Here is a 144,179-nt window from a genome sequence, read left to right on the forward strand (position 1 = left end):
AATGGTGACAGCTGTTCAAAGCCCCACAAAGCTGCCCGATATGATTGAAGCGGTGGGCAAAGCTGTCGGCACTCAGACTGTGGATATTCAGAACTTGAACCACAATATGGTTGTTATCTTGGAGAAGCTTTCGGCTTTGCAAGGAATAAGTTTTTCGGAAACCAATTTGAACAGAATGGACGAAATGGACAGATATGGACAAGCGGTGTGGACATGCAAAGACTGCGTCTGGAAAGACCAAACAATTTATATCTTATTGACATTCGGCTCCCTGAGACAGCACCGGCCTCGGTTAAGGCCGTTGCTGAGACAACATTTCCCCCTGAAGGTCACTGCTGGGAGACGCTCTCGCATTCCTCGCATTCCTTCTTCAACTTTCCGCGGTCACCATTTTCACCTCCAGTGTGACAAGCGGGTGCGTGACCAGCGCCTTCATGGCTGCAGGAGCGGATGGCTGCTTGCTTGCGCTGGGTTACCTCCTCCCCTCCCTCCCTACCCCCACCCCCCCTTACCCCCCACCCCTGATTGCCCCCTCCTTTCCCCCCTTAAGTCCCGTGTTTTAAAGTGTACTTGTGTTATTGTGTGCTTATGTGCAGAGGTTTTTAAATGTTCCCACACTGTACTCCTGACAGGAGCATAGTGTGTGTGTGTGGGGGGGGGGGTCTTTTTTCCTCATCTCTCCTCATGTTGTTATTGTGTTTCCTTTTCTTTTATCCCTGTCTTCCTGTCCTGTTCCCCCTCTGTAAGGACAGGTTGATGGTCAATTTTACTGGCAACAGTGATAATAAAGGGTTCATTCATTCATATTTGTAATTGCACTTTGAATGTATTCCTTTAAATGATCTTTTTGCTACAGCCATGAGAATGATTTCAGAATGTTCTGGAGGCAGGATTCTTTTCACTGAGTTTCTTTCCTCAATCTGTCATCAAATATTAAAATTATGATTAGTATTCATGGTTTTAGTGCTTTTATGCATAAACACATCACACAGGCCACATCAAGAATCTAACCTCCTGTATTTGTTTGTATATATCCAGAGATGCTGAAGGTGAGGGGAGGGCACATGCATCAAAAGGATTTACCTTAAGTAACTGAACACAGGAGTTTGTAAATACTTACTGATCACGAGACTAATTGTATTGTATTTGGAAGACGTTGGATTACCAAGGCAATAATTTATGATAAATACATGGTGCTTTGTCAAATTGAGAGGCCTGTAATTGTTTACTTGACAAAGGCATGTTAAAACTGAGCCTTGTAATACAGTTTCAGGTTGCATTTCTGGATGCAGCATCAAACTGTGTTAAGTGACAATGGTTTTCTGAAGTACTCCCAAGCCCATGTGGCTATGTTTGTCACATTAGCATGATGGTTTCTCAGGCAGTGCCACCTGAGGGCTCAAAGGTCATGCACATTCAAATTCAACAGTGGATTCTGACCTTAATCTTTATGCACTGAGATGTCTCTGAATGCCCTGAATCTTTTCACAATATTATGTACTGTAGATTTTGAAAGACTTAAAATCTTACATTGATAAATGCTCTTTTCAAATTCACTACAATTCTCTCACGAATTTTGGCACAAAGGGGTGAGCCACAACCCATCCTTGCTTGCGAAGACTGAGCCTTTGGCGCATGCTCCTTTTATACCCAATCATGTTACCAATAACCTTACTTATTGTGGAATCTTCAAATGGTGTTACTTGAGAATATCCTATAAACTTTTTAGTCATATTTTGCCTCTGTCCCAACTTTTTTTTGTGTGTTGCAGGCATCAAATTCTAACTTTGTTTATATTTACAAAATACAGTTAAGTTGGGGGGCGGCACAGTGGTGTAGTGGTTAGCGCTGTCGCCTCACAGCAAGAAGGTCTGGGTTCGAGCCCTGTGGCCGGCGAGGGCCTTTCTGTGTGGAGTTTGCATGTTCTCCCCGTGTCCGCATGGGTTTCCTCCGGGTGCTCCGGTTTCCCCCACAGTCCAAAGACATGCAGGTTAGGTTAACTGGTGACTCTAAATTGACCGTGAGTGTGAATGGTTGTCTGTGTCTATGTGTCAGCCCTGTGATGACCTGGCGACTTGTCCAGGGTGTACCCCGCCTTTCGCCCGTAGTCAGCTGGGATAGGCTCCAGCTTGCCTGCGACCCTGTAGAACAGGATAAAGCAGCTAGAGATAATGAGATGAGATGAGATGAGTTAAGTTGGTCAGTCAAACTGTTGAAAGTCTTTTCTTTGTACTTTTGTCAGTTAGAGGTTCATCAGTAAATTTTTTAAAATCATAAATGTACTTGAGTAAGACTAAAAAGTATTATGCATTAAAACTACATGTAAATATAACACATACTACCCATCTCTGAGTTCTACAGACATTTTTGTTGCTTTAGGGCTTGCTTTTAGTACTAAATTGCCTTAAAATACTAAAATAAATAAATAAATAAATTTGGAAGTCCTAATATTAGGGTTACCACAACCATTTTAGTAGTTTCTCCTAAATCCACCAGTTAGGCGCTACTTCAAGACAGAAAGTGGGAGGAGAGAAATATCAGGTACAAACAGACCTTGGCTTTGAAGTGAATAAATGACAATTACAAACCCAATTGCATAGATGAGTTTTATTAGCTTGATTACCAATTAAAAGGATGCATCAGCAAGTTATAAATGAGGTCTCAATTAACACTTTCATGTGTGAGATTAAAATAAAGCAAAAATAATTTAGCTGACAGATATAATAAAAGTATTTAGTCTAAATACGGAGGTGATTATAGGATATCACGTGCGCTGATTGGTTGAGAGATTTAGACTTCGACAATCACCTCGAGTGATTCAACAAAATGGTGGCCAGTTGCTTTGTCACTGTAAGTGAGGAAGAATTACAAATTATGAAAGAAAATGCTGTTCCTAAAATTACAGAAGATGCTACGAAGTTTGGTTTAAAACAATTGAAAGATAAAGTGGAATTGTGATTTATTTCATCAATTTCAAAACAAAGTATTTTATGTGGCACGCATAGATAAGTGACACAAGTCTGTGCGCATTACATTTGCATGCTGCTTTTGAAATTTGAAATAAGTGATTTTTTAAAAATACAATATATTTATTTTTAAAATAATCATCAATGTATTTATACTAAAACAATTATCCGCCTCAGGCTTAGTGAATATCAGCGAATAATAACCTCGACTTCGTCTTGGTTTTTATTCGCCGATATTCACTTCGCCTTCGGCAAATAATTGTTAAATCGTAAAAGCCAAACAAAATACAGTGTGTCTAGGGAAACAAGACATTTCAGACAAAAGTCCTACATTTCCTCACTTTATGGCTCCTATAACAACTAGCAACACAGAGTTATCATTAATGTTGTCTATGCTGAAGCATCTCCCCATTGGAAAAGAGAAATCCTTTATTCTGATTGTGTGCTCGATAAAATGATCAATCAGTCTTCTGCTGGATTCTCTGACAGATTGCATCTCTTACAACACAGTTAGTAAACAATTCATGGACTGATGCATGGGGATTGGTAGGTGATTAAAACCTGTGATTTTAGTGGTTGGAACATATTGACCAGTTTATTAATATAGCCACTAAAACAACAACAGCAACAACAACCTCAAAATACCCTTTATACACCTGAACATTAATCCTTAGCAAACAATGACTGAATTAAACCTGTGACTCACTGAACTTGTTGAATTCTTGTTTAAGTTTACAGTGTTTTATGGTCATATTATTAATTTAACTGACAACGTTATCTTGTACATAAAAGCATGCTAATGAAAGTAACTTGTAGAAAAGAGAAATGATGCCAAGGCTTTTGTGGGGATGCTGTAAGAGGGTACAGTTTTCAGAACCCAAGAGTGTCTTCTTTAACCTGACAGCCCAGCAGAGCGTTTCCTACCCGTACACACTCTGACTTGTTGACCACTGAAACTTTAACACACACACACACACACACACACACACACACACACACACACACACACACACACACACACACAACAAACAAATTAAAAAATCATGACAGTAAGACACTGTAAAATGTTCGTGTTAAATCTGGTAATGTTGTGCTGGTTAGGTATAATTTTTCATTAGAAAACTGCTTAATCAAAATGTGGAACAGGAAAAAGTAAGGTGTTTTGTTTAATATACTTAATTCCACAGTTCACTGACTGATGGCTGAAATGTAGACTTTACCTTTCTGAGTGCGGATCCATGCCACTGCTTTCATGGCCAAAAACTGCCACTCAACCTGTGCATCGATCTTAAAGCCATGTAACCAAATCAGAGCCAGAAGTGTAGCCCAGACATCTGGCTTCACCTGCACACAAAACCAAATAGGACACTTATACTACATACAGTGGTGCTTGAAAGTTTGTGAACCCTTTAGAATTTTCTATATTTCTGCGTAAATATGACATAAAACATCATCAAATTTTCACACAAGTCCTAAAAGTAGATAAAGAGAACCCAGTTAAGCAAATGAGACAAAAATATTATACTTGGTCATTTATTTATTGAGGAAAATGATCCAATATTACATATCTGTGAGTGGCAAAAGTATGTGAAACTTTGCTTTCAGTATCTGGTGTGACCCCCTTGCGCAGCAATAACTGCAACTAAACGTTTCTGGTAAGTGCTGATCAGTCCTGCACACCAGCTTGGAGGGATTTTAGCCCATTCTTCCGTACAGAACAGCTTCAACTTTGGGATGTTGGTGGGTTTCCTCACATGAACTGCTCACTTCAGGTCCTTCCACAACATTTTGATTGGATTAAGGTCAGAAGTTTGACTTGGCCATTCCAAAACATTAACTTTATTCTTCTTTAACCATTCTTTGGTAGAATGACTTGTGTGCTTAGGGTTGTTGTCTTGCTGCATGACCCACCTTCTCTTGAGATTCAGTTCATGGAGAGATGTCCTGAAATTTTTCCTTTAGAATTCGCTGGTATAATTCAGAATTCATTCTTCCATCAATGATAGCAAGCCGTCCTGGCCCAGATGCAGTAAAACAAGCCCAAACCATGATACTACCACCACCATGTTTCACAGATGGGATAAGGTTCTTATGCTGGAATACAGTGTTTTCCCTTCTCCAAACATAATGCTTCTCATTTAAACCAAAAAGTTCTATTTTGGTCTCATCCGTCCACAAAACATTTTTCCAATAGCCTTCTGGCTTGTCCACGTGATCTTTAGCAAACTGCAGACAAGCAGCAGTGTTCTTTTTGGAGAGCGGTGGCTTTCTCCTTGCAACCCTGCCATGCACACCATTGTTGTTCAGTGTTCTCCTGATGGTGGACTCATGAACATTAACATTAGCCAATGTGAGAGAGGCCTTCAGTTGCTTAGAAGTTACCCTGGGGTCCTTTGTGACCTTGCCGACTATTACACACCTTGCTCTTGGAATGATCTTTGTTGGTCAACTACTCCTGAGGAGGGTAACAATGGTCTTGAATTTCCTTCATTTGTACACAATCTGTCTGACTGTGGATTGGTGGAGTCCAAACTCTTGAGAGATGGTTTTGTAACCTTTTCCAGCCTGATAAGCATCAACAACACTTTTTCTGAGGTCCTCAGAAATCTCCTTTGTTCATGCCATGATACACTTCCACAAACATGTGTTGTGAAGATCAGACTTTTATAGATACCTGTTCTTTAAATAAAACAGGGTGCCCACTCACACCTGATTGTCATCCCATTGGTTGAAAACACTTGATTCTAATTTCACCTTCAAATTAACTGCTAATCCTAGAGAGTCGCATACTTTTGCCACTCACAGATATGTAATATTGGATCATTTTCCTCAATAAATAAGTGACCAAGTATAATATTTTTTGTCTCATTTGTTTAACTGGGTTCTTTATCTACTTTTAGGACTTGTGTGAAAATCTGATGATGTTTTAGATCATATTTATGCAGAAATATAGAAAATTCTAAAGGGTTCACAAACCTCCAAGCATCACAGTAATCATGATGGATAAAATCATCAATATGTAATAATTATCTTAATCACTCATATACTTACTATATGTTTTTACTTTAAGTAATTAATGCAGAATACAAGCATATAGCTACAGCAGCTGTGGCTTTGGGGCCTTGTCAAAGCTATTTGGCAGGCTGTGGATTATCATTATATGTATATTTCTTAGAAGCATTATTTATCTTGTCACATGTATATGCCTACATATTCCATATGTATACGGAAGAGTATTTATGGAACACCCAGTCTGGACACTTCCTCTCCAGACCACCAGAGGTTGGCCTTCCCTGAATTTTGAACTGCTTCTTCAGGTACACTGCTCATTTCTTTTTTTTTTTTTTTTGGAGTATTTAAAAACCACATGAACCTGTCCATTTATTGGTCATTTGTGAGAGTACTGAGCCAAGTTTATTTTGGCTATTTGCATCTTGTGTATTGCCTTGTCTTGTTTTTTCTTTGTGCTTTGACCACATTTTGGACATTGTATTGGATTTGTCTATCTATGGACTGTTTTTTGGTCATGACCCAAACTATTTTGACTGATTTTCCTGTCGATAAACCTCATGCATATGGATCCTTATTTTGCCTCCTTAAGCACATTGTTACAATTTGTTATGTAAGGCACCATTTCATATCCTAAAATTGACATTTTTGGGAATTCTAAGACCCAGAGTTGTATGTAATTATTAAGTATTATGAAGTAAAAAATCATAATAATTTAGGCTTGAAGGGTAAATTTCCATTGGAGTCACACATGAGGTTACATAGACACATTTAGCGTGTATTAACCTGCGCAGGAATCTGCTTGATCAGCTCTTTTTCTGTCTTCCCAAACACCTGGGCCAATGTAGACTCCATTTCCCAACAACCAGAAGCCTTCTGGAGGGAGACAAGCTGCAACAATGGGTCCTTTGGAGTCTCTGTGATTTCTACAGAGACATCAGTATAGACATGTAAACACATAGCTCGTACTCATAACTAGTAATTAAAAAAGGTTCATTAAAACACATGCATACATACCAGTATATAAGTGGGGTTTTGCTCTACTGCTGATCTTTACAGCATTATCTAGGTTCATGCCAAAACTTTCATCATCTAAAGCAATAAAAAAATTTTTAGCTTTCCCACAATATTTGAGAAGAGTTGAACTTTTACAGAATAAAGCACATTTGCTTTCACAAAAGACACCATCATGACATTCTCATTATCATGACTGAAATAACTGTAGCAATACAATAACCACAAAATAAGTGAGTATCACAGTTTTCCAGTATGCCCTGTATATGTACTTTGTATGAAATTAACATTGAGAACAGAGTTACTGGTATACACTACGGTGAGGAAAATGTCAATAAAACAAAAAAACAAACAACAAAAAAAACCCTACAGTATTGTTTATATCAAATTAAACCACAGAGCTGTTCAATTCTTAATCTGACTGTTCAGAAAGTGTTGATTAATTTTCTGTAAGAGCAGTTCTGACAGTAGTTGTTGCTGTAATAAAGGCCTATCATTTTAATTAATGTACTTTTGAATACATTAACGTTTCTACAGTAACAACTCTTTCACAGTGGCTTGTATGGTGGACGATTGATAAGACTTGTTTGTCAGCACTCTAAATGGTATTTAAAAAAAACCCTTTTTTGCATAACAATAAATGAAGAATTATAACTGTTGTCAAATTCCTGTCATATATGAGGAATAAACCACATTGAGACACGCTGTTATCGGACACTAATACACTTTATGGTGATGGCCCTACAGTTTGCATTGGGCCACATCACACCATCTCATCATTGTTCATTTTTCTTTAACAGCTCACCCTGTTGTATTTTATTCCTTATGTAATTTTACCAAATTCTTTACTGTAGTGAGAATACAACAGCTCATCTACTGAATTGGTTAAACATTCACACTTATAATAATCTCTTTCTTCTCTTCAACTTCACTAACAAAACCAGAGAAAAACAGGCTGTGCACTCTATCTATCCATCCATTCATCCATCCATCCATCCATCCATGAGGACGTAACATCCCTGACAGCCTCCCAGAATCAATCTGCCTGCTTCCACTATTGTTCTGTTCAAATCTTCCTACATATCTCGCTCCCATTGTCTCCTTGGTCTTCCCCTACGCCTTTTTCCATTCATTTTTCCTTCCACAATCATTTTCCAAAGTCCATCATGTCTCTTCAAGTGTCCAAAGTATTTCAGCTTTTGCTTAGTTATAAAATTAACAAACCACTGTTCTTTAATGTTTAATTCTTCTCATATTGATCGATTTGTTCTGTGTTCAGTCCATGGAACTCTCAATATATTATGGTAGCATTTCATTTCAAAAGCATTCACAGCTTTTATGATTGTTTTTGTCATTGTCCATGTTTCACAACCATATATTGCCATTGGAAATATGCATGTTCTTACTATCTTAAGCTTTGTTTGACTGTCCTGACCAACCCAGGCTACATCCACACGACAACGGCAACGAGATGTTATTTAAAAATATATCGCGTCCAAATGGGCAACAATCAGTAAAATATCAGGTCCATATGGCAACGCAACGCTTGCTGAAAATGATGCAATACACATGCCACACCTGTAGGGGCGCTGTAAGACGGTCCCTTCGGAGACACCAGAACAATAGAAGAAGTAAGGACGCATGCGCATAATGCGCGAGACTTCATATTAGCCACAAAGTCAGGAAAATCTGTTTGTAAAATTACATTATAATGACCAAATACAATGAAAAGTATTTTTCCAGTCTTACCTGTGAAAGGTAATCCCATGTGATCTCGTTTGGACAGCAAATCTGTTGGTACAGTTAAAGGCAGCACATGAATCTTTATTCTCCGCTTTGACCTATCCAATATGGCGGTGAGGATGACGTATGATTCTACGCGGAAGGCGGCGTCTTTAATGGTCCGGAATAAATTGGATTAATTTGCTCCTCTACGCCCTTTTTGAGGAATGTATTGTCGGACTTAAATCAACATCTGAGGAGGTGAGATCGCTCCTTTTTTCCCCTATTTTTTGCTGGCGGGATTGCACCATTACACAATAAATATTCACAGTGAAAATATTTTGTAAGCACGTTTCATGAACCAAGTTATAGGATTTGCTGACAACTCGCATCGCATCGCAATGAGAAGATCATTGGCACTACTGGTGTTAAGAATCAGACCATTTCATAAATGAATATTTTGCTGTAGAGCTGCAGTGTTTGTACAATTGCATGTTTTTGCTTCACTATTACTGTCACTATTCTGCTTCTTGCATTACTACTGTGAACTAACACTGAACATAATAATAATAATAATAATAATAATAATATCCAAGCTCGTGTTTCACTCTCACTAGTGCTCTGTAAGGCTTTTTCCTGGTGATATTCGTTACACTTCTACCCGGCGTGAAGCACTCACAGTCATGTGGTTGTGACGTCATCGTAAACAAATCCGTTCTACTCATCCAGACGACTTCACAACGGCAACGTTGCCAGGTCTTTCCACTCTGGAACCCGTTCTCAAAAAGATTGCGTTTTGGGCACCCAAAACGCCGGTGCCGTGTGGACGCCAGGCCTAAACGATAAGCAATTGTATCGGAGTCACCTGAATCCATTGCCGTGTGGACAGGGCCCCAGAGATTTTTCATTTGAACCAATTTGTTCATCGCAGTTGCTAGCTTTTTTCTCACCTTTGTCATTCTGTCACTGTTATGTATTACTGTACTTGAGATATTCATATTTGTTAACGTTTTCACAAGTTTCACCATTGATTTGTATTGGTGCAGTTTCCTTTACAATTATCAGGACTTTTATCTGCTTAACTTTTAATTTTAGATTTTTATTCTCACAATGTTGTTTTGTTGAGGTGATTAAATTAATGAGTCTATTTCTTGTTTGGGATAGTAATACTGTGTGTCATCTGCATAATGAAGATCTCTAATTTTGTGTCCTTGGATATTTAGCTTTCAAACTGTCCATTTATACTGTCATCATCCAGTTCTCTCATGATCGCTTCCATATACAAATCGAATAAGTAAGGTGATAGTATGCAACCTTGTCTTACTCTTCTTTGAACTGGGAACCATTCTGTATTGCCACAACTTGAACGCACTGCTGCTTGTTGATCTTTATACAGTGCATTTATTAACTTTATTTCCTGTATATTGAAACCCATCACGTTCATCGTCTCCCATAGTTTGTTGTGTAATACACAGTCAAAGGCCTTAGAATAGTCTATAAAACATATATGACGTTTATGTCTTGGAATATTGCTTTTGTATCATTTTTGAGCTGATGTTCTTCAATTTAATTACATCTCTCTATGATACATCTTTTCTTGTCTTCTTTGCAAGATCTTTTGATTTCTTTGCAGAGTTGAGCATATCGGCCTTTGTTACTTTCATCCTTTTGCCCCTTTAACTTTTGTCTTTCTTCCATTTTGTCCAATGTTGCATTAGCTATCCATGGTTTTATTTTTCTTCGTTTCTTAGGGATATATTTCTGTGCGACTTCTAGTGAAACCTTTTTGGCCCTCTCTGCTATCTCATTCAGTTGTGGTTGACTGATATCTTGTAGCAGGATGCTGAATTTGTTGCTCACCTCAACTGTGTATTCCTCTGTTATTTTGCTAAAATCATAACATACTGGCCCTATTTCTCTCATGAGTTTTGCAACTTTCAATTTCAGTGTAACATTTCATGATCGCTGTTACAATCAGCACCTGGCAAGGTTTTTACATTCATTACTGATGTGCTCCATTTCACTGCAAAAAAACTGAAAGCTGAATCTGAGAAGGAAATTCCTTAATATTAGTGAAATTATCTTGCTGCATGGACAAATAATTTTACTTGACAAGACATCTTGGAATTAGTTGGTTACAAACTAGAACTAGTTTTAATATTCTCAGAGTTGAGGTCTTGTTTTCTTCTACACTGCAAAAAATTATATCTTAAGTTAGAATATCTTGAGTATACAACCCCGATTCCAAAAAAGTTGGGACAAAGTACAAATTGTAAATAAAAACGGAATGCAATAATCTGCAAATCTCAAAAACCGATATTGTATTCACAATAGAACATAGACAACATATCAGATGTCGAAAGTGAGACATTTTGAAATTTCATGCCAAATATTGGCTCATTTGAAATTTCATGACAGCAACACATCTCAAAAAAGTTGGGACAGGGGCAATAAGAGGCTGGAAAAGTTAAAGGTACAAAAAAGGAACAGCTGGAGGACCAAATTGAAACTCATTAGGTCAGTTGGCAATAGGTCATTAACATGACTGGGTATAAAAAGAGCATCTTGGAGTGGCAGCGCCTCTCATAAGTAAAGATGGGAAGAGGATCACCAATCCCCCTAATTCTGCGCTGACAAATAGTGGAGCAATATCAGAAAGGATTCGACAGTGTAAAATTGCAAAGAGTTTGAACATATCATCATCTACAGTGCATAATATCATCAAAAGATTCAGAGAATCTGAAAGAATCTCTGTGCGTAAGGGTCAAGGTCGGAAAGCCATACTGGGTGCCCGTGATCTTCGGGCCCTTAGACGGCACTGCATCACATACAGGCATGCTTCTGTATTGGAAATCACAAAATGGACTCAGGAATATTTCCAGAGAACATTATCTGTGAACACAATTCACCGTGCCATCCGCTGTTGCCAGCTAAAACTCTATAGTTCAAAGAAGAAGTCGTATCTAAACATGATCCAGAAGCGCAGACGTCTTCTCTGGGCCAAGGCTCATTTAAAATGGACTGTGGCAAAGTGGAAAACTGTTCTGTGGTCAGACGAATCAAAATTTGAAGCTCTTTATGGAAATCAGGGACGCCGTGTCATTCGGACTAAAGAGGAGAAGGACGACCCAAGTTGTTATCAGCGCTCAGTTCAGAAGCCTGCATCTCTGATGGTATGGGGTTGCATTACTGCGTGTGACATGGGCAGCTTACACATCTGGAAAGACACCATCAATGCTGAAAGGTATATCCAGGTTCTAGAGCAACATATGCTCCCATCCAGACGACATCTCTTTCAGGGAAGACCTTGCATTTTCCAACATGGCAATGCCAAACCACATACTGCATCAATTACAGCATCATGGCTGCGTAGAAGAAAGGTCCAGGTACTGAACTGGCCAGTCTGCAGTCCAGATCTTTCACCCATAGAAAACATTTGGCGCATCATAAAACGGAAGATACGACAAAAAAGACCTAAGACAGTTGAGCAACTAGAATCCTACATTAGACAAGAATGGGTTAACATTCCTATCCCTAAACTTGAGCAACTTGTCTCCTCAGTCCCCAGACGTTTACAGACTGTTGTAAAGAGAAAAGGGGATGTCTCACAGTGGTAAACATGGCCTTGTCCCAACTTTTTTGAGATGTGTTGTTGTCATGAAATTTAAAATCACCTAATTTTTCTCTTTAAATGATACATTTTCTCAGTTTAAACATTTGATATGTCATCTATGTTCTATTCTGAATAAAATATGGAATTTTGAAACTTCCACATCATTGCATTCCGTTTTTATTTACAATTTGTACTTTGTCCCAACTTTTTTGGAATCGGGGTTGTAGTTGAAACGATCTCGCATTTCCTATTAGAAGAATACAAAACACTAACTCTGAGATTATTAAAACTAGCTCTTAATTGTAACCAACTTATTCCAAGATGACTTGTCAAATAAAATTATCTGTCCATGTAGCAAGATAATTTCACTAGTATTAAGGAATTTTCTCCTCAAATTCAGTTCAGTTTGTGTTCTCCTGTACGAGAATAAAATCAATTTGATTGCGTATTTTACCATTTGGTGAGGTCCACGTATAAAGTCTTCTCTTTGGTTGTTGGAAAAGAGTGTTTCTTACCACTAGATCATTTTCAATAACGAATTCCTCTAGTCTATTACTTCTCTCGTTCCTGTCTCCAAGTCCATATGGTATCAGTTATATGTTCTCCTTTTAAATTATGTCATATATCAGGGGCAGCACGGTGGTGTAGTGGTTAGCGCTGTCGCCTCACAGCAAGAAGGTCCTGGGTTCGAGCCCAGCAGCCAATGAGGGCCTTTCTGTGTGGAGTTTGCATGTTCTCCCTGTGTTTGCGTGGGTTTCCTCCGGGTGCTCCGGTTTCCCCCACAGTCCAAAGACATGCAGGTTAGGCTAATTGGTGGCTCTAAATTGACCGTAGGTGTGAATGTGAGTGTGGATGGTTGTTTGTCTCTATGTGTCACCCCTGCGATAACCTGACGACTTCTCCGGGGGGTCCAACTGCCTCTTGCCCATGAACAGCTGGGATAGGCTGCCTTGACTGCAACTCCGTAGAACAGGATAAGCGGCTGCTGGAGGAAAAAAAAAATATATATATTTTAAGTTATATGCTTTCCTTTTCAATGAACTGATAATATACGTTTATTCACAGGATTATATCCCATAAGAGACTTCTTTGTTTCTTTATTCAGATATGTAGCTACTCCATATTGGTCATAGTGAGCTTAATTTTTCTCACTGGTGAGATAATGCAGGTGTTGTTTTTTATTTTAAACAATCAATCCACAAGTTATTTTGTTCATGGTGGTTGTGTTGTAAAGCTGAAGTTTATGGTTAATTAATGTGTTGAGTTCAGCTAAAGAAAACTTAATGTAAATCTTTGCAGAAATATACTTACATTTATATTGTAAACACAATTTACACAAATATATAATATTTTTTCTTAAATTAATATAGTTGGAATGCTCTGACCATTTTGTCTACAAAAGTAGTTTAAATAAGCCTTTGTCATTTAAGTAAACAATTACTGGCCTCTCAGTGCAATAAAGCACCATGTATTAATCATAAATTATTGCTTTGGTAATCCAAAGTCTCCCAAAGACAATACAATTAGTCTCATGATCAATAAGTATTTACAAATGCTTGTGTTCAGTTACTTACAGGTAGGTCTTGGTGCAGATGCCCACACTGGACATATACAAACAAAAACAGGAGGTTAGATTCTTGATGTGTCCTGTATGATGTGTTTATGCATAAAAGCACTAAAACCACAAATGCCAATCATAATAATTTTCATATTATTTGATGACAGGTTGAGGAAAAGAACTCAATGGAAAAAAAAATCCTGACTCCAGACATGTCTGAAAAAGCACCATTTTATATCATAAGTTATTGTGTTGGTATTGAAAGTCTGAATAAAAATACTGGAGACCCATTTAAAAGTCCTGACATTAGGCACATTTTATAGATGAAAGGACAGACATAATGACTGATGTTTAACAACAAGCATTCAATCTAACATTCACATATTGCTTCCATGAATGGGCATTTGTCCAGCCATTTCTGTACAGAGGCAAACAAAAACAGGATGTTTGATGATTCACGTGCTTATAATGTTTACATGCAGAAAAGCTCAATAACTAATAATCTTATTGGAAAAAGTTTTTTGTTTAGAAATATGTTCAAGTATTTCAAAAACTGAAATTTGCAATTTGCAAAAATTTAGGAATGAAACCAACATGTCAGTGGCATGGGCGCATCTATTACCCCCAAAGAGAAACAAACAAGGAGGTTAATTTCTCAGTGAGCCCTGCATCTGATAAGTACAGCACTGTTTTATACTGCAAACCAACTAATAGCTGGTTTTTCTTACGTTTTTAATTTATTTTACATTTTTGCCTATTTTTAATAACTAAACAATGACAGGAATGAAATGGTATATAGTCATATCATAGCTTTCATTTTACATTGAGACACAGACAGTAGCTACATGGTTACATCTGTGCATATTCAGCAGTGATAAGTATAACTGTTTAATAGCATTTGCAGTTATAAACAGAAGGTAATAGCAAATCAATAATTAGAATCAAATATTAAAACTGACAATAACCTCTATTACGGCAATTAATTTAATGAACCCTTCCATACATCCATCTATTATACAGTATGTAGCTGCTTATCCTGTTCTACAGTACAGGGTCGCAGGCAAGCTGGAGCCTATCCCAGCTGACTATGGGCGAGAGGCGGGGTACACCCTGGACAAGTCGCCAGGTCATCGCAGGGCAATTTAATGAACCATGTTATATTATTATTTTCAAACTGTACCCTCAAATTTTCAACATATTTTATAAAGGAAATGCAATACAATTAGTCTCATGATTAATAAGTATTTACAAACTCCTGTGTTCAGTTACTTACAGGTAGGTCTTGATGCAGATGCAGATGCCCACACTGGACATATACAAACAAAAACAAGAGGTTAGATTCTTGATGTGTCCTGTATGATGTGTTTATGCATAAAAGCACTAAAACCACAAATGCCAATCATAATAATTTTCATATTATTTGATGACAGGTTGAGGAAAAGAACTCAATGGAAAAAAATCCTGACTCCAGACATGTCTGAAAAAGCACCATTTTATATCATTATTGTGTTGGTATTGAAAGTCTGAATAAAAATACTGGAGACCCGTTTAAAAGTCCTGACATTAGGCACATTTTATAGATGAAAGGACAGACATAATGACTGATGTTTAACAACAAGTATTCAATCTAACATTCACATATTGCTTCCATGAATGGGCATTTGTCCAGCCATTTCTGTACAGAGGCAAACAAAAACAGGATGTTTGATGATTCACGTGCTTATAATGTTTACATGCAGAAAAGCTCAATAACTAATAATCTTATTGGAAAAAGTTTTTTGTTTAGAAATATGTTCAAGTATTTCAAAAACTGAAATTTGCAATTTGCAAAAATTTAGGAATGAAACCAACATGTCAGTGGCATGGGCGCATCTATTACCCCCAAAGAGAAACAAACAAGGAGGTTAATTTCTCAGTGAGCCCTGCATCTGATAAGTACAGCACTGTTTTATACTGCAAACCAACTAATAGCTGGTTTTTCTTACGTTTTTAATTTATTTTACATTTTTGCCTATTTTTAATAACTAAACAATGACAGGAATGAAATGGTATATAGTCATATCATAGCTTTCATTTTACATTGAGACACAGACAGTAGCTACATGGTTACATCTGTGCATATTCAGCAGTGATAAGTATAACTGTTTAATAGCATTTGCAGTTATAAACAGAAGGTAATAGCAAATCAATAATTAGAATCAAATATTAAAACTGACAATAACCTCTATTACGGCAATTAATTTAATGAACCCTTCCATACATCCATCTATTATACAGTATGTAGCTGCTTATCCTGTTCTACAGTACAGGGTCGCAGGCAAGCTGGAGCCTATCCCAGCTGACTATGGGCGAGAGGCGGGGTACACCCTGGACAAGTCGCCAGGTCATCGCAGGGCAATTTAATGAACCATGTTATATTATTATTTTCAAACTGTACCCTCAAATTTTCAACATATTTTATAAAGGAAATGCAATACAATTAGTCTCATGATTAATAAGTATTTACAAACTCCTGTGTTCAGTTACTTACAGGTAGGTCTTGATGCAGATGCAGATGCCCACACTGGACATATACAAACAAAAACAGGAGGTTAGATTCTTGATGTGTCCTGTATGATGTGTTTATGCATAAAAGCACTAAAACCACAAATGCCAATCATAATAATTTTCATATTATTTGATGACAGGTTGAGGAAAAGAACTCAATGGAAAAAAATCCTGACTCCAGACATGTCTGAAAAAGCACCATTTTATATCATTATTGTGTTGGTATTGAAAGTCTGAATAAAAATACTGGAGACCCGTTTAAAAGTCCTGACATTAGGCACATTTTATAGATGAAAGGACAGACATAATGACTGATGTTTAACAACAAGTATTCAATCTAACATTCACATATTGCTTCCATGAATGGGCATTTGTCCAGCCATTTCTGTACAGAGGCAAACAAAAACAGGATGTTTGATGATTCACGTGCTTATAATGTTTACATGCAGAAAAGCTCAATAACTAATAATCTTATTGGAAAAAGTTTTTTGTTTAGAAATATGTTCAAGTATTTCAAAAACTGAAATTTGCAATTTGCAAAAATTTAGGAATGAAACCAACATGTCAGTGGCATGGGCGCATCTATTACCCCCAAAGAGAAACAAACAAGGAGGTTAATTTCTCAGTGAGCCCTGCATCTGATAAGTACAGCACTGTTTTATACTGCAAACCAACTAATAGCTGGTTTTTCTTACGTTTTTAATTTATTTTACATTTTTGCCTATTTTTAATAACTAAACAATGACAGGAATGAAATGGTATATAGTCATATCATAGCTTTCATTCTACATTGAGACACAGACAGTAGCTACATGGTTACATCTGTGCATATTCAGCAGTGATAAGTATAACTGTTTAATAGCATTTGCAGTTATAAACAGAAGGTAATAGCAAATCAATAATTAGAATCAAATATTAAAACTGACAACCTCTATTACGGCAATTAATTTAATGAACCCTTCCATACATCCATCTATTATACAGTATGTAGCCGCTTATCCTGTTCTACAGTACAGGGTCGCAGGCAAGCTGGAGCCTATCCCAGCTGACTATGGGCGAGAGGCGGGGTACACCCTGGACAAGTCGCCAGGTCATCGCAGGGCAATTTAATGAACCATGTTATATTATTATTTTCAAACTGTACCCTCAAATTTTCAACATATTTTATAAAGGAAATGCAATACAATTAGTCTCATGATCAATAAGTATTTACAAACTCCTGTGTTCAGTTACTTACAGGTAGGTCTTGGTGCAGATGACAACACTGGACATATACAAACAAAAACAGGAGGTTAGATACTTGATGTGTCCTGTATGATGTGTTTATGCATAAAAGCACTAAAACCACAAATGCCAATCATAATAATTTTCATATTATTTGATGACAGGTTGAGGAAAAGAACTCAATGGAAAAAAAAATCCTGACTCCAGACATGTCTGAAAAAGCACCATTTTATATCATAAGTTATTGTGTTGGTATTGAAAGTCTGAATAAAAATACTGGAGACCCGTTTAAAAGTCCTGACATTAGGCACATTTTATAGATGAAAGGACAGACATAATAACTGATGATTAACAACAAGTATTCAATCTAACATTCACATATTGCTTCCATGAATGGGCATTTGTCCAGCCATTTCTGTACAGAGGCAAACAAAAACAGGATGTTTGATGATTCATGTGCTTATAATGTTTACATGCAGAAAAGCTCAATAACTAATAATCTTATTGGAAAAAGTTTTTTGTTTAGAAATCTCATCTCATTATCTGTAGCCGCTTTATCCCGTTCTACAGGGTCGCAGGCAAGCTGGAGCCTATCCCAGCTGACTATGGGCGAGAGGCGGGGTACACCCTGGACAAGTCGCCAGGTCATCGCAGGGCAATTTAATGAACCATGTTATATTATTATTTTCAAACTGTACCCTCAAATTTTCAACATATTTTATAAAGGAAATGCAATACAATTAGTCTCATGATCAATAAGTATTTACAAACTCCTGTGTTCAGTTACTTACAGGGTAATAAATTAAATCCACCTGCAATCTTGCTCCTCCCCATCTCTGGACATATACAAACAAAAACAGGTTAGATTCTTAATGAGCCATGTATGGTGTGTGTGGCAGCGGGGGCATGGTCAAGTGCCGGTCTGTGACAGGAGGGTGGAGTTGGGGAAGGTAAGTGGCAGAATCGCTTCACCTGAGTGTGATTAATCTATGTTTTGTGTGTGTTCTCCCCAGTAAACCGGGCTATTTAAGGAGGGAGAGCAAGAGCAGAGGAGCTCTCTCCACAACCAGACACCTGGAATGTGTGTGCGGCTGAGAGAGAAACCTATTTCCGCTGAAAAGTGAAAATAAAAGAGTTTTTGCGAACTCAGTCTCTGTCCTGCCGTCCTCTGTGCTCCACCCACATCTCGTGAACCTTACAGTGTGTTTTTGCATAAAAGCAATAAAGCCATGAATGCTAATCATAATAATTGTCATATTATTAGATGAAGGGTTGAGTAAAAGGACTCAGTGAAAAGAATACTAACTGGCAATAGGAATTCTCCTCTTCACCATCGGTCCTTTCACAGCTTGTCCGCTGCCTTTATTGATAGCTATGAAGGCTGTGTGTGAGCTGCTCACTCCAGACTGCTGACTCAGATCCACCACCCTGGCCTTCAGAGCCTCTTTATCAGCTCCATCATCCTGCTCGTCCCTTTCCAGAGAGCGGATCAGAGAGCGAGCGCCCAGCCTGTGGATGGCTAGTCTGGATGGATGCACACACACACACACACACACACACACACACACACAAGCAAAGCTAAATGAGTAACAGTTAAATAAACTACTCTGACTGCTGTTCTGTTATGTTGTTTAATATTGGGTACCAGAAGCAAGCTGATATCTGACAGTGGCGGTTATGACAGCTAAAGCCGCACAGCCAGGGTTTATTTATTAAAGCCACAGTCATACAAATACACACCCACACTCGCATCATAATCACAGATGTTTAAAAAGAGGACATTATTTCCTTGTACTACTTGTAGCAGTTACCCGCTATTCTCAGAAGGCTTCAGGGAGAAGTGGACAGTGTTTGAGACCTCTTGATCTCCAAGATGGTATCGCACTGATATTTTCCCCTTACCATCTGGGTTCTGACATTCCTAGGGACAGAGATACAGGTTGTGTAATTATGAGCAGACCCAGTCATTTGCTTGTAAGAGACTTGCAATTAAAAAAAAAAATTGCTTGAGTCAAATTTTCTCTTAATCATGTTGTACTTTTTTCATTATGAGATAAATAATTGCACACTCATGGATTAAAAAAGATAGAAATAAAAAAGGTATATAAAACAGTTTTCAAACAGTCCATTCAGATTCAGAATCTGAAACAAATGAGAGTTTTCCTGTAAAACAGTGTGATAAAGCTCTCACCTCTCTTTTCAACTGGGCATAAATCAGTGCTCTCTGACCATGGAAAAGTGAATTAATCGGGGGGCTCAGACGGGTGAAAGACACACCAGTCCAATCCTCAGTGATATCAATCACTGCTGGTTGTAAAGCATAACGGAGAGACTGCATTACCTAGCATTGGGAATTAAAGACAAACAATGTTCAGTAACAAGTGTCTAAGTGTAGAAATCCCCCCCCCCCCAAAAAAAAAAATAAAATAAAATAAAAAACCTTCTGTTTGCCAGTGGGAACGGGAAAGATAAAGGATGAGCATCATTGTCTGCTAAACATACTGTAAATGACCATAAATGATATAATGTCAAATAATTTAAACTAACATGATGACTACAGTGAGGCATAGCTCATTATTTTACAATAGTAAATTGTAGTACAAGTTGCTGTTATTTCTGGGTTGTTGTTTCTTTGCTGTTTGAGAAGAACCCCATCTTACTTTGGCCTGCATGCGGTCAGTTCCTGTGATGAACTGGGCGTGGCCAGAGCTGTTCTCAGCCAGTCCTGTGATGAGTGCAGAACTTGCACCTTCACCAATCCCAAATGAGAAGCATCTGTTTAAACAAAGGAGTGGATTATAAATCCCTTATAACCCTTCTAGATATTGAAAATTATCAGAAGAATACTTACTGTGAGACTCACTAAGTAAGAAGTAAACAAATTGAGGCATGCTATTATAGGAAAATAAGCAATCATGTGGTGGTGTGATGTAGCCAAGATGTGAAGCCTGTTCTTTCTCTCTCTTAAATTTAATAATAAAAAAGCAACACAAAAGAAACCTCAAGTTACAGTTTAACATCTCACTGTTACATAGTGCTATGAAAATTTATTTAAATGTTAAATGAACTTTCTGCTTACAGAAAGACTGACCATGTCCAGGCAACAGTTTACTGTTTACTTTGTAATTTAACAACTTATTTCTATTTATTTATTTAGAATAATGATTTCCGGACAAGTTCCTGTAAATTGTTATTCTAGAAGAAATACAAATGACTTCTGTACTCTCACATGCAGCAGTGATGTGGTACAACACATTTTCTTTTTTGATGTGCGTATCAGACTTGCTTTACTTATTTGCTGTTATTTAAACTAGTTTGCTCCTTTGTAAAATTCTGAAAATATAATATTAAATCTCCCATTTCAATAAATTATTCATACCTCACACTTAGCTGTATGCATTTAGCATTATTTAAGCGCTTTCAATATTTATCCATTTACTTACTCGGTTTTTACTCAGAAAATACAGCAATTTGCACACATGAATGTTTAAACTTGAAAGATCACATGCCTGTGGAAATCAGCATTGCTTCTCACAGAGTGAAGAACATCTTTGGTGTTTCCTACTTCACCATCTGTGAATATGAACAACTGAAAGGAGAGAGAAGAAATTGGAAAACATTCAGGCAAAGTAATATTAGTAAAGATGACAAAAAGTATTTTGCAACTGCTTCTTTTACAACCCCAAAAAAGAAAATGTTGTGATGGGAAAATGTAAATAAAAAAAAAGAAAGCAGTGATTTCTAAATTTACTTTGACTTGTATTTCATTGCAGACAATACGAACTCAAGATATTTCATGTTTTGTCTGGTCAAGTTTGTTTCATTTGTTAATATACATCCATTCCTGTGTTTCAGGCCTGCAACACATTCAAAAGTTGGGACAGGAGCAATTTAGGGCAAGTAATGAGGTAAAACAATTAAATAATGATGTGATTCGAAACTGGTGATGTCAACAGATGATTTTAATCATCATTTGGTTCCAAAGCCATATCCAGGAAAGACCTAGTCTTTAAGGAGCAAAGATTGGTCAAGGATCTCCAGTTTGTCAACAAATGCATGAGAAAATTATTGAAATGTTTAAAAACAATATTCCTTAAAGAAAGAGAAGAAGGGATTTGGATATTTCACCTTCTACAGTACATAATATCATTAAATGATTCAAGGAATCTGGAAGAATTTCAGTGCATAAAGAGCAAGGTCTCGAGCCTAAGCTGAACACCCGTGATCTCCGATCCTTCAGACGGCACTGCATCAAGAACTGTCATTCATCTATAGTTGATATAACCACATGGGTTTGGGATTACTTTGGCAAACCTTTGTCAAGCACAGAGTTACATCCACAAATGTGAGTGAAAACGTTACTGTGCAAAAAGGAAGCCTTATATTAACCGCGTCCATAAGCACCATCAACTTCTCTGGGCTTGGAGGCATCTGGGATGGACCATCACACAGTGAAAACATGTATTTTGGTCAGACAATTCCAAGTCTTTTCTGTAAGAAATGGATTCTGTATCCTCTGGACCAAAGACGAAAAGGACCATCTAGACTGTTACCAGCAACGAATCCAAAAGCCAGGGTCTGTCATGGTATGGGGTTGTGTCAGTGACCTTGGAAAAGGTAACTTACACTTCTGTGATGGCAACATTAATGCAGGAAAGTACATTTTCCAGTGGTACGTCAATGTCTAGTCAAGCGGCTTATGTTCTAGACAAGCCACTGTCTCAGTCATAAAGTAAGACCTCTGGCATTTACTATGGACCCATTTCACGTGACGTCACGACAAACGCGGCCGCCATTTTGGACATGTACTACCAGTAGTTTACCACAGCCAACATTGAGGAACGGAAGAAAGAAAGTTTTTACTTTGAGGAAGACTTCTATGATGCCACTATATTGTTGTGCACCTGGATGTAGTAACCATCAACAAACAAGGCAAGGTTTATCATTTTATCGGATCCCGACGGAGAAGATGGATAGCGGTCATTAACAGGAAAGATTGTCAGCCCTCGGCATACCAATGCTTGTGTAGTGACCACTTTGTTGGAGGTAAGACGAATAAAATTAGCCAGAAAAGGCATTACATTGCTGTTAACATTCTGTGGTGGCGAGTGTGTAACCAAATAGGTTAAAATAACCCATTGTAACCTCTTTGTTCTTCTGTAGTAGCTATTGTTGACTAGCTAATGTCAACAACATATGTTACTGTAGCAATGTTTATGTTCAGTCATTTGGATGACTGTTAAAACCTTTCAGTCTCAAGTTTTTCCTTTACTGTATTTACTAGTTTACTGTAATTATGATCCGGCAGCTATTTACACCGGATCCAGTGTAAATAGCTGCCGGAGCCAACGTCCGAGGTTCCGGAGCGCGCTCCGGCTTGCTCCCCCTCAAATTAAGCAGCGCGCTCCGGCTTGCTCCCGGAGTGCTCCGGCCGAGGTTCCGGAGCGCGCTGCTTAATTTGAGGGGGAGCAAGCCGGAGCATACGTCAGTGAACAATCCTGGTGGAAGCAGGTAAACGTTGTTCTCTAAGCCTGCTAACCTCAATTTTTGCAAATACCTCTCCCTCTGCTCGCCCTGTAAATGCCCTACGTCGCTGGATAGTGAAGGTGTTTTCTGCATCTTGCTCCTTTTTCTTTTATGTTTTTCGTTTGTCGCCTTCCTCACATTCAAACTGATTCGAGCCGAAGTCCACTACATGTCCAAAATGGTGGTCGCGTTTACGAAGGTCATGTGACTGAAAAGGGTCTATAGATTCTGCAGTCAGTGCTAAACCTTATGCAAGGGACATCAAAGGTAATGTCCCTATGGCAGCCATTTACTGGGTCTTTTCAAACTAAAGTGAAAAAGATTTGTTTCGAAAGACCCTTTAAAACAATCATTTTCAAAGGAAATAGCTGATGGACATTTTGCTCCTGAGTGTTTTTTTTTAAATGAAATGATAGACAATAACAAGACAGCTTAAATATAAATACAATATAAAAGAAACCATCTATTGAGTAGTGTTAAAATGTAAAAGGTAGTGTTAGTCGTGTCAGCAAATAAGCTCTTTGATACAAGTTTCATGGTTTTATTGTTACATCAGTTTAAAAAAGTCCAGAAGTTCCAGCTTTGGGTGAAGAATATTACCTGTCTTGGGTGGTTGGGGATGCACGGCTGTTTGTAAATGTGTTCCAGAGGTCGCAGAATCTCTGTGCCCCCCATGTCTGCTTGCATCTCCTTTACTTTCTTCACAGCTTGCTCCATAGTGTCCTGACTGTACTGGACACTTTTCCTAAAGACAGTGAAACACACAGCAAACACAGCAAAGCTGTGACTCATCACATCTACACTGCAAAAAATTTAAAACTGAATTTGAGGAGAAAATTACTTAATACTAGTGAAATTATCTTGCTGCATGGACAGATATTTTTACTTGATAAGTGTGGCAGCGAAGGCGTGGTCAAGCGTCGGTCTGTGAATGGAGGGTGGAGTCAAGGAAGGTAAGTGGCAGGATCACTGCACCTGATGGGAATTAAGCTGTGTTTGTGTGTCTTCCCCAGTGACCGTGCCCTACAAGAGGAGAGGGATAGCAGAGGAAGGGAGCTCTCCCCAACCTGGACACTCCCAGCTCCCCAGCAGGCATCCAGCAGATACCAGTGATCCTCCAAACGCACGGCATTCCATGAATGATTTGACTTGGTGTTCTGGTAACTCTGGCACAATTTGTATCCAACACCTTTGCCATGGCCACCCACCTTCCCTGACTCCACCCTCCATTTGCAGACCGACACTTGACCACGCCCCCGCTGCCACAATAAGACATCTTAGAATAAATTGGTTGCAATCTAGAACTGGGTTTAATAATCTCAGAATTGGTGTTTTGTATTATTCTAATAGGAAATGCTAGATAGTTTAAACTATTTTCAAGATATTTTCACAAAGATATCATTTCTTTTGCAGTGTAATCAGCTCTGTATCACTCTCATGCATTCATTTTCAGTAATCACTTTATCCTGGTCAGGGTCATGAGTTAATCCCAGGAACACCCGGCATGAGGCAGGGATACACCCTGGATGGCAGTCCTTCAGAGATCAACATGCACACATTCACATCTAGGGTCAGTTTATCTTAGCCAATATACTAACTGGCATGTTTTTGGGAGATGGGAGTAAACCAGACAACTCAAAGGAAACTCAAGCTGACACTATGAGAACATGCACAGAAAAGCCACACAAACAGAAACCTGTGCTCAAAATCTGGACCTGTGAATCAGCAGTGCTACTGTTGCCACCACCAGGCCAGTATCGTTTCATCTCATTTCATCCATACTTGTGTCTGATTAATGAATTGAGTGACAGAAATACTACAGATTCACTGGCTCAGGTGAGGGTTACTCACGGGAAGAAGGACTCATAGTGAGAGCCAAAGCCATAGATGTTGAAGTAACAGCCCATGGGGAGACTCTTCAGCAGCAGGAGCAGAGTGTCCTAAACACATCATTATTCACATAGTCAATGTTTTTTTTTTTTTTTATTTAACCTAAATTACTTTGAAAAATATTATAATTTTTACATGGCAAAAGTTGTTATGATGAACAAAGAAAACTTGCTACAGTAAAGTATTGAGTCTTACCCTGGCACACTCCATGCGTCCTTGTGCACGTGGTCCGTTATGGATGTCGCAGCTCATACTGCCAGATCTGTCCATAAGAAACACAAACTCACCACAAGACGACATAGAGGACATCACTGACTCAGGAAACTCTGGATAGAAACTGACCATGACCACAGGGTCTCCCATGAGAGTCCCTAAGAGGAGAAATAAACAGAAATGAAAGGAAAGCAAGGAAAGAAGGAACTAAACCCAGATTTCCATTGCAGTGCTGCGCAAAATAGAAGCAAGTTTTTTTGTTTGTTTGGGTTTTTTTTAAGTCAATAAAACAATTCTGAATGGTCAGTGTTTCCACTGAATGATGTTATGGAATTAAAGCTGGGGTTTCCCCTCTCGCAATAGCTCTTATGTGCTCTATTTTCAGAAATGTAACATTTCCATTTGCTTTTCATGTCATGTGGTGTGACTTAAATGCGAAAAATGTGTTTCATTCATCCATCCATCCATCCATCCATCCATCCATCCATCCATCCATCCATCCATCCATCCATCCATCCATTATCTGTAGCCGCTTATTCTGTCCTACAGGGTCACAGGCAAGCTGGAGCCTATCCCAGCTCATTATGGGCGAGAGGCGGGGTACATTTTGCAAAATATTTCTTTATTAAATCATCTGAAACACCACATCATGGAAGCATAACATTTTCTTGCAACATTTGAGAGTTTTTTTCTAAATTCACATTTCCAATTTCAAATTGCGCATTAAACAGGTCAATGGAAACCCAGCTATATGACTAACCAAAATTAGCTTAGCTTTTGTTCTTGTTTTAATAGTCGAAAGCTGTGCAAAATTCTATGAAATCCATAAATAGTGTTCCTTTCAGTTGTTTTTTTCTTTCACCAAATTTTAGAAAAGGGATTGATGAAATTGTACCTGGCTGTGCCGTGGGAGCTCCAGATTCCACTATAGCAGTTAGCTGATGGGGATTCTGATAATATAGATACAGCTCGACATCCTGGTCAAACTTATGACCTGCACAAAGGCTTATCTAAACACACACACACACACACAGAGTATACATACTTAAAAGCACAAATACTCATTCTTATTAAAAAAAAAAAATCTCTGCTTACACAGAATCCTATTAAACATTATATGCAAATGTGTGGCTGTATTTACTGCTAAATTTAAATGTTACCGTAACAACGACAAGTAGAGGAGTCCTGAAATAAATATTTGGACATTTTTGTTTGTTATTTCATTTAATTCTAGTGGATATATCTTCACATTTACATGTTCAAGATATAAGTGCTGCAAAAATAAATATACTCATGCAAATTGCACTTTGCATCATTATAAAAGATGTTGCCATTCTTTGGTCAGATTTCAAGCAGCAAATAGCATCATGGTAAAAGTAAAGGGGATTCCTAGTGTTCTCAGGGACAAAATTATTAAACAATACTTAAGTGGAAAAAGCTACAGAGCCATCACAAAGACCTTAAATATTGCTGTCTGTACAATTGTACAATAACATGCAGGTGAAAATTCATAGTAACCACAATAAATTGTCCCAAGACAACTTGCAAACTCTTGACATGAATACAGATATATTACCCATATTGAATAGATGCATCTTAAATGAATATGAATACAGTTCCAGAAAATGGGCAGATAAAAATATTTTTTGTTGTTGCTTTTGCTGTTGCTGCTATTGTTTTGAAGAAAGCTTGCTGATAAAATGACATAGATTACAAGCTGCTGTCATACTCAGGAAGGCAGAGATGATGCAGATGCAGGTTAAAGCGATTTTAATGGAACTTAATGCAGACAAACTAAAACATAATCCAGAATAGTGGTCACAATCAGGCAATAGTCAGACAATCGACAGACAATAGAAATGAGGCAAACCCCCCCCACACACAAAAACAAACAAGCAAACAGACAAAACACCTAGGAACCAAGGCAAGTTTACAAAACCAGAATAGCATTAACAGAGAAGCCAAGGCTCAGCATAGATAGGCATGTGTGCACAAACAATACCTCGCAAACTCTGCTTGTGTGCAGGGTCCTTAAGTGCAGTGAGCTTAAGTGCAGTGAGCTATGACTGTCCAGAATTCAGAACAAATGTTTTCATTCAGCATGCAAGGGTTCATGGTGAATCCTAGGAAATGAAGTCCATAGCTGCCACGTCTATATGCCATAGGTAGCTCGGAAACCCTACCTGGTGCTTTTCGGCATGGGCGTGACAGAGCCCCCCTGCTCTAAAGGATGGCTCCTGACACTCCCAAGTTTGGCAAGAAAGGGCCCCAGACCACTGGGCCAGGCTAAAGGCCTGATGCTGGGGACTGCCACGGGACTTGGGGGAGGGGAGACACAAAGTGACCACCCCTTTGGTCACCCTTTGGGCAAGGGAATGGGTGAAGACTTAGGCATGGGCTCATACATGGGAAAGGGAATGGGCTTGGACAAGTTCTCAGACATGGGCATGACACTAGAGACTGACCCTTCTCTTCCTGGCACAGGCCTGGGCATGGCATTGGAGACTGCCCCATCAGTCTCAGAAATGGGCATGAGCAGGACATGGGAGACCACCCTTTTGGTCTCTGGTTTGTGCACAGCCCAAGATAGTGGCGCAGACAAAGGCATGGGTATAAACATGGACTCTGGCAGTGGCATGACATTAGAGGTTGCCTTGTTGACCACCAGCAGGAGCATGGCATTGGAGGTTGCCTTGTTGACGTTCAGCATTAGCATGCCCTTGGAGGTCATCTCATTGACCTCTGGCAGGAACATGGCATCGGTGGTCACCATGCTGACATATGGCAGGAGTAAGACACTGTTGACAGGCCCGTCAGTCTCTGGCTCAGGCATGAGTGCCGACTGCTCGATTGATGCACCAGTCATAGAAAATTTTTTTGGGGGGAGCAATGCCACGAGTTGGCTCAGGGAGGCTTTCATCTGGTCCAGAGGTTTGCATTGAGTTGCCTGTTCTGAGCCAGCATGCACAGGGTAAGTTCCATTACATCTATATGACTGGTCAAGCTATCTGTCAGGAAATGGCGGTGGATGCAAGTGCTGACTACTTTAATTAAACGAACCATAACTTTAGCAAAGGTAATCAAATGAGAACCATGAGCCAGACCATGAACCACAGGAAACACAACATGGAATTAGCACAACAGTAACTAGAAAAAAAAAAGTACAAAACTAAAGGCTTTAAACAAGGACCTAATTACTGCATGAACTCAAAGCAGGTGTGCAAAATCAAGCACATGTGACAAAGTGCAGGGGCTGCTGGGGAACATGGTGCAGTGTGAGAACTGAAGTCTGGAAGTAAGGTAGGGAAGAGCAACTTCGAAGCATGGTCCAGAGCTGCACCTTCTGGCGCTGATCTGATAGCTGCTTGAATGATCTCTTTTTATGCCTCCGCCACCATAAGGTGCAGGAGGCATTATGATTCCGGGTTGTCCGTCTGTCCGTCCGTCCCGAAACCTTGTGAACACGATATCTCAAAGGCTAATGAAAGGAATTTCACCAAACTTTCACCATTTGTGCACTTTGGGACAAAGATGAACTGATTAGATTTTGAGGTTAAAAGGTCACAGGTCAAGATTACTGTGAGGTCAAATGTCCATCCCCAAACCTTGTGAACACCGTATCTCAAAGACTAATGAAAGGAATTTCACCAAACTTTCACCATTTGTGCACTTTGGGACAAAGATGAACTGATTAGATTTTGAGGTTAAAAGGTCACAGGTCAAGATTACTGTGAGGTCAAATGTCCATCCCCAAACCTTGTGAACACCGTATCGCAAAGACTAAGGAAAGGAATTTCACCAAACTTTCACCATTTGTGCACTTTGGGACAAAGATGAAATGATTAGATTTTGAGATCAAAAGGTACAAGGTCAAGCTCACTGTGAGGTCAAATGTCTGCCTGAAAACCTTGTGAACACAATATCTCCAAAGCAAATGAAAGGGATTTCACCAAACTTTCACCATTTGTGCATTTGGGGGCAAAGATAAACTGATTAGATTTTGAGATCAAAAGGACAAAGGTCAAGATCACTGTGAGGTCAAATGTCTGTTCAAAAACCTTGTGAACACAATATCTCAAAGGCTAATAAAAAGAATTTCACCACACTTTCAGCATTTGTGCACTTGGGGAGAAAGATGAAATGATAAGAATATGAAGGCCAAACGTCAAGGTTACTTTGAGGTCATAACTTAATAAGGGGTGTAGTCTACCAGGCGGAGGCATCCCCATCAACACTGTTGGCGTCGAGTTCTATCTAGTTTTGACTTGCAAGAAACACTGCACTTTTCTTATCTTTCTGAAAGGTGACAAACCTAAAAAGCAGACTAAATCTGATCAAACATTATTAGATGGCTATTGTCAAATGCAATATGACAATTTGTTGATTTGGAAGACATCACTTTTTGAAATGGTTAGGTTGATTACTCAGTGACATTAGATAAAAAATGAATTGTCAGAAATTTCCCCAAATAAAGTGTGTAGATTACTGGATGAAATGTACTGTTTTGCCAATTAATCAACATATACTAATCCATAATGACAAAACAAAATCATGTTTTCAGAAATTTTAAAAAAACTGAAATCTCTCATTGAGAAAAAAAATTCAGGTATTTAGTACTCTTGTAAAACCTAACTATGCAGCAATTATAGCTCTGAGTCTTTAGAGTTGGACAGAGGATGGAGCATGGGGTGGTGTAGAAGAACTTGGGGAGTTGTCATGCACCTGCATTAGGGATCAGTTGCATGGGGTTAGATGGTGCACAGGGGCAGACCTTTTAGAAGGGAGTTGCAGTGGTCCAGTGTTGGTGGCCTTTGTGGATAAAAACATCCAGATCCTCCTGATTTTGTAAACGTGAAACCAAGACAGTTTAGGCATATGATGTGAAAAGGATGGTTGATTATGCAGGACTGCCCCAAGTTTGTATGCAGTGACAGATGGACAGATCTGAGAGCTGTCCAGGGAGCTCACAAGATCTTAATATGAGGATGAATCTTCAGGCACATACATCAGGTTAGATTTTCTAGAATCCATGCAGAAACATGAGTGTCTGAGTGAGGAAATGGAGGATGCATTGAGTGTCAAACATAGCAATGGTATGAAAACCCATGTAAAGCTATGACCTCACTAAGACAAGTATAAAGGGAGACCAGATGAAAACCAAGCACTAAGCCTCATGGGACATCAGTGGAGAGTTTGTATGGAGCAGATGTGAATCCTTTCAATACAGTGGATTGTATACAGCGTGTTCAAAAATTTTAGAAAGAAAAATGAGAAGTTATCCTGGTCGGTAGTTGCTGATATCTGAGGGATTTAGAGTGGGTTTCTTCAGAAGGGGAATAATCCTTGCTTTCTTGAATGCAGTTGGTACATGACCAGATGTTATTGAATGATGGAAATGATGAAGGGGAGCATGTCTTGTGAGATGGTCTGGAGCATTGTGGAAGGGATAGAATCCAGCAAGCAGGATTGGTGGACAGAATAATCTGCAAGATCTCATCTGTAGAAAGTGGAGATAAATGGGCTAAAGGAAATACAAAGACTGAATACGTACAGTGGTGCTTGAAAGTTTGTGAACCCTTTAGACTTTTCTATATTTCTGAATAAATATGACCTAAAACATCAAATTTTCATACAAGTCCTAAAAGTAGAGAAAGAGAACCCAGTTAAACAAATGAGACAAAAATATTATACTTGGTCATTTATTTATTGAGGAAAATGATCCAGTATCACATATCTGCGAGTGGCAAAAGTATGTGAACCTTTGCTTTCAGTATCTGGTGTGACCCTCTTGTGCAACAATAATTGCAACTAAATGTTTATGGTAACTGTTGATCACTCCTGCACACTGGCTTGGAGGAATTTTAGCCCATTCCTCTGTACAGAACAGCTTCAACTCTTGGATGGTGGTGGGTTTCCTGACATGAACTGCTCGCTTCAGGTCCTTCCACATTTCAATTGGATTAAGGTCAGGACTTTGACTTGGCCATTCCAAAACATTAACTTTATTCTTCTTTAACCATTCTTTGGTAGAATGACTTGTGTGCTTAGGCTCGTTGTCTTGCTGCATGACCCACCTTCTCTTGAGATTCAGTTCATGGACAGATGTCCTGACATTTTCCTTTAGAATTTGCTGGTATAATTCAGAATTCATTGTTCCATCAATGATGGCAAGCTGTCCTGGCCCAGATGCAGCAAAACAGGCCCAAACCATGATACTACCACCACCATGTTTCACAGATGGGATAAGGTTCTTATGCTGGAATGCAGTGCTTTCCTTTCTCCAAACATAACGCTTCTCATTTAAACCAAAAAGTTTTATTTTTGGTCTCATCCGTCCACAAAACATTTTTCCAATAGCCTTCTGGCTTGTCCACGTGATCTTTAGCAAACTGCAGACGAGCAGCAATGTTCTTTTTGGAGAGCAGTGGCTTTCTCCTTGCAACCCTGCCATGCACACCATTGTTGTTCAGTGTTCTCCTGATGGTGGACTCATGAACATTAGCCAATGTGGGAGAGGCCTTCAGTTGCTTAGAAGTTACCTTGGGGTCCTTTTTGACCTCACCGACTATTACACGCCTTGCTCTTGGAGTGATCTTTGTTGGTTGACCACTCCTGGGGAGGGTAACAATGGTCTTGAATTTCCTCCATTTGTACACAATCTGTCTGACTGTCGATTGGTGGAGTCCAAACTCTTTAGGGGGGTTTTGTAACCTTGTCCAGCCTGATGAGCATCAATAACACTTTTTTTCTGAGGTCCTCAGAAATCTCCTTTTTTTTTGTGCCATGATACACTTCCACAAACATGTGTTGTGAAGATCAGACTTTGATAGATCCCTGTTCTTTAAATAAAGCAGGGTGCCCACTCACACCTGATTGAAAACACCTGACTAATTTCACCTTCAAATTAACTGCTAATCCTAAAGGTTCACATACTTTTGCCACTCACAGATATGTAATATTGGATCATTTTCCTCAACAAATAAATGACCAAGTATATTTTTATCTCATTTGTTTTAATTGGGTTCTCTTTATCTACTTTTAGGACTTGTGTGAAAATCTGATGATGTTTTAGGTCATACTTATGCAGAAATCTAGAAAATTCTAGAGGGTTCACAAACGTTCAATCACCACTGAAGTATAGGAATTGGGGGAGAAGGAAATGACTGGCAGATTTTCCAATCTTCTCAATAAAGAAGGTAGCAAAGTTATCAGCAGTCAGGGGGATGAGGATGAAGGAGGAGGTGGAGGGTTGTGTGTGTGTGTGTGGGGGGGGGGGGGGTGAGAAGCATGAATAGATCAGATGCAGATGCTTCCAATTTGCCCAGCAATCTCCAGTTGCTGCATAAGCTATCTGACAAGCAAGGGGCAGGGCAAGAACACTTCTTTGGTTTGATAGAGGGCAAAAGGGGTCAAAGGTGGGTCAGTGTGAAGGATACAAAGTGATATGATATGTGGAATGGGGTTAACTCAAGGTTCACAGCTGGAGAAGGTTGACTCAAGACCAAGTCTAAAACATTCCAGCATGTAAGGAAGGTTTGAGTTTCTGAGAGGAGTAGCAGAGGTGCTGTCAGTAGGAAAAAGACAAAGGAGAATGTCCAGTTTGAATACTAGCCACAAAGAAGAGATATGAAATATAGATGCCTGCAGTGATTTACCACATACGATTGTGATTCAGTGAATCAGCAAAATTTAGATTTATTCAAACTTCTTAGCTTCACATGGATAGATAAATCAAATTAGACAAAGAAAAATCTTTACAATTTTCTGTTTCTCCCCTGCGTGCACACACACATGCATACATGCACGCACGCACACACACACACGCACACCTTTGCCTTTGTGTGGTCTGTGTTGAGGAACATCAGAGGCTCGAGAGCACATTTGGACTCCACTTTCATGATGGGGTTTGGCGAGTTTATGTGTGCAGTAAAAGAGAGAGAGTAGGGAATGCCAGTGGAACTTGATGTTATCTCTGATACTATACCACCACCTGTACCTGAAAATAAAGCAGAAAACAGATTATAGGATTCATTTAACAGTAAGATTACCCATTAAGCTAAGTGCTTATTTGATCAGTATAATGTCTTACATTGAGGTGAGTATGTGACTGAAGTGTATCATATTTTTCAATAATGCGTCTTTAGTATGTGACGGTAAAGTACAGTGCCTTGAAAAAGTATTCATACCCCTTGAACTTTTTCACATTTCTCCACCTTACAACCATGAACTTAAAAGTTTTTTTTATTGAGATTTTATGTGATAGACCAACACAGAATAGCACATAATTGTGAAGTGAAACGAAAATGATAAATGGTCTTCAAAATTTTAAACAAATAAAAATCTGAAAAATGTGTTGTGCATTAGTATTCAGCCCCCTGTACTCTGATACCTCTAAATACAATCCAGTGCAATCAATTGCCTTCAGAAGTCATTTAATTAGTTAATAGAGTCCTACTGTGTGTAATTTACTCTCAGCATAAATACACTTGTTCTGTGAAGGCCTCAGTGGTTTGTTAGAGAACACTGAAGAACAAACAGCATCATGAAGACCAAAGAACTCACCAGACAGGTCAGGGATAAAGTTCTGGAGAAGTTTAAAGCAGGGTTAGGTTCTAAAAAAAATATCCCAAGCTCTGAACATCTCAAGAAGCACTGTTCAATCCATCATTCAAAAATGGAAAAAGCATGGCACAACTGCAAACCTACCAAGACATGGCCGTCCACCTAAACTGACAGAGTGAGCAAGGAGAGCACTGGTCAGAGAAGCAGCCAAGAGGCCCATGATCACTCTGGAGGAGCTGCAGAAATCCACAGCTCAGGTAGGAGAATCTGTGCACAGGACAACTATAAGTCGTACACTCCACAAATCTGGCCTTTTTGGAAGAGTGGCAAGAAGAAAGCCATTGTTGAAAGACAAGCATAAGAAGTCCCGTTTGCAGTTTGCCAGAAGCCATGTAGGGGACACAGCAAACATGTGGAAGAAGGTGCTTTGGTCAGATGAGACCAAAGTTGAACTTTTTGGCCTAAATGCAAAGCGCTATGTGTGGTGGAAAACCAACACTGCTCATCACCCTGCACACACCATCCCCACTGTGAAACATGGTGGTGGCAGCATCATGCTATGGGGATGCTTTTCTTCAGCAGGGACAGGGAAGCTGGTCAGAGTTGATAGGAAGATGGATGGAGCTAAATACAGGGCAATCCTGGAAGAAAACCTGTTGGAGACTGCAAAAGACTTGAGACTGGGAAGGAGATTCACCTTCCAGCAAGACAATGACCCTAAACATACAGCCAGAGCTACAATGGAATGGTTTAGATCAAAGAATATTCATGTGTTAGAATGGCCCAGTCAAAGTCCAGACCTAAATCCCATTGAGCATCTGTGGCAAAACTTGAAAATTGCTGTTCACAGACGCTCTCCATCCAATCTGGCTGAGCTTGAGCTATTTTGCAAAGAAGAATGGGCAAAAATTTCAGTGTCTAGATGTGAGCAATTCCAGCGTTATGGACGTGACACTTGAACTCAAAATGGCAACAAATGACCCAGTGCATGTTTTATTGTCTCCCAGTATTTAAACAGGTGTTGCATATTTTAAGGCTGTACCATACTGGAGAAGTGATAGAACTAGAACAATTCCCATAGTACATCTAGGGCATGCCAGAAAATGCCAATAAAAGATGCGTTATGGATGTGACAGAAAAAGTATCACTTTTCTTGGGTGACTGTACATTTTTATCAAACTCTGTGAAATTGTAAACCTAATGTCGAAATGGAGATATCCATTTGATAGAGGGGTCCAAGGTGAATATTAAAAAATCTTTGTTTAAATTATTTTGTATTTCATGCAGAGTTTCGGAAGGAAAAGTCAGCGTTATGGATGTGACGAAATTCCGTTATGGATGTGACGCGTCTGAAATAGACATGGCATATGTTTAGAAAATCAGCAATTTAACCACCATAACCCTTTGAAAAACTCTCTAAATATCAGCTAAAACTATCAAAGTTCTTAAATAATATTTAGGATGGCTATTGTTTTGCTGTTTTGTGGATTTTAGCATACATTTCTGTGGCTTGTGGCAATAATATAGAATTGTACATGATCAAAGTTGATTTTAGCTTGGGGTTTACATTATAAGAAAGAAAGACCGACAGTGACATATTAGGTTGGTTACAAATTGGTTCAACTTATTCACATCTGTAAAATACAGGCCTAGGTGATATCTCTGGGAGTGGTTTTGATGTATTACATGTTGCTTTATTTTTGCATGGTGAGGTTGACATTTACATGGAATTGCCCATGTGCAAAGCTGGTAGAGACATACCACAAAAGACTTGCAGCTGTAATTGCAGCAAAAGGTGGCTCTACAAAGTATTGACGCAGGGGTTCTGAATACTAATGCACATCATATTTTTCAGATTTTAATTTGTTTAAAATTTTGAAGACCATTTATCATTTTCGTTTCACCTCACAATTATGTGCTACTCTGTGTTGGTCTAGCACATAAAATCTCAATAAAAAACTTTTAAGTTCGTGGTTGTAAGGTGGAAAAATGTGAAAAAGTTCAAGGGGTATGAATACTTTTTCAAGGCACTGTATGTGCTTGTGTGTGCGTGTATGTGTGTTTCATACCTGCTGGTGTATAGCGGGGGTTGAGCACTGCTGGCAGGCAGAATTGCAGTGAATGGTCAGCCTGCACACTCAGCTCAGTGATGAAGGTGAAGGTGATGGTGGCACGCTGGCCTGGGGGCAGAGAGCCCACACTCAGCTTGAACACGTCCACAGACTCCTCACTCTCCTCCAGCAGAAAAGCCTGCTGACCTGAACTCAGGGCATCATCATACTGCTCTCGTGCCTGATACAGAGGCAAATGTGTGTGTGAATGTTATATTCCCTCTCAGTGTGATACATGCTGTCTACCTATATTTTATATTGCATGCTGCACTGATATTGCTGTTAACTACTATACAGGATACTACAGGCAAGATCATTAGTTTATCATTTTCAGGAAAGCTCAGCTTCAGTCACCTCCTGTTTCTCCTGAACCTCAGCCACTATCTCCTGGTCTGCAATCTTGGCACTGAATTGACAGACAGCAGCTCCTGAAGGCATGGGGAAGACAAACACAGCCTCCAGGGGTTGCTCTTCCTCATTTACATACTGCAGGGTGGAGGTCACTGTTGCTACATGCCCTTGAACCTGCAGATCCACCTCAATGTGCTTCAGGGGAACTGAGCCAGAAACATACAGAAACTATTAAACGGTCAAAGGGTGTGTAGGGAACAAAAAGGTGGCAGGAATTAAACTGTACATATCCTTTGGCATTTTTCCTACAATATTTTTCACAGCAGGTATGAAAAGACTCCAATAATGTGAAAAAAGGGCACACAATCATGGTTGCCATAGAACCTTAAATATCCTTAAAACATCATAAAATACTTTTTTAGAAATATAAGGTTTTAAAACGTCTCAAATGTTTTGCTTTTTCCCAATTAAGCATTAAAATATGACCTCAATTTTTGGACGTGTTAATATCTTTGAGAAATAATTTTTTGTGGCTTTATGTTTAGTTACAGGTTTTTTTTATTACATTTTAGTACATTTTCAATGTACTTACTCAGTGCTGAGTCACATAACTGTTGTGTAAAATAACAGGTTTTTTGGGACCAAAACTCAGCAGCCTCCATGATTTTTTTGTTTGTTTCTTCCCCCCTCCAAAAAGTGGTCTCTGATGTAAAATGCTGCTTTCTTTACTGACATATAAATACTTTTCTATGAGATTTAATTATGTGCTGGAAAATGAATGGAAATCTAAATTATTTTTTGAACTGACTTGATAGTGTAGATGTCATGAAATAAAAATCTAACATTTGTACGATTACTTTAGTAGTAATATTACGTGTGTATGTGTGTATATATATATGTGTGTGTGTGTGTGTGTGTGTGTGTGTGTGTGTGTGTAATATATATTTTGTGTGTGTGTGTCAGAAGTTTCCATACAGTGACATTAATGTCATCTTGGATATGAGGGTCATGGCAATATTTGGGCTTTCAGTAATTTCTTTGAACTGTTCTTTGTCTGTGGCAGAATGTACAACATGCAATTTTAATTAACAAAAAAAAAAACCACTAGAATTTGGTGCACAAGTTTTTAATTTTCTTTGGGTTTTCTGAACTCAAAAGAGGGTAAAAATTATCCATCCATCCATCATCTGTAGCTGCTTATCCTGTTCTACAGGGTTGCAGGCAAGCTGGAGCCTATCCCAGCTGACTATGGGTGAGAGGCGGGGCACACCCTGGACAAGTCGCCAGGTCATCGCAGGGCTAACACATAGACAAACAACCATTCACACCTACAGTCAATTTAGAGTCACCAATTAGCCTAACCTGCATGTCTTTGGGGGAAACCGGAGCATCTGGAGGAAACCCACGCAGACACAGGGAGAACATGCAAACTCCACACAGAAAGGCGTTCGCCGGCAGCTGAGCTCGAACCCAGACCTTCTTGCTGCGAGGCGACAGTGCTAACCACTACACCACCGTGCTGCTCTCTCTCATATATATCGGGGCCAACATGCTTTAATTTCATGCCGACACACTTTAAATTTGCTGACACGCTGTTTTTTTGCTCTGACACTCATTGAAAAATTACATCAGATTCCTACCTTGTGATGTTTGGGGCATATTTTGAAGGAAAATCAGTGTTTTGGGCCAGTTTGCTGCCATGATGCACTCAGAGAGATCAGAAATACCCCTTGGAAATCCCCAATCACAACAAATGCCCTCAATCACTTTGCTGCTGCACTGGTTCCATGACGCTTCAGTGCGCAGGAGAGATCATGGTTTATGGTTTGTGTGTCCTGGGTATACATCTCCACATTTCAATCATGCTGAAAAGAGGCGTGAATTGGCACTCAGCACCTCATCGATTCATATTTTCGACAGTTAAATGAGAGTAGGACAGAAAAGCCAGACAGAGAAGAGGAAAGAAGTGAAACCGTTGTTGACACAGTGCATTGCTTAAAGGTGTTTGAAATATTAAGTAGGCCTAATTATAAAGGTACTACTCAAGATTGTGGCATTTGTGCAGTAAATGCAGTCTGTAGGGTTTTTTGTTTGTTTGTTTGTTTGTTTGTTTGTTTGTTTGTTTGTTTGTTTGTTTGTTTGTTTTTTAACCGCAACAGAACTCATTTAAACATTTGGTTAATGGTGTTCTGGCAGTGGTTCAGGTAATAAAACTTCATTATTATAGAGTAAATTGCTGTCAAATAATGACTTTATTTATTGCTCATGTGAACCCCATGCTGCAAACCACAGCATCACACACTTCCACTTGTTGTAGCAACCTTTTCAACCATGTTAACAGTAAAAAAAGTGACAGTGTCAGTACCACCATAAAATGCTTCTAAAGGTCACCAGATGCCACCAAATGGGCTCCCTTTTTTCAAAATTTTCTGGGGAGGTCCCCCAGACCCCCCCCCCCCCCCAATGCAAGTGCACATCAACAAGGTGGTTTCCATCATTTGCAAACACATGCTTGCCACATAGACTGAGCAGAGCTGCCACTACAAATGCTATGCCCAGTCCCAGGAGTTCCGGCCCAGTGGTCACGTGCTGCTACTTTTCCCCACCACCAACTGCAAGTTCCTTGTGCAGTGGCAGGGTCCCTTCACATTGGCTGAGCATGTTAGGCTAGTGAACTACTGCCTGCAGCAGCCAGGTAAGCACAAGAACACCCAACTGTACCAAGTTAATCTGCTGAAACTCTGGGTTGCACCCCTTCCTCTGCTCTCAAACTAGGCCCTTCTGTCCCCAGGTCCTCCAGGGTGTGAACTGGTCCAGCTGGGAGAAGAGCTCTCCAGCTGACACTGCCAAGAGCTGAGAGAACTGCTGGACCAGTGCGCAGATGTGTTCACAGCAGAGCCAGGCTGGACCCACCTGAAACATCATGACATCCTGACCCTCCCTGGGGTGGTATTTTGTCAATGCCCCTATTGCATCCCAGAGGCATGCCATCATGTAATGGAGGAGGAGGTGGCTCAAATGATGCAAATAGGCATCAAGGAGTTCACCAGCCCCTGGTCAAGCCCCATTGTGGTGGTGCCCAAGGCTGACAGAAGTCTGAGATGATGCAATGACTTCAGAAAACTCAATGCCGTGTCAGACTTCAACAGCTACCCCCTGCCCAGAGTGGATGATCTGATCCACAGGCTCAGGAGGGCCCACTTCATCTCCACCTTGGGCCTTACTAAGAAGAAGAAGAGGAAGCCTTTATTTGTCACATGCACACTCAAGCACAGTGAAATTCGACCTCTGCATTTAACCCATCTGAAGCAGCGAACACATGCATGCACACACAAGTGAGCAATGTGCACACACACATACACAGAGCAGTAGGCAGCCATGTTACAGCACCCAGGGAGCAGTTGGTGGTTAGGTGCCTTGCTCAAGGGCACTTCAGCCCAAGGCTGCCCCATGTTAACCTAACCACATGTCTTTGAACTGTGGGGGAAACCAGAGCACCCAGAGGAAACCTACGCAGACACGGGGAGAACATGCAAATTCCACACAGAAAGGCCCCCATCTGCTGCTGGGCTCAAACCCAGAACATTCTTGCTGTGAGGCAACAGTGCTAACCACTACACCACCATGCCACCCAAGTGACCCTGATGTCCCAGGCCCACTCCAAAACCACCTTCACCACAGTGTCAGGCCACTGGCAGTACTGTGTTCTCCCATTCAGCCTCCATGGGGCACCAGCGACTTTCCAGTGACTGATGGATATTGTGCTGCTCCTTCAACAAGAATTTGGCACCACCTACTTGGACATCATCATCCACTCCTCCACCTGGCCTGATCACCTGCACCACCTTAAATCCATCCTAGGGGCACTGAGGAAAGCTGGGCTCACCGCCAACCCCCTGAAGTGCCATCTTGGGCTGACTGAAGCGCAGTACCTAGGGTACCGCATCAGTCAGGTGCTGCTGATGCTGCAGGACAAGAAAGTGGAGGCCATGCAGAAGTACCTCCAGCCCACCACCAAGCACCAGATATATGTGTGTTCTTGGGGCTGGCTGGATGCTATCACAGATTTGTGCCTAACTTCTCCTCTTTAGCCTCCCCCCTCTCAGACCTCACCAAGAAAGGTGAGCCTGTTAGGGTTTTGCTGGGATTCGAACCTGGTTCGTTGGTGTGATAATCCAGCAAACCCCCACTAGGCCACCAGGGGGATGACTCAAATGCAGAGGCGTGAGGCGGAAGTAGAAAAAGAATCAAAAGGTTTATTTAAACTATATACACTATATACAGGGCAAAACAAAAGACAAAAAAAAAACCAAAGAGTAAAATCCAAAAGAAAAGCAAAGTGCAAAAATTCAAAAGCTAAGAAGATCAAAAAACACAGTAAACACAGGAAACACAGGAAACTGGAGATAAACATAACAGCACAAAGACTCCGTGACAAGAGGACTTGTAAGATTGTATGTGTGTTCTCGTGCATAGCTGTACTGAACTTATGACCTGTTCACATCCTGGTAAACGTGCATAGCCGCGAGAACATACTCTTCTGCTCTTCTCTGTACCTTCTAGTTTCGCTGAAACCACATTCCTGGACCCTCCTGTTCTAGGGGGTGTACATTCTGCTCTTTCATGTATAATAAAAACGACTCCTTATCTGGCGAGTTCACCTTGTGCCCCCGGGCCCCTTACCTATCTTGTCACGAAAGCTTCTGATGTATATAAACCCTGCTCTTTTTGTGTATCACTGAGCAGTGCCTGAATAAACCAGATTGATTTCATTCGTGTGGTTTGTTTTCTCCCTGCTCCAGAGCGCTCTTACGTCAACGCATCTGAACTGAGACAGACACAGGTTCTAACAATTTGGTGACCCCGACGTGATACTCTCAATCAGGTAAGACATGTTTGATTGACTACCTGGTTGGCAGTAGTTTCGTAGTGTCCTACGGAGGACAGTTTTCCCTGGTTCGAGTCCAGGAAGAGCGCGCTATACAAATTTGTACTATATTTGTTGTCTGTTCCTCTTCAGATCCGTTTGTTGTCATTGTACGATGGGAAGCTCGTTCCCTAAGCCTGCGCCAGGGGAAACCCCGGCCGAATGGATGACTAGGTGCGGTTTTGCTTATTATGTTTCTCCCTGGCTCGATAATTTGGCAGGTTGGACTGAGGCCAACCCTCAAATTCCTTCCTATCCTCGTCAAGGTACATTCGATCCTGGTTATCTTGCATCAGCCTATCGCATGATTTATGAGGGATTAGGGGACCCCGGTTGGGATCGCCCGTATATGCGGGAGGGTTACGCTAAGTGGTATGACATGAAAAAGGTATGGGATAATTTTAAACAGGCCTATACTCCCCGTTCAGTCTTGAAGTCCATCCCGAAGCCTCGATCTGCGCCCGTTACTACAGAAACGGTGGAGGCGGCGTTGGGAAAATCTAAATCTCCTTCTGCTCCTCCAGCCTCGTTAGACAGTAAACCTCCGCCTTACAGTAAGACCGGAAAAGCTACTGGTAAATCGTCGTCATCTGTAAAAACGATTCCTAAAATTTATCCGTCCCTGGCTGCTGTGTCTGCGTGCCCCCCCCCCACGGTTGACAGAGGGCAGCGCCCTGGAGGGATAAAAGGTGCGCCTGCATCAGCCAAGACCGGCAAAGACGAAGAAAGCAGTGACGACACCGATGATGACACTGATGATGATGATTGGGATAATCCCGATGGTGTGGGTCCAGACGCCGGCTCGCGTCCTTATCCGCCACAAAACGCTGCTTGTGTATGGGTTGCAAAGCGCAGTGGTATTGATATAACTCCTCCGTCCCCGTCGGCTCTTAAGGACATCATCTCACTTCTTCCGTCACCCGACAAGCCTCTGCTCTTCGTTGATCAGTTAATTAATGTTTCTCGTAACTGTCAGCTAACGGGAGCCGACTACCGGTTTATTCTGCAGAATAAATTAGGAGGCGCATACGATGAGACGGCCCTGTTAGAAAACGTACAGGTCCTCCGCCCCGTCAACGATATTGCTGTTAATGTTAAGGAGGAATTGCCTCCGGTAGGGGAAAACGGTCGCCCTCGCCAGCGCACCGTGTCTACCTTCTTTTGGAAAGACACGCCGGACGCGCTGCAGCAGCTTCGCGAGCAGTTGACGTGATACCTGCTCGCCTTAAAACAAGCAAATAGAGACCTGTCACAGGTCACTAATTGCAAACAGGAGCGTTCTGAGCTGACGTCGGCTTTCTGGAAGCGCTTTGGGGAAGTTTGGCAACATTTGGGAGGTCTTGAACTTGATTTGGCAAACCCGAACCCAATGTTCTTGTCCACCTTTCTGTCTAATTGTCGCCCCGAAATACAGAGCGTATTAAAACATCACTGGAGTGACCGGAATAATCTGGTCCTCCGTCAGGCCGGGGAGCGGGTGCGCACGTTGGAGAGCGATGGTCTTTTAGACTGTAAAACGAATAAAGCATGTTTATCCGTCGTGCCGGGCGGACGAGCGGAGGGACGATAGGAGAGGGGTCGCCGAACGGGACCGCGCGGCGGGGGAGGGAGGAGAAATGGAAAGTGCCACTATTGTGGAAAAGAGGGGCACTGGATAAGAGAATGTCATGCGAAACAGCGAGATGAGCAGGAACGCGAGAAACCCGTCATGCGCGCCGGTTCAAGCCCCACAGGGCAGAGAGATCCTGCCCGCCCATAGGGCTGCCCTCAGAGCGATGAAACCCCGACCGTTGCTATGTTAAATCTTTTATTCAGCTCCCCTCTTAACGAAGATCTTCCCACTATTGTTTTATGCCTGGCAGGGACTGAATATCCTTTTTTACTCGACACCGGGGCTACCATGTCCTCAGTGGGGAGGGAATATGCGGGTCCTTTATCTACACGGTCTGTAAGCTCTGTGGGAATAGAAGGGGTTCCTTTCCATTCCAGTTGCACGCCCCCCCTTTCTGTTACTTGTGCCCTTGATCCTTTACTGAAGTTTTCTCACTCCTTTGTTTGCATGCCTGATTGCCCTTTTAACCTGCTTGGACGGGACCTCATGAGCCTCCTAGGGCTCTCTATTTCTTTTAGTGGCTCACACATGGTTGTTGACATACCAGACGACACTTCGTCGGCTGCTCTTGCCCTCACCTCCCTTTCTCTTCCCCATAACCTTCTCAATGCTGCTTGTGCCGTTACCCACCTCACACCCTCTCTTTCTGACCTTCCAGCTTCTCTTTGGGCGGAACATAAGGACGAGGTGGGCTTTGTTAACTGTACCCCTTACGAGGCGGTCATTAAACACTCTTCGCCAGTATATGTAAAACAGTACCCCCTTTCCCCAGCTAAACTGTCTGGCATTGATGATGTTCTGTGTTCTCTCCTAGAGCAAGGTGTGGTTGTTCCCTGTGTCAGCCCTTATAACACCCCAGTGAACCCGGTGCAGAAGCCCAACGGCACGTGGCGTTTCACCCAGGACTTGCGTAAGATTAATGAGTTAATTATCCCAGTCGCCCCATTAGTTCCAGACGTTCCCTCTCTTATGGCCTCGATTCCGTGTGAACATGCGTTTTTCTCTGTGATTGACCTCTGTTCTGCCTTTTTCAGCGTCCCTGTGGGCTGTGAGACACAGCCCCTGTTTGCTTTTACGCATAGGGGTAAGCAGTACACCTGGACCAGGTTACCTCAAGGGTATGTTGATTCTCCTGCGGTCTTCACAGCCGTGGTTAGGGACGCCTTGGCCGATTTGTGCCTCCCCTCGGGCTCCTCCGTGCTCCAATACGCGGATGATCTTCTGGTAACGGCGGAGGACGAGGACCTTTGCGCTAAAGCCACACTCGCTCTCCTCTCTCTTCTGGCGCAAGAAGGTTTCAAGGTCTCACGAACTAAGCTTCAGTTCTGCCTCCCCACTGTTCGATATCTGGGTCACGATCTCTCCCAGGGCTCCCGCAGGCTCAGCCCCGAGCGTGTGCAGGTCATCCTAGACACTCAGGTGCCTGCCACCAAACACGCCCTCATGGCTTTTCTGGGACTTATCAATTACTGCCGCCAGTGGATTCCTGACTGTTCCACCTATGACAAGTGTCTGCGCTCTGCAATTCTGCACTCGGACCCTTTGACTCAGCCCCTGGTGTGGTCTGATGAGATGCTGACGGCCTTCAGGGCCTTGAAACAGGCTTTATGCTCGGCCCCTGCTCTCGGACTTCCGAATTACCGTTTGCCGTTTCATTTATATGTGTGCAACCAGCAGGGAACTGCGTCTGGGGTTTTGGCGCAGGAGCACGGGGGGGGTATGCGGCCTTGTGCGTTCCTCTCTAAAACTCTTGATTCTGTGGCACAGGGTCTCCCTGCTTGCCTCAGGGCGGTGGCTGCATGTGCTGTCATGGTCACGGACGCTGAACGGCTGGTTTTGTCTCACCCGCTCGTTCTCCACACCTCACATGATGTAGTGCACGTTTTAAAGAACCTCAGTACCCAGCATTTATCTGCGCAGCGTCGCTCTGGATACGAGTCTATTCTTTTGGCCACCGAAAACCTTACTGTTAAGCCCTCCTCCTCCTTTGATTCTCTCGCGCACGCGCTTCAGCGCCTCCTCAATTCACAGGATGATTTTCTTCCTTCTGAAACACACGACTGCATTTCTAGCATTCTTTTCGAGACAAGTATCCGCCCCGACTTACGCTCCACCCCGTTACTTTCAGGTGATTCGCTGTTTGTGGACGGCTCGTGCTCACGCCCCTCTGACGGCGTTTTCGTGTGTGGTTATTCTGTGTGCCGCCTTCCTGATGAAACTGTTGAAGCTTTTTCTCTTCCTTTCTCCTCGGCTCAGGCTGCCGAACTATACGCTCTAACCCGTGCATGTGTTATTGCTCAGGACACAGACGTCACTATCTACACTGACTCACGTTACGCTTTCGGCGTTGCTCACGACTTTGGTCGGATTTGGGCTTCGCGTGGGTTCACCACTGCAGACGGTAAGCCCATTTCTCATTCTTCGCTTGTTACTGATCTTATTACAGCGTGTCTTCTCCCGCGCTCTTTAGCCATTGTTAAGACTCGTGCTCATTGTATTGGGGACTCTTTTGAGATCAGGGGAAACTCTCTCGCCGATCGCATTGCCAAAGCCGCGGCTGCCTCCGGTGTTTTTCCGCCTTCGCTTACTCTCTCCCTGGTCTCATCCAGCCGTATGATTAGTGCCGTTCTTCCGGACATTGACTTGATCTCCCTCCAGGCCTCCGCTTCGGCCTCAGACAACCATTTCTGGGACTCATGCGGCGCGCAGCCGTCTGACGGCGTTCGGATCGATGCTCAGGGCCGCCTTTGTTTGCCTAGACATTGCACTCCATTTCTCGTCCGCGAGTTTCATGGTCCCACTCACCGCGGACGAAGGGGGGTAGTGGAGGATTTATCCAAAATATTTTGCATCGACAAAATACACACCGATGTACATCACATTCTAGACAGATGTTTAACGTGCGCCCAGAATAATCCATCTAAACCAGGCGCGGTACATCAGCACCTTCCCATACCTGACACGCCGTTCCAGGAATGGCAGATTGACTTTACTCACATGCCAAAACAGGGCCCCTTTAAGTATCTCTTGGTCATGGTCGACAAATTTTCACGATGGGTGGAGGCTTTCCCTTGCGGGAAAGAAGACGCTCGCACGGCGGTAAACAAATTGACGCAAGAAATCATTCCGCGTTATGGTCTCCCGGTAGGGATAGACTCTGACAAAGGTACGCCGTTCACCTCTAAGGTGACACAAGAACTGTGTAAAGACTTAAAGATCCATTGGCGTTTCCACATCCCGTACCATCCGCAGTCCTCCGGTATTGTGGAGCGCGCAAACAGAACAATCAAGGGTAAGCTGCGTAAAGCCATGCAAGAAGCTGGTACTAAAAATTGGGTACAAGTTTTGCCTTTAGTTCTCGCTGACATGCGAATGACCGCTCAAGTGGCCCTCGACAACCTGTCTCCGTACGAGCTCGTGATGGGCCGGCCTTTTCCTACACCCTGGCGCAGAGGTATGCAGGCTATAGGAACGAGTGATCTTGATGTACATCTCAGTGAGTACGCCGTGGGTCTCATGCGGGTGTTGGATGAGTACTGGACGAGACTAAATTCCAAAAGGCCTCCCATTCCTGAGGCACCCACTCACCCCTTTGAGGTAGGGGATAAAGTGTTGGTAAAGAAATTTGCGAAATTAGGCGCTCCTTTGGAGGAACCGCCCTACAGTGAACCCACGGATGTGCTCGCTGTAACTCGAACGGCTGTACTAACTGACCTTTTTCCACAGTGGATCCACGCCAGCCGAATCAAGAAGGCTCCAATAGTAAATTGAATCTATGATGATGATGTCTAACAGGTTTTTGTGTTACAGAAGGTTGTTGTGACAACAGCTGACGGCCTTTTCAGGGATCCTCTCCCCAGCATCTGGAATAATCCGGTTTCGGCTGATCTACAAAGAGGGGATGGTCGGTGAGTCCTGCAGACTTCTGGGCTAAAGAATCTGAAAGACACGTGAGCCTGGGCTACCTTCAACTATCTACATCCTGTGGACACAGAAAGAACAAAGTCAGTGACCAGTATGACTTTCCTTCTGGTATTGGTCTTAGTGCTTGGAGCAGGGAATCCCGCTCAAGCCAGCCACGAGGACAACGTTTTTTGGCAATTTGCCAACTGGACTGCTAAACAACATACTAATGAATCATGTTATGTCTGTCATTTAATGCCTGTGAGCTCAGCATCTGTGTCTCTCGCTCCTAGGTCGCAGAACGGCTCGTTTGGCGCCTTACAACGGTTAGCTCGCTCATGTTTAACTTTGGTGTGTCTGGGAGGGTATACAGTTAATCAAACACACACTCATTCCGAATTTTCTAACCACTCGCAGGTAAAAGGCTTGCACAATTGTCACAAGAACACGTCGAATAACCTAACTGATTGCTTAAAATCTATACGAACGATGCGGAAGTTTTGGATTCCAGAAATGTTTCGACCTCAAGGGTTCTCGGCTCAGGTACCACCAAAATTTGTGTTCCCAGTGTGTGTAGAACGACAGGGAAATACGAACTTTTCATTAGGACTGCTCTCCCGACAGCATTGTGGAACAATCCTGGATGAGTATAATTCTTCGAGTACATATGAAGCCTATCTTCAAAATGCCACATGTACATCTTCCCGGAACTGCTCTGTCATTGCCCCCGACATAGTAGGCACCGACCCGTTAGGCGATGATTGGTATTGGGTCTGCGGGACAGGAGTTTATCTCTCCCTTCCATTTATGTGGAACGGACGTTGTGGTCTAACACAATTTAAAAGCAAAATCATGATTGTCTTGCCATCAGGTAAGTCTCCGGGACGTCCGCGCACCAGGCGTTCTGTAAGCGACGATTCCTTCCCGCCGCCCGAACATCAATTAGAAAGCAAATGGAATAAATTCTGGCAATCATTAGTTCCCCAATACGGTCTAACCCAGGTCTGGAATCAACTGGAAGTGACTCACTATCGTCTGGCTACCTTCGTTAACGCCACTAACGCCGCCATAGAAGGCATCCGTGTCGAGTTAACAGCATTGCGCTTAATGACTACTCAAAATCGCATGGCCCTGGACATTTTCCTCGCCAAGGAGGGTGGTGTCTGTGCTATGGTAGATGATTCATGCTGCACTTTCGTCCCCGCTAATGATGATCCGAGTTTAGGTGACATTACACGTCAGCTAGAAAAAATGCGACAAGTAGCCCATGATTTAAAAATGGACGAGCAGGCCAGCTCTACTTGGGGCTGGGGGTGGCTGCATGTCCTCTTTGGGGGACTGGCCCCATACATCTCTATGATTATTCCTGTACTGGTGATTGGTCTTCTCGTTTGCATATGTGGCCCTTTTCTGTTTCGTTGCTGTATGGATAGGATCTACAATATGATGGTTGCGCACTCTGGTTACACCCCTATGTCTGCCAATACATTAGAGTCTAAACTGTAGTTATACTCTGTAAACAAAGTATAAAAGAGGGGATTGTAAGATTGTATGTGTGTTCTCGTGCATAGCTGTACTGAACTTATGACCTGTTCACATCCTGGTAAACGTGCATAGCCGCGAGAACATACTCTTCTGCTCTTCTCTGTACCTTCTAGTTTCGCTGAAACCACATTCCTGGACCCTCCTGTTCTAGGGGGTGTACATTCTGCTCTTTCATGTATAATAAAAACGACTCCTTATCTGGCGAGTTCACCTTGTGCCCCCGGGCCCCTTACCTATCTTGTCACGAAAGCTTCTGATGTATATAAACCCTGCTCTTTTTGTGTATCACTGAGCAGTGCCTGAATAAACCAGATTGATTTCATTCGTGTGGTTTGTTTTCTCCCTGCTCCAGAGCGCTCTTACGTCAACGCATCTGAACTGAGACAGACACAGGTTCTAACAGGACTGAACTCAGGGGTATAAATACACAAACTAATTAAGGACACAGGTGAAGATAATCAGGACAAACAGGCAATTAACAAAAAACACAAAACACAGGAACAGTGGCGGCCTCTAGAGGCCAAAATAAACACGACATGAAAAGGAAATAACAGCGGCCTCTAGAGGCCAAAACAGTCCTAGTCCTAACAGGACCCCCCCCTCTAGGAGCGTCTCCTGACGTTCCCAGGGCGATCCGGATGGGCCGAATGGAAGTCCCGACATAGTTCTTTATCAAGGACATCCCGAGCAGGAACCCAGCAGCGCTCCTCAGGACCATAGCCCTCCCAGTCCACCAGATATTGCAACCCGCCGCGGACCCGGCGGGAGTCAAGCAGGCGATTCACAGTGAACACAGTCTGCCCCTGGAAGATGCGGGGGGGTGGGGGGTTCCTAGGGGCAGGGGCATACGTAGACGTCAGTACGGGCCGTAACAGGGAAACATGGAAAGTGGGGTTGATCCTCAGAGTCCGGGGCAACTGGAGCCGGTAGGAGACAGGGTTCACCCTGCGCACCACCTTGAAGGGGCCAATGTAGCGAGGAGCAAGCTTGCGGTTCTCCACCCGCAGTGGAAGGTCCTTAGTGGACAGCCAAACACGCTGCCCAGGGCGGAAAGCGTGTGCAGGTCTTCTATGGCGGTTGGCCTGAGTCTGGTTGGTTCTGGAGGTCTGTATGAGGGTCTTCCTGACCTTGCTCCAGGTCTTGCGACACCGTCTCACATATTGGTTGACCGAGGGCACCCCCGCGTCCTCCTCCTGGTCCGGGAACAGAGGTGGCTGGAACCCGAATTGGCACTGGAATGGCGACAGCTTGGTGGCCGATGACTGCAGGGTGTTGTGGGCGTACTCCGCCCATGGCAGCCAGGTGCTCCACGATGTCGGGTTATCCATAGCCAGGCCTCGCAGGGTGGTTTCCAGGTCCTGGTTGAGCCTCTCCGTCTGACCATTGGACTGTGGGTGAAACCCAGAGGAGAGGCTGGCAGTGGCTCCGATGACCTTGCAGAACCCGTGCCACACTCGGGAAGAGAACTGGGGCCCTCGGTCTGAGACGATGTCCTGTGGAAGACCAAAGACTCGGAAGACATGATTAAACAAAAGTTTCGCAGTTTCAAGAGCAGAGGGGAGTTTGCACAGTGGTATGAAGCGGCAGGCCTTGGAGAATCTGTCAACTAAGACCAAAATGACCGTGTTACCTTGTGACTCAGGGAGACCCGTGATAAAGTCGACTGCCACGTGGGACCAGGGACGCCGGGGAATGGTCAGAGGATGCAGGAGACCCTGGGGACGCTGTCGTGGGTTCTTGGTTCTGGTGCAAACCTCACAGGACAGGACAAATGACCTAACTTCCTTCTCCATGTTAGGCCACCAGAAGCGTCTTTTCAGGAAGTCCAGGGTCCTCCGAGCTCCCGGGTGGGCGGTGAGAGGGGAAGAGTGACCCCACTGGAGAACCTTGGCCCGGGCTTGATGTGGGACGTACAAGAGGCCTGGTGGCCCCGTCCCAGGACCGGGGTCCTGGCGTTGGGCTCGTCGGACAGCCTCCTCAATACCCCAGCGGACAGGGGCCACAATCCGGGACACAGGGATAATAGGCCCGACTTCATTCTCCCTGTTAGTGGCAGAGAACAGTCTGGACAGTGCGTCAGGTTTGGTGTTCTTGGAGCCGGGGCGGTATGAGAGGGTGAAGTCAAACCGACTGAAAAACAGGGCCCACCTAGCCTGTCGAGGGTTCAGTCTCTTGGCTTGCTGGAGGTACTCCAGGTTCTTGTGGTCAGTCCAAACCAGGAATGGATGTTGTGCTCCCTCCAGCCAGTGCCTCCACTCCTCAAGGGCCAGTTTGACCGCTAGCAGTTCTCGATCCCCCACATCGTACCGGGACTCAGCAGGACTCAGGCGGTGGGAGAAGTAAGCGCAGGGGTGCAGCTTTCCTTCCGAACGTTGAGAGAGCACCACGCCGACACCACTGTCCGAGGCGTCCACCTCCACGATGAATGGTTGGGAGGTGTCCGGGAGAACCAGAATGGGTGCCGTGCAGAAGCGGTCCTTGAGGTCTTTGAACGCCTTTTCTGCCTGAGGAGACCAGCCATAAGATCCACCTGTCCCTTTGGTGAGGTCTGACATGGGTGCTGCCACAGAACTGAAGTCCCTGATGAACTTGCGGTAGAAGTTAGCGAATCCTAAGAACCGCTGAACCTCCTTAACGGACTTGGGAGTAGGCCAATCCCGGACGGCCAGGGTCTTGGCAGGGTCCATTTGGAGTTGGCCTGTCCGTACAATAAATCCCAGAAAGGAGACCTCGGGAACATGAAATTCGCATTTCTGGGCCTTGGCGAACAGATTGTTCTGTAGCAGCCTCTGGAGAACCTGGCGGACATGGTGGCGGTGCTCCTGCACGGTCTTGGAAAAGATAAGGATGTCATCGAGGTAGACAAAAACGTATAGGTTAATCATGTCCCTTAAGACGTCGTTGATTAGGGCCTGAAAAACAGCTGGTGCGTTGGTGAGTCCGAAGGGCATCACCTGGTATTCGTAGTGCCCAGACGGGGTGTTAAAGGCAGTCTTCCACTCGTCTCCCTGTCGGATACGGATGAGGTGGTATGCGTTCCGTAGGTCCAACTTGGTGAAGACGGTGGCGCCTTGGAGCAGGTCGAAAGCTGTGGACATCAGCGGAAGGGGATATCGGTTGCGCACAGTGATCTTATTCAGGCCCCTGTAATCAATACATGGTCGGAGCCCCCCATCCTTCTTGCCGACAAAGAAGAAGCCGGCTCCAGCAGGTGAAGTGGAGGGTCGAATAAACCCAGAGACCAGGGCATCTTTGAGGTATTCCTCCATGGCCTTGCGTTCTGGCTGAGAGAGTGAAAACAGTCTGCCACGAGGAGGGGTAGTCCCAGGGAGCAAGTCGATGGCACAGTCGTAGGCCCGGTGCGGAGGAAGAACGGCGGCCCTGCTCTTGCTGAATACCTCCTTGAGATCCCAGTACTCTGTGGGAACTTGAGATAACTCGGTGAGATCAGGGGGCTCGGCAGGAGACACAGGATAGCTAGAGAGCAGACAAGAGGCATGGCATGCAGGGCCCCATTCCACAACCTGGCTTGTTACCCAGTCTATGCGAGGGTTGTGGCGAGTAAGCCAAGGAAGGCCTAGAATAACTGGGAACTCAGGTGAAGGAATCAGGTGCAGGGATATTTCTTCCTTGTGACCTTGAGACTGGAGGAAGACTGGAGAAGTAACTTGAGTGACTCTTCCATCACCTAACGCTTGGCCATCGAGGGCAGACACAGACAGTGGGACTTCAAGAGGTGCAGTCGGAATATTGATGCTTTGGGCGAAGTGAATATCCATAAAGTTCCCAGCCGCCCCTGAGTCTATCAAAGCTTGACAAGAGTGGACAGACTCACCCCAGGAGATGGAGACCGGGATGTAGATTCCTTGGCCAGGGAGTCCGGGAGAGAGGGTAGGCCCCGTCACAACCCTCCCTCGGCTGGACGGGGCGGTCCTTTTCCCAAGAGTTCGGGACATGATTCTCGGAAGTGACCAGGCTTGCCACAGTAGATGCAGCACTTGTCCCTCCTTCTGCGCTCCCTCTCAGATGCGGAGAGGCGAGTACGACCCACTTGCATGGGTTCTGGACAGTCACTGAAGGAGGTAGACGGTCTCCAGGTAGAGGTAGGGAGGCTGGGGGGGCTCAAGGCTTGGTGGCGTTCTCTCATCCTGTTGTCCAGACGAATAGCATGTGAGATGAGGGTTTCGAGGTCACTTGGGCATCCAATAGAGGCCAGACCGTCCTTGATGGGGTCAGACAGACCATGGTGGAAGGCTGACACCAGGGCAGTCTCGTTCCATCCACTTACTGCTGCGAGTGTTCGGAACGAGATGGCGTAATCTGCGACGCTTCCTCCTTGCCGGATGGACATGAGCTTTCGGGCTGCGTCGGTACTGATGTCTGCCTGATCGAAGACCCGAAGCATCTCTTCAGAAAACAGCTGGAAATCAAAGCACTCAGGTCCCTGTCTTTGCCAGATAGCAGTAGCCCAGGCTCGCGCCTTACCAGCTAATAAGGTGATCACAAAGGCAATCTTGCGGCGATCCGTAGTGTAGGTGGTAGGCTGAAGCTCAAAGGTGAGTTGACACTGGGTAAGGAACTCTCGGCACTCACTGTGCTTGCCGTCATACCTCTGTGGTGCAGGAAGGCTGGGTTCGCGAGGTGAAGAAGGCAGCATTGCAGGAGGCACTGGAGCAGGAGTGGGAGCTGGATCAGGAGCAGGAACTGGATCAGGAGCAGGAGATGCAGGCAGAGATGTCAGCTGTGCCAGGGTTTTCCCAATTTGCTGAAGCAGTTCCTCGTGGCGAGCGAGGGCCTCACGTTGGCTGGTGAGCGTACGTCCATGAGCGTCCATGGTCGCTCCGAAGCGTGTCAAAGCTGCCATAATTCCCTGAAGGTTGGCCGGGTAGACAGTTGAAGCAGCCTCTGCTGAGTCGGTCATGACGGAGTCTTTCTGTTAGGGTTTTGCTGGGATTCGAACCTGGTTCGTTGGTGTGATAATCCAGCAAACCCCCACTAGGCCACCAGGGGGATGACTCAAATGCAGAGGCGTGAGGCGGAAGTAGAAAAAGAATCAAAAGGTTTATTTAAACTATATACACTATATACAGGGCAAAACAAAAGACAAAAAAAAAACCAAAGAGTAAAATCCAAAAGAAAAGCAAAGTGCAAAAATTCAAAAGCTAAGAAGATCAAAAAACACAGTAAACACAGGAAACACAGGAAACTGGAGATAAACATAACAGCACAAAGACTCCGTGACAAGAGGACTGAACTCAGGGGTATAAATACACAAACTAATTAAGGACACAGGTGAAGATAATCAGGACAAACAGGCAATTAACAAAAAACACAAAACACAGGAACAGTGGCGGCCTCTAGAGGCCAAAATAAACACGACATGAAAAGGAAATAACAGCGGCCTCTAGAGGCCAAAACAGTCCTAGTCCTAACAGAGCCAGAGAAGGTGAAGTGGCCTAAACAGACAAAACAGGCATTCCAGGCCCTGAAAAATGCCCTCACCACTGCCCCATCTTCTAAAACCTGGACTTTGACCTACCATTAATTGTCCAGATGGATGCTTTGGAGATGGGCCTGGATGCCATGCTCTTACAGGTCATAAAAAGTGAAGAACATCCTGTGCTGTACATGAGCTGCAAGCAAGCTACACCAAGCTGAAAAGAACTATGCGGCTGGGGAGAGAGAAGCCCTGGCCATCAGGTGGGCAATAACTCAGTTAAAATATTAGTTGTCCAGTTGTCATTTGACATTGGTCATCAAGCATGCCCCACTTCAGTGGATGGCAGGCACCAAAAAGATACCAATGTTTGTGTTACTCACTGGTTCTTGTCTATACAGGACTTCTTTTTCTAGATTCCGCACAGGTCCAGGACCCAGCAAGGGAATGCCAATGGCCATTTGAAGAGATACAGCCTCTAGGCCAAGCCTGGGAGGATGGCAGGCTCTGAGCTAAGGGGTCCAATATAGCCCAGAAGATCCAATCCCACAGAAGAGCTACTGTAGTACAAACTGCTGAAAAAATTACTGCTGGCTAAAACAGAAAGGTGACAGCATTAAATTTTTCAGCAGTTTGTGCTACAGTTGCTCTTCTGTGGGATTGGATCATATAGGCTAGCCTTTGTGCTCCATGAGAATCAATGAGCCGTGTCCGCCCACAACCCTGTTGCTGGTTCATTGGTTCCTTCCTTGGACCACTTTTGTTAGGTACTAACCATTACATACCAGGATCACCCCACAGATGTGCCATTTTGGAGATGGTCAGACCCAGTTATCTAGCCATCACAATTTGGCCCTTGTCAAAATTGCTCAGATCCTTATGCTTGCCCATTTTTCCTGCTTCCAACACATCAACTTTGAGAACTGACTGTTCTCTTGCTGCCTAATATATCCCACACCTTGACAGGTGCCATTGTAATGAGACAATCAAATGTTAGATGTTATTCACTTCACCTGTCAGTGTTTTTAATTTTATGGCTGATTGGTGTATCTTCTTCTTTTGGCTGCTGCTGATTAGGGGTCGCCACACCGGATCTTTCGTCTCCATTGCTCCCTGTCTTCCGCATCCTTCTCTACCACACCTGCCACTTTCATGTCCTCTCTCACCACATCCATGTATCTCCTCTTTGGCCTTCCTCATTTTCATTTGCCTGGCAGCTCCATCCTCAACATTCTCCTTCCAACATGCTCTGCATCTCTTCTCAGGATGTGCCCATACCATCTCAGTCTCATCTCCCTTAGCTTAATTCCCAAGCTCTCTACATGTGCTGTCCCTCTGATGTGCTCGTTCCTTATCCTGTCCAACCTTGTCACTCCCATCACAAACCTTATCATCCTCAACTCCGCCACCTCCGACTTTGCCTCCTGTCTCTTTGTTAAGGGTACTGTCTCCAATCCATACATCACACCTGGTCTCACTACGGTCTTACAGATCTTACCTTTCACTTTTGCTGGGACTTTCCTATCACAAATGACTCCCAAAATCCTTCTCCAACTGCTCCACCCTGCCTGCACTCTCTTTCTCACCTCACCATCGCAGCCCCCATTTTCCTGCACAGTTGACCCCAGGTACTTGAATTCACCAACTTTCTTTACATCTACTCCTTGCATCTTCACTACACTCTCATCCCCATTCTCATTGATGCACATGTATTCTGTTTTGCTCCTGCTCACCTTCATTCCTCTTTGTTCCAATGCATACCTCCATCTCTCCAAACCCAACTCAACTTCCTTTCTACTTTCACCACATATCACAATATCATCCGCAAACATCATGTTCCATGGTGACTCTTGCCTCACTTCATCCGTCAAGCTATCCATCACTATGGCAAACAAGAAAGGACTCAAAGCAGATCCTTGATGGAGTCCCACCTTCACCTTGAACCATTCAGTCGTTCCAACTGCACACCTCACTGCTGTTTCACTGTTCTCATACACGTCTTGCACCACTCTGATATACTTCTCATTCACTCCACACTTTCTCATACAATACCATAACTCATCTCTCGGCACTCCATCATATGCCTTCTCTATATCTACAAACACACAATGTAGCTTTCTCTGGCCTTCCCTGTACTTCTCGATTAACATTCTTAAAGCAAAAATTGCATCTGACATGTTCTTCCTTGGCATAAACCCATACTGCTGTTCACAGATTGCTACCTCTCTTCCCAATCTCGCCTCCAATACCCTTTCCCATAGCTTCATGGTGTGGCTCATCAATTTTATCCCTCTGTAATTACTGCAGCTCTGTACAACTCCCTTACTCTTGTATATTGGGACTAGCACACTCTCCATTCACTTGGCATTTTCTCATTCTCTAGGATCTGATTAAACAATCTCGTTAGGAACTCCACAGCCCCCCCAAGCCTCAATCGGGATACCATCTGGTCCGACTGCTTTCCCAGTCTTCATTCTTTTCATGGCTGCCCTCACCTCATCCTTACTAACCAACTCTGCTTCCTGATTTGCTGTCTCCAATGAATCGGACCTTTTCTCTCTTGGATTCTCCTCATTTAATAAATCCTCAAAGTACTCTTTCCACCTTCTTCACACACTCTTTGTTTGTCAGCACATTTCCATTTCCATCTTGCATCACTCTTACCTGCTGTACATCCCTCATTTCCCTGTTTCTCTACCTACCTAGTCTGTACAGGTCTTTCTCTCCTTCTTTGGTCTCCAGTCTTTCGTACAACTCCTGGTATGCATCTGCTTTTGCCTTCGCTACCGCTCTTTTTGCCTTCTGTCTCGTCTCTCTGTATAACCACCTGCTTTCCTCGTCTCTCTGATCATCCCAATTCTTCTTTGCTAGCATCTTCTCTTTAATAATTTCCTGCACTTCTTTGTTCCACCACCATGTCTCCTTGTCTTCCTTCCTCCTTCCCAATGACCACCCTAGCACCTTCCTTGCTGCCTCTCTTACTAGTATAGCAGTAGTATCCCAATCTTCTGGCAGACTACCATTTCCACTCAATGCTCGTCTCATTTTTTCCCTAAACTCCTTCTGATGTTCAACCTCTTTTAGTTTCCACCACTTAATCTTTGGCTCTACTATTTCATGCTTCCTCTTTTTCACTTTCAAGCTCATCCTGCGCATGACCACTTGACGTTGTCTAGCTACACTCTCCCCTGCCATCACTTTACAGTCTCCAATCTCCTTCAGGTTACCCCTTCTGCAGAGTATGTAGTCCACCTGTGTGGATCTTCCTTCACTCTTAAACATCACCCTGTGCTGCTCTTTCTTCTCGAAGTATGTATTGACTATTGCCAAATTCATCCTCTTTGAAAAATTAACCACCATTTGGCCTTCCACATTTCTCTCTCTCACACCATATCTGCCCATCACATCCTCATCTCTTCTGTTTCCCTCGCCAACATGTCCATTGAAATCTGCTCCCATCAGCACGCACTCCTGCCTCAGTATACTTTCTACCACTTCATCCATCTTTTCCCAGAAAGACTCTCTCTCTTCATTCTCACATCCAACCTGTGGGGCATACGCACACACAACATTGATTACCACTCCTTGCATCTCCAACTTCATGCCTATCACTCTGACACCCTCTTCACATCAATCACACTGTTGACCAACTCTCCCCTCAAAACAATACCAACACCATTTCTCTTTCCATTGACTCCATAATAAAACAACTTGCATCCACCTCTAATGTTCTTGGCCTTGCTTCCTTTCCACCTCATCTCCTGAACACACAAAAATGTCCAACTTCCTTCTTTCCATCATACCTTTTAACTTTCTCGCTCTGCCAGTCAATGTTCCCACATTCAGTGTTCCTACCCTCAATTCTAAGCTCCTTCCCTTCCATCTTTCACGCTCTCTCCTAACACGCCTACCCCCTCTCTTTCTTCTTCTCCGTTTTGACACAACAGTCGCATACTTTCCACCGGCACCCTGTTGACCAACAGTACCGGAGGCGGTCGTTGTTAACCCGGGCTTCAACCGATCCGGTATGGTATTTCTCTTTTCATTCCATATATTAGATTTGGCACAGTTTTACACCGGATGCCCTTCCTGATGAAACCTTCTCCAATTTATCCGGGCTTGGGACCGGCGCCAAGAGTACGCTTATGCACCCCCAGTGGCTGGATATATATATATATATATATATATATATATATATATATATATATATATATATATATTAAAAAAAATATGTGTGTGTGTGTATATATATATATATATATATATATATATATATATATATATATATTAGCCAAAGGCAAAATTAATATCGGTGAATAATAACGAAGATGAATTATCATGAATTATTCACCGATATTAATTTTGCCTTTGGCTAATATATATATGTATGTGTCAGAGTAATCAGTGCACATTATATACAGTCGTGCTTGTAAGTTTGTGAACCCTTTAGAATTTTCTATATTTCTGCATAAATATGATCTAAAACATCATCAGATTTTTCACACTAGTCCTAAAAGTAGATAAAGAGAACCCAGTTAAACAAAGGAGACAAAAGTATTATACTTGCTCATTTATTTATTGAGGAAAATGATCCAATATTATATATCTGTGAGTAGCAAAAGTATGTGAACCTCTAGGAATAGCAGTTAATTTTAAGGTGAAATTAGAGTCAGGTGTTTTCAATCAATGGGATGACAATCAGGTGTGAGTGGGCAACCTGTTTTATTTAAAGAACAGGGATCTATCAAAGTCTGATCTTCACAACACATGTTTGTGGAAGTGTATCATGGCACGAACAAAGGAGATTTCTGAGGACCTCAGAAAAAGCGTTGTTGATGCTTGTCAGTCTGGAAAAGGTTACAAAACCATCTCTAAAGAGTTTGGATGCCACCAATCCACAGTCAGACAGACTGTGTACAAATGGAGGAAATTCAAGACCATTGTTACCCTCCCCAGGAGTGGTCAACCAACAAAGATCACTCCAAGAGCAAGGCGTGTAATAGTTGGCGAGGTCACAAAGGACCTCAGGGTAACTTCTAAGCAACTGAAGGCCTCTCTCACATTAGTCAATGTTCATGAGTCCACCATCAGGAGAACACTGAACAACAATAATGTGCATGGCAGGGTTGCAAGGAGAAAGCCACTGCTCTCCAAAAAGAACATTGCTGCTCATCTGCAGTTTGCTAAAGATTACATGGACAAGCCAGAAGGCTATTGGAAAAAATGTTTTGTGGATGGATGAGACAAAAATAGAACTTTTTGGTTTAAATGAGAAGCATCATGTTTGGAGAAGGTGTAGTGGTTAGCACTGTCGCCTCACAGCAAGAAGGTCTGGGTTCGAGCCCCGTGGCCGGCGAGGGCCTTTCTGTGTGGAGTTTGCATGTTCTCCCCGTGTCCGCATGGGTTTCCTCCGGGTGCTCCGGTTTCCCCCACAGTCCAAAGACATGCAGGTTAGGTTAACTGGTGACTCTAAATTGACCGTAGGTGTGAATGTGAGTGTGAATGGTTGTCTGTGTCTATGTGTCAGCCCTGTGATGACCTGGCGACTTGTCCAGGGTGTACCCCGCCTTTTGCCCGTAGTCAGCTGGGATAGGCTCCAGCTTGCCTGCGACCCTGTAGAAGGATAAAGCAGCTTGAGATAATGAGATGAGATGAGAGATATATATACACACACACACATACACCCCCCCCCCACACACACACAGTGGGGCAAAAAAGTATTTAGTCAGTCACCAATTGTGCAAGTTCTCCCACTTAAAAAGATGAGAGAGGCCTGTAATTTTCATCATAGGTATACTTCAACTATGAGAGACAAAATGAGAAAAAAAAATCCAGAAAATCACATTGTCTGATTTTTAAAGAATTTATTTGCAAATTATGGTGGAAAATAAGTATTTGGTCAATAACAAAAGTTCATCTCAATACTTTGTTATATACCCTTTGTTGGCAATGACAGAGGTCAAAAGTTTTCTGTAAGTCTTCACAAGGTTTTCACACACTGTTGCTGGTATTTTGGCCCATTCCTCCATGCAGATCTCTAGAGCAGTGATGTTTTGGGGCTGTCGCTGGGCAACACGGACTTTCAACTCCCTCCAAAGATTTTCTATGGGGTTGAGATCTGGAGACTGGCTAGGCCACTCCAGGACCTTGAAATGCTTCTTACGAAGCCACTCCTTCATTGCCCAGGCGGTGTGTTTGGGATCATTGTCATGCTGAAAGACCCAGCCACGTTTCATCTTCAATGCCCTTGCTGATGGAAGGAGGTTTTCACTCAAAATCTCACAATATATGGCCCCATTCATTCTTTCCTTTACACGGATCAGTCGTCCTGGTCCCTTTGCAGAAAAACAGCCCCAAACCATGATGTTTCCACCCCCATGCTTCACAGTAGGTATGGTGTTCTTTGGATGCAACTCAGCATTCTTTCTCCTCCAAACACGACAAGTTGAGTGTGGCAGCGGGGGCGTGGTCAAGCGCCGGTCTGTGACAGGAGGGTGGAGCCGGGGAAGGTGAGTGGCAGAATCGCGACACCTGAGGATAATTAACCTGTTTGTGTGTGTGTTTTCCCAGTAACCGCTCCCTATTTAAGGAGGCAGAGAGAGAGGAGAGGGAGCGCAACCCGGGACCAGACAAGTGTGCGTGTGTGTGTGTATGGAAGGAAATATTTAGACTGAAAAGTTGTTAAAATAAATAATTTATCTGCCTCCAAGCATTGTCCTGCCGTCCTCTGTGCTCCACCCACACTCGAAACTCGCTACAGTGGTGCCGAAACCCGGGAAAAAGGTGGAGCACCAACACAGCAGCCCCATGGAATCCTCCCCGTTCGCGGACTTGGTCCACGCCCTCGCCACGGCTCAGCAGAGCCAGCACCAGGCACTTGTCACGCTCCGAAAGGAGCAGGAGCGCCGCTTCGAAGCCCTGGTGCTGGCCCAGCAGGAAGATCGAGAGGCGTTCCGGCGTCTCCTCGCGGCGGTGGGGTCCACCAGCACCCCGGCCGCGGGCCCGTCTCCCCTCACCGTGACCAAGATGGGCCCGCAGGACGACCCCAAGGCGTTCATCACATTGTTTGAGCAGGTCGCCGAAGCCTCGGGGTGGCCGATGGAGCAGCGCGCGGCGCGCCTCCTCCCCCTCCTGACGGGAGAGGCGCAGCTGGCCGCACTACAGCTCCCCGCCGACCGCAGGCTGGCCTACGCCGATCTTCGCCGGGCTGTCCTCCAGCGCGTGGGGCGCACGCCGGAGCAGCAGCGCCAGCGCTTCCGCGCGCTGCGGATGGAGGAAGTCGGCAGCCCGTTCGCGTTCGGCCAGCAGCTCCGGGACGCCTGCTGGCGGTGGCTGAGGGCCGAAGATCGCGACGCCGAGGGAATCATCGACCAGGTGGCGCTGGAACAGTTCATCGCCCGCTTACCAGCCGGAACCGCGGAATGGGTCCAGTGCCACCGCCCGGCGTCGCTGGATCAGGCCGTGGGACTGGCGGAGGATCATCTGGCGGCTGTTCCGGCGGCAGGACAGCGGACGTCATCAGCTTCTCTCTCCTCTTCTCTCTCTCTTTCTCTCCCCCCTCCTCCCGTGTCCCGTCCTCTCCCCATTCCCCCACCGCGGAGGCGGGGGCCGGCTCCACCCCAGCCGGCCCGCCGCACCCGTGGTGCCCTCCCGTTTCTCCCTTCTGTGTCTGTCTCTCCCCCCTTCAGGTGAGTGAGCCCCAGAACACAGCTGCAGAGGGAAGGCCCGGGCCGGTCTGCTGGCGCTGCGGGGAACCGGGCCACCTGCAGCAACAGTGTGCAGCGATGGAAGTGGGGGTGGTGGTGCGGATCACCAAGTGAGAGTAATCGATGGTCAGACGCTCCAGCCGAACGCCACCCCGTCCTTCCCCTATTTTTCCATTTTGAAGGATAGGTTATACCGAGTGACGCAGGACACTCAGACAAAAGAGCGAGTCACCCAATTGTTAATTCCAAAGAGCCGCCGGGAATTGGTATTCCAGGCGGCTCACTTTAATCCCATGGCTGGACACCTTGGGCAGGATAAGACACTCGCCCGGATAATGGCCCGATTCTATTGGCCGGGGATTCGCGGCGATGTCCGTAAGTGGTGTACGGCGTGCCGCGAATGCCAGTTAGTAAATCCAGCGGCCATTCCAAAAGCGCCCTTGCGCCCCCTACCATTAATCGAGACCCCGTTCGAAAGAATTGGGATGGATCTCGTCGGGCCATTAGATCGGTCAACACGAGGGTACCGCTTTATATTGGTTCTGGTGGACTATGCAACGCGATACCCGGAAGCGGTGCCTCTTCGCAATATCTCAGCACGCAGTATTGCGGAGGCCCTCTTCCACGTCATCTCCCAGGTTGGAATCCCGAAAGAGATTCTGACTGACCAAGGCACCTTGTTTATGTCACGGACACTGAGCGAACTGTATGGGCTACTGGGTATTAAGCCGATCCGCACCAGCGTGTATCACCCACAGACGGACGGTTTAGTTGAACGGTTCAATCGCACCCTCAAGAACATTATCAAAAAATTCGTAAGTGAGGACGCACGTAACTGGGATAAGTGGCTCGAACCCTTGTTGTTCGCAGTGCGAGAGGTCCCCCAAGCCTCCACGGGGTTCTCCCCGTTTGAATTAGTATATGGGTGTAAGCCGCGCGGCATCTTAGATGTCCTGCGGGAAAATTGGGAGGAGGGACCTTCACAGAGCAAAAACGAAATTCAGTACGTTATGGATCTGCGCGCAAAACTCCACACGCTCACCCACCTAACTCAGGAGAATTTGCGGCAGGCCCAGGAACGGCAAGCCCGCCTGTACAACAAGGGCACACGCCTTAGAGAGTTCACTCCGGGAGATAAGGTACTCGTCCTGTTGCCCACGTCGAGCTCCAAATTAATCGCCAAGTGGCAAGGACCCTTTGAGGTCACACGGCGAGTCAGGGACGTCGACTATGAGGTTAGGCGAACGGACAGGGAGGGGGCACTACAGATCTACCACCTCAATCTGCTGAAGCTCTGGAACGAGGAGGTCCCCGTGGCGTTGGTGTCAGTAGTTCCGGAGAAGGCGGAGCTGGGGCCGGAGGTCCAAAAAGGGTCATTGGCAACACGTACCTCTCCGGTCCCCTGTGGAGACCACCTCTCCCCGACCCAACTCACGGAGGTCGCCCAGTTGCAGGCCGAGTTTTCGGATGTGTTCTCGCCCCTGTCCGGTCGCACTAACCTCATAGAACACCACATAGAGATGCCCCCGGGGGTGGTAGTGCGGAGCCGTCCTTATAGATTACCCGAACACAAAAAAAAGGTGGTTCAGGAAGAACTTCAGGCCATGCTCGAAATGGGCATCGTCGAGGAGTCCCACAGTGACTGGAGCAGCCCGGTGGTCTTGGTTCCCAAGGCCGACGGCTCGGTCCAGTTCTGTGTGGACTATAGAAAAGTCAACGCGGTGTCTAAATTCGACGCGTACCCAATGCCTCGTATTGATGAGCTGCTCGATCGACTAGGCACGGCTCGCTTTTACTCGACACTGGATTTGACGAAGGGATATTGGCAGATCCCCTTGACTCCATTATCCCGAGAGAAAATGGCCTTTTCCACACCGTTCGGCTTACACCAGTTCGTCACACTTCCTTTTGGGCTGTTTGGGGCGCCCGCTACGTTTCAGCGGCTGATGGACCGGGTCCTCCGGCCCCACGCCACCTATGCGGCCGCTTACCTAGATGATATCATCATTTATAGTAATGATTGGCAGCGGCACCTACAACACCTGAGGGCCGTCCTTAGGTCGCTGAGGCGGGCGGGACTCACTGCCAACCCGAAGAAGTGTGCGATTGGGCGGGTGGAAGTACGGTATCTGGGCTTCCACTTGGGCAACGGGCAGGTGCGTCCCCAAATTAATAAGACAGCAGCGATTGCGGCCTGCCCGAGGCCCAAGACCAAAAAGGGGGTGAGGCAGTTCCTGGGGCTGGCTGGCTACTATCGTAGGTTTATACTTAATTATTCGGACGTCACCAGCCCGCTGACTGACCTCACTAAAAAGGGGGCACCAGATCCGGTCCAGTGGACGGAGCAGTGCCAGCGGGCTTTCTCTGAGGTAAAGGCTGCACTGTGTGGGGGGCCACTTTTACACTCCCCTGACTTCTCTCTCCCTTTTGTGTTGCAGACCGATGCGTCGGACAGAGGGCTGGGGGCTGTTTTGTCCCAGCAGGTGGAGGGGGAGGACCGCCCGGTCCTGTACATCAGCCGGAAGCTGTCAGTGCGTGAGGGGCGCTACAGCACAATTGAAAAAGAGTGCCTGGCAATTAAGTGGGCGGTCCTCACCCTCCGTTACTACCTGCTGGGGCGCTCTTTCACTCTCTGTTCAGACCACGCGCCCCTCCAGTGGCTCCACCGCATGAAGGATGCCAACGCGCGGATCACCCGTTGGTATCTGGCACTCCAACCCTTCAACTTCAAGGTGGTCCACAGGCCGGGGGCGCAGATGGTCGTGGCGGACTTCCTCTCCCGTCAAGGGGGGGGGGAGTCGGCTGCGGGCCGGACGAGCGCCCGGCCTGAGTCGGGCGGTGGGGGTATGTGGCAGCGGGGGCGTGGTCAAGCGCCGGTCTGTGACAGGAGGGTGGAGCCGGGGAAGGTGAGTGGCAGAATCGCGACACCTGAGGATAATTAACTTGTTTGTGTGTGTGTTTTCCCAGTACCCGCTCCCTATTTAAGGAGGCAGAGAGAGAGGAGAGGGAGCGCAACCCGGGACCAGACAAGTGTGCGTGTGTGTGTGTATGGAAGGAAATATTTAGACTGAAAAGTTGTTAAAATAAATAATTTATCTGCCTCCAAGCATTGTCCTGCCGTCCTCTGTGCTCCACCCACACTCGAAACTCGCTACATTGAGTTTTTACCAAAAAGTTCTATTTTGGTTTCATCTGACCATATGACATTCTCCCAGTCCTCTTCTGGATCATCCAAATGCTCTCTAGCAAACTTCAGATGGGCCTGGACATGTACTGGCTTAAGCAGGGGGACACGTCTGGCACTGCAGGATTTGAGTCCCTGGCGGCGTAGTGTGTTACTGATGGTAGCCTTTGCTACTTTGGTCCCAGCTCTCTGCAGGTCATTCACTAGGTCCCCCCGTGTGGTTCTGGGATTTTTGCTCACCGTTCTTGTGATCATTTTGACCCCATGGGATGAGATCTTGCGTGGAGCCCCAAGTTGAGGGAGATTATCAGTGGTCTTGTATGTCTTCCATTTTCTAATAATTGCTCCCACAGTTGATTTCTTCACACCAAACTGCTTACCTATTGCAGATTCAGTCTTCCCAGCCTGGTGCAGGTCTACAATTTTGTTTCTGGTGTCCTTTGACAGCTCTTTGGTCTTGGCCATAGTGGAGTTTGGAGTGTGACTGTTTGAGGTTGTGGACAGGTGTCTTTTATACTGATAATGAGTTCAAACAGGTGCTATTAATACAGGTAACGAGTGGAGGACAGAGGAGCCTCTTAAAGAAGAAGTTACAGGTCTGTGAGAGCCAGAAATCTTGCTTGTTTGTAGGTGACCAAATACTTATTTTACCGAGGAATTTACCAGTTAATTCATTAAAAATCCTACAATGTGATTTCCTGGATTCTTTCCCCCCATTCTGTCTCTCATAGTTGAAGTGTACCTATGATGAAAATTACAGGCCTCTCTCATCTAAGTGGGAGAACTTGCACAATTGGTGGCTGACTAAATACTTTTTTGCCCCACTGTATATGAACATAAACTGATACACACAGTCTGTGCCAAGACTAATGAAACCCCTTATAAAGATTAGTAAAAAGAGTTAGAAAAAAAAATCCATTTTTTGGTGAAGTAGCTTCATCTAACACTGAAAAAAATTTTTGAAAAATCCAACCTTTAATTGAAATAAATTTATTCAAATAAAAAAATCCTGGGGCGGCATGGTGGTGTAGTGGTTAGTGCTGTCGCCTCACAGCAAGAAGGTCTGGGTTCGAGCCCCGTGGCCGGCGAGGGCCTTTCTGTGTGGAGTTTGCATGTTGTCCACGTGGGTTTCCTCCGGGTGCTCCGGTTTCCCCCACAGTCCAAAGACATGCAGGTTAGGTTAACTGGTGACTCTAAATTGACCGCAAGTGTGAATGGTTGTCTGTGTCTATGTGTCAGCCCTGTGATGACCTGGCAAGTTGTCCAGGGTGTACCCCACCTTTTGCCCATGGTCAGTTGGGATAGGTTCCAGCTTGCCTGCAACCCTGTAGAACAGGATAAAGCGGCTAGAGATAATGAGATGAGACAATGTAACTGAAGCATGTTTCCTATTTAAATTGTACACTTTTGTATTTGGAGTGTGTCGGCACTTTCAAGCTATAACCTATGATTTTCTGATTAACTGAGGTACAAATATGAGGTGAGACAGAGCCCAAATTCCCTTAGTCATCCATCAAGATGGGAATGATAAGAGAACACACAAACCGAATGAGGAAGAAGTGTGTTGACCTTCATAAGTCAGGGAATGGTCATAAAAAAAATAGCTACCCGCATGAAAATGCTCATTTCTACTGTTAGGGCAATAATAAAAAAGGGAATACCAACTGGCACAGTTACTGACTTGCCTGGAAGAGGACCCAAGTTTATTTTGTCCCCACATACAGTGAGAAGGATGGCAAGAGAGGCAAAATAAAATCCCAGAGAATCACTCTTGGTAAATTACAAGAAAAAATAAAATCTTGGGGTTTCCAAGCCATATAACAAATAAAAAATAAATTACAATGTGCCAAACAGCAGCATCAAACCATATTAAAAGTGAAACATTGTAATATTGTCTTCAGGCCAGGTTGGTTAATTAATTAATTTATCGATCGATCAACCAATCATATCCATCCATTATCTATGGACCCTTTTCACGTGACGTCACGACAAACGCGGCCGCCATTTTGGACGTGTACTACCAGTAGTTTACCACAGCCAGCATTGAGGAACGGCAGCAAAGAAAGTGTTTATTTTCAGCAAGACTTCCATCATGCCACTATATTGTTGTGCACCTGGATGTAGTAACCATCAACAAACAAGGCAAGGGTTATCATTTTATCGGATCCCGACGGAGAAGATGGATAGCCGCCATTAACAGATTGGCAGCCCTCGGCATACCAGCGCTTGTGCAGTGACCACTTTGTTGGAGGTAAGACGAATAAAATTAGCCAGAAAAGGCATTACATTGCTGTTAACATTCTGTGGCGGCGAGTGTGTAACCAAATAGGCTAAAATAACCCATTGTAACCTCTTTGTTCTTCTGTAGTAGCTATTAGCTAACGACATTAGCTAGCGTTGTGTTCCTTTGCTGTTGGTAGACTGTAGGACAGATCAGAGGCAGTGTCCTACAAACAGCGCTTAATTTGAGGGGGAGCAAGCGCGCTCCGGAACCTCGGGCGTTGGCTCCGGCAGCTATTTACACTGGATCCAGTGATCCGACACCTCTCTTGACTATGTAACAAAAAAAAAAAACGATTGTCTTTAGGCTTGCCATCCTTCCACTTGCGAGTGGTAAGTGATCTGCGCTGGGATCACACACACAGCGGCTCAGTCCCGAATCGTGGCTCGTGCACTTCACTCGCGCGCTGTGTGAGCTGCGCAGGGCCGGAGTGCGCACCCTCCAGAGGGCACTCGCTGTTCAGGGCGGAGTGATTTGGAGCGCAGGATGCCTGCGGAGCCGAGCGTATCCGTGTATTGGCGTTGCTGTGTGCAGACGAATCGTGTATTGGTGTTGCTGTGTGCACACTAATCGCTTTTAAAAACGTTAATCTGATGATCCGCTGATACGGTCTAATGTAAACATGGGCTAAGTGTTCAAAACAAGAGGAACATGTATTTGTCTCTTAAATCCAGGTCGTTCCCTGTAATCTCTAACACTGGGTTGGAGAAAGTAATGGCAAATAGCCAGTGCACAAACCATAGAAGGTAAACTGTACACAGCGCCAGGGCAGTGTGATGGTATGTCTACTTTTAGATTGTGTTAGCTTATCAATGAACACACTCGTCACTCGATGAGTTTCACGTCTTTACGACGGATACTTAAATGTGTGTTAGGTATTATTGTTGCAGTCTAAGCAGTCATTGTAGCAGCTAGATGAGCGAGAACCGAAAGGGTCTGTGCCATAAACCGTTATTTCTGTACGGCGTTGCTAATGTGTCGTTACTGTTGTTATTTCTCCCTCTGCGCGCCCTGTAAACGTCGCTGGATAGCGAAGGTATTTTCTGCATCTCGCTCCTTTTTCTTGTATGTTCTCCGTTTGTCGCCTTCCTCGCATTCAAACCAATTCGAGCCGAAGTCTGCTACATGTCCAAAATGGTGGTCGCGTTTACGAAGGTCACGTGACTGAAAAGGGTCTATACTGTTTATCCGGAAGCTGGAGGCAATCCCAGCTGACTTCAGGCCAGACATTGGGCAGATTGGCAGAGAGACCCTGGGCACTTTGTAAATCTATTGCAGGGCTAGCACAGAGACGAACAACCATTCACACTCACATTCACACCTATGGGCAATTTAGAGTAGCCAGTTGACCCAATCTGCATGTCTTTGGACCGTGGCAGGAAACTGGAGCACCCGGAGGAAAGCCATGCAGGCATGAGGAGAACATACAAACTCCACACAGAAAGGCCCTAGTCAAGCATGAGGTTCAAACCCAGAACCTTCCCACTGTGAGTTGACCATTCCAACCACTGCACCACGATGTTGCTCATTAACTCATATTAATTAATGAAAAAAAGAAACTAGCACATAGACTCATTCATGACCGACACTCACTACAGGAAAAGTTTGCAGTCTTGTTGCAAAAAGGGATCAAAAGCAAGACGGACAAAAAATAAGCTTTAGTGTCATTTTTTTTCATCAGAGAGAGAGAGAGAGAGAGACAGTGTTGGGGAGTAACGAGATACATGTAACGGCGTTACATAATTTAATTACAAAATAAATGTAACAGTAATACATTACAGTTACTGGAGAAAAATGTGTAATTCAATTACAGTTACTTATGAAAATATTCAGAATTACAATTTGAATTATATCTGAATATTGTCAGTAAAACCTTGCCAAAATATTAAATAATAATATTTTTACTGTTTCGCACGTTTTCCTTATAAACATCCTTCTTTGCCATTTCCCTCCACAGCCGATATTTTGATAGCCATTCTGGACCTTCTGATAGGCTCTCCTACCTGTGCATGCAGCGACCTCAATTTCAGTTGCCATACTACCAGAAATATCACATAAAAATGCATTCCACAGGGGGCGTCGTGGCTCAGGTGGTTAAGGCGCCATACCATGAATGCGGGCGACCCGGGTTCGATTCCGGCCCGAGGTCATTTCCCGATCCCTTCCCGTCTCTCTCTCTCCCGCTCATTTCCTGTCTCTGCACTGTCCTATCCAATAAAGGTGCAAAAAGCCCAAAAAAATATCTTTAAAAAAAAAAAAAAAATGCATTCCACTGCTGGAAATTTAGAAAACATTTCCGATATGTCACGGAAAAGGGCATAAATTTAACTGTGCAATGCAATGCTTGTTTGCCCGCTGTCAAGATGTTGTCCACATCGAAAATGTCCATGTCGAACCTCAAGAAGGACCACCTCCCCCCAGACTTCGACCCCTACCAGTTCGCATATCGCACAAACAGATCCACAGAGGACGCCATTGCCGTAGCTCTCCACTCTGCGCTAAATCACCTGGAGCAACAGCAGAGCTACGTCCGCATACTCTTTGTGGATTACAGTTCAGCTTTTAATACAATAATCCCGGACATCCTTATTAGAAAACTGGACACTCTCGGCCTCCCCCCTCTCACATGTGTCTGGTTAAAGGATTTCCTTACTAACCGGCCCCAGACTGTGAGACTTGGCCCCCACTTCTCCTCCACCCGCACGTTGAGCACCGGCTCTCCACAGGGCTGTGTGCTGAGCCCCCTCCTGTACTGCCTCTACACCCACGACTGTAGTCCGACCCACAACAACAACAACCTTATCGTCAAGTTTGCTGACGACACCACAGTGGTCGGACTCATCTCAAAGGGAGACGAGGCAGCCTACAGAGAGGAGGTCCTGAAGTTGGCAGCCTGGTGTTCAGAAAATAACCTCGCTCTGAACACCAAGAAAACCAAACAGCTCATTGTTAACTTCAGGAAGCACAGCACCGACCTAGCCCCCCTCTACATTAACAACGAGTATGTGGAGAGGGTCCACACCTTCCGGCTTCTCGGTGTCCTCATCTCCGCCGACACCTCCTGGTCAGAGAACATTACAGCAGTCATTAAGAAGGCTCAGCAGTGGCTACACTTCCTGAGAGTCCTCAGGAAGTACAACTTAAGCTCCAACCTGCTGCTGACCTTCTACCGCTCATCCATCGAGAGCATACTGACGTACTGTATTACAGTATGGTACGGCAGCTGCACTGCTGTAGACAGGGAGAGGCTCCAGAGGGTAGTAAAGGCAGCACAGAGGATCATTGGCTGCCCTCTCCCCTCCCTGATGGACATTTACACCTCCCGCTGCCTTAGCAGAGCTAAGAATATTATCAAGGACAGCTCCCACCTTGGCTTTGATCTGTTTGACCTGTTGCCCTCAGGGAGGCGCTACAGGTGCATCAGGGCAAAGACAAATAGATTAAAAAACAGCTTCTTTCCAAAAGCCATAACCGCCCTGAACTCGGATATGCTCTGACTTTATAGTCTATTTTATTTTACTATTTTACTAATTTATAAATATGCAGTACTTTATAAGGTGACTCTCTATGCAATACTTTTATAATGTGCAATACCACACTCCAAAATGTGAAACGCAACACATGCACCTCAGGACTGTGCACCTTACACACAACACATACATCTCAGGACTGTGCACCTTACACACAACACATGCACCTCAGGACTGTGCACCTTACACACAACACATGCACCTCAGGACTGTGCACCTTACACACAACACATACATCTCAGGACTGTGCACCTTACACACAACACATGCACCTCAGGACTGTGCACCTTACACACAACACATATACCTCAAGTCTGTGCACCTTACCTTGCAATAATTCATAATGTGTAATATTTTATCTTGTAATGTGACTCTCTCGTGCAATAATTTACAATGTGATTGTCTCTGTATAATACTTTTTATATGTGCAATACCTCACTCCATAATGTGTAACACAACACATACACCTCAGACTGTGCACCTTCCCCCCTTTTTTCCTCTCTTTTCCCTTCCCCCCTTCCTCTCTCTCTCCCTCTACACGCTGTTTGCACTGTTATTGGAGATGCTTTAATCTCATTGTACATGTGTATAGTGACAATAAAGGCATTCTATTCTAAGAAATATCTAGAGGTAAGTGCTGCTTACTATAACTGCAAACGAAAAATCAAATTAAGCAGGGAATTGCCAAGACTACCTTCACAGAGCCATACAGAGACCGTTCTGTATCTTAACCGTTCCACACGCTTATAGTGTGTCCAAATGAAAATGTATGCCTATTTTAGATCCATATTTTCATTTCACAACATTACGCTAGGGCGGCACGGTGGTGTAGTGGTTAGCACTGTCGCCTCACAGCAAGAAGGTCCGGGTTCAAGCCCCGTGGCCGGCGAGGGCCTTTCTGTGCGGAGTTTGCATGTTCTCCCCGTGTCTGCGTGGGTTTCCTCCGGGTGATCCGGTTTCCCCCACAGTCCAAAGACATGCAGGTTAGGTTAACTGGTGACTCTAAATTGACCGTAGGTGTGAATGTGAGTGTGAATGGTTGTCTGTGTCTATGTGTCAGCCCTGTGATGACCTGGCGACTTGTCCAGGGTGTACCCCGCCTTTCGCCCGTAGTCAGCTGGGATAGGCTCCAGCTTGCCTGCGACCCTGTAGGACAGGATAAAGCGGCTAGAGATAATGGGATGGGGGATGGGAACATTACGCTAGCTACTCTAGAAAGCTATCCATAGCTGAGGAGATCTTTGAACCATATATGCCACACTTCCCCTCCTATTTGCATTAAAATCTAATGTACTATTCTCATGCAATAGGCTACATATCGATATATTGTTAGTTAATTCATGTTGGATCTGATGTTAGCACTCCTGACTTGCTATAGCTGTATGTCATTGAGAGTTTGCTAGCTAACAAACGCCTGAGCGATGCTAATAACCCCCCCGGGCGCCTTGCCACTCTGCTAACCCCATGCTTTATATTGGCTCGAAGGCATGGTTTTAGGCTACTTCATGATTTGTGATTGAAAATTGACTTTAGCAGAGTAGTGATGACATAATCAGATGAAATATCATATCCTAATGAAGAATAGACAGAAAAAATGTAACCACACATTTTCCCGAGTGTAAAGTGTAAATGCAATCGTGATGCGCCACCTACTGGTCAAATGTCTGCTCCTTAATTTTGTGTAAATTATGACCACGATTTATTACTGCTGCTGCTACTACTAGGCGGCTACTACTACTACTACTACTAATAATAATAATAATAAATAATAATAATAATAGCATTAGTGTTAATATTAATGTTATGACTTGTTGTTTAAATGATTCTGTCCTGTTTTGTAATTAAGTGGAAGACAAGATTTCATGATGTAATACATTTTAATTAAATATTTCTTCTTTTCAGAGGAGACATCCAAGCATTCTGCTGATGCATGATACATCGCATCAGTCTGATGTACAAGACATCAGTCTGATGTACTGGCAACCTCTACCCAAGTGACTTCTCAACCCTCTTTGAAGCAAGCAAGGATAGTGACAGGGTTCAGCGTGTCACAGGAATGTGTGAACAAACTGGTATTTGATTTTGTGGTTGATGATGTACAGTGCTTTTCAGTAGTGGAGCAGCCATCATTCCGAAAGCTGGTTGAGGGTCTTAGTGGCAGGAGAAAACCAATGTGTCAAAAGACCCTGATGCAGCGGATTGATAGGGAGTTTGCAAAGAATCTGTAATCTCCAAGCTTATTGATGTGGACACTGTCTGCACCACAGCAGACATTTGGTCAGCACAAAGCCATAGCTTCTTCGGAGTGACATGTCATTGGATTGACAAGGACACGCTAGAGAGACATTCTGCAGCTTTGGCATGCACCCGCCTTAAAGGTCGACACACCTACGATGCAGTTGCAACAAAACTAAACAAAATTCATGTGGAATACAAGATTCAAACTAAAGTCAGATGCACTGTGACTGACAACGGAAGCTACTTCGTAAAGGCATTCCGTGAATTCGGTGTTAGTGAAGAAGGGACAGATGATTACAGTGATGGTGTGACATTTTCTGATGTCAGTAGTCTTCTTCAGGAAGAGGAAGATGAGCATTTTTTTTCTTCCACAACACCAGCGCTGTGCGGCTCATACACTAAATCTGATAGCCACAAATGAGGTTCACAAAGCAGGAGGGAACGGTCAATCACGTAAACTATACAGAAGTGCAATGGCTAAGTGCTCATCTATCTGGACCAAAGCACATAGATCTTCATTGGCCGCAGAGGCAATTCAGGATATAGCCAAAATGCAGTTCACTATTCCATCAGTCACAAGATGGAACTCAGAATTCAGGGCCATTACAAAAGTTGTAGGGCTCTCGGAAGACCAGTTGAGGGACATCTGTGATAAGCTTGACACTCCAATGTTTCACCCACAAGAGGCGGCATTCCTCAAAGAATACACTGAGGTTCTGCAGCCTTTAGTTGTTGCCATTGACATTCTCCAGGGCGAGAACAAATGTTACTTAGGATTTGTAGTCCCTACTTTGCTGAGCCTCAAGACAAAGTTGTCTGAAAAGCTACCTCATGTTACACTGCGCACATCATCATAACTATCACTGAAGCTATAGAAGTGAGTTTTGGATCAGTGTTAGCCAGTCATGAAGCACAGATGGCAACCACAACTCTGCCAAGTTCCGTTTATGTTGGATCAGCCCTGAAAAGAGAGATGACATGAGAAGAATGCTGCTGCAGGAAGCTGTTGCTTTTGAACAACAACAAAACCCAGTTTCATCAAGAGATGACGACAATGGAAGATCTGATGATTCAGATGATTTTTTTGTTTTCGAAAATGGGAAAGATATGGCATCTGACAGCACAGCCCACAGTGAGGTGAGGAAATACTTGGAGGACTCAGACACCAGCATGAAATCTCTGCAGGCATTTCCAATAATTAAGAAGCTTTTTGTGAAATACAATACTACACTCCCCTCCAGTGCACCTGTGGAACATCTTTTCAGTCAAGGAGGCAAAGTTTTGACGCCCTCCAGAAATAGAATGACTGATTATCACATGGAACAGGTCCTACTCCTACGCTACAATAGAAATCATTATCCTGATTTGGTCCATGATGACTAATGGAGGATATAGGGCACCTACCTTTACCACTCCATCGTCCAGTTTCATTTTTCTCCAGTTTTTGATTTTGATTTGCTCAGAAGCAAAATTAAGTTTTTGTCTTGCTAATGGGGCATAGTGTCCAAGTTTGATAGGGCACAAGCAGTCTGATTTACAATGTCAAAAGTGATTTATTCTACAGTGTCAACAGTTTTATTTGAAGTTTTATCATTGGCAAAGAGCTAACACAGAGACACATCTCATAAGAATTAAGAGCAGCTTATTCAGTTCTGTCGCCTACAATGTTAAATGTTTTAAATATGTTACAATTTAAAAAAAAAGGTTGGGACTTTGTATCTGTATGTCAACTCAGATTGATTTTACAGTAAAATGTGGCTTGAAGTCTGACCTTGTGGTGGTTATTATTATATTATCTTTATAAAAGATGTGATGTTAATTTATGTATTAAAAGGGGTTCAGTAGACAGTGTTTATATTGTTTTGAGCTTAACACTGCCAGGTTTAAAAATGGTTAACGGCACAGAATACTCATTCAAAAATTAGAAAAGTAATCAAAAAGTAATTGAAAAGTAATTAGTTACATTACTCAGATATAATAATTGAAATAGTTACACTACTATTACATTTTAAACAGGGTAACTTGTAACTGTAACGAATTACATTTCTAAAGTAACCTTCCCAACACTGGAGAGAGAGACACACTTTCTTTCAAAAATAATTCAGAAAAATACACTAAATATTACCTGGCTCATTCTTGTTTGTCAGCAGGCCACAGTTCACCATTTTTCTCTCCTTTTTGTGGGAATCTTTGTAAAATCCTGAAAACACTATATATCAGTGCAAGATTAAACTGAATAACACACTGAGTATCGTGCACACAGAGAGATAAAACAGAAAAATATGAATGAAACTGAAAGTGAAAGAGCGAAAGTGATGGGAAAAACCCCTCCTCCAGGTTCAGTCAGAACCTGTAAGAGGGAACTTGGCATTTCTGTTGTACTGTACAGTACTTCCATTCTGAAACAACTGCCACAACAATTAAAATGGCTTAAAATGGCTGCTACATCCAACAGATTTGGTGCTTTATCTAATGAAGACGAAGCCAGTGAAATTGCCTTTGATTTTAAGAAAGACATTGAAAATGCATTCGAGGGAATTGTGAGTGAACCTTCTCAAAACCAAAATGCCAAAGGTCATCCTCATGGCACTTGAAAGAATTCTAGCATTGACAGCCACGTCACAGATATTGTATCAAAAGTTGTAGCAGCAATTCAGCCTCTACTCATTCAGTCTGTCATGGCAGCTGTGAATGCTGCTGTTGCTAGTGCAATGTAACAGATCATTGACTCCCTGAAAGAGGAGACTGCGAAACAAAAACAGTGATCTCGAAGTTAAAAATGGAGACACAGAAACACTCGTTTGAGCTTGACAGGCTCGAACAATACAGTCAAAAGGAAAATGTGAAAATTAGTGGAATTGCAGAAGCAGAAAATGAAAACACAACTGATGTGGTGATAAAAGTAGCCAAAGGTATTGGGGTGGACATTTCACCTGTTGACATTAGTACAAGTCACAGGCTACCAAACAGATATGTAAATGGAAACGGAAATGGAAATGAAGATGGTAACGAAAACCAGGAGGGTACGAACAGAATGAGAACTCGACCACACATCATCATCATCATCATCAGATTTGTGAGGAGAGAGACAAAGGCAGCGTTGATGAGAGCTAAGCATAAACTGAAAGGAAAAGCTGAGTACAAAGGTGTTTATACTGACGATGACCTGACACACATGAGAAGCAAGATTATGAGAGTACTCAGAAAGGATAAAGACATCAAAAGTTGTTGGACATTTGATGGTAAAATCTTTTGTAAGATAATGGAAGAAGGATGAGAGCAAACCAAATCATTGATTCTCCTGGCATCTAAACAAAATTGGGTGGGGCAAAGAAAAAAAATCCAAGAATTAGGTATATAATTTGACTTTTAGGACAGGACAGACCCCTCAATTCTTAATGCCATCAGCCTGGACCATGCTTACTATAAAAAAAAATAATAATAATGTCAATATTTCATTCTTGTGAATGAGTGTTGTGTCCTTGTGTTTGTGGAAACATGGCTTAACGACAGCGTCCCGGACTGTGCCATTCAGCTAGCCTGGCTAACATGCTACCGGTCAGACAGAGCACTAGTTGGGGGGGGGGGGGGACTCACGGCGGAGGACTCTGTGTTTACATCAGTGATGCCTGGTGCCATTTGCAGACCACAACAGCATCGCACTGCTCACCACTGGTGGAGTTTATAATTATTAAGTGCTGGCCATTCTACCTGCCAAGGGAATTTACAACCATATTGCTGGTAGCAATATACATCCCTCCCGGCTCCAATAACAACAGGAGTGAAGCACTGAATGAACTCTATCAGCACATCAGTGAGCAGCAGACAGCCCACCCAGATGCTTTCCTCATCCTGGCTGGGGATTTCAACCATACAAACCCCAAGAGCATATTTCCAAAACTCTATGGACATATCAACTTTCCCACACATGGAAACAATACTCTGGACAATATTTACACCATGCATAGAGGCGCCTACAAAGCCCTCCCCCTCCCCCACCTTGGGGCCTCAGATCACTCCACTGTTATGCTAATGCCAGCATACAGGCCGCTGGTTAAAGTCACCAAACCAGCTACAAAGCAGGTACGTGTGTGGCCAGAGGGGTCCTCAGAGGCACTCCAGGACTGTTTTTCCACCACTGGCTGGAGCATGTTCAGACAGGCGGCCACCTACAACAACACCACAGATCTCCAGGAGTACACGGAAACCGTCACTGCCTACATGAGGAAGTGCATGGACGACGTTACAGTCACCAGAAACATCTCCATTCAGGCCAATCAGAAGCCATGGCTGACAGGGGAAGTCCACAGGCTCCTGAGGGCTCAGAACACCGCCTTCAGAGCTGGGGATGAGGTGGGCCTGAGGACAGCTAGGGCCAACCTGTCACGAGGCATCAGGGTGGCCAAGAGACAGTATTCTAGGAACATTGCTGACTACTTCAATGACAGCAGAGACACCAGGAACCTGTGGCAGGGGATTCAGACCATCACAGACTACAAGCCCTCGCTGCAGACCTGTGACAACTCCACCTCTCTGCTGAATCAGTTGAACGACTTCTTCACTCGCTTTGAGGCAGACAACAGCACCATGGCACAGAAGACCCCACCACTTCCCGGCGACCAGGTGTTGACGCTGTCCCCAGACAGCATGAGGAGAGCTCTCAGGATGACAAATGCACGGAAAGCCCCAGGTCCTGATAACATTCCTGGTAGTGTCCTGAGAGACTGTGCCGAGGAGCTCACAGATGTCTTTACAGACATCTTCAACATCTCGTTGAGCCAGGCTGTGGTCCCCACGTGCCTCAAAACCACCACCATCATCCCAGTCCCGAAGAAGCCGTCTCCCTCCTACTTCAATGGCTACCGCCTGGTTGCACTCACTCCCATCCTCATGAAGTGCTTCGAGCAGCTAGTCATGCGGCATATCAAGTCTGGCCTCCTCCCCGCCCTGGACCCTTTCCAGTTTGCATATCGGTCCAACCATTCAACTGATGACGCCATCTCCACTGCCCTCCACTTAGCCCTCACCCACCTGGAGCCATGGAGATTCTGGCAGGGGCCTTAGTTCAAGGACACTTTGACTATGCCTGCATCTCCTGGTACAACAACTTGCCTAAATTACTTAAAAAGAAGTTACAAACCTCTCAAAACAAATTAATCAGGTTGATTCTTAATCTACACCCACGCACCCATCTTTTACCTTGCCATTTCAGAAGCCTTAAATGGCTAACCATAGAGGATAGAGTAACATATTTTAACCTGAATATGGTACATAGAATTATCAACAGTGAGACCCCAATCTATCTTAATTATTTTAACAGAGTAAATGAGGTGCATAGCTACTCCACAAGGAGAAGCTCCACTGATCTTGTTTTGTATAGATTCAATACGCGAATGGGTAAAAGTTCTTTTTTATATTTAGGGGCAGTCCTATGGAACAACCTACCTGACCATATTAAAAACATGGCATCCAATAGTACCTTTAAGTTAGCATTAAAAAAGTGGTTGTCTAGCAAAATGGCATAAAGGTAATTCAAATGTACTTATTTATTGTCTTTGTTATGTTTGTATGTATTGCATGTGTTGTTGTTTTTTTTTACACATACATTGTACACCATACTGATTTTAGTTGTACACTTTTAGACATACATTTTAATATATTTTTTTTTTATGCATAAGGACCACAATGGAAATAAGTTCATCTGAGCTTTTTTGTGTTATCCTTTTGACATATGTGCAAGGTACATAAGCACCATTTTATTTATTTATTTTATTTTTTTTTGTATCAACCTTGAGCAGTGTCAATAAATCAAATCAAATCAAATCAAAATCAAAGACAAAAGACTCATACGTCAGAATGCTGTTCATAGACTTCAGCTCAACATTCAACAAAATCATTCCTCAGCAGCTCATTCATAAACTGGACCAGCTGGGACTCAACACCTCCCTGTGCAACTGGCTGCTGGACTTCCTGACGGGGAGACCACAGGCTGTACGGGTCAGCAGCAAAGGGGGCCCTTGCACAGGGGCCCCCCAAGGATGTGTGCTGAGCCCCCTCCTCTTCACTCTGCTGACCCACGACTGCACACCAACATCCAGCTCCAACCTCTTCATTAAGTTTGTGGACGACACGACTGTGGTGGGTCTCATCACCAATGGCGATGAGTCAATCTACAGGAGTGAGGTGAGCCACCTGGCCATGTGGTACAAGGACAACAATCTCCGCCTGAATGTGAAGATGAAGGAGATTGTTGTGGACTTCAGAAGAGCGCACACCCAGCATGCTCCACTAACTATTGACGGTGCTGCAGTGGAGAGGATAAGCAGCACCAAGTTTCTGGGTGTGCACATCTCTGAAGACCTGTCCTGGAGCAACAGCACCGCATCACTGGCCAAAAAAGCCCAACAGCGTCTGTACTTCCTCCGCAACCTGAGGAGCGCAAGAGCCCCGGCCCCCATCGTGCACCTATTCTACAGAGGCACCATCGAGAACATCCTGACCAGCTGCATCACCATGTGGTACGGCGCCTGCACCGTGTCCTGCCGCAAGACTCTGCAGCGCATCGTGAGAGCAGCTGAGAGGATCATTGGTGTCTCTCTCCCTTCTCTTATGGATATCTATAACTCCCGCCTCACCCGAAAAGCCATCAGGATTGCAGGTGACTCCACCCACCCATCTCACAGCCTCTTCAGCCTGCTGCCATCAGGGAAGAGACTGCAGAGTCTCCGGGCCAAAACCAGCAGGCTCAAGGACAGTTTCTTTCATCAGGCGGTCAGGAGGCTCAACTCCCTCCCTGTTCTGCCCCTCCTCCCCACTCTGCCCCCTGCCACAGATTCTGCCCGCACACACCCCTGCCCCCCCTTCAGCATCTGACATCATGTCACCCTCACAGTACCCCCCCCCCCCCCCCCCCCCCACACACACACACACACAACACACACACACAGTCTCAACATTCATTCGCACACTGAACTCAGGGACTGCACATTTTACTTTACCTCGCTCATTTGCACTATTCCGCACTACCTCACTTTAACGGCTATTAGTTTATTGTTTATACTGCTTATTTCATGTTTACCTGCTATATCTCAAGTGCCCTTGACTGTTTATGTCCCTTTGCTCCAATTTATATATATAAGTAAGTAATGCTTTATTTGTCCCACAAAGGGCCATTTGTTTTGCAGAAGTAGCATACATAATAAACACAAACAGACACACACTTCCACACAGAGCTTAAAATAATAATAAATAAAGAATAAAAAATGAGAAAAAGGAGGGAAAGGGGTAGAGGTCATCTCTGTTTGGTAGAATTCATTAACTGGATAGCAGAAGGTATAAAAGAATGTTTATATCTGTTGGTTCGGGCTAGTGGGTATTTAAAACGGGAGCCAGAGGGCAAGACCTGAAATTCACTATGCAGAGGGTGGGTATAATTTGACAGAATTGATTCGGCCTTCTTAATTACCTGTTCCTCATACAGTGCAGACATACTTTTCTGTTGTACACCAGTGACATTACTACACACCTTGATAACCTTAGAGATGGCATTTTTCTGTTTCACATTTAACAGTGCATACCAACAAATGGCTAAGAAAGTAAGAACTGACTCAATAAAGGATCTGTAGAAAAGAGTCATTAGTGATTTGTCTACATTAAATCTTGCCAGCTTCCTGAGACAGTATAAATGTTGCTGTCCTTTTTTACACAGTAAATCTGTGTTACCATTAAAACTTAATTTATCATCGATAATAGAGCCCAAGTACTTATATTGTTGGACTATTTCAATGTCCTGTCCATTGATGTTTGTTTTAGTATGGTTGCAATCTTTGTGCCTAAAATCAATACACATGTCCTTTGTCTTAGACACATTTAACTCCAAATAAGCTTCCTGGCACCAATTCACAAAGTAGTCTATAATGTGGCCATGTGATGTCTCATTGTCCTTCAGCAAACTCACGATGACTGTGTCATCTGCAAACTTTACAATATGATGGTTGTCGGGCGGCACGGTGGTGAAGTGGTTAGCGCTGTCGCCTCACAGCAAGAAGGTCCGGGTTTGAGCCCCGTAGCCGGTGAGGGCCTTTCTGTGCAGAGTTTGCATGTTCTCCCCGTGTCCGCGTGGGTTTCCTCTGGGTGCTCCGGTTTCCCCCACAGTCCAAAGACATGCAGGTTAGGTTAACTGGTGACTCTAAATTGAGCGTAGGTGTGAATGTGAGTGTGAATGGTTGTCTGTGTCTATGTGTCAGCCCTGTGATGACCTGGCGACTTGTCCAGGGTGTACCCCGCCTTTCACCCGTAGTCAGCTGGGATAGGCTCCAGCTTGCCTGCGACCCTGTAGAACAGGATAAAGTGGCTAGAGATAATGAGATGAGATGAGATGATGGTTGTCCATTTCAGATCGACAGTTGTCTGTGTAAAGGATGTAAAGTAGAGGAGAGAGAACACAGCCCTGAGGAGAGCCTGTAGATGTAAAAGATAATCCAGACTGGTAGCCATTTACTCTCACTCTCTGAGATCTGTTGGTGAGGAAGTCTAAAATCCAGCCGGACATGCAAGAGTCCATCTGAAAGCGGTCAAGTAGCTTCTGCACCAATAGGTGGGGCTGTCTGGTGTTGAAGGCTGATGAGAAATTCATAAAGAGTGTCCTGGCATGAGTCTTGGAGCCCTCAAGATGTTTAAGAATGAAGTTAAGCAGGGTTATAGTTGCATCCTGGACCCCCCTGTTTGATCGATATGCAAATTGTAGGGGGTCAAGGAAACGGTCAATCTTTAAAATAATTTCCGTTTTGACCAGTTTTTCGAAGGACTTCATTACTAGTGAGGTTAAGGCTATGGGCCTATAGTCGTTAAGAGACTTTAGATGGCTGTTTTTGGCTATGGGAACTATTGTAGATTGTTTCCATAGGTCAGGAACTGTATGAAGTTGTAGTGACGTGTTAAAAATATGTTTAAAAATTGGGCCTAATTGCTCAGTGCAGCGGGACAGCACAGGACCACTAATATTGTCAGGTCCGGGGCTTGTTTTGACTTTGCAGCGTTTTAAAGTTCTTACCACACTGTGTAAAGAGAAATAGGCTGCTGACTGAGTGGAGGCAAGCAAATTTTGTTTTAGAGCTGAAATTTCTTTTTTGAAGTTGTATTTATCAAATCTTATATAAAACATGTTTAGCTCCTGTGCTAGGGCCAGAGGTGGGTAGAGTAGCCAAAAATTGTACTCAAGTAAGAGTATTGTTACTTTAGAATAATATTACTAAAGTAAAAAGTAGTCGTCCAATTAATTACTTAAGAGTAAAAAGTACTAAGTGAAAAAACTACTCAAGTACTGAGTAACTGCCTTCTTTGTTTATTGATCAGGATGTCATAACAGGCAGAGATTTCATATATATTTCACACATATAAACTGTGTGTGTAGTTCTGTGTATTAACAATAACAACAAGAAGCTCAAGGCAGTCTGGACATAAACCATAACACTGTGTGTGTGCGTGCGTGCACGTTCACTCCATGAAGTGACTGTTCAGCTTTAACAGCAGCTGGCTCTCAATTTTGCACTGTGAAGCTGTGACCTTTTAGCCATGAACAGGTGAAAACAATAATAAATTAAATATTAATTAATTAAATCTTTACAAAGTCACATAAAACAATGGGTAGAGGTTACAAAGAAAAAGGCAGTCAAGCTAGCAAGCGGTCAAGCTAACAAGCTAATACCCTTCCCTTTGTGAACAAGCACTTGTAGACAAATAATAAAACAAATCTCACAGAAAAAAAACGCCTAAAGTCTTAACAAATCCCTCTAATCCACAACAAATACAGTAGCTTGAAAAATGGAGATTTCACAAACGATATGTTACGCATTTTGTTATTTAGTAAGTTTTCACCAGTCTTCCATTCCCAGTTTTTGACCAGAGCCGTGTACAACTGTAACGTTATTGAGGAGTTGACATTAGGCAAGCAACCTTATTTTCATGAGCATTTTTTGGTTTCACATCAATAAAAAGTGATTGTTAGGAAGATTTTTTTGTAGTTTCATTTCTTGGTTCTCTGGTGTGTGTGTGTTATCTTGCAATCTGAGGCTGCAGTGCATCAATACATTTCCACAAAACAATGTATTTTACAGTTATTTATGATGTTACAACAGGGCTAACGTCTGCCTACGAAGACAGCCAAAAGCACATAGCCTACTGACCGCAATGTGTTTCCTCAAATTCGATGTTGAGTTTTTATAAGCTGAAATGTCCACTGGTTTGGGGAGACACATGTGACACCGCATAACAACTATTATTTTTTGTTGTTTGGAGAGTGAACATGCATACATGTCAACCTATACGGATTGTCCGGAAATTATACGGATTTTAGCTCATTTCAAAGGCGTATAAACAAAGTCCTACGGATTTTCAGTATTTTCTGACCTAAATTTATTTTGTGTATCTTACTTGAACATCGTCAGCTGATCGTCGCAAAAACATACAAAAGCTCGATTTATAGACAAAGAACAGCGTGTATGCAGGGGCAGATAACCCAGACTATGTGAAACCGGATGTTTATTCCTCAAGCCTCGTGCAGTATCGCGACTGCGAGACTTCGCTCGTTCCGGTCATGTGCACGATCTGCATTTAAACGCGCCAAACGGTCTTCTTACAGGGTATTGTGAGAGGGTATTCTCACAGGTCAGGAAAATCCACACTGACTGCAGAAAAAACCTGGGCACAGACACCCTTACTGCACTACTGCAATGCAAACTGAACACAGACTTCTGTTGTGACATCACCCCCACAGAAAGGCAGTTACAGCTGGCAAAGAAGGCTGCCAGTGATTATAATCAAGATCATATGTAAACATGACTGACTGTGGACAAAAATGGTGAAGTTTGAGTGCTTTCTCTGGCTATATGAAAAGTTGACTGTGGACAAAAATGGTCTCTGTAAAAAGTATCCCATTGAAATGGGAGCAGCCTACATTTTGACTGACAGTCACGGTTTGTAGCAAAATGGGCAAATGCAAGTTTAACGACTGCTGGCTTGAACGCAATGATTTCGTAGACTGGTTAAAACGTGTACCAAACAATCCGTTTGAGGCGTACTGCACATTGTGCAAAAGAACACTCAAACTCAGCACCCTGGGTGTAAAGGCACCGGAATCGCACATGAAAGCAGAGAAGCACCAGGCTGCCCATAAAAATCTGCAACAATCGCATGCCATCACTCAATTTTGTTCACCGTTGTCAGGTCCAAGCACATCTCGAGACGGTGTATCAGCTAACGCCATGCAAACTGTAATGCTACAACACGCAAACCGTACGGAATCGAATGCCTCATCCTCAAGTGATTTGCGGGATGTTTTTGGCTCCACTGCAACTTAGTTCCTCATTAATGCAAGAGCGCACCCTAGGGATGTAATGAGTTCATTGGTGAATGATGAGAAATTTTGTTATTTCGAAAGTAATTCAGGCTCTCCCAATTTTCTTTTCTTTTCTTTTTTTTTGTGCGGCATAAGTCTTAAATTTAACCTGCTATGGTCTTTAAAAGGTCTTAAAAAGTCTTAAATTGAACTTGTTCAAGCCTGCAGACACCCTGACATCCGTGAGCTCATTTATATCCCAGGATGACTGGATGAACTCCTCCCACACAGTCCAGTCCAGACATCCCTGCAGGGTCAGCATAGCCTCCTCTGTCCACACTTTCACTGTTCTTGTGGTCACGTTCCCCCTTTGTAAGCATGTGCGGTAAGCTGGAATGAGGTGCACACAGCTGTGATCAGCGGAGCCCAGGGGGGGAAGAAGGATGGAGTTGTAGGCACCTTTAATTGTACCGTAGCATTGGTTATTGTAGATGGTATAAATAGCAAACTTAATATTGGTATTATAGACGAATGCATGCAACACTTTGATTTTATCTGTCTTTCCGAAACATATTGTGATGACTTAGATGAAAATGATATTACTGGATATACTCCTATTGTTAAACGTTCAAATAATTGCAAATATGGTGGTTATCATGGTCTGTGTGAACTGCCATTACATTTACTGTACCATCATTGAAAACTCTGTTGCAGAATCTGAGCTATGGATTGTAATTGATGAAAAAGCATTTGGTAAAAACTCATTGTGGGTAGTGTTTATATACCTGGAGAATGCTCTATATACCACTCTGGTGATGTTTTTGGTCAAATTGAGGAAAACATTTTGAATATAACTGTTACATAATGCGTCCATCTTATTAGCTGGAGATTTTAATTCTCATACTGCTTGTCGCAAGTGATTTTTTTTAACTGTTGATGATGCATAACGAACGTTTACCACCACAGAGAACCCAATCATAAGTGCAAGGCAACGTACCTCAAACATCTGACCACCAGGCAATGAAATTTGTATCTTTATTTACATCAGATAGATGGGTTTTTATCCAGCCCTTATTTTTAATTTGCTTTTAAAAAAAATATGGGATTATTTACTAACGCATATTATGAAAAATATTCACAGCAGTTTCATATAAAACTAGTTAACTGTTGATGATGTAACAGTGGAAGGTGGTTTTGACCTTATCAGCAACCATATGCAGTGTGGTTAAAGGACATGGGACATGAAACATAAATGCACGCTATATCAGTTTCTTTCCATTAAAAATATGAATTAATTGCATCAACAAATACAAAATCATCTATTAAATTCAGCAAAATCGTTATATTCGTGATGATTATATGGCATTTCTGCTCGAGCTCCGATATGCATATTTTACAACCGGAAGAGCCGCTGTCACGTGATCATACGTCACAAAAACTTTCGGGCACAGCACAAGCGGGTAGATGAATGGAGAAGTGAATGACAAGAAAATTGTTTTTATAGTCTTTAACGTATATTGAACATCATTGTGTATTGTGCTGCTTATGGTTGCAATAATTCCAATGAGAAATGCCCTGGAGTAAGTTTTTTTGCATTCCCCAAGGACCCGAAGCTGAGGAAAGTGTGGGCTCACTACTGCCGTAGAAAAAACTTTGCACCTACTGTTTCCCACAAACTGTGTTTGGACCATTTCACTGAGGATTCTTTCAACATTAATACTCAGGTACTGAACGAAATTAATTGCCAAGCCAAATTTAAGAGGCCGTATAGCCGGGTTCATGGAGGCAGTGATAGCGCCATAATATACAGGGCCTAACATTCCTACAACTGTAGAGACAGTCAAGAAATCCTGTAACATTAATGGACATTTAAATAGGAACAGTCCACCGTACTTCCATAATGAAATATGCTCTTATCTGAATTGAGACGAGCTGCTCCGTACCTCTCCGAGCTTTGCGCGACCTCCCAGTCAGTCAGACGCGCTGTCACTCCTGTTAGCAATGTAGCTAGGCTCAGCATGGCCAATGGTATTTTTTGGGGCTGTAGTTAGATGCGACCAAACTCTTCCGCGTTTTTCCTGTTTACATAGGTTTATATGACCAGTGACATGAAACAAGTTCAGTTACACAAATTGAAACGTAGCGATTTTCTATGCTATGGAAAGTCCGCACTATAATGACAGGCGTACTAACACCTTCTGCGCGCTTCGACAGCGCATTGATACCTTCACTCAGAGTTGTACCATTATTTTTTAGACAGGGCGGATGGACCAGGGCATTCGCCCGCCTGGCCGTGCCCGATGAGGAGCGCTCTCGGCCGGCTTGGGAGGCAGACGGCAGCCCCTCCTGGAAGTGTGGTTTTACCATGGGCCTCATGCGGAAAAATGCCGAGGTGCATTCGCTAAGCGACTGAAAGCCGAGGTAAGGATTAGTATTATAATTTTGGGTGTATCAATTATTGATTATCATAATTCTGACTCGTTTCGCCATTTTGAATGTTTTCATCTCGGACTCTGGAAGCATTGTATCTCAATCAATCTTGAAAAATATCAGCAAAAAAAAAACTAGCTTGCAACGGACTTTAGCTAGATCTATGATGAACTTTCAATGTATGATACAAAAATAATACTTCTTTCAACAGATCATTAGCCTTTGAGCAGAATTGTTTTTAACTTACCAGGATGTGTTATCGAGCCGACCGCTTTCAGTTTCATGGGGATTGAATGAACTCTCACTCTCAGAATCATCTGACCCGTCAGAGTAAAGACAAGATCTATGTTCATGTGAATTTCCAGCTATCGGTTCGAATTGATAGGGTCTAACTTCACATCTCTGTGAAACATCGGGAATGTCACTGTCGATGGTGTCCATTTCGGTAACCTGTTTACATTAGATTCCCAAGCGCTGGCTCCTTGGAAAGTTTTTGTGATGTCACGGGTCACATGACCACCTAGCTAATTAACGAATCATTGTTTTACGCTGATGTATAAAAAAGTTGAATAATGTGATGATTTTCACATTTTTGACGCCCTGCAGTGATTTAGATGGCATTTCTTATGTCCTTTATACATAATTATACCCAGAAAAAAAATCCATGTCCCATGTCCTTTGAGTTAAAGCAAGAGACTTGAATTTTGTCCATCACAATCTTGAAAAGATTTTTTTTCAAATGTTTGTCTCAACGATTCAGCTAAGACTAATCATCACTGTACAGCTGCTGATGAGGAAACCGTAAAAACAATTTTAATGTTAAAAAAAACCCTGCTGTTGCCATAGTTACAGGTTTGTCATTACACTCGTGGTGCTGCATGTGTCCTGAAAAAAAAAACTTTCTAAAATAGCTGATATGGCCTGCGAAATCATATCAGATATTATGATTGGCAGTGCACTGAGGTATACACTTAGTTACTTAATCAGCCAGTTATGTGGCAGCAGCACAATCCACCTTAAGGCTTGATGTGTTGTGTGTTCTTTTCTGAGATGCTTTTCTGCTCACCAGTTATAAAGAGTGCTTATTTGAGTTATGATAGAATTCCTGTTAGCTCAAACCAGTCTGGTGATTCTGTTCCTATAACCGCAAATCCAAAAAAGTTGGGATGCTGTGTAAACTGGAAATAAAAACAGAATGCAATAATTTGCAAATCATGAAAACCTGATATTTCATTGAAAATAGTACAAAGACAACATATCAAATGTTGAAACTGAGAAATTTTATTGTTTTTTGAAAAATATATACTCATTTTGAATTTGATGTCAGCAATAGGTTTCAAAAAAGTTGGGACAAGGGCATATTTACCACTGTGTTGCATTACCTCTTCTTTTAACAACACTATAAATGTTAGTGAACTGAGGAGACCAACTGCTATAGTTTTGAAAGAGAAATGTTGTCCCATTCTTGCCTGATATACAATTTCAGTTGCTCAGCAGTTCGGGGTCTCCTTTGTCGTAATTTGCACTTCATAATGTACCAAATGCTTGGGAGACAGGTCTGGACTGTAGGCAGGCCAGTTTAGCACCCGGACTCTTACTACAGAGCCATGCAGTTTTAATATGTGCAGAAAGCAGTTTGGCATTGTTTTGCTGAAAGAAGGAAGGCCTTCCCTAAAAGAGATTTTGTCTGGATGGCAGCATATTGCTCTGAAACATGTATATATCATTCAGCATTCATGATGCCTTCCCAGCTATCCATGCCATGTGCACTAATGCACCCTCATACCATCATAGATGCTGGCTTTTGAACTGTGCACTGATAAGAAGCCAGATCAACATCATGACATTTATTATGGAGTGACTCTGCTGGGTGCCTGGCCACTTTACATCATTACTATATACAGCGCCCTCCACAATTATTGGCACCCCTTGTTAAGATATATTCTTAGGCTTCTAATAAATTCATTTTTTTAAAATAATATATGACAACAATGCAAAAAAAAAAGAGAAAAATCCAACCTTTAATTCAAGTGCATTTATTCAGTGGGAAAAAAATCCCACATTAAGAAATAATTCTCATCTCATTATCTCTAGCCACTTTATCCTGTTCTACAGGGTCGCAGGCAAGCTGGAGCCTATCCCAGCTGACTACGGGCGAAAGGCGGGGTACACCCTGGACAAGTCGCCAGGTCATCACAGGGCTGACACATAGACACAGACAACCATTCACACTCACATTCACACCTACGGTCAATTTAGAGTCGCCAGTTAACCTAACCTGCATGTCTTTGGAGTGTGGGGGAAACCGGAGCACCTGGAGGAAACCCACGCGGACACGGGGAGAACATGCAAACTCCGCACAGAAAGGCCCTCGCCGGCCACGGGGCTCAAACCAGGACCTTCTTGCTGTGAGGCGCTAACCACTACACCACCGTGCCGCCCCAGAAATAATTCTTTTACATGAAATCATGTGTGCCACAATTATTGGCATGCCTGATGTTAATACTTTGTACAACCCCCTTTTGGCAACAAGACAGCACTTAATCTTCTCCTATAACATTTCACAAGATGGGAGAATACAGAGAAGAATACAGAGAAAGGGATCTTCGACCATTCCTCTTTGCACAATCTCTAAATCGTCCAGAGTCCTGGGTCCTCTCCTATGCACTCTCCTCTTCAGCTCACCCCACAGGTTTTCAATTGGTTTGAGGTCTAGGGACTGAGATGGCCATGGGAGGAGCTTGATTTTGTGTCTGGTGAACCATTTTTGTGTAGATTTGGCCACATGTTTAGGGTCATTATCTTGCTGAAAGACCCAGTGACGACCCATCTTCACCTTTTGGGCAGAGGCCACCATATTTTGATTTAAAATATCCTGGTATTTCAGAGTTCATGATGCCATCCACGCTAACAAGGTTCCTGGGGCCTTTGGAAGAGAAACAGGCCCACAGCATCACCGATCTTCCCCCATACTTCACAGTGGGCATGAGGTGCTTTTCCGCATACTCACTTTTGTGTTACGCCAGACCCACTTTGTGAACTCCAGACGTTTACGTTTATGCTTGTGAGAAAAGACTTTTTCCGTGCATGCCTCCCAAACAGCTTGTTGGCATGTAGATAGTGCCTGATGGTTGTTATGGAGACTTTGTGACCCCAAGATGCCACTCTTTGATGCAATTCTCTAACAATGAGCTTTAGAGAACTTTTTACTTCTCTTACCATCCTCCTCACTGTGCATGGTGGGAAGATAAACTTGCATCTTCGTCCAGGCTTGTTTGCCACTGTTCCAGTTGTTTTAAACTTCTTGATGATTCCTCTGACTGTAGATATGGGCAGGTGTAGGCAAGTGGCTATTTTCTTGTAGCCATTGCCTGACTTATGAAGGTCGACACACATCTGCCTTACTTGAATGGTATGTTCTCTTGTCTTTCCCATGTTGAAGAGTGGATAAGAGAAATAGGCCTCTGTGTCACATCATATTTATACCCCAGGGAAACAGGATGTGATGAATTACTAATTAAAGGTTCCTAGATACTCTGATCAACTTTATAAACTACAGTAGAAATGACAGAAATGCTTCAATTACATTTATTTTCTAGGAGTTATGGGTGCCAATAATTTTGGAACAGATGATTTTCTCATCTCATTATCTCTAGCCGCTTTATCCTTCTACAGGGTCGCAGGCAAGCTGGAGCCTATCCCAGCTGACTACGGGCGAAAGGCGGGGTACACCCTGGACAAGTCGCCAGGTCATCACAGGGCTGACACATAGACACGGACAACCATTCACACTCACATTCACACCTACGGTCAATTTAGAGTCACCAGTTAACCTAACCTGCATGTCTTTGGACTGTGGGGGAAACCGGAGCACCCGGAGGAAATCCACGCGGACACGGGGAGAACATGCAAACTCCACACAGAAAGGCCCTCGCCGGCCCCGGGGCTCGAACCCAGGACCTTCTTGCTGTGAGGCGACAGCGCTAACCACTACACCACCGTGCCGCCCCACAGATGATTTTATGAAAAATAATTTCTTAGTCAGGGATTTTTTTTTAATTCACTTGAGTTAAAGGTTACATTTTTCTACAATTTTCAGTGTGAGATTATGCTTCAGCAAGAAAAATTGAATTTATTTTAAGGCTTTTAACACATCTTAACCAGGGGTGCCAATAATTGTGGAGGGCACTGTAGTTACTATCGAATATCAAACTTGATATATCAAACAGTTGTCTGGTTACACTTTTCATGACCACACACATGTTGGCACTCGGTGCACAGCCAGACTGTAATGCCTTTAGGACTAATTACCATGCACCTGTTCCCGATAAGAGCTCAATCACAGTGCATATATATAAGGACTCCCAGTAATACAGACTTTGCAAAAGCCATGTGTTTTGCATCACTTTTCTAGTTTTGACCGTGTTTGTGTTTTTGGACTGTGAGTATTGTATTACCTCTGAGATCCTGTCTGTGCCTCACTGCCTGTTTTTCAACTCCATCTCCGTTTTGGATCTGTTTGCTAACTTGCTTTCAATTAAACCCTTCCTGCACTTACATCCATCTACCACCCTTTTATATGAACCTGTCAATTGTCCAACAAGCTAGTGGACACGGTTTTAACTAGTTTTATATGAAACTGCTGTGAATATTTTTCATAATATGTGTTAGTAAATAATCCCATATTTTTTTAAAAAGCAAATTAAAAATAAGGGCTGGATAAAAACCCATCTATCTGATGTAAATAAAGATACAAATTTCATTGCTTGGTGGTCAGATGTTTGAGGTACGTTGCCTTGCACTTATGATTGGGTTCTCTGTGGTGGTAAACGTTCGTTATGCATATGGATGTTGTATATTCAAGCTATCAAAAATCAGGTTGATGCATTTCTACAAGTATGGGGCTCTGCTATAAAAATATTATAACATGTTTTACCCACAAGTGCAAAGCTTTAAGGCTTGCAATTTGAAATGCAAAGTATACACTCTGTTTCTACCTGTTGTCACCAAGCCTTGCTATATTGTCACTTTGTTATTCTGGTTTTGATCATTGTTGTGATTTCCTATTTTCTCAGTCCTGGCCTGACCTAGTTTATGTTGTTTGCTCATTGTCAGTCCATTGCCTGTTTTCTGACACAGAGTTATCATCTGCTGATTTTGATTTGTTTGAAAGCTTTAATGAAGCTGTGTTTTACCTGACATCTGCATCCACACCTGCTTTCCTGACATAAAGCAGAAATTATTATCTCTTAGCTTGAATTAAGTATATAGTAAAAGCCCAATAAAATTCAAAGTTTATAAAGAAACATGACATTTCAGGCAAAATTCCTTTATTAGCTGTGCAAGCAAAGTGCTTCGAAAGCTTTATATGAAACCAGTAAATATTCAAAATGATTGGACAATCGATAATGTAATATCTATTGTCAATGATGACAATCAATCCATGGTGCTCCACAGCTCCAAGAATGCAGAAGAGGGCCTTCTCTCTCTGCACTTCCTCACTTCACTATTGTTATTGTTCTTGTGAACTATTATTGCACATTTCAAACAGCCTTTATACATCTAGACATTAATCCTTAGCAGGCAACAGCTGCATTAAACCTGGCACACACTGACCTCGTTGGATTCTTGGGGCAACACCACATACTTCACACCATCTAATGCATATAAAAATAAAACCTGAACTAAAGAAAGAATTTTACACATGAAAATATAATGTTGCTCTTGTATTTTAAGTTATTTGCAATTGACAAAAAATCTGCGCAAATATATGTATGTATTTGTTTACTTTATCACTACAGAATAATCAAGTATCCAGGGTTTTTGGTCATACTAGCAATCCCATTGCCAACATCTTATAAGTAAAAGCATGCTAATGAAAGTAAAACTCTTAAAATATAGGAAAGAGAAATGATGCCAAGGCTTTTCTGTGGATGCTGTAAGAGGGTAAAGTCTTCAGAGCCCAAGAGCGTCTTCTTTAACTTGACAGCCCAGTAGAGCGTTTCCTACCTGTACACACTCTGACTGGTTCACCACTGAAACATAAAATGTGCACACACACGTCGTCATCATCGCCATGACAGCAAGACAATGTAAAAATGTTAGTGTTAAATCTGGTAATGTGTTGGTTAAACATTTCCCTTAAACAGAAAACTGCTTCATCAAAATGTGGAATTTTTGAGCAGTACAAATTATCCATTTTTCTTTTGTTTACTTTTTTCATTTCATTATTAGTAACTAATTGCTGAAACGTAGACTTTACCTTTCTGAGTGCGGATCCATGCCACTGCTTTCATGGCCAAAATTTGCCATTCAACCTGTGCATTGATCTTAAAGCCATGTAACCAAATCAGAGCCAGAAGTGTAGCCCAGACATCTGGCTTCATCTGCACACAAAACCAAACAGGAAACTAACGTACACTCACCATTCAGTTTATTAGGAACAACACCTGTACATTCATGTAGTTATCTAATCAATCATGTGGCAGCAGCACAATGCATCAAATCATGCAGATACAGGTCAGGATCTTCACACAATGTTCACATCAAACATCTGAATGAAGAAAAAAATCTCTGGGACTTTGATCATGGAATGTATGCTGATACCAGATGGACTGGTTTGAGTATTTCAGAAACTGCTGATCCTAGGAATTTCACACACAACAATCCCTAAAGTTTACACAGAATTGTGCAAAAAAAAAAAAATCAACAAAAAATACTGAGGTGAGTGACAGTTGTGTGGGTGGAAATGCCTTGTTGATAAGAGAGGTCAAAGAAAAATGGCCAGATTTGTTAGAGCTACCAGGAAGAAAAAAGTAACTCACCTAATTTACTCTTTTCAGCTGCAGTGAGCAGAAAAGTAATTGTGTGCGCATAATTATGAGCAGAAAATTATTAATGTGTGCAGAAAGGAAAACACTGCATTTCAGCATAAGAACCTTATCCCATCTGTGAAACATGGCAATGGTAGTATCATGGTCTGGGCCTGTTTTCCTGCTTCTGTGCCAGGAGAGCTTGTCATCATTGATGGAACAATGAATTTTGAATTATTCCAGTGAATTCTAAAGGAAAATGTAGGACATCTGTCTGTCAACTGAATCTCAAGAGAAAGTGGTTCATGGAGGAAGACAATGACCCGAAGCACACGTCATTCTATCAAAGAATGAGAGCCAAATTATTTTAATCCAGTAGAAATGTTGTGTGAGCAGTTCAAACAAGGAAACCCACCAACATCCCAGAGTTGAAGCTGTTCTGTACAGAGGACTGGGCTGAAATTCCTCCAGGCTGATATGCAGGACTGATCAATAGTTACCAGAAATGTTTAGTTGCAGTTACTGCTGCACAAGGGGGTCACACCAGATACTGAAAGCAAAGTTTCACATACTTTTGCCACTCACATATGTAATACTGGATCGTTTTCCTTAGTACATAAATGACAGAACATAATATTTTTTTTTCATTTGTTTAATTGGGTTCCCTTTATCTACTTTTAGGACTTATGTGAAAATCTGATTATGTTTTAAGTCATATTTATGCACAAATACAGAAAATTATAAAGGGTTCACAAACTTTTAAGCATCACTATATTGTTATATGTACAGCTCTGGAAAAAAAATAAAAAAAACACTGCAAAATTGTCAGTTTCTCTGGTTTTACCATTTATAGGTATGTGTCTTGAGGAACATGAACATTTTTGTTTTGTTCCATGAACTACTGACATCATTTCCCCCAAATTTCACATAAGAATACTGTCACTTAGAGCATTTAATAGCAGAACATGACAACTGGTCAAAGTAACAAAAATATTAAGTGTTTTCAGACCTTGAATAATGCATTGAAATCAAGATATTCAATTTTAAACACAATTCTAATGTTTGAACTTAGGATGAGTTCAGAAATCAATATTTGGTGGAATAATCCTGACATATAAATCATCGCTTTCATGGGTCTTGGCATGCTCTCCACCAGTCTTTCACATTGCACTTGGGTGACTTTATACCACTCCTGATGCAAAAATACAATCAGCTCAGCTTTGTTTGATAGCTTGTGACCATCCATCTTCCTCTTGATCACATTCCAGAGGTTTTCAAATGGGGTTCAGGTCTGGAGATTGGGCTGGCCATGATAGGGTCTTGATCTTGTGGACCTCCATCCACACCTTGATTGACCTGGCTGTTTGGCATGGAGCATTGTCTTGCTGGAAATCCCAATCCTCAGAGTTAAGGAACATTGTCAGAGCAGAAGGAAGCAAGTTTTCTTTCAGGAAAACCTTGTACATGGCTTGAGTAATATGTCTTTCACAAATAAAGATCTGCCCCATTCCAGCCTTGCTGAAGCACCCCCAGATGATCCTCAATCCTCCACCAAATTTCACAATGGGTGCGAGACCTGGCTTGTAGGCCTCTCCGGGTCTCCGTCTAACCATTAGATAACCAGGTGATGAGTTCAATTTTCAGCTTTTCCTATCAGTGAAGATGACCTTACTCCAGTCATCTACAGTCCAATCCTTATGGTCTATCAAACCTCAGCCTGGCTCTTCTTTGCTTCTCACTGATGAAGGGCTTTTTCTAGCTTTGCATGACTTCAACCCCACCTGGAGGAGCCTGCTTCAAACCATCCTTGCCATGCACTTAACACCAGCTGCCATTTGCCATTCTTTTTCTAGGTCACTTGATGTCATCCTACGGTTGTTGAGTAACATTTGAAGGAGTTGACGATCATCCTGGTCAGTGGAGAGTTGTTTTTGCCTTCTGCCAGTCTGTAACTTTATTGTCCCCAATGTCTGCTGCTTGACCTTGTTCTTATGACCTACCGTCTTTGAAATTTTGAGGATGGACACAACCTGACGCTCACTGTATCCCTCTGCCAGTAAAGCCAGAATTGAACCCTTCTTTTTCTCACTCAAAACTTTTCTTTTTAACTCTTTTGGCATGACGAATAGATACTTTTGTATTCCAATTAAGGTACTACTAGCACTGTTTTCACCATCCAAACTGGTCCTATTGTAAGAGGGTAGTGATGACCACAGCAGTGGTTTTTAATACTTTTCCTCGTTAAATAAGATTTGGTTCAGGTGATCAACTAATCAGTACCTCATTAAGTAAAATGAGGTGTGCTTGTGTTGGAATTCCAGCACAGACACTGGGATGGAAAGGCTGCCATACATAGAGATGCTGATTTAAGAAAAAAACTGAAGTGGTCTCTTCATTTTTTTCCCCAGAGTTGTATATTGCTTATGAGTGTTATGTAGATTGCTTTATATGCATATGGTTTAAAATGTGATTTAAAAGAAACAAAAATGTTTAACAGCACTGTGGATAAGAGCTTGGTGTCCGGCTATGGAAGAATATTTACATAACATCCTGGACACTTCTTTTCCAGACCACCAGATCGCAAACTTCCCTGCAATCGGAACTGCTTCTTCAGTCACACTACTCGTGTCCTGTTTGGACTATTTAAAAAGCACATGAACTTGTCCATTTTTGCAAAGTCTTATGGTTTGTCAGACATTTGTGTGAGTTTTGAGCCATGTTTCTTTTAGCTATTTGCATCTTGTGTGTTACCTTGTATTGTTTTTGCCTATGATGTTTTTATATCTGGTATTTTGACCCTGCCTTGTTCTTTGACCACATTTTTAAAATTATACTGGATTTGTCCATCTCTGGTGTGGGTTTACTTTTTTTTTCTGTAATAACCCAGCCTGTTTTGACTGATTTTCCTGTCAATAAACCTCATGCATATGGATCCTTACTCTGCCTCTGTAAGACCCTTGTTACAATTTGTCATCTAAAGTACCATTTCATATCCTAAAATTTACATTGTTGGGAGAGACGCTTAGTTATATGTAATTATTAATAAATATTATTACAGAGAAATAGTAATAATTTAGGCTTCATGGGTAAATTTCCATGATGGTCACACATGTCACAAATATTAAATGGGCATTGACCTGTGAAGGAATCTGCTCGACCAACTCTTTTTCTCCCTTCCCAAAGACCTCTGCAAGTGTGGACCCCATTTTCCAGCAACCCGAAGCCTTCTGGAGGGAGATAAGCTGCAACAACGGGTCCTTTGGAGCTTCAGAAATTTCTAAAGAGACATCAATATAGATATATAAACATAGATCTTACTCATTCTCATTATCTCTAGCTGCTTTATCCTGTTCTACAGGGTCGCAGGCAAGCTGGAGCCTATCCCAGCTGACTACGGGTGAAAGGCGGGGTACACCCTGGACAAGTCGCCAGGTCATCACAGGGCTGACACATAGACACAGACAACCATTCGCACTCCCATTCACACCTACGGTCAATTTAGTCACCAGTTAACCTAACCTGCATGTCTTTGGACTGTGGGGGAAACCGGAGCACCCGGAGGAAACCCACGCGGACACGGGGAGAACATGCAAACTCCACACAGAAAGGCCCTCGCCGGCCCCGGGGCTCGAACCCAGGACCTTCTTGCTGTGAGGCGACAGCGGTAACCACTACACCACCGTGCCGCCCATAGATCTTACTAAATAATAAAAATAAATAGTAATAATAAGGCCCCGTGATGACCTGGCGACTTGTCCAGGGTGTACCCCGCCTTTCGCCCGTAGTCAGCTGGGATAGGCTTCAGCTTGCCTGCGACCCTGCAGAAGGATAAAGCGTCTAGAGATAATGAGGTGAGATGAGTAATAATAAGGAGAAAAGTTCATCAATACACATCATATATACGTAGGTATTCCAAGGTCCATAAGTATTTGGTCAGTGACAATTTTTCTAATTTTGTACACCACTACAATGGATTTGAAATGAAGCAATCACAATGTGAAGTGTAGACTTTCAGCTTTAATTCAAGGGGTTTAACAAAAATATTGACTCATCTGTTTAGGAATTATAGCCATTTTTTAATATAGTTCCTCCATATTCACAGGCACAAAAGTAATTGGACAAACTAACATTATTATAAATATGATCAACATTTTAATCTGGAAGTCTGGTACCTCTGGACGTCACCGAATGAGTTTCCTTCTTGAGATGCTTTACTGCTGCCCCCTTCAGTTGCTGCTTGTTTGTGGGTCTTCATGCCTTCAGTTTTGTCTTCAGTGAGTGAAAAGCATGCTCAACTGGGTTGACTGCCTTGGACTTTTAAGAACATTCCATGTCTTTGAATTAAGAAGCTCTTGGGTAGCTTTCATGGGATGTTTTGGGTCATTATCCATCTGTAATCTGAAGCACTGTCCTATTGGTTTTTTTTTTCAGCATGTGGCTGAATTTGAGCAGAAAGTATAGCTCTATATACTGTACTTCAGAATTCATCCTGCTACTTCTATCAGCAATCACATCAATAAACACCAGTGACCCAGTTCCACTGGCAACCGTACATGCCCATGTACACCATGTTTGACAGATGATGGTGGTAAGCTTTAGATCATGAGCCCTTCCTTTCCTTCTCCATACTCTTCACATCATTCTGGTAATAGTTAATCTTTGTTTCATCTGTCCAAAGAATCTTGTTCCAGAACTGGGCAGGCTTTCTAGCAAGCTATTTTTGTTAAACTCCTTAAATAAATGCCAAAAGTCTGCACTTCAATCACATCTTAATTGCTTAATTTCAATTTCACTGTGGTGCTGTACAGAGGCAAAATTATGAAAATGGTGCCACTGTCCAAATCTTGATACACACACACACACACACACGAGAGGTTCCTTACAATGTCATTGCTGAACATTACCTGGCCTCATGCGAAAGTCCATGCCACCAAGTTCTAAAGCAATGAAAATTCTTTTAGCTTCACAAACATTTGAGAATTGAGCTCAACAAATTCATTAATAAGTATCTGTTTTACAAAAGGCACCATCATCCTACCATCATGGCATTATAATTATCATGTCTGAAAAAAACTGCAGCACAGATGGACACTGCCACAACATAATCCCCCTTCGGGCCTTTCGGCCAGCGGGGGATAAAAAATTGTGTCACTGTCCAAATACGCATGGACTCGACTGTATTACAGCTTTCAGATGCTTTTCGTAGCCAGCTAGGAGTTTTTCTATTTTTGTTTTAGGAATTTCCATCCACTATTCTTTGCAGAATGCTTTTAGTTTTGAAATATTCTTGAGCCACTTGGGATACACAACACATTTAAAATCTACCTACATACAGTATACTCAGATGCGTTCAAGTCAGAAGACTATGAGGGCCATTCCAAACTTTCCAATTTGTGTTTAATGAAGAAGTTTATAGTGGATTATGAGGTAGGTTTTTGATCATTGTCCTGCTGTAGAAACAAATCTCTGTTCAGTTTGAATTTCTTGATTGAATAGGACACATTTATTTCCAAAATTCAGATGACAGTCATTTGAGGTTTTTATTTTGTCTTTCTGGCCAGTGTATGGGTAGTTTTGCCTGAAGGTTTTCTTGGCCTGGACTTCCAAAGTTCCCATTAACTGCCATTTCTTAATAAAATTTCAGACAGTGGAAATTGTAAGCATTTTAATATATTTTTTATAGCCTATCTCTGCTTTGTAAGAATTTATTTGCATCTTTCTCAGATCCTCAGTCAGCTGCAGGATCCCATGGGTCAGAGAAATTATTACACTCGGTGATAGTTTTTCCTAATAACAATTCCTGACCTGCCCAATATGTCCTAATGAGTCAATTAAGATCTAACAAGTTAATTAAGCTCTGACATTTTACAATTGGAGGGGTGTCCAAACTTTTAAATTCAGCCAATATAAAGTAATGCACATTAATATTTGCAGAAAGAAAATATTGTTGAAAATATTTTACAGCAGAAGTTCAAAAATCAACAAAATATGACATCTATTTTTAAAGTAGCAATGTGATCTACTAAGTAGTTAATAATTAAAAACCAACAATAAATTTGTAGGGGCGGCACGGTGGTATAGCGGTTAGCGCTGTCGCCTCACAGCAAGAAGGTCCGGGTTCGAGCCCTGTGGCCGGCGAGGGCCTTTCTGTGCGGAGTTTGCATGTTCTCCCTGTGTCCGCGTGGGTTTCCTCTGGGTGCTCCAGTTTCCCCCACAGTCCAAAGACATGCAGGTTAGGTTAACTGGTGACTCTAAATTGACCGTAGGTGTGAGTGTGAATGGTTGTCTGTGTCTATGTGTCAGCCCTGTGATGACCTGGTGGCTCGTCCATGGTGTACCCTGCCTTTCGCCCATAGTCAGCTGTAGAACAGGATAAAGCAGCTAGAGATAATGAGATGGGAATAAATTTGTAAGTAATAAGAACTTAATAGTGGCTCCTCTATTCACGAACAAAGTTAGAGCAAAAGCTGTTGTACACACTTCATCTGTACTAGAGGATGAAAAAAAGAAAGAAAGTAAAATATTAGTCTCATGTGAGTATGTAACACTTACTGGAAGTTGATATTTTTGCTTTACATGATGCAAGTTTAAGCATACCTGTACATGGGTAAACCAAAAATATGATACATGCATCATTGAGTCATTGTTCACTGAGCAGGTCTGGTCTTATCAAATGACAACATTTTTTATGGTTTTATACTCCACAACAAAAGATAGTAAATAAGTTAACACTTTACATTAATGTTCCAGATGTGATGCAATTGCAGTGCTTAAGATATTTTACAAAATAAATTGCATACAAACAAATACAAATAGGTGCTTTTTAAAGAAAGTTTGCCAGTAAAGTTCATAGAGCATCTGCTTGAGACTAGAGGTGTGCATCAAGACTGGAATCCCATGGGATGTAACACAGGTACAAGCTAACAGTCAGATATGAAGCTAATGGGACAAAGAAAAACCACATTCGTTCGCATGAATTTATGCTCCTAGTTAGCTTATATTTTAAGAAATAGAGCTATCTTAATTCATTAGGAAATACTGTAGGCGGGTGCAAACAAAACTAATAACTGTTTTTTACAGTGTTTCCAGAGACACAGTGGGAGAGTTAATATGTCAAGATATTATTTTAAAAATTCTGATTTAGGCAGTGCTTACTATAGATGTGAATCTGAATACAGATAGTGTTACTGCCTGACATATGTCATTAAAGACAATAAAAAGTTATGCATACTTACCCACTTTCTTGAACACACGACTATTTAGAACACCAAATGCTGTGAAGATCATTTAATACACACACACACACACACACACACACACACACACGTTAAGAACTATGTTAAGAAGATTTAGATTTTAAAAATGGAACATAATTTTTAAAATGCATATATTTGTGTATTTGGGATGTTCAGAGATTCTGAACATTTCTATTTGGAAAAAAAAGCTAGGTTTTTGTTTTTGATTAAATACACGACAGTAACAGAAAACGTATGATATGAGACTCATGTTCAATAAGTATAATGTTCAATTACTTATGGAAACAAGACCCTTTTTTTTTTTATCCCTTTAGCCAGAACTATTTTAATTAAACAGAAGGAAACAAAAAAGTTACATAGCCATGTGCATGGACATGACATGCAGTTCTGAACACAAGCAAAATGTTATTCGTCAAAAACTGTGGCTAAAGCTCATTTCACACACTTACATTTATGTCACACAGGTTTTAGTGATGAGATGGCAAAATTTAGTTGCCTTTAGTGGGTTTCTTTGCACAAACAAGCATGATATTTCTTGGATTCTTGACTTACTAAACAGTGATTAATAAACTATAATCCTTTATACAGTTGTAGTCAGAAGTTTACACACAGTGACTACGTTTACATGCACGTCCAAATCGAGCTGCTGTTGGTAATCGAGCAAAGGGTCCCAGCAGGGGTGCCAGAGAAATCCAATCCTACATGCACAAGTGAAATCGGGCTATTGTGCAAGGTGCATTGTGCACCCGAGCCACACGTGGCGCTACACGCCCCATCGTGTTGGTACACTTCCGGTTGTCGTCATGAAGAAGAGCTATAGTGTTGCCAGATACTGCTGACGTTTTCCAGCCCAAAACATGTTCAAATCCGCTAAAATGCACTTAAAACCCCCAATCTGGCAACAGTAGCAGTTCCGTGTTCAAGCTGTTAGGCTTGCTCTAACAGACTATGGCTACAAACTGTCCGGCACAGACCACTGTTTTGTAAGACAACTTATTTTGCACAATAATATTTTTCTAAAGTCCATTTTTTGCTTACAAAAAAATATTTTTTTTGCTTACAATTTAACTTATGTCTTAATAAACACACAAAAAGTTCAGTTGTTTTGTTTTTATTGACATTCTTCAGATGTTGGACATATATATACACACACACACACACACACACAAATACAATGACTTGTTTATGTACACAATTCACAGCTATGCAACAGCTGTACAGATGTATTTGGTGATACAGTAAGTGAGCTAAATTTTAACAGTGCAAACAATGCCACAAAAAGAAAAGATTCATGCCGTTGTCATGATTCGTTGTCATGCCGACCGAGGCTGTTGTGTTTCCCGCTTGTGGTCTCGTCACTCGTCACTTCCGGAAGTAGCTCGACAACTAGCTCGATAGGGTATACATGCGCAAAATAGCTCGGCAGAAATCGCATAAACTAGGTCGTGTAGCTCGATTCCGAGAAATCAAGTTCGGTTCAATTTCAGCCGAATTAAGGTGTATACATGGCATTTTGAACTTCGATTTCAGTCGAGCAACGGCAGAAATTCGATTCTCTCTATGTGCATGTAAACGTAGTGACTGACAAGGTGAGGTATTGGGGACAGCACAAGCAGTGAAGGTGTTGTGTGTGCATGGGAATGTTCACAATTATCCTCTAGTGTCTGTCTATATTCTATTCTGGGACCAAAAGCATAGAATAAAGGCATCAGTTAATCCTCGCCTCACCCACTCGCTGATTTTGGAGACTGATTGGCCAGGGTTTAAAGAACTGATGGAACACATAGTCAGAGGTGGGTCCTGCATTAGTACATCATGGGAAGATCCTGGTGTGGCATTAACTGGGGAAGCTGCCACAGAGCCGTCTACATCAGCACCACGTCAGGGCGATACAAGGAGTGAGGAGCAGCTCGCCCCTCCTCCCTCTCTCGGGGATTCCCTTGAGGATTTCCCATTAGAGCAGTCGCGAGAAGAGATTCTGTGTCATGCGTTTCACTGAGTAAGGTCACTACTATTTAGGATAGGTTAAACTGAGTGACACAGGACACTCAAACCGGTGAACAGATAACCCAGTTGTTGATCCCAAAGACCCGTAGGGAACTCGTATTCCATGCAGCTCACTTTAATCCCATGGCCGGACACTTAGGGCAGGATAAAACGCTAGCCCGGATAATGGCCCGGTTGTATTGGCCAGGGATTCACGGGGACGTCTGTCGGTGGTGTGCAGCGTGCCGCGAATGCCAATTAGTAAATCCCACAGCCACTCCAAAAGTGTCTTTGCACCCTCTCTCTCTAATCGAGACCCCTTTTGAGAGAATTGATATGGATCTCATTGGGCCATTAGATCGGTCAGCATGGGGATATCGCTTTTAGTTCTGGTGGACTATGTAATGCGATATCCGGAAGCGGTGCCTCTCCACAATATCTCAGCACACAGTATTGCAGAAGCGCTCTTCCGTATTATCTTCCGGGTTGGGATTCTGAAAGAAATCCTGACAGACCAAGGCACTACATTTGTGTCACGCATACTGTGTGAATTCTATGAGTTATTGGGAATCAAGTCTATCCGCACCAGTGTCTGTTACCCACACACGGATGGCTTAGTGGAACGGTTTAATCAACCACTTAAAAACTTAATTCAGAAATTTGTGAGGATGCACGTAATTGAGATAAATTGCTCAAGCCCCTGTTATTTGCAGTACGAGAGGTCCCGCAAGCCTCCACACGTTTTTCACTATTTGAGCTATTATATAGGCGTAAGCCGCGTGGCATTTTGGATGTGCTACGAGAAAATTGGGAGGAGGGACCTGCACCTAGCAAGAACAAAATTCAGTACATTCTTGACCTGCATGCAAAACTCCACACCCTCATGCACTTAACCCAGGAGAATTTACAGCAAGCACAAGAACGTCAAGTCCGGATGTACGACAGAGGCACATGCCTTAGAGAGTTCACACCGGGAGACAAGGTACTCCTATTATTCTCCACGTCGAGCTCCAAATTAATCACCAAGTGGCAAGGGCCCTTCGAGGTCATATGGCGAATCAGGGACATCGACTATAAGGTCGTTCGTTCGTGTAATTTCCTCAGGAATTACACTGAGATGTCAGCATTCTCCAGCCAGCTGACTGTGTCCACGTCCAGTTTGATGAGACCATCAGGCCCATGGGGTGGCTTGAAGACTGGGCACTCCTGAAGGATTTGGGGTCTGCGTGCGACCGCACTGGCAGGCATCATCCTCACTAGCTCCGATCGTCTTGAGGAAGGACTGGGTCCTGCCCCATCCAGTGCGGAGGTGGTTGAGGCGGGTCCACGCCTTGTGGGTGAGATGGTAACCACAGGGCTTTGCAGAGGGGAAATCAACGAAAGAGTGCAAGGTGGTGCATGAGCGGCTCCATTCCTCCTGCCATCTCTGCTCCACCCAGGAGTCGGAGGCCAGTCCAGCTCTCATGAATGCTGCAGCTTTGATGGCGAAGTGCTGCCTTGATAGCCGTTGAGGGGTGTTATCGTCCTGAATTGGTGGAACAAGGCTATTCTCCTCGAGTGCCTTCTCTGCTAGCTTGAAGACTTGATAGTCTCACCGGATGCTTGCAGGAGGAATTCCTGAGACTACGGGGAGCACCTCAGTCGGTGTAGGTTTCTTTCTCTGGAAGGTGGCTTCAATGTCGTTGACAAGACGGGCTATTTGGTCCATGATACATCTACCTTTATGGAAGCCAGCCTGCTCTTGTAGAAGGTGTATTTCAACGATGTTGTTGATGCATGCCAGGATTATTCTCTCCATCAGCTTGTACGTAATACAGAGCAGCAAGATTGGCCTGTAGCTCTTGGGATCATCTGCTGGTTTCTTGGGTTTAAGAATGGTAACCACTTTGGCTTTCTGCCACACAGCAGGGATGGATAAGGTGGCCAAGCAATTGGAGAGGAACTGGAGTAGCCATTCAAGAGCACGGGTTCCCAGGTAGCAGAGGAATTCTGCATGAACCAAGTCAATGCCGAGGGCTTTGTCCTTTTTTAGGCACAGGATGGCGTCCATTAGATGTTCTAGGGTAACTAGTCTGGAGAGATTCATTAAGGCGGGTTGGCGGGCAGTGGTCTCTTTGATCTTCCTGTTGACTTCATGAGTGTGCAGCTTGGATTCTTCACTCTTCTTCTTCCATTTGCTGTTATCCACGAGGACCGACACAATAGAATTGACAGTAATGAGGCATGGCTTGGGTTTGCTGCTGTGCCTTGAAAGGCTGTTGATTGTAGCCCACAACCTTTTGGCTTGAATGTGTGAAGTCAATTGAGGTGACAGTTTCCTCCCACCGAGCCTGTCGCTTTTTTCCAAGGATACGCATTAGTTGGTCGCCCTTGGTAGGCTTCTCATCTATGCTTGCTGTGTTGTAGTTTTGGAAGGCTGCCTTGCACTCTTTGTCCCAGCAGGGGATATACGCGTCATGTCTGCCTCAGGGAATGGATGCCTTAGCAGCAGAGGAGAGCAGGGATGTGAAGGCCTTGTAGGTGTCTGTCCCTGATGGGTCTGGGAGGTCGCAGGATAACAAGTCAGTAAGGCCGGCAAATTTACTCCAGTTAGCCTTGTGAAAATTCCACCTCTTTTTGCTAAGACTGTTGATCTTCATTCCAACTTCGGTGCCAATGACAACAGGACAGTGTCCAGATCGTGGGAACTTGTCCAGTATGTACATTCACAGGATTGAGCGATGGAGTTAGAGACAAAGCATAAGTCAGGATTAGTCCATGTCTTGTGGTGGCCTGAAAAGAACGATTTGTTGTCTTTAGCATCATAAAGCTTGTTATGGATACATTCTTGATGGTGGCACAGGTCCACTGGATTTGGCTGCCCTCTGGGGATTTTTGGATAGAGTTCACGTGGACACCTTCATGAACATAGGTAGTGATACCATGGTACTTGTTGAGTATATAGGCTATAGTACTGTAATCTTCAATTGTGAGTTTGTCTTCGCTGTCAGCATGGGTCTCTTGCAGGAGAATCACACTGGTGTTGTTTTTGTCTGCTAGATGGTGGATAAGGTCTCTTAGCCCTTCAACATTCAGCTGGAGGATACAGGTATTGATGCTTGTCATCGTCAATGTAACAATCAAAACTGCTTCCTTCTGGAAATTGAGTTGCTGAGATTAGCCGGCCTAAGTCATTACTAGGGATCACCATGTACAGGTTCTCAGCTTGATCCTCGACTATGAGGTGAGGTGAATGGATAAGGGTGGGGCATTGCAAATCTACTACCTCAACCTGTTAAAACGTTGGAACGAGGAGATCCCCATGGCATGGGTGTTGGTAGTTCCAGAGAAGGTGGAGCTGGGGCTGGAGGTAAAAAAGGTAACATTTCAAACCACTCAGGTCCCTTGTGGAGATCACCTCTCACCAGCCCAACTCACGGAGGTAGCCAAGTTGCAGAAGAAATTTTCTGACATGTTCTTGCCCCATCCCGGCTGCACCCACCTCATAGAATACCACATTGAGATGCCCCCGGGGGTGGTGGTGCGTAGCTGCCCTTACTGCTTGCCTGAACACAAAAAAAGGTGGTTCGGGATGAACTCAAGGCCATGCTCGAAATGGGCATAATCAAGGAGTCCCACAGTGACTGAAGCAGCCCAGTGGTCCTGGTTCCCAAGACCGATGGGTCAGCCCAGTTCTGTGTGGACTATAAGAAAATCAACGCGGTATCTAAATTTGATGCATACCCAATGCCTTGCAATGATGAGTTGCTTGATTGGTTAGGCGCTGCTCGTTTTTATTCAACACTGGATCTAATGAAGGGTGTAGCAGTTCGTACGGGTGGAGCACAGAAAGACGGCAGGCCAGGATTAAGTTCCACAAAGAAACTCTTTATTTTGGGTCTTTTCAGACTTGAGACAAACTCTCACTATCCACACACACTAGTCGCCTGGTTGGGGAGAGAGCTCCCTTCCTCTGCTCTCTCTCTCTCCTTATATAGGGGGCGGTCACTGGGGAAGACACACAAACACAGATTAACCAACATCAGGTGCTGTGATTCTGCCACTTACCTTCCCTGACTCCGCCCTCCGGTCACAGACCGATGCTTGACCACGCCCCTGCTGCCACAAAGGGATATTGGCAGGTCCCCTTGACTCCTCTATCCTGAGAGAAAATGGCCTTTTCCACACCATTTGGGCGACACCCATTTGTCACACTTCCTTTTGGGTTATTTGGGGCTCCTGCTACATTCCAGCGGCTCATGGACAAGATCCTCCACCCTCACGCCACCTACGTGGCAGCGTACCTCGACAACATCATTATTTATAGCAATGATTGGCCGTGGCACCTGGAACACCTTAGGGCCGTCCTAGAGTCGCTGAGACATGCAGGTCTCACAGCTAACCCGAAAAAGTGTGCAATTGGGTGCGTGGAATTACGGTATCTGGGTTTACACTTGGGTCATGGGCAGATGCGTCCCCAAATTAACAAGACTGCAGCGATTGGGCCCTGCCCGAGGCCCAAGACCAAAAAGCGGGTGAGACAGTCCCTGGGGCTGGCTGGCTACTATTGTAGTTTCATACCTAATTATTCGGACGTCACCAGCCCGCTAACTGATCTCACTAAAAAGGGAGCACCAGATCCGGTCCAGTGGACGGAGCAGTGCCAACAGGCGTTCTCCAAGGTAAAAGCTGCACTGTGCAGGGGGCCACTTTTGCACTCCCCTGACTTCTCTCTCCCCTTTATTTTGCAGACTGATGCATCGGACAGAGGGCTGGGGACCGTTTTGTCCCAGAAGGTGAACGGCGAGGAGCGTCCCCTACTGTACATCAGCCACAAGCTTTCGATGTTTGAAAGCAAGTACAGCACCATCGTAAAGGAGTGTCTGGCCATCAAGTGGGCCCCTGCGGTCACTCCACCGCATGAAGAATACCAATGCGCGCATCACCCATTGGTATCTCGCCCTCCAGCTGTTTAAGTTCGAGGTGGTCCACAGGCCGGGGGCGCAGATGGTGGTGGCAGACTTCCTGTCCTGTCGGGGGGGGGGAGCCCACTGCAAGCCAGACGGCTCCCCAGCCTGAGTCGGGTGGTGGGGGTATGTGGCAGCGGGGACGTGGCCAAGCATTAGTTTGTGAATGGAGTATGGGATCAGCGAAGGTGAGTGGCCAAGTCATTACACCTGTTGTCAATTAATATGTGTGCGCGTGTGTGTGTTTGTTGCAGTGATGGTGGAGCATAAAAGGAGAGGGAGAGCAGAAAAGAGGCCTCTCCCAACCAGAACACGTGTGTGTGTGTGTGCGCGCATGTGTGACTGCGTGTGAGCAGCGAGTGAGGGAAGCTGAAAAGCAGCAAAGTAAAGGAAAATAAAGTGTGTTCAGTCCCCGCCTGCCGTGCTTCTGTACTCCACCCACATCAGGGACTTATTACATGGCCATATCATATCTTTCATTTTACATTGAGGCATAGACAGTAGCTACATGGTTACATCTGTGTGTATTCAGCAGTGATAAGTATAACTGTATAATAGCAATTGCAGTTATAAACAGAAGATAATAGCAAATCAAGAATTAGATTCAAATACTAAAACTGGCAAAAACCTATATTAGTGCAATTCATTTAATGAACCATGTTATATTATTTTCAAACTGTACCCTCAAATTTCCAACATATAAAGGAAATACAATACAATTAGTCTCATAATCAATAAGTATTTACAAACTCCTGTGTTCAGTTACTTACGTGACGATCCACACAGCCCCCTGCTCATCCCCATGCCTGGACATATACAAACAAAAACAGGTTAGATTCTTGATGAGCCATGTATGGTGTGTTTGTACATAAAAGCAATAAAACCATGAATGCTAATCATAATAATCCTCAAATTATTGGATGAAGGGTTGAGTAAAAGGACTCAGTGAAAAGAATACTAACTGGCAATAGGAATTCTCCTCTTCACCATCGGTCCTTTCACAGCTTGTCCGCTGCCTTTATTGATAGCTATGAAGGCTGTGTGTGAGCTGCTCACTCCAGACTGCTTACTCAGATCCACCACCCTGGCCTTCAGAGCCTCTTTATCAGCTCCATCATCCTGCTCGTCCCTTTCCAGAGAGCGGATCAGAGAGCGAGCGCCCAGCCTGTGGATGGCTAGTCTGGACACACACACACACACACACACAAGCAAAGCTAAATGAGTAACAATTAAACAACCTACCCTGACTGCTGTTCTGTGATGTTGTTTAATATTGGGTACCGGAACCAAGCTGATATCTGACAGTGGCGGTTATGACAGCTAAAGCCACACAACCAGGGTTTATTTATTAAAGCCACAGTCATACAAATACACACCCACATCATAATCACAGATGTTTAAAAAGAGGACATTATTTCCTTGTACTACTTGTAGCAGTTACCCGCTATTCTCAGAAGGCTTCAGGGAGAAGTGGACAGTGTTTGAGACCTCTTGATCTCCAAGACAGTATCGCACTGATATTTTCCCCTTAGCATCTGGGTTTTGACATTCCTAGGGACAGAGATACAGGTTGCGTAATTATGAGTAGACCCAGTCATTTGCTCATAAGAGACACAATTAAAAAAAAAAAAAATTGCTTGAGCCAAATTTTCTCTTAATCATGTTGTACTTCTTTCATTATGAGATAAATAATTGCACACTCATGGATTAATAAACATAGAAATAAAAAAAGGTATATAAAACAGTTTTCAAAAACAGTCCATTCAGATTCAGAATCTGAAACAAATGAGAGTTTTCCTGTAAAACAGTGTGATGAAGCTCTCACCTCCCCTTTCAAGTGGGCATAAATCAGTGCTCTCTGACCATGGAAAAGCGTTTTAATCGGGGGGCTCAGACGGGTGAAAGACACATCAGTCCAATCCTCAGTGATATCAGTCACTGCTGGTTGTAAAGCATAATGGAGAGACTGCATTACCTAGCATTGGGAATTAAAGACAAACAATGTTCAATAATATTTCCAATAAAGCCCCCTTCTGTTTGTCAGTGAAAAAGTGAGAGACAGAGAACATGCATAATTGACTGTACATACTCTAAATGATCATAAATGATAAACAATAAGTAATTTAAAATAAATCGTGATTACTAAAGTGACTCTTTCCGACACCATTATGTTGTAGTACAAATTAATGCTTATTTCTGTTTGTTTCTTCGTTGCTGTTTGAAAAGAACCCCGTCTTACTTTGGCCTGCATGCGCTCAGTTCCTGTGATGAACTGGGCGTGGCCAGAGCTGTTCTCAGCCAACCCTGTGATGAGTGCAGAACTTGCACCTTCACCAATCCCAAATGAGAAGCATCTGTTTAAACAAAGGGGTGGAATATGAATCCCTTATAACCCTTCTAGATATTGAAATTTATCAGAAGAATACTTATTTTGAAACACACCAAGTTAACAGAGTGAGGCATGCTGCTATATGAAAATAATCATCCTTGGTGATGCAATGTGGCCATGATGTACAGCCTTGTGAAAAAGCAACACAGTAGACAACTGAGTTTTAGCTTTACCTCTGTTACATAGCACTAACAGAGTCTCTTTCATCAATACAAAATAAACTTTCTGCTGACAGAAAGATTCACCATAGCAACTGTTAGACTATTCATTTTCTAAATTAACAAATTTTGCCTCTTTTGAAATACATTTCTTGTTATGTTTGAATAAGGAGTGTCTGCTGTACAAGTTTATCTGCCCTGTAAGTTGTGCATGTAGAAGATAGAGATGACTTCTGAATGCTCGCATGCATCAGTGATGTGGTACAATACATTTTCTGATTTGATGTGGGTATCAGATCTGTTGTAGTTATTTGTGTTTGCTTTTGTTATTTACATCAGTCTGTTCCTTAGTGCATTTCTGAAAATATGATGTTAAATCTCACAATGTAAAATATTTGCACCTCATTGTGAGCTATAAGTATTAAAAATTATTTACCCTTTCAGTTGCATAGTTTTATTCAGGAAAAAAAGTATACGTCATGAATATTTTAAGCTTGAAAAAGCACATACCTGTGGAAATCAGCATTGCTCCTCACACAGTTAAGAACATCTTTAGTGTTCCCTACTTCACCATCTGTGAAGATGAACAGCTGAAATGACAAAGAAATTGGAGAAAAAAAAATTAGGGAAAAAAATGTGTCAGCATTAACTTTTTCAGCAGTTTGTGCCACAGTAGCTCTTCTAACTTTTGTGCCCCATGCGAATCAGTGAGCCTTCGACACTCATGACCCTTTTGCTGGTTCACTAGTTGTCCTTCATTGGACAATTTTTGGTAGGTACTAACCACTGCATGGCAGGAACGCCCCATAAGATGTGCCATTTTGGAGATGCTAAGACCCAGTCATCTAGACATCACAATTTAGCTCGTCAAAGTCGCTCAGATCCTTACACTTGCCCATTTTTCCTGCTTCCAAAACATCAACTTCAAGAATTGACCGTTCTCTTGCTGCCCCTTGAAAGGTGATATTGTAACAAGATAATCAGTGTTATTCACTTCACCTGTCAGTGGTTTTAATGTTAAGGCTCATCGGAGTGTGTGTGTGTGTGTGTGTGTGTACGCACGCAATATTTATCATCATGCACGGAGAGGCTCCAGGTGAAATTATGGATTCTCTTTGGTGACTGGCATAGTACTATTTTCTCAAGGCCACAGCCCCAAAGAAAATAGTACTATGCCAGCCACTGAAGAGAATCCATAATTACCGATGCCTCTCAGTATATTAGATTTATGTCCCTCATCAAAAATTTCCTACCTAAAAAAGTGTTAACTACAAAAAATTAGAAATAAATCTTAAAAAAAAAATAAAAAATACTGGAGGCACCCATGTTTGTTGTTTATGTCAGATTGACCTTCGACCTGCACATGTGCAATGTACCATGCTATCACCTGCCTCACTAGGCATGATCATGATACATAGAGCTACACACACAGAAATGCTCACAGAGCCACAGCTGTGACTTGAGTCGACAGTATAGCTTGAAATTGTGACATCAGTTCATGGTTTACCCAGGATACATCATAACTGACTCACACCATCTCCATTTTTTTTTTACTTTTGACATCACAAGAAACATTATTTAATAAATGGTGGAACCATTTTGTCTCACACACTCACTGGATATTAGTAATTGCCTGCTATGATTGGCTACTGTACTACTAGAATATCAGCTCATATACCATGAGGAGAGAAAAACAAAATGGCAGAGCGCATCCAGTCAGATATATCGTTATCAAGTATTTAAAAGAAACAGATATACAGTAGCTAAAGGAATATAGCCTCCCCCCCCCCCCAAGTATCTCCTGTTCCACACTCCAGCCCAGTCAGTGGCACCGATCCACCAAAAACCCTAAAGAAGAAGAAAATGGCGGACCATGTTACTGAACCAACCGAGGACAAAATAAAAACTCTATTTGAAAACAACTTCTTTCGACTGCTCCTGATTAGGGGTCGCCACAGCGGATCTTTCGTCTCCATTGCTCCATGTCTTCCGCATCCTTCTTTACCACACCTGCCACTTTCATGTCCTCTCTCACCACATCCATGTATCTCCTATTTGGCCTTCCTCATTTTCGTGTGCATGGCAGCTCCATCCTCAACATTCTCCTTCCAACATGCTCTGCATCTCTTCTCAGGATGTGCCCATACCATCTCAGTCTCATCTCTCTTAGCTTAAATCCCAAGCTCTCCACATGTGCTGTCCCTCTGATGTGCTCGTTCCTCATTCTGTCCAACCACGTCACTCCCATCGCAAACCTTAACATCCTTAACTCCGCCACCTCCAACTTTGCCTCCTGTCTCTTCGTTAAGGGTACGGTCTCCAATCCATACATCATAGCCGCTCTCACTACTGTGTTATACATCTTACCTTTCACTTTTGCTGGGACTTTCCTCTCACAAATGACTCCCGAAATCCTTCTCCAACTGCTCCACCCTGCCTGCACTCTCTTTCTCACCTCACTACCGCAGCCCCCATTTTCCTGCACAGTTGACTCCAGGCAGGGCTCGAAATTAACTTTTTTTCTTTGTGTCCCCCAGTGGTCCCGAATTCTGTGTTGTACTGTCCCGAATGGAAGCAATAGTGTCCCCATTTTATATTATATGAAGTTACTATTATATTTGTAACTATGCGATTTTGAACCCTTTATATTTTTACAATAAGTCACAAGACACAAGCGACATGTCTTATACATCATCTACTTCAAAATTACAGTTATTGCATTTTCAGTTTATTAAACTTTGGCGATCCCACTGTATGAATAGATACCCATTTATTTAACGAGGCCAACTAGCTCATTCAGAAAATGTTTCAACTCCCTACATCTGCAGTACACTTTAGTTGAAAATAAGACCCCTTTTATGTTCATTTCATCTACTTATACCTTGAATATCTGTTGGCACTTATAAGGCCAACTTATAATTTTCACCATTACCGTTATCCATTTTTATGAACTTTCCGTTATCCATTATCGTTATCCATTTTTATGAACTTTCCGTTATCCATTTTATGAACTTTCGCTGCTGGGTGCAAACGTTAGCAGCATCAGCATAGTGGCAGGTCCGAGCCTAGTTGTGCTGCTGACTGACTAAACTTTCTGAACTAGAAAGACACCAAGAAAACTCACTTATTCTGTTGAACGGTATCTTCCGTCAATATCATCCACATCATTCCTGTTGTATTTTATAACGTGTCTAACAGTGTTCATTCAGTTCATTCAGTTGCTAGCGTTGCCTGCAGACCAGGCGAGGACACTTTGGATCCTGAAGGTCCCGGAGACGTTATGTCTGGGCTTTCAGTTTCTTCCCCGCGGTCGGTCCGCTTCAACCACTTCAGCATTTTTGTTCTGGCAAGAGTCGGCGCAGCGCGTGCGGTAGCAATTCCATTCCAAGTCCATATAATGCGGACTCCGGCCGAAGATTCTAGAACAGAATGCGCTGCTCTGTAGCCTACGGATGCAGGTGCATCGAAAGTGTAGCTACTGTATTTTTCGCTGTTAACGTTTTAAAATTAAAATTGACAAATTAGGTGAATGTCTACGTATGTGTTACGGCTTTGTAAATAATATTAATGTAGAACTTTTTTTCTAGATCTATTTTTTTTCCATTGTCCCGGGATTGTCCCAGATATGATAATTTTGTGTCCCGATGACATTTTTTATGGTCCCCGGGACGTCGGGACACCGTTAGTTTCGAGCGCTGACTCCAGGTACTTGAATTCATCAACTTTCTTTACATCTACTCCTTGCATCTTCACTACACTCTCATCCCCATTCTCATTGATGCACATGTATTCTGTTTTGCTACTGCTCACCTTCATTCCTCTTCGTTCCAATGCATACCTCCATCTTTCCAAACCCAACTCAAACTCCTTTATACTTTCACCACATATCACAATATCATCCACAAACATCATGTTCCATGGTGACTCTTGCCTCACTTCATCTGTCAAGCTATCCATCACTATGGCAAACAAGAAAGGACTCAAAGCAGATCCTTGATGGAGTCCCACCTTCACCTTGAACCATTCAGTCGTTCCAACTGCACACCTCACTGCTGTTGCACTGTTCTCATGCATGTCTTGCACCACTCTGATATACTTCTCATTCACGCCACACTTTCTCATACAATATCATAACTCATCTCTCGGCACTCTATCGTATGCCTTCTCCAGGTCTACAAACACACAATGTAGCTTTCTCTGGCTTTCCCTGTACTTCTCCATTAACATTCTTAAAGCAAAAATTGCATCAGACATGCTCTTCCTTGGCATAAACCCGTACTGCTGTTCACAGATTGAGAAGAGAGGTAGCAATCTCACCTCCAATACCCTTTCCCATAACTTCATGGTGTGGCTCATCAGTTTTATCCCTCTGTAATCACTGCAGCTCTGTACATCTCCCTTATTCTTGTATATTGGGACGAGCACACTCTGCATTCACTTGGCATTTTCTCATTCTCTAGGATCTGATTAAACAATCTCGTTAGGAACTCCACAGCCATCTCACCCAAACATCTCCAAGCCTCAATCGGGATACCATCTGGTCCGACTGCTTTCCCAGTCTTCATTCTTTTCATGGCTGCTCTCACCTCATCCTTACTAACCAACTCTGGTTCCTGATTTGCTGTCTCCAATGAATCTGACCTTTTCTCTCTCTTGGATTCTCCTCATTTAATAAATCCTCAAAGTACTCTTTCCACTTTCTTCATACACTCTGTCAGCACATTTCCATTTACATCTTTCATCACTCTTACCTGCTGTACATCCCTTGCTTCCCTGTTTCTCTGCCTAGCTAGTCTGTACAGGTCTTTCTCTCCTTCTTTGGTCTCCAGTCTTTTGTACAAGTCCTGCTATGCATCTGCTTTCGCCTTCACTACCGCTCTTTTTGCCTTCCGTCTCGTCTCTCTGTATAACCGCCTGCTTTCCTCATCTCTCTGATCGTCCCAATTCTTCTTTGCTAGCATCTTCTCTTTAATAATTTCCTGCACTTCTTTGTTCCACCACCATGTCTCCTTGTCTTCCTTCCTCCTTCCCGATGACCACCCTAGCACCTACCTTGCTGCCTCTCTTACTAGTATAGCAGTAGTATCCCAATCTTCTGGCAGACTTCCATTACCACTCATCTCCTCTGTTTCTCTCGCCAACATGTCCATTGAAATCTGCTCATATCAGCACACGCTCCTCCCTCGGTATACTTTCTACCACTTCATCCATTTTTTCCCAGAAAGACTCTTTCACTTCATTCTCATATCCAACCTGTGGGGCATAAGCACACACAACATTGATTACCACTCCTTGAGTCTCCAACTTCACGCCTATCACTCTGACACCCTCTTCACATCAGTCACACTGTTGACCAACTCTCCCCTCAAAACAATAACAACACCATTTCTCTTTCCATCGACTCCATAATAAAACACCTTACATCCACCTCCAATATTCTTGGCCTTGCTTCTCTTCCACCTTGTCTCCTGCACACACAAAATGTCCAACTTCCTTCTTTCCATCATACCTTTTAACTTTCTCGCTCTGCCAGTCAATGTTCCCACATTCAGTGTTCCTACCCTCAATTCTAAGCTCCTTCCTTTCCATCTTTCACGCGCTCTCCTAATACACCTCCCCCCTCTCTCCTTCTCCGTTTTGACGCAACAGTAGCATACTTTCCACCGGCACCCTGTTGACCAACAGTACCGGAGGCGGTCGCTGTTAACCCGGGCCCCGACCGATCCAGTATCAGGCATGCAAACTGGTCAGGGGTGAAAAAGGTGAGAAGGATGCACGGGGACACGGCACGCGTGCAAAAGTACATTTCGTAGTCTACGTTACAAAAAAAATTGCAACCAGTGACATCTTGAATTTAATACAGTACAAAATAACTTTCCATAAACATGTCTTAATAAGTTACTGTTGAGTGGCCGGTAAATTGTACCATTTATTTGTCAGTGGCCGGTAAAGTTTGATATTTTGTGAAGTTAATTTTCACCCCTGTGTACAACACAGTGGGCTATTTACAAAAAGGTATATATTACTGCCTGTGCTATCTAAGGCTACGTTCACACTGCAGGCTGAAGTGACTCAAATCCGATCTTTTCGCCCATATGTGACCTGCATCCAATCTTTTATTGACAATATGAACGACACAGATTCGATTTTTTCAAATCCGACCCAGGCCGTTTGGATATGTGGTGCTAATTCCGATTCCTATCCGCTCTTTTCATATGCGACTTCAGTCTGAACCGCCAGGTTGCATTCATCCGACTTACACGTCATCAACAAGCCACAAACGTCACTATTCTGCGCTGAAGTAGGCGGCAGGTCTCTCAAAAAAAGTTACAACAACATGGCGCATAATCACGGGCGCAGATAGAGGGTGGGACGAGTCATATTTAAATTCACCTCGTTCGGTCCCCCCCACTTATAGGGAGGAAAAAACGTCTATGCTGTCTTTCTTTGCATAAGGCAAACCTCACGGAAAAATCAAAAGACTAATTACCATTCGGTTTATTAAGGTGCACAGCAGTGTATACATAGTTGCAACAACTCACATAAAACAAAGACTGATATTCGGTTGGTTGAGCTGCGCAGACTGCACAGGTTGCGAGCTCGAGCTTGGTTGCTATGGTTACTAACAACAAGTTTGACAGGCATATCGGGGTTGGGGTTGGTTTGCTGGCAGCTTTGTCCCCCCCCAGTTTTTTGTCCCCCCCAGTTCAAAAAACGTATCTGCGCCCCTGCGCATGACATCAATGCGAGGGACGCTTCGGGCTGTGAAGGTTCTGAATCTTCTCAATGGAAGGACGCAGAGGTTAGGGAGCTGATTTCCATTTGGGGGGATGCAGCTATTCAAGCTAGATTGGATGAGTCATACAGCAACCGGGCGGTTTTACTTCCGTAAACACTGGCCATGCTCACTGCGTGTGACGTCGTCGTATCCTGCAGTGCGCATGCGGAACACTTTTAGGTCGCTTTTCGTTCATACTGAGGATCACATACAAGTCGCATATATTTGTTAATGTGAACGACCTCACAAAAAAATCGGATTTCACAAAAAAATCGGAATTGAGCATTAAGCCTTGCAGTGTGAACGTAGCGTAACAGACCTACCCCAGAGGACACACCTGGCCAATCCCTGTCTGTCAATTTTCTTAAAGACATCACCTATGTGAAATCAGGGGCGGATCTAGAAAAATATTTATGGGGTGGCAAGAGGGGGGCAGGAATTTTTGAGGGGTGGCAACGTATTACAGACATGTATATATACTGAATTTAATCACAGTTTGACGACAAATAGTATGTGGGCAATTCCATGTAAATGTCAACCTCACCATGCAAAAATAAAGCAACATGTAATACATCAAAACCACTCCCAGAGATCTCACCTAGGCCTGTATTTTACAGATGTGAATAAGTTGAACCAATTTGTAACCAACCTAATATGTCACTGTCAGTCTTTCTTTCTTATAATGTAAACCCCAAGCTAAAATCAACTTTGATCATGTACAATTCTATATTATTGCCACAAGCCACAGAAATGTATGCTAAAATCCACAAAACAGCAAAACAATAGCCATCCTAAATATTATTTAAGAACTTTGATAGTTTTAGCTGATATTTAGAGAGTTTTTCAAAGGGTTATGGTGGTTAAATTGCTGATTTTCTAAACATATGCCATGTCTATTTCAGACGCGTCACATCCATAACGGAATTTCGTCACATCCATAACGCTGACTTTTCCTTCCGAAACTCTGCATGAAATACAAAATATTTTAAACAAAGATTTTTTTAATATTCACCTTGGACCCCTCTATCAAATGGATATCTCCATTTCGACATTAGGTTTACAATTTCACAGAGTTTGATAAAAATGTACAGTCACCCAAGAAAAGTGATACTTTTTCTGTCACATCCATAACGCATCTTTTATTGGCATTTTCTGGCATGCCCTAGATGTACTATGGGAATTGTTCTTGTTCTATCACTTCTCCAGTATGGTACAGCCTTAAAATATGCAACACCTGTTTAAATACTGGGAGACAATAAAACATGCACTGGGTCATTTGTTGCCATTTTGAGTTCAAGTGTCACGTCCATAACGCTGGAATTGCTCATGTACACACTACAAAAGGGCACAGACTGCCATTTACAAACTCATACAGATAAACTTAATCTCATGCCTTTATTGTTCACGAAGAACACACATTCTCAGATGAGGTCTATACCGTTTCTGGACAGTTTTATACTGTATATGCAAAAGAACAGACACTAAAAAACAACAATAACAACACTGCTTCAAGTTCAGCATGATTTAAGCCATTTACACCAGTGTCACATTTTATAGTTTTTTTTCCTCACGCTTTGTAAAGGCTCACCAGTGAGCATAACATGACCTTGTCATGCCTACAACAGCTGAATGCGGCGATTTCCATGTTGCTCAGCAAAACGCTTTACAAATTTATCAAGATCTAATGCTTTTGTGCGCTTTGATTCAATGCTGAGTACAGCCAAACTTGATAGTCTCTTTTCTGTCATAGTCAACCGCAAATAAGTCTTTATGAGCCTGAGAGATGAAAAACTTCGTTCACAGGATGCACTGCTCACAGGCAAGACAACCGCTATTTTACACAACCTGAACAACTCAAAAAAAAAAAACAACAACATCATCATCATCTTGGTATGGGTCCAAAAACAGTGAACTCTATGAGAGTGGTAGGACTCTCCTGTTCCCCCTTTTTTCTGTCTAGTACTCTCCTCGTCTGATGTAACGCTGGTTACGGATGTAACCGTGGTTCTATGAATAGTGGAAGACCGCCAGAGGCAGTTCTTATAGTGGAAATATCATGCGCTCGCGCATGGCAACGAGAACTTATTGATTTGTTGTCATCTCGTGACGTCATGACGCCCAATGTAACAAAACCTGTCAACGAGTCATGATCCGTCTTAATGGTCATTCTCGCAATTCCAAGTGACCCAAGACTCTGGCGGTCTTCCACTATTCATAGAACCACGGTTACATCCGTAACCAGCGTTCTATTTCATACTTCCAGACCACCAGAGGCAGTTCTTATAGTGGAAGACTTATACAACCAAGTCACGAGGAATAACACAATCCAGTCAGTCCTTCAATTGAACTCAAAGCCTTTATTGATAAACAATGCATGCATCACACCTAGACATCACTAGGGAGCAAAGCTGAAGAAACTGGCGGAAGTGGCACCACATTCACACGGTAAAACCTGGAAAAGGTACACGGTGATGACCAAGTAGCCGCAGAACAGATATCAACAAGAGAAATTCCTCTTAATGCAGCCCAAGATGTCGCAACAGCACGCGTTGAGTGGCATCTTGCAGAAGCAGGAGCTGTTTTATCAGCAAAGCGGTAGGCACTGGTAATGGCCTCCGAAACCCAGTGTGCCAGTCTCTGTTTTGAAAGGGGTGCTCCTTTCCCACACTCCCCAAAACGGATAAACAACTGGTCTGTTTTTCGCCACTGAGCAGTCTGAGAAACATACTGGCGCAAAGCACGCACCGGACACAGTTCAGAGCGGGGCTCATCATCAGGGCGGAATGCCGCCAGAACAATCGGCTGATTAGCAAACTGAGGGGAAAGCACCTTTGGTAGAAAAGCAGGATTAGGCCATAATGTCACCTGACTGTCTTCTGGTCCCCAACGCATACACTGAGCACTAACAGAAAGAGCATGAAGTTCACTAACTCTCTTGGTAGAAGTGATAGCCAACAAGAACGCAGTCTTGATAGAAAGCCACTTAATCTCTGCCTGCTCTAAAGGCTCGAATGGTGGAGAACACAATCCATTCAGAACAGTGTGCAAGTCCCAAGAAGCACAATCCGTTCGCGGGCGCGGGTGTAGTCGTTGGGCACCCTTCATAAAAGCTACCACTAACTTGTGAGCACCCAATGAAACCCCTTCAGTTGGTGCCCTGTAGGCAGCCAGTGCTGCGACATATACTCTCAAGGTGGCAGGAGAGCGACCATTATCCAGCAGATGTTGAAGAAAATCAAGAATTGTTACCACAGGACATTCAAGGGGGTTCAAAGAATGAGTAGTGCACCAGGTAGTGAAAAGCTTCCATCTGTTTTCATACATTGTCCTAGTAGATTGAGCACGAGGATTCAGAACAGTGTGCCTAACCCCTTCTGAACAGTCCATGACACTTTGGTTCCCCCCAGTGGCCAAACCCAGAGTTTCAGCCTGTCTGGACAAGGGTGCCAGAGCTGCCCCTCCATTTGGGACAGAAGATCCTTCCTCATTGGCAATGGCCGGGGAGGCCCCACGGTTAGAGTCAGTAGTAAGTGAAACCAAGGCATGCTCGGCCATCTGAGCGCTACCAAGAGCACCCTGTGGCCCATTTCCCGTACTCGATTGAGCACACCCCAGATCAGTGGAATAGGTGGGAACGCAAACAGTAGCACATCCGGCCACTCGTGAGTCAGAGCATCCCTGCCCAGTGACTCCAGTTCTGCCATCTCTGCATACCACAGAGGGCAATGTGTTGTCTCCTTGGACGCGAACAAGTCTACTGTCGCTGTGCCATAAGTGTTCCAAATTTTCTGCACGACCTCCTTGTGCAAGTGCCAGTCTCCTGCCCTCTGTCTCCTCCGGGACAGTGCATCGGGCACCACATTGAGGTGACCTGGAATGTGTGTTGCACGGAGGGAGAGGAAACGCGTTTCTGCCCAAGTCAGGAGTGCCTGTGTCAGACAAAGAGAGGGAAGGGACCTTGTGCCTCCCTGGTGATTTATGTGAAACACCACAGAGGTGTTGTCTGTCCTCACCATCACATGTTTTCCCCTCAGAACACTCTCGAAATGCTTGAGAGTCAGGAAAACAGCTTGTAGTTTGAGAACATTGATATGGCAGCGTTTCATGTGAGGATCCCATTGACCGCTTACCCCCTGACATGACGCAAAAGGCGGCTGGTGTCCGCCATCGCTTGTTCCTGGGTTGCTGCACATAGCAGCCAGTCGTCCAAGTACGGCAGGACTAACATGCCTTCCGCTTGGAGAGGTTCCAGTGCAGCCTGGACGCACTTTGTGAACACCCGGGGGGCTAGAGAGAGTCCAAATGGAAGAACTCTGTATTGGTAGGCCTTGTGTTGAAAACTGAAACGGAGAAACTGCCTGTGCTCCTCTGCAATGGGCACATAGAAATAGGCCTCCTTTAAGTCTATCGTCACAAACCATGTGCCTGGTTCTATGGCTCGAACAACATCCATAGTGCACAACATCCGGGAAGGTAAATGCTTGAGGAACCTGTTCACATGTCTTAAATCTAGGATGGGCCTGAACCTGCCATCCTTTTTGGAACTAGAAAATAACGGGAGTAGAGACCCTCCACCTGAACTTGGGGGTCTACCTCCTCTATGGCGCCTTTCTGCAGTAACTGCTGAACTTCTGCAGTAAGCGCTAGAACTTGCCCTGGGTCCTTTACTACCGTAGGACAAACGCGGGCACAAGGTTGTGGTCGACGGCGAAACTGTAGGCGGTAACCTTTTCGAGCGTCTCGAGAAGCCACTCGTTGGGAGTTATTTCTCTCCAGCGCTGAATATGGACCACTGAAAAATGAGTCGCCGTCGACCCCAGGCAGTCAGCGCCATCTGCTCGCTGGTTCATTGGCTTTGGGGGGGCGCTGGCGTGGAGGCTGCCGTGCAGGCCAGGGGCGTGAGCGTTGGTTCGAAGCGCCATGATGGGCCAAGTGTGTAGGCCCGGCGTGCTGGCCACGGAAGAACCTGTTAGGACTGCGTGCTGGCACCGGCTGTGGGGAAGCCTGGCGGTTCGGACGTACACTTATTCGAGGGTCGTCAAAGCCTGAACGCCGTGCAGCATGCTGAGAGCGTGACTCTGCAACCCGCACTCTTCTCTCCAGGGCCTCCTGTGCGGCTGGCCCGAACAGGTGGCCCGGCGTAAGCGGCAATTGGCGCAGGTTGTTACGACAAGCTTCTGGTAAGGACGACTGTGCTAGCCACACTTGGCGTCTGGCATGAGCAAGGAGGCCCAGAGCCCTCCCACAATCACTAGCCATTGCACCAAGAGCTTGAAGGGAAGCATCCAGCAGACCAGAGACAGAGTCATCTGTGGAAGCGGAATCCAAGGTAGCATGTAAAGCCGACAGAAGATGGCCCATAGAATTGCCAATACGGCCCAACCTGGCAACTGTGTTGTAGGTTTTGACCAGTGCATTGTCAGTGCGCCTGCACTCCTTATTGGGGCATCGCACGTCCGGACGTAGGGCTTCATCTGGTGATACAATGAGGGATGCCACACAGGGCTCTAATGCTGGCATTGAGCCAAGGCCAGTAGTATCTGGTGCAGACATATCAGATAGCATGCGTGCAACACGATCAGGCCGGAATGAAAGAGCTGATCGGAAAGCTGCAGACACGACCTCTGTAAAGTCCTTACAATGTGGAATAATCACCTCTTTTGAGCCAGGTAAAGAGCGACACAAGAGGTTGGTAGGGCCTGACTGAGCATTTGGAACATCCAAATTCAACTTTGCAAGCGCCATTTTAATGTTACCACGCACTGACATAGCAACAGAGGCTCCGCTCTCTGATTCAGATCCACTGCCACTTACTGTGTACAAGGAGGATGGCCGAGACGGTTGTTGTGCTACATGAGCCTGCTGATCATTGCTCTCCGAAAGGAGAGAGTCAGTCGCTGCCAGTGAAATTGCATCGCTCTCTTCTGGTTCCACATTAGGTGGATGCTCAGTTAAAAGAGGAACGTGAGCATTGAGATGCGTTGCATTGTCCGTCTGATCCATGCTATCATTAACCGCTGACATAGTAGGACCTGATAAAAGCGCCTGTAGTCTTTGTACAGTTGTAGTAAGCTCGTCCATACGCTTCGCTAGCTTACTAGAAGAAGCACGTCGCTTCAGTTTCCGATGCTCCTCAACATCCGGACGTTTACGTTTAGTCCCGCGAGTATCAACTGCAGCAGGAGTTAAAAGCTCCGATGCGCTCGGAGAGATGCTAGCAAGACGCTGCTGGCGGAGCTCGAACGGCATAATGCTACAATCGGGGCAAGGGTTAGATAACGCATCTTCCAGATGCTGTAGTCCCAAGCAGGATGGGCAGCGATCATGCCCATCTAACATATCCATCCCAGCATAGCACTGCGTACAGAGAGCAGGGTGATCCATATCCACGAACAACGCAGAGCCGATACGACGGTTATGTTGTTAAGTGGACAAGGCCAGAGAGCCAGTCGGCTATGGAGGCAACCGCTCCCGAGGGTTAGCCTACTCTTACTCAACCAACGAGGGAACCCTGGAAACCAAGAGGTACTCGTTGGGAAGATAATTCACCAGGCGAGGGAACCTTGGAACCCAACAGGTACTCGCCGGTAAAGGTAGATTCAAAGTAAATAACTTACCTGATAAAATCCAATCAGAGTGTTGCAAGTGTGTCTGTATCACCGAACGAGGGAACTTTGGGCAACCAAAGTACTCGCCGGTTAACTCCAATCCAGTTCGCAGACAACAGCTAGGTGGGGAAGCAATTAGCTAAGCCCAATAGAAAAAGCTGTCGAAGTCCACAAAATAGTCTCTGCCTTGCGAGAATGAAAAAGAGACGGATCATGACTCGTTGACAGGTTTTGTTACATTGGGCGTCATGACGTCACGAGATGACAACAAATCAATAAGTTCTCGTTGCCATGCGCGAGCGCATGATATTTCCACTATAAGAACTGCCTCTGGCGGTCTGGAAGTATGAAATAGAACTCATGTTTAAGATCCTCAATATTTGAATCATAAGCTTCAGCCAATAGCAATGTTTTCCTTGACAGACGGTGAATCAATATTAACTTTTGTGGCCGACTTTACACAAAACTAATGTCAGACCTAGCTAACATTAGGCCAAAAAAAAAAATGTGTTTCAGGTAACATGAAATACTAAAATAAGGTCGGTAGGTAGGAAATTTTTTTTTTCTTAATTTGTTTTATTTTGTTCGAAAAAATTAACACAAGTAAACATCTTACAAAATAGTATTTTGGCACAGAATCCTTTATACCACACATCATAATAAAATAAGTGTTTTAAATCTTTAAACGAATAAAAAAAATATCGCAAGAGTTCGAGTTATGATCTGCGGAAGCGTATTGCTGCCACACTCAAAAAAAAATTGGCTTAGACTCAAGTAATTACGTGAAAAGATATTGTTAACAGAGTTATCACGTTTTTACAATATATTTATCATGTAATAACATAACACGTAATTTCATGATATTTTCATGTGATAATGTGAAAACACCTTATCAAGAAATAACGTGAAAATATGGTTTAACGTCCTAGGCTAGGCTACTTCCATTAAAAGCAGACGGCCTCGCCTAGCCTACTGTAGAACTTGGGTCGAGCAAAAACACGGAGCAAAAACATGGCTGAATCCTGAATGACTCCTATTTGTATAAATAGGGAACTACATAGGCGGCAAAATGTAGTGTTTTTCCCTGCCATGGAAGTGCACTTGTATACTGAAGAGGAAGCAATTTGCATTACAGTCAGGAGGGCTGATAGAAGTGGCAAAACATTTAACTTTTTATCGTTTCTTTCACAACTTGAATGCGTTGAAACAAAAAAAATTATGACAAACTAACGCTGCTTACACTAAAATATCGAGGGAAATTTGTAATAAAAACTTTACGGTCGGCAATTTCGACGCGGAAATTCTCGATCGGTCGGGTTACCGGAAACACACTTTTTTTTTTTTTTGCCTTACATGTATAGTTAGCTAAATAACCTTCTCCAACCTGATTTTTATCCTCTCAAAATCAGCATCGCAACTATACTAGCACTGTTCATTCATTATAATTTCATTTTTTTGATAGATAGTTAATCAGCTTTTACCCCTTTCCTCCCGTGTCTCCTTTCCTCGCGACTCCTGGCTCCCTCGCTTCGCGCCTCTCAATTTTCCAAAACAACCAATCTCTGGCGTTATCTCGTGCTGCATTCGCCACAGTCGGACATTGGAAATTCGCGCACGTAAATGTCAAATTGGCCGTAATTTTTCTTTGAATTCGTCGCTGCCAACTGGGGTAGCAGCAGGGGTGGCAAGGCTTTCTTTTAGAGTGGCATATGCCACCCCGGTAGATCCGCCCATGGTTATTCACCCCCGAGCGCGCTGGAAACTGTTCCATTGGTATTCAGATTCAGTCGCGAGATGAGGTTGCCAGATCTCTCTATAAAAAGGTGACTTTGCGGTCTGAATCTGTGGAATATTCGTAAGCGAGGACTGGCAACCAGCAGTGGGTTGTGTACCAGCTGATCAGAACTCCAATGGAAAAGAAGCGTGTTAGTAACTGTTTATCTTGATTGGCTGTAACCTTGTAAGTGAAATGTTTGGCAACAATAGCGTTGTAGCCTGCCTACCCCCCCCCCCCCCCCCAAAAAAAAACTCTTTGGATCTACACGATTCACACAAGTGACCTATTTTGGGACCAAAACGGCGAATTTCGCCGAAAGGTGAGGAGTTTGCATGTGTGCTTACAGAGCACTAGTGAGAGTGAAACACGAGCTTGGATATTATTATTATTATTATTATTATTATGTTCAGTGTTAGTTCACAGTAGTAATGCAAGAAGCAGAATCGTGACAGTAATAGTGAAGCAAAAACATGCAATTGTACAAACACTGCAGCTCTACAGCAAAATATTCATTTATGAAATGGTCTGATTCTTAACACCAGTAGTGCCAATGATCTTCTCATTGCGATGCGATGCGAGTTGTCAACAAATCCTATAACTTGGTTCATGAAACGCGCTTACAAAATATTTTCACTGTGAATATTTATTGTGTAATGGTGCACAGTGAGAGAGAGAGAGACTCTGCCCTTAGGGCAGAGTCAATCCCGCCAGCAAAAATAGGGAAAAAAAGGAGCGATCTCACCTCTTCAGATGTTGATTTAAGTCCGACAATACATTCCTCAAAAAGGGCGTAGAGGAGCAAATTAATCCATCAACGTGTAACATTCAATTTATTCCGGACCATTAAAGACGCCGCCTTCCGCGTAGAATCATACGTCATCCTCGCCACCATATTGGATAGGTCAAAGCGGAGAATAAAGATTCATGCGCTGCCTTTAACTGTACCAACAGGTTTACCGTCCAAACGAGATCACATGGGATTACCTTTCACAGGTGAGAAACAACAAATTAATCCATCAACGTGTAGCATTCAATTTATTCCGGACCATTAAAGATGCCGCCTTCCGCGTAGAATCATACGTCATCCTCGCCGCCATATTGGATAGGTCAAAGCGGAGAATAAAGATTAGCTGCGTTTAACTGTACCAACAGGTTTGCCGTCCAAATGAGATCACATGGGATTACCTTTCACAGGTGAGACTGGAAAAATACTTTTCATTGTATTTGGTCATTATAATGTAATTTTACGAACAGATTTTCCTGACTTTGTGGCTAATATGAAGTCTCGCGCATAGTAGTTTATGCGCATGCATCCTTACTTCTTCTATTGTTCTGGTGTCTCCGAAGGGACCGTCTTACAGCGCCCCTAGAGGTGTGGCATGTGTATTGCATCGTTTTCAGCAAGCGTTGCGTTGCCATATGGACCTGATATTTTACTGATCGTTGCCCATTTGGACGCGATATATTTTTAAATAACATCTCGTTGCCGTGTGGATGTAGCCTAAGGCTACATTTACATTAGACCGTATCTGTCTCGTTTTCTTCGCGGATGCACTGTCCGTTTACATTAAACCGCCTGGAAACGCCGGGAAACGGGAATACGCCAGCGTCCACGTATTCAATCCAGATCGTGTCAGCTCCGGTGCTGTGTAAACATTCAGAATACGCGGATACACTGTGCTGAGCTCTAGCTGGCATCTCATTGGACAACGTCACTGTGACATCCACCTTCCTGATTTGCTGGCGTTGGTCATGTGACGCGACTGCTGAAAAACGGCGCGGACTTCCGCCTTGTATCACCTTTCATTAAAGAGTATAAAAGTATGAAAATACTGCAAATACTGATGCAAATACTGCCCATTGTGTAGTTACGATTGTCTTTAGGCTTGCCATCCTTCCACTTGCAAGTGGTAAGTGATGTGCGCTGGGATCACACACACACAGTGGCTCAGTCCCGAATCACAGCTTGTTCACTTCACTCACGTGCTCTGTGAGCTGCGCAAGGCCGGAGTGCGCACCCTCCAGAGGGCACTCGCTGTTCAGGGCGGAGTGATTTGGAGCGCAGGATGCCTGCGGAGCCGAGCGTATCCGTGTATTGGTATTGCTGTGTGCACGCAAATCGTGTATTGGTGTTGCTGTGTGCACACTAATCGTTTTAAAAACGTTAATCTGATGATCTGCTGATACGGTCTAATGTAAACATGGGCTTAGTGTGGGTCACTGGGGGCTGGATGTGAATGGTCTCGAGAGTCATTAGGATGATCAATGGATTGCCCGTTAAGGTGATCAATGGAATGCTGATTCTCTCTGTCCTCCTGTGAGTCACTGAAAACAGCTGGGTTTTGGTGTGCATTCAGTTGTCTGGGAAGTGTGCCAAGGACTGCATTGTAGGTGGCTGATAAATGATGTCTTAGACCCCCACCTCGGTTCAGTGATGGCCGTTCCAGGTTGACAAAAATGGCTTCTTTAACTCCTCGCTCATACCAACGACCCCCTCTGGCTAAAATGCATACGTTGCAATCCTGAAATGAGTGTCCTTTGTTGTTAAGATGAAGGTAGACAGCAGAGTCCTGGCCTGAGGAACTGGCTCTCCTGTGTTGAGCCATGCGCCTGTGAAGCGGTTGTTTTGTTTCCCCAATATATGAGTCCGTGCATTCCTCACTGCACTGAATTGCATACACTACGTTGTCCTGTTTGTGTCTGGCTATTCTGTCCTTAGGGTGGACCAGTTTCTGCTTCAGGGTGTTACTGGTTGTGAAATGTACCAGAATGTTGTGTTTGTAGAAGATCCTCCTGAGTTTCTCAGATAGACCAGAAATGTAGGGAATGACAATGTTCTTGCGTTTGTTCCTGTTATCCTCCTTGTCCGTTATGTTCCTTTTTCTGCTCTTGAAGAAAGACCAGTTGGGATACCCGCAGTTCTGAAGTGCTTTCTTGATGTGATTCTGCTCCTTCTCTTTTCCCTCTACCATTGTAGGGATGTTCTGAGCCCTGTGTTGCAAGGTCCTAATGACCCCCAATTTGTGTTCCAGTGGGTGGTGAGAGTCGAAGAGTAGGTACTGGTCTGTGTGTGTGGGTTTCTGGTAGACCTCGATGCTAAGGCTTCTGTCTTGTCTAATGTGTACATCACAATCCAAGAAGGCTAGATTATTCCCACTGACGTCACCGAGTGAAATTGATGTTGATATCCACTGCATTGATGTGCTTAGAGAAGGCTTCCACTTCATGGGTTTTGATTTTAACCCAGGTGTCATCTACATATCTGAACCAGTGGCTGGGAGCAACTCCTGAAAAAGTGGTCAAAGCTTTATGTTCCACTTCCTCCATGTAAAGATTGACCACAATAGGGTACACCGGTGAGCCCATGGTGCATCCATGCTTCTGTCTGTAGAAACTTTCATTAAACTGGAAATAAGTAGTAGTCAGGCAGAGGTCAAGCAGGGTGCAAATCTAGTCTGTGGTGAGGTTCGTTCTATCCAGTAAGGTGCTGTCTTGAAGGAGTTGTTTTCTAACAGATTCGACTGCTTCTGTGGTGGGAATGCAGGTGAAAAGAGAAGTGACATCGTAGGAAACCATGGTTTAATCTAAGTCTAGTTTGAGGTCTGCAAATTTAGTAGCAAAATCTTGGGAGTTTTTGACATGATGTGGCCTTTCGGATGAGAGGTGAAACGTCTTCAAGAATCTTCAAGCAAGTCCAGTTGCTCTCTTTTACCACCCACAGTTATACAGTAATTTGTATGGGTCCCAGCACATGTAGGTGTCGCATCAAATGAAAAGGTTGATAAGTTGGCTAAGGAAGCTGCTCAAAAGGTAACCACAGATGTCAACATAAATCTGTCCAAGGCGGAGGGTAAAAGTATTGTGCGGCAGGAAACAATTTTAAAATGGCAACAGCTTTGGGAGCAAGAAAACAAAGGGCGGCATCTATTCTCAATTGTCGGTAGGGTAACTGATTCAGTTAATGTCTGTAAAAGGGGGGGGGGGGCTAGACGTACGTAAGGAAGAGGTAATTATTTCTAGATTGAGGATTGGTCACACATTCCTGAACAGCACTTTATTTATTTTGGGAAAGCATCAAAATGGCCTGTGTTCTTGCCAAAAGCGTGAGACAGTGCATCATGTTTTGATTTCTTGTAGAAATTATGACCGCCAAAGGCAAGATTCAATTAGACAGCTGCGGGAGATTGGCTTGGAAAAAGTGACTCTGAAAGGTATTTTAGAAATAGGGTCAAGCGGGAGGGGAAGACGATGTTTTTTCAAGTTCTTATATACACTGGTATATATAGCAGGATATAGTGCACTAAGGTGGTAGTCCTGTAGATGGCAGCAATGCAACTTTTTGGATGTCGGCTGCCGTAAAATCTCGAAGAAAAAGAAGGGGACTTTGCCAGAACATCTTGTCTGTTTCTCACGTCGTCTCTGTGCCAGTTTTTGCTTCCTGGATTTTTATGCCTCCGCCACCTTGTCCGTCTGTCCGTGCATACGTCCGTCCCGAAACTTTGTGAATGCAATATCTCAAAGGCTAATGAAAGGAATTTCACCAAACTTTCACCATTTGTGCACTTTGGGACAAACATGAACTGATTAGATTTTGAGGTTAAAAGGTCACAGGTCAAGATTACTGTGAGGTCAAATGTCCATCCCCAAACTTTGTGAACACCATATCTCACAGACTAATGAAAGGAATTTCACCAAACTTTCACCATTTGTGCACTTTTGGGACAAAAATGAAATGATTAGATTTTACGATCAAAAGGTCTAAGGTCAAGATTACTGTGAGGTCAAACGTCCATCCCCAAATCACAACTTAATAAGGCGTGTAGTCTACCAGGCGGAGGCATCCCCATCGACGCCGTTGGCGTCGAGTTCTATCTAGTTGCTCTCTGTTTTGCCTTGTCTTAGCCACAGTTTTTTGCACTCGTATTTTGTTTTTTTTTTCATGTTTTTTGCACCATGTCTTTTTGTCTCCAGTTTTTGTCAGAACTCGTCTCTCGTCTCATCTTCTTCCGCTTATCCGGGACGGGGTTGCGGAGGCAGCAGTCTAAGCATGGAAGCCCAAACTTCCCTTTCCCCAGACACCTCGGCCAGCTCCTCAGGAAGAACACCGAGGCGTTCCCAGGCCAGCCAAGAGACATAGTCCCTCCAGCGTGTCCTGGGTCTTCCCCGGGGCCTCCTCCTGGGGGGACATGCCTGGAACACCTCCCCAGGGAGGCGTCCAGGAGGCATCCGAAAAAGATGCCCGAGCCACCTCAGCTGGTTCCTCTCGATGTGGAGGAGCAGCGGCTCTACTCCGAGCTCCTCCCGAGTGACTGTGCTTCTCACCCTATCTCTAAGGGAGCGCCCAGCCACCCTGCGAAGGAAACTCATTTCAGCCGCTTGTATCCGCGATCTTGTTCTTTCTGTCATTACCCAAAGCTCATGACCATAGGTGAGAGTCGGAACGTAGATCGACCGGTAAATTGAGAGCTTCGCCTTTTGGCTCAGCTCCTTCTTCACCACGACGGACCGGTAAAGCGACCTCATCACTGCGGAGGCTGCACCGATCCGCCTGTCGATCTCACGCTCCATCCTTCCCTCACTCGTGAACAAGATCCCGAGATACTTAAACTCCTCCACTTGAGGCAGGACTTCTCCACCAACCTGGCGAGGGCAAGCCATCCTTTTCCGGTCGAGAACCATGGCCTCGGACTTGGAGGTGCTGATTCTCATCCCAGCCACTTCACACTCGACTGCAAACCGCCCCAGTGCATGCTGAAGGTCCTGGTTTGAAGAAGCCAACAGGACAACATCATCCGCAAAAAGCAGAGATGAAATCCTGTGGTTCCCAAACAGGATTCCTTCCGGCCCCTGGCTGCGCCTAGAAATTCTGTCCATAAAAATTATGAACAGAACCGGTGACAAAGGGCAGCCCTGCCGGAGTCCAACATGCACTGGGAACAGGTCTGACTTACTGCCGGCAATGCGAACCAGACTCCTGCTCTGTTCGTACAGGGACCGGATAGCCCTTAGCAAAGAGCCCCGAACCCCATACTCCCGAAGCACCCCCCACAGAATACCACGGGGGACACGGTCGAATGCCTTCTCCAGATCCACAAAGCACATGTGGACTGGTTGGGCAAACTCCCATGAACCCTCGAGCACCCTATGAAGGGTATAGAGCTGGTCCAGTGTTCTGCGACCAGGACAAAAACCGCATTGTTCCTCCTGGGTCCGAGGTTCGACTATTGGTCGAATTCTCCTCTCCAGTACCCTGGAGTAAACTTTCCCTGGGAGGCTGAGAAGTGTGATTCCCCTATAATTGGAGCACACTCTCCAGTCCCCTTTCTTAAAAAGAGGGACCACCACCCCAGTCTGCCACTCCAGAGGCACTGTCCCCGACCGCCACGCGATGTTGCAGAGGCGTGTCAACCAAGACAGCCCCACAACATCCAGAGACTTGAGATACTCAGGGCGGATCTCATCCACCCCCGGTGCCTTGCCACCGAGGAGCTTGCAAACCACCTCAGTGACTTCGGCTTGGGTAATGGACGAGTCCACCTCTGAGTCATCAGCCTCAGTCTCCTCAGTGGAAGACATGACGGTGGGATTGAGGAGATCCTCAAAGTATTCCTTCCACCGCCCGACAATGTCCCCAGTCGAGGTCAACAGCTCCCCACCCGCACTGTCAACAGTGTTGGCAGAGTACTGCTTCCCCCTCCTGAGGCGCCGGACGGTTTGCCAGAATTTCTTCAAGGCCGACCGATAGTCCTTCTCCATGGCCTCCTCGAACTCCTCCCAGTTCCGAGTTTTTGCCTCCGCAACTGCCCGAGCTGCAGCACGCCTGGCCTGCCGATACCCGTCGGCTGCCTCAGGAGTCCCGGAGGTCAACATGGCCCGATAGGACTCCTTCTTCAGCTTGACGGCATCCCTTACTTCCGGTGTCCACCACCGGGTTCGGGGATTGCCGCCACGACAGGCACCGGAGACCTTGCGGCCACAGCTCCGAACAGCTGCGTCCACAATGGAGGTAGAGAACATGGTCCACTCAGACTCAATGCCCCCCGCCTCCCTCGGAAGCTGGGAAAAGCTCTCCCGGAGGTGGGAGTTAAAGACCTCCCCAACAGAGTGCTCGGCCAGACATTCCCAGCAGACCCTCACCATACATTTGGGCCTGCCAGGTCTGTCCAGTTTCCTCCTCCGCCAGCGGATCCAACTCACCACCAGGTGGTGATCAGTTGACAGCTCAGCCCCTCTCTTCACCCGAGTGTCCAAGACATAGGGCCGGAGATCAGATGAAATGACTACAAAGTTGATCATCGACCTCCGACCTAAGGTGTCCTGGTGCCACGTGCACTTATGGACACCCCTATGCTCGAACATGGTGTTCGTTATGGACAAACCGTGACTAGCACAGAAGTCCAATAACAAAACACCACTCGGGTTCAGATCGGGGAGGCCGTTCCTCCCAACCACGCCCCTCCAGGTGTCACTGTTGTCGCCCACGTGAGCATTGAAGTCCCCCAGTAGCACAATGGAGTCCCCAGTCTGAGCACCCCTCAGTACCTCTCCCAGGGACTCCAAGAAGGCCGGATACTCTATACTGCTATTTGGCCCGTAGGCACAAACAACAGCAAGAGCCCTCTCCCCAATCCGAAGGTGCAGAGAGGCGACCCTCTCATTCACTGGGGTAAACTCCAACACATGGCGGCTGAGCTGGGGAGCTATAAGCAAGCCCACACCAGCCCGCCGCCGCTCACCACGGGCGACTCCAGAGAAGTGGAAAGTCCAGCCCCTCTCGAGGAGCTGGGTTCCAGAGCTCAAGCTGTGCGTGGAGGTGAGCCTGACTATCTCTAGCCGGTACCTCTCAACCTCCCGCACAAGCTCAGGCTCTTTCCCCCCCAGCGAAGTGACATTCCATGTCCCAACAGCCAGCCGCTGTGTCCGGGGATCAGGTCGTCGAGGCCCCTGCCTTCAACTGCCACCCAATCCACACTGCACCAAACCCCTACTGCTACCTCTGTGGGTGGTGAACCCACAGGAGGTCGGACCCACGTCACCTCTTCGGGCTGAGCCCGGCTGGGCCCCATGGGCAAAGGCCCGGCCACCAAGCGCTCGCATACGAGCCCCAACCCCGGGCCTGGCTCCAGGGTGGGGCCCTGGCTGCGTCATACCGGGCGACGTCATGGTCCTGGATTTTTTCTCCATAGGGGTTTTTGGTGAACTGCTCTTGGTCTGGCCTGTCACCTAGGACCTGTCTGCCTTGGGAAACCCTAACAGGGGCATAATGCCCCCGACAACATAGCTCCTAGGATCATTCAAGCACACAAACCCCTCCACCACAATAAGGTGGCAGTTCTAGGAGGGGTTTTGAAAAATGTCAGAACTATTTTTTCATATTAGCATTTTGTCTTTACCTACCTCATTTTTGTCTGGATTATTTTGCTATTTTTGTTCATTGACTTTTTTGGACTTTAAATCATTTTTTATTCACTGGATTTTTTGGTTTGTGTTCTGGTTTGTGTTCTGCTTTTGGATCCTAACTCATCACATCTTGCCGCCCCAACAATAAATAGCAAACCTAATATTGGTGTTCTAGATGATTACATGCAAAACTTTGATTTTAACTGTCTTTCCAAAACATATTGTGATGAATTCAATGAAAATGATATTACTGGATATACTCCTATTATTAAATCAGACCCTCCAGGATTTCGCGATGTTGCGATTTGCAACTTCAACACAAATTCAACCAATCCCCACAAATTCAGGGCGGTGTTGCGATTATATCCAATCACCGCAACTTTCCCGCAAATTTGACCAATCGTTGGCGTCGTCTTGAGGTGACGTCGACAAACTACCTTCCGCCTTACTTCCGTGTATACGTTCAAGAGAAGCAGCATATGCGAGTCAGTGTTTATATAGGCTTAAATTCTGTTACTGAAAGTGTGTTATGTTTACAGTGAAGGACTGTGTGCACTTTACATTATTTTTTTACTTAATACAAGAAATTAATGGATGCCAACATTTTTGCCAAAATGGTATTTTATTTTCCATTGTTTAGGCAGCTTCAGCATTATACTGTGAGATTCTGTTCAAATTGTTTTTTTTTCTTCTATGAAGCCTGAGCCATTTATTTGATTAGTTTATAATTATTGTTTAATTTAGTTTTCAGGAGAAACTGCCTGCACACAGTACTAGTATTAATTTTTTTTTTTACATGAAAGCTGAGGCATTTATATTATATTTTAAGGTAACTTCATGTTGTGCTGTGAGGTTCTATGCACTTTAACTTTTGAACCAACAGGTGCATTTGGTTAAGTAAAGCCTGTTTTTCTGCATTTTTGTAGTCGTGGTAATCTTTTATATTGGTAAAGTTGTTTATAGGACCATTTCAGTGTCTTTGTTCTTTTAATCAATATTTTTTCAGTAATAACTTAATATTTAACATATCACTCAATTTTAATCACAAAAAGAGAAAATCGCAACAATTTCTCGCAACTTTCACTTCCTCCCGCAATGTAATCGCAACAAAAACCTAAAAAACACCGCAACTTTCATCGCAATTTTTTGGAAACCCCCCGCAACATCAGACATTTTAGCCCGCAACAATCACAAAAAAGGCCCGCAAAATCCTGGGGGGACTGATAAATGTTCAAATAATCACAAATATGGTGGTTATCATGGTTGGTTTGTTTTTGTTAAGAACTGCCATTACGTTCACTGTACCATCATTGAAAACTCTGTTGCAGAATCTGAACTATGGATTGTAATTGATGAAAAAGCATTTGGTAAAATTTGTGGTCAAGTTAAAGCTAGAGACTTGAATTTTGTCCATCACAATCTTGAAAAGATTTTTTTTGGCAAATTTTTTTGTCTCAACGATTCAGCTAAGACTAATCATCCCTGTACAACTGCTGATGAGGAAACCGTAAAAACAAAACCCCGCTGTTGCCATAGTTACAGGTTTGTCATTACGCTCCCGTGGTGCTGCTTATGTCCTGAAAAAAAACCCTTTCTAAAATAGTTGATATGGCCTGCGAAATCATATCAGATATTATGATTAGCAGTGCACTGAGGTATACACTTAGTTACTTAATCAGCCAGTTATGTGGCAGCAGCACAATCCACCTTAAGGCTTGATGTGTTGTGTGTTCTTTTCTGAGATGCTTTTCTGCTCACCAGTTATAAAGAGTGCTTATTTAAGTTATGATAGAATTCCTGTTAGCTCAAACCAGTCATTGAAAATAGTACAAAGACAACATATCAAATGTTGAAACTGAGAATTTTTTGTTGTTTTTTGAAAAATAAATGCTCATTTTGAATTTGATGTCAGCAATGATTTTCAAAAAAGTTGGGACAGGGGCATATTTACCACTGTGCTGCACTAAATGTTTACACTAAATGTTAGGGGACTGAGGAGACCAACTGCTATAGTTTTGAAAGAGAAATGTTGTCCCATTCTTGCCTGATATACAGTTTCAGTTGCTCAGCAGTTCGGAGTCTCCTTTGTCGTAATTTGCACTTCATTATGCGCCAAATGTTTGGGAGACAGGTCTGGACTGCAGGCAGGCCAGTTTAGCACCCAGACTCTTTTACTACAGAGCCATGCAGTTTTAATATGTGCAGAAAGCAGTTTGGCATTGTCTTGCTGAAAGAAGGAAGGCCTTCCCTTAAAAACATTTTATCTGGATGGCAGCATATTGCTCTGAAACATCTCATCTCATCTCATTATCTCTAGCCGCTTTATCCTTCTACAAGGTCGCAGGCAAGCTGGAGCCTATCCCAGCTGACTATGGGCGAAAGGCAGGGTACACCCTGGACAAGTCGCCAGGTCGCTCTGAAACATGTATATATTATTCAGCATTACTGATGCTTTCCCAGCTATCCATGCCATGTGCACTAATGCATGAGGGTTCATACCATCACAGATGCTGGCTTTTGAACTCTGCACTGATAAGAAGCCAGATCAACATCATGACATTTATTATGGTGTGACTTTGCTGGGTGCCTGGTCACTTTACATCATTACTATATAGTTACTATCGAATATCAAACTTGATATATCAAACAGTTGCCTGGTTACACCTTTCATGACCGCACACACGTTGGCACTCGGCGCACAGCCAGACTGTAATGCCATTAGGACTAATTACCATGCACCTGTTCCTGATAAGAGCTCAATCACAGTGCATACATATAAGGACTCCCAGTAACACAGACTTTGCAAAAGCCATGCATTTTGCATCACTTTTCTAGTTTTGACCGTGTTTGTGTTTTTGGACTGTGAGTATTGTATTACCTCTGAGATCCTGTCTGTGCCTCACTGCCTGTTTTTCAACTCCATCTCCATTTTGGATCTGTTTATTAACTTGCTTTCAATTAAACCATTCATGCACTTGCATCCATCTACCACCCTTTTATATGAACCTGTCAATTGTCCAACATACAGAGCCCCTAATGTGTCAGTGCTGACGAAAAAACGGGGGTGTCAAGAAAACGAGTGCTCACTTTGCTGGGCGCAGGGGCGCCGCCAGAAATTTTGGGCCCCATGAAAGATTAGAATTTTGGGCCCCCCCAACTTTGCCCACCCTCGTCACAATTGCACTATTGTCATTATTTGACTTTTGATAGCCCATGGACCTTGAGTTTGTGATTTTGTTATTACATTTTATGTATTAACCTACCAGGGACTAGATGAAAACTGGTCAGTGACTACTTCTGGTGCATTTACAATCACAAATGAAAATTCAAGATTTTCCTTCTCCAAAGGGGGGTTCAGTGGTTTGGTAGGGCGGAGGTCCCCCTGAGGCTGAATCTGTGCTTATTTAGGGCACCCCATTAGTTATGAAACTGGTTATTAGCACTAGTTATTAGCACCAGCATAACGTAATATTTCATCTTATCACACAAGTCAGTTCAGTTATTAAAATGGAAAAATGTCACTGTACAAACTGTAAAAGTGTTCTCTTGATAGGCTAATCCAACCACGTTCATACTGTTCATTTACCATTCGCTAATATTTTGAACACACATGTGAGCGATAGCTACCTTTCTTTGGGAAAAACTGAGTGACCAGTTGCCTGCCTCTCCGGTCCCTCTCAGCTTTCAGCTGCCTTTCTTTACGTTTTTGACAGCCACTCTTCATATTTAGCGATCATAGACTGTACCCACTCCACTGCTGGCTGGCTGCTGCACCGTGACATAGCAGCAAGTAGCGTTGCACTGATCAGCACACAGATTTAACGCATCACGCTTCTACCAGAACTGGACCGTACCATTTCGCAAAAGGGGGAGGGTTAAATGACAATATGTTGAAGAACTCAAGAAATAGACAACCTTGTTCAATTAGCTCATTTTACTAGATGGAATATTGCATTGTTGTTATTTCAAAAGTCTTATTAAAATCATTAAAAGCATATTATCAGCCCCTTAAAGGGCCCCATGGCAGTGCTGGGCCCCTAGAATTGTTCTAACCTTTCCCCCCCGGCGGCGCCCATGGCTGGGCGTGTTCTCATTTTATTAAATCGCACGCTCATGTTAAATAGAGTGTGCGTTTGTTTATGTAAACCGTGGGCTCGCTTTACTAAAACCGTGCGCTTGCCCTGCTCAGCCGTGCCCATGGAATATACATCGTGAGCACAATTTACGAAAACGTGGCCACGGTTTATAAAACATGTTAACGTAATTTAAAAATAATACATTCAAACTTGTTAGCACAAATAAGTAAAGCGTGGTCACAATTTATACCAGAAAACACAATGTGCCCGATCCACAAGTGGGTCAGACGGGGTTATTTGCCATTTCGCAATGGATCTTATAAGGGTTTACCATGGGTTAGGTATGGAGCGCAAACATACTTTCAATGCTTGCCTCCCAGCATAGTATTATCTTAAGTCTGAGCACATTGAACAGAATGCTGAGGGTAAATGGTCTTCGCCGCCGGATGTATGATGATTTGGGTCCCGTAATTGATTTTATTTTCAACCAACTCCAAGGCCCAGGGAGGTTCCATGGGTATCGGTGGATGCATGTGAAATGTGTAGGGAATGGGTTCCGGGTAAAGAAAGATGATGTGCGCACCATCTTAAGTGCGCTCGACCCAGAAGGGTCCCAATATCGCCGCCGGAGATGCCTGAGAAGGAGACAGTACTTCTCTCGTGGTAATTTCATATGGCACGTCGACTCATATGACAAATTGAGCCCATATGGAATATGCATTAACGGATGCATAGATGGATTCAGTAGGAAAGTGATTTGGCTCAGAGCTGCATTCACAAATAGTGACCCGCGTGTTATCGGGGGCTATTATGATGAAGCCATAGAGAGATTTGGTGGGTACCCAACACTGATACGCACAGACATGGGAACGGAGAATGTGATCCTTCGCGACATGCAAGTGTACTTGCGGCAAAATGATGAAGACTCCAGAGCGGGCCAGTCAAGCTTTTTGATAGGGAGAAGTAGTGCCAATCAAAGAATAGAGAGTTGGTGGGGTGTAATGAGGAGAGAAGGAATTGAGCACTATATTCAGGTATTTGGAGAGCTTAAGGACGAGGGCTTGTTCGCTGGTGATTTCTTGGACAAGGCACTGATCCAGCTGTGTTTCATGGGACCTATCCAAGTAGGACATCTCGACCAATATTTTATAGTATATATTTTTATAGTATATATAGCCTATCCTAGATGTAGGCCTATTATTCATACTGTATGTAGGCCAACAGGGCCGGCTCTAGGTCTTTGGCTGCCCTAGGCGAGATTGAGTTTTGGCGCCCCCCCCCCAAGAAAAAAACCCTCTAATAACATCTAAATAACACTTTAATCTAATCACTCTATTCTATTACTATTAAACAATGTACAGTGCATGGACAATAAACAAGAAGTCATTTTTTATCTTTTTCATTATTGTTATTATTGTTATCATTATTCACATAGTGTCACAAAGTAAAATGACCACACAAATTCAATACATATCTCCATATAATGGGCAAAAACTCTTCCGCACCCTGTTCAAAGTGTAGTGCATGGACAATAAACAAGAAATTATTTTTAGTTTCTTTTTTGCTATTAAAAGTTAAGTCATCTCTGAAGAATTAACAAATTAAATGAATTGATTGTTATTCTACCTGGTGGTGATTAAATGGCAAATGCTTGGAAAAGATGCACCTCTGATGCTGTTGGGGATGACGGCGCCGTATGGTCGGTGATTTCCTACTGAAAAATGCATGATGTGATTACTACAGCAGAGGTAAGGAGCGCGTATTTCTACATCCCCAGCCGCATCAGAGGTGTTGTAAAAAAGGTTTTCAACCTTTCATGAGCCAGGGCGCACTTTTTTCAGTGAAAAAATCTCAAGGCACATCACCAATAGAAAATGCCGACTGAAACTAAAACGCTGTTACCAATATTTACAATATACAGTCATTCTATAATTTTCCACGGTACACTTGGTGATCTCTCACGGTACACTAGTGTTCCGCGGTACTAGAGTTCGGCAGCACAGTGGTTGAAAACACTGTACACCACTGATGCACTTGGTAACATCTCCATTCAATAACTCCATCCCTCCTTTTTGGTGGGGTTTTGGTCGCCCTTGGCGCCCCTGGACACACTTTGCGCTCTAGGCAATTGCCTAGGTCACCTATAGCAATCGCCGGCGCTGACTACATGCTTTGTTGTACAATTAAATTAGGCTAAGACATTATAATGCTGACGCGTTTTCGGAATAGTGGAAGTCATAATTTTTCTCACCCCGTTTCTGCGCCCCTGGATGGACGCAGCGCCCTTAGCATTTGCCTATATTGCCTATGCCACGGGCCGGCTCTGTAGGCCAATATTGTTGGCGGAGGTCTACGTTCTTCGAGAGCTTATCCAGTTGCCCGAAACGGAGAAAGCGTAGCTAAAAACAATGAATCTAAATACATATTGCGTGCCAAAACATTTGTTTTCGTTGATTTTTGAACAGTGCCTACTATGCTTCCTTTTAGGATGAGTTGAACAGCATACGGGACACATGGAATGCGCATCGCATCCGCCCTTCAACAAACCCAGGTGTTCCGTCTGGAATACCTGACGTCATGTACCTGGCACCGCATCTATGGGGGGCTGAAGATAATCTCTTCTCTCTTAATGAGGATGACCTAGCCGTCTGCAAAGAAAGCTGGACATTCCTCAACTCCATGCCATGTGACATTGATGTGTTTGATTTTTGCACAAGTGTCATGCACGAAAGGGGATTGCAGTTGACCAATAGAGTGCTCCGAGATGATGCTAAAAATAGTAACACTGCGCGTGCGCGGCCATCTTGGAAGTCACTCGCACCAGAGCGCTCATAGAGTATACACATCATAGAGTACACATTCACCGATTCGTTTCCGCGTTAGAGGGCTTAAAAGCTTGGATTTTTTAAGAATTTAGACATCTGAAGTGATGGAGCACTACTGTGAAAGTTTGGATAAGCAGGCACGGGAGCGTTATGCTGAGAAGGTACGTTTCATTGGGAATGTAGATCCATACACTGTTATGGCCCTTTTCCACTACCCTTTTTCAGCTCACTTCAGCTCGCTTCAGCTCACTTCAGCCCGACACGGCTCGCGTTTCGACTACCAAAAACCAGCACGACTCAGCTCGTTTCAGCCCTGCTTAGCCCCTAAAACTCACACCGTTTTGGAGTGGGGCTGAAGCAAGCCAAGCCGTGCCGACTGAGGTTGGGGGCGTGAGCAGACACTCCCCTGTGCACTGATTGGTGAGGAGGAGTGTCCTCACATGCCCACACACGCCCCGCGAGCGCGCTGGGATCTGTAAACACCGCAAACCCGGAAGAAGAAGAATTACGAATTACGAGAATTTCTGAAGCCTTATGCGCCTCGCCTCATCTATACGCTCTTGCCAGTATCTGTCCGCGTTGTCGGTGACAACAAGCCACAGCACCAAGACCAGCAACACTAACGACTCCATGTCCTCGATGTTTATTGTTTACTATTCGGGTCGTGAGACTACCGCTTAAAAGCTCACTGAATCAGTGACATACAGAGCATCGTGGACGAGTTCGCGGAGCGCAAGGCTCGTCGTATGCCCTTCAAATAATGCGCGCAGTAGGCTATTGATGTTTTATTATGAGCCATGTACAGTATGTCGCCGAATGTTTTTTTGTTTGAGTTACATGTTCGTTTGAAGGACTTAATGTACAAAATAACATAGTTGCACCCCGTAGTGTTGAAATTGGTAAACACAGTGCATTCAGTGAGGTTTGCACCGCCCTCCTTTTATTTCTGACTCTTCCTGTCACCGTTGCAACCTCTGAGCGCTCATTCGTATGCCCTTCAAATAATGTGCGCAGTATAGGCTATTGATGTTTTATTATGAGCCATGTACAGTATCCTAATGTTTTTTGTTTCTGAGTTACATGTTCGTTTGAAGGACTTGATGTACTAAATAACATAGTTGCACCCGGTAGTGTTGAAATTGGTAAACACCGCAGTTGCGGACATTTTGTAGCCTAAAATGATGTTATGATAAGCTTTAATAAAGAGCCCGGTCATTTGCCCCGCCCCCGGCCCGGCTCTGACTTGTTCCGCCACTGTCACTGATGTCACTGTTTGCGCTGCTTAACGACATCACGTGACGTCCACCCACTTTCGCTAACTCCACCCAATGTGTCCACCCACTTCCAGCCAGCACGGTTCAGCGCGGTTGTAGTCGAAATGCAACTTCAATAGCCCCGCTCAGCTCGACTCAGCTCGACTCGGCACGGCACGGCTCAGCCGCGTTTGTAGTGGAAAAGCGGCATTAGTGAGAAGGAATTGAAAGCTGACCCCAGCTTGTTGCCGCATTTAACATACATAGATTTTGTGAACTATCTAGTGGTTCACCCAAGTCCATTTTGTGAACTAAAGGATTTCCAGAACTACAAGAGCATGGAAGCATACGATAGATTTGTGTCCGGTTGGGTCCGCGATGTGTCGGTGTTGACTGCTGAAGACGGAGAGACAAAAGTGATCAGAGGGAAAGTGTTACTCGCAGAGTCTATCCCAGCCTAGTCTACACCCCTGGATAATATTTGACAAGAGACATGCTATTTTGTGTGCACATTGCAACTGCGTTGCTGGACTTGGGGAATGTTGCTCCCATGTTGCTTCCCTGTTGTTTTATATTGAAGCGGTCACGAGACTGAGGGAAAGAAGACGGTCACACAACAGCCGGCATACTGGATGCTACCGGTAACTATGAAATTAAAATAACTATTTTAGTAACTATGAAATTCAAGACAATATTAACCTACCTGCAGGGCCGGAGTGGGCCCTGTTTTCAGTCCGGGAGTTTAATTCACATTCAGGCCACTTTGAAATGGAGGAGGAATTTGAGTACATTAAAAAAGATAAAACAAATAACTGTTCTTTCACAATGCTTTTTATTTGGTTTAAATTCAGGTAGTGACAATGTATGTTGTTCGTCGTTCTCTGCATTACTTTAGGGTTAATAAAACTTCCATTACGCGGTAGTTTAATGATCACAAACGTAATGCAGAGACCGACGAACGATTTCATCTGGTATGAGACGGGGCTCCACTTAAAATTGGATGGTGTGTGGCCGCGTGTCTAATCCGCGTATACATTTATCTGTGTCACCAACATGTCCCAAAGTTCCTTAGGGAAAATATTTGAAAACACATCCAAAGGACATGCATCTTCAGAAATCGGCATCTTCGGCCCGGGTGTGGGAATGAACTTTTACGTCGGGGGCGAAATCCAGCTGACCGCCACTCCAAATAGCAAAGCAGCGAGTATGGCTGATTGTTTCGCGTTATTTAAGACGAATTACACAACACATTTTTAGTCACATAGTCTTAAAATAACGAAAGCACCCATCTCGCGTGCATTTGAACCAATGCTTGTGCATTACATGCCGCATACGCCTCGAAAATAATGGCAAATCAACAATGCTGGGTACTCAGCAACTGGCAGATAAAGCGTGAGGGCGCATTAGGCAACTCAAAAATGGTTAAATGAAATGTAGGCTAAAGCAAGTGTTCGATTCTGCTTAGAATATTGGCATACACCTCTTCTAAGTTATATATTTAACAACAATTATTTAACATCAAATTTATGACTTCTAGGCCTGTGTGTTCATAACCACAATGTGCGCACGCCTGTGGAAATGCACGGTGTGACAGCAAGATGAAATAGGCTGGATGAGGAAATAACGCGCAACAGCACATTTGGGACCTGTTCATCTAAAATTGTTAATAACTGGGATGTAAAGCAATGTCCGGTTCTTCTTAGAATTAAGACATACACCACATCTATACCGTGTAAATTGCGAGATTTCACATGACATCTTAAAAAGCATGGTGAAGTTAGTTTCAGGTTGGATATTCGTTGGATATTCAGATATCAGTGAAATACCATTGTTTTTCAATGGGGAAACACTTTTTTCAATAGCTTTGACATAAAGTGACTTGGGACCCCAAACCTTGCAGCATGCATCATCTATACAGGTGCAATAGGGCACAACCAAAATGATTGGATTTTAGTTCCTCTTCAATGTATATCTCCATCAATTTAAAATACCATTGTTTTTCAATGGGGAAACACTTTTTTTTTTCAATAGCTTTGACATAAAGTGACCTTGGGACCCCAAACTTTGCAGCATGCATCAGCTATACAGGCGCAATAGGGCACACCCCAAATTATTGGATTTTAGTTCCTCTTCAATGTATATCTCCATCAATTTAAAATACCATTGTTTTTCAATGGGGAAACACTTTTTTTTTTTCAATAGCTTTGACATAAAGTGACCTTGGGACCCCAAACCTTGCAGCATGCATCACCTATACAGGTGCAATAGGGCACACCCCAAATTATTGGATTTTAGTTCCTCTTCAATGTATATCTCCATCAATTTAAAATACCATTGTTTTTCAATGGGGAAACACTTTTTTTTCAATAGCTTTGACATAAAGTGACCTTGGGACCCCAAACCTTGCAGCATGCATCACCTATACAGGTGCAATAGGGCACACCCAAAATTATTGGATTTTAGTTCCTCTTCAATGTATAT

The 144,179-nt window shown here is 43.7% G+C and overlaps 2 protein-coding genes across 7 annotated transcripts; both read right to left on the reverse strand.

Annotated features, from left to right (window-relative positions):
* Positions 1-2,592: 2,592 nt before the first annotated feature.
* On the reverse strand, positions 2,593-74,921 carry LOC132881688 (von Willebrand factor A domain-containing protein 5A-like). 6 transcript variants are annotated; one of them, XM_060914435.1, is made up of 25 exons: positions 74,795-74,831; positions 37,947-38,171; positions 36,310-36,512; positions 35,914-36,136; positions 33,112-33,278; positions 26,178-26,292; positions 25,265-25,440; positions 25,031-25,119; positions 23,780-23,924; positions 21,163-21,242; positions 20,314-20,428; positions 19,845-19,994; positions 19,465-19,574; positions 18,960-19,177; positions 18,445-18,489; positions 17,667-17,693; positions 16,413-16,445; positions 15,156-15,188; positions 13,899-13,925; positions 13,214-13,309; positions 8,739-8,780; positions 6,993-7,067; positions 6,762-6,901; positions 4,187-4,310; positions 2,593-3,922 (listed from the first exon to the last, which is right to left on the reverse strand). In XM_060914435.1, the coding sequence occupies exons 2-25, from the start codon at positions 38,005-38,007 to the stop codon at positions 3,837-3,839; spliced, it is 2,580 nt and encodes an 859-aa protein (XP_060770418.1). In that variant the 5' UTR covers positions 38,008-38,171; positions 74,795-74,831; the 3' UTR covers positions 2,593-3,836. The 6 variants fall into 6 exon arrangements, with proteins under 6 accessions (XP_060770418.1, XP_060770416.1, XP_060770419.1 ...); XM_060914433.1 differs by having other exon boundaries at positions 13,202-13,309; XM_060914436.1 differs by lacking the exon at positions 37,947-38,171 and having other exon boundaries at positions 13,202-13,309; positions 74,795-74,921.
* Positions 74,922-92,253: 17,332 nt separating this feature from the next.
* Positions 92,254-121,212, reverse strand: LOC132869598 (von Willebrand factor A domain-containing protein 5A-like). Its single transcript, XM_060902863.1, has 13 exons — positions 120,898-121,212; positions 120,356-120,688; positions 110,492-110,571; positions 109,674-109,788; positions 109,260-109,409; positions 108,876-108,985; positions 108,397-108,614; positions 108,205-108,240; positions 100,482-100,520; positions 99,799-99,843; positions 96,384-96,523; positions 92,697-92,820; positions 92,254-92,469 (listed from the first exon to the last, which is right to left on the reverse strand). The coding sequence occupies exons 1-13, from the start codon at positions 121,210-121,212 to the stop codon at positions 92,390-92,392; spliced, it is 1,785 nt and encodes a 594-aa protein (XP_060758846.1). The 3' UTR covers positions 92,254-92,389.
* Between the last annotated feature and the right edge of the window lie 22,967 nt (positions 121,213-144,179).

The sequence above is a fragment of the Neoarius graeffei genome, chromosome 2, assembly GCF_027579695.1.
Source record: "Neoarius graeffei isolate fNeoGra1 chromosome 2, fNeoGra1.pri, whole genome shotgun sequence".
Taxonomy (NCBI): Eukaryota; Metazoa; Chordata; class Actinopteri; order Siluriformes; family Ariidae; genus Neoarius; species Neoarius graeffei.

Coding starts and splice junctions, on each gene's coding strand:
- LOC132881688 (XM_060914433.1), bottom strand. CDS start 38,007: ATGGCAGCAAACTGGCCCAAAACACTGATTTTCCTTCAAAATATGCCC. Junction 26,293..33,111: donor CAGACCACACAAAGGCAAAG/GTGTGCGTGTGT, acceptor GTGTGTGTTTAG/ATAAGCCTTTGTGCAGGTCA. Junction 19,995..20,313: donor CTGACCGCATGCAGGCCAAA/GTAAGATGGGGT, acceptor TCCCAATGCTAG/GTAATGCAGTCTCTCCGTTA.
- LOC132869598 (XM_060902863.1), bottom strand. CDS start 121,212: ATGGATGTTGTTCGAGCCATAGAACCAGGCACATGGTTTGTGACGATA. Junction 110,572..120,355: donor TCTGGGGTGTGCTCAATCGA/GTACGGGAAATG, acceptor TTGTCATTTCAG/CTGTTCATCTTCACAGATGG. Junction 92,470..92,696: donor ATGGATCCGCACTCAGAAAG/GTAAAGTCTACG, acceptor TTTATGTTTCAG/TGGTGAACCAGTCAGAGTGT.